Source organism: Hypanus sabinus, chromosome 13 (genome assembly GCF_030144855.1).
Source record: "Hypanus sabinus isolate sHypSab1 chromosome 13, sHypSab1.hap1, whole genome shotgun sequence".
Lineage (NCBI taxonomy): Eukaryota > Metazoa > Chordata > Chondrichthyes > Myliobatiformes > Dasyatidae > Hypanus > Hypanus sabinus.
In genome coordinates, this window is record NC_082718.1 from 11,885,713 (window position 1) to 12,029,891 (window position 144,179).

The 144,179-nt window shown below is 42.6% G+C and overlaps 1 protein-coding gene across 1 annotated transcript; it reads right to left on the reverse strand.

The window, feature by feature from the left end:
* Window positions 1-60,266: 60,266 nt before the first annotated feature.
* LOC132403442 (alpha-N-acetylgalactosamine-specific lectin-like) lies at window positions 60,267-96,375 on the reverse strand. The gene is made up of 6 exons (XM_059986845.1): window positions 96,081-96,375; window positions 79,737-79,807; window positions 76,705-76,874; window positions 74,017-74,157; window positions 67,447-67,561; window positions 60,267-60,398 (listed from the first exon to the last, which is right to left on the reverse strand). Exons 2-6 carry the CDS (start codon window positions 79,789-79,791, stop codon window positions 60,328-60,330), a joined length of 552 nt encoding a protein of 183 aa, XP_059842828.1. The 5' UTR covers window positions 79,792-79,807; window positions 96,081-96,375; the 3' UTR covers window positions 60,267-60,327.
* Window positions 96,376-144,179: the final 47,804 nt, after the last annotated feature.

Below are 144,179 nucleotides of genomic sequence, written 5' to 3' on the forward strand. Positions count from 1 at the left end.
CATCTGTACATTCGTTATATTGCAAAAGGTGTATCAAAACGATAAGACTCTTCAGAAAAAATACACTACCAACTTCCTTTCAAACATTAATTTCAGATGAAATGTCTCGTGTGAGATTCTGTGGCCCTTATTCATTGAACTGCTGAGGGAATGAGAGACATCAGGGAAGCAAAAATTTCTCTCTGTGATGCCTCAGAGGAGTGAGGAATACAGGACGAGGGATATGAGTCCATGATCTCCATCTGAGGTTGTGCAATGTCCCACCGAGAGACCAGTCTGCCTGTGTCAGATGAGAAATGACGCTTTCACCCGGTGCCTCATCTTTAGGGTTATTATCTGCGGCCATGTGACCTTCCTCCTGCTGTGTCTACACTGGATTCTTCCAGGGAACAATTGTGTGAGGAATGAGTGACAGTAAGTTGATAACACGAATGTTCATTTTGTGCTGTGGTCCCTGACTCTGACCAAAACTTTGGTAGTTGTCTATTGACAGTGAGCTACTGTTATATTTGTGTCTGGTGAGTGAGGAAATTCCATGGGGTTTTTGGATCTGCCTCCAGTCACAGTCTTACAGTCTGAATCAATTGAGGTGTTGTGTACTGAACAGCTTAGACTGGATCCTTTTGTCCCTTCAGTACCCACATGAACCTGTCCTGAGTGCACCGTCTGCATCTCTCCACAGCTGCGGAATGTTGATAGATCTTTCAGCACAGAATCTTTCAGCACGAGATTCTACAGAGGCTGAATATACAGATGAACCCACACAAATGCTGGAAGAAATGTTGTTCCACTCTGGAGGACTGATAATGAGATGAGAAAGAATTTATTCAGCCAGAGGGTGTTGAATCTGTGGGATCTGTTCACTCTCTCTCCCTCCCCATTTCCCTCTCCCTTTCTCTCTCTCCTTCTTCTTGATTTCCTTTCCCTCAGGCAACACAGCAGGAGGAAGAGCAAACACAAGGAAATCTGCAGAGGCTGGAAACTTAAACAACATGCACAAAATTCTGGTGGAACGCAGCAGGCCAGGCAGAGCAAATGATGTTCATCTACAGGCAGCCAGGCTCTCCCTGCTGGTTACCTGCTGATGAGGCAGCACCATGGTAACTAACGTCAGAGAACGGTGAACTGCACAACTGAATGTAGTGCTTTCACCTTTCTGTCTTTATCTCTCTCAATCCAAGTTTCTCTCTGGTTCCATTTTATTTTGTCTCTATCTCTCTCACCATCCTTCTGTTGCTGTCTTTCTCTCGCTCTTGATCTCTCTATGCATCTCTCTTTGTCTTGCTCTCTCACACTCTTTTTATCTCTTTTTCTATACCTCTGTTCCTCTTTCTCTCAGTTTTCTCACCCACTCTGTTCTCTTACTTGTCTGTCTCTATTTCTTTCTCTTTCTCTCAGAGATAACCTTCATTAGAAAAAATTCAGAGCCAGGGACAGACACATAGTTTGTTCATGAGTGAAAACTTTTTGTTATTTTTGTCAAATGGATGTTTGCTAAGTGTGAGGCCTTCAAGAGAGAAACTTTGAGAACAGAGAGTTTATATATTCCAGTTGTAATAATGGCGAGTCTAACAGGTTTAGGGAATCTTGGTTGTTGAGGGATACTGAGGCCTTGGATAATAGAAAGAAGGATGTGCATAGCAGATATAGGCAGCAAGGAACAAATGAGGTACTTGAGAGTTTAAGAAAAGCAAGAGAATAGTTAAGAGAGAAATTAGCAGGCTTGAAAAAGGCATGAAGTTGTTTTCGTAGAAATGGTGAAGGAGAATCACAAGGACTTCTGTAGGTATATTAGGAGCAAAAGGATAGCAAGGGACAAAATTAATCCTCTTGAATGGCGGTGTGGTCATATATATGTATGGAGTCAAAAGAGAAGGAGATCTCAAATGAATGTTTTCATATACTGTATACTTACTTTGGAGAGGGATATAGAGTTTATAGAACTGAGGCAAACCATGGACTAGATTGGGATTACAGAAGAGGAGGTGCATGCTGTCTTGAGGAAAATTTGGGTGGATAAATCCTTATGGTCTGGTGAGGTCTTCACATGAAACTTGTGAGAAGTTAGTACTGAAATTGCAGGGTCCTTTGCAAAAATATTTAAAAGGTCTTCAGCCACCAGTGAGGTCCCGGAGGAATGGTGCATAGCCAATGTTGTTCTGTTGTTCAAGAAAGTCTTTGTGGGAGATGCCAGAGAGTGGTAATAGATGGTTACTTTGCTGACTGGATGCCTGCAGCTGGTGGTGTGCCACAGGGATCAGTACTGGGTCAGTTGTTGTTTGTCATCTATAGCAATGATCTGGATGATAATGTGGTAAACTGAATTAGCAAATTTGCAGATAACACCAGGATTGTGGGCTCAGTAGACAGCAAGAAACATTATGAAAGCTTGCAGTGTTATCTGAACAAACTGAAAATATAGCTTGTTCAGATCACATTCAGAGAAGTGTGAGGTGTTGCAAGTTAAGGTTAATGCAAGCAGGCTTTTTCCACTGAGGTTGGGTGAGTCTATAACTAGAGGTTATAAGTTAAGGCTGTAAGGTGAAATATTTAAGGGAAACCTGAGGTGGAGCTGGTGCACTCAGAGGGTGGGACAAGTATGGAACGAGCTGCCTGTAGAATTGGTGGACGGAGATTTGATTGCAACACTTAAGAGACATTTGGAGAACTACATTTCAGGTGTGGGTCAATGGGACTAGGCAGAATAAGGCTTGGGACAGACTAGATAGGCTGAAGGGCCTGTTTCCGATCTGTTATGTTCTATTGCTCTATGGCTCCGATATAGAAATACATTGAATCCTAATGGCTCCCGTTTAGTTGATCTTCTGTCAGCCTGCCTCAGGTAAAAACACAAGAACTTGCATTTATCCAGGACCTTTGCCAACACTGATTCTTCAAAGCATTTCAAGAAAATGTAAAGGTTCTTGAATATGATAACACCCAGACCACTTCTGTTAGTTCTGGTTGAGTGATGGATTCTGCTCAGGAGACGAGGAGAACTGCTCATCCAGTGGTGTTGTGGGGATTTTTGTTAAACTAGATGAGGAATTATGGTTTCTTCAAGGTACATAAAGCAGTGAGTAATCTCAGGGTAATCCTTGCTTTGTTCCTTAACTGGGTTATGATGATTAGTTAATGCACCTCAGAGATAAAGAGATGACTGACAGTTCTACACTCTGTGATGGGTAAAACGACAGGGTGGGCGCTTCCCTCTGTACATTCTGCTGTGATGGTGGAGATCAGAGAGATACTAAAACTGGTGATTAAAAATGTCTTTGTTCATCATGGCAAACAAGCATTCTCCTGGAGATTTTCCTGTTAGCTTCTGGAAACTCAAACTACATCACATACTTGGGTCAGCACAGTAGCGTAGTGATTAGAACAACACTTAACAGTACAGATCGATTCCCGCTGCTTCCTGTAAGGAGTTTCTACGTTCTCCCTGTGACTGTGTGGGTTTCTTCTGGGTGCTCTAATCTCATTATCAAAGTTGCAACCAGAGTTAAATTCACTATGATTCAGGGGTATAGGCTGCACCTTTTGAGTGTATGGACCTTCAGAGTTGTGCATGTAATTAGTGCTATTTGTAAAGGATCTTCCCAAGCGAGCTCAAGGGAATTCCTTTAACAGTAAAATCTCAGTAGTGCACGATCTCCCGGCTGGTAAGTGTGATACTCTGCAGCCATCAAGATCTTCTGGCCTTCAAAAACCTGTTGATGGAAATTTTAAGACTTTACATTGGTGCCATGCAGTACTGCAACATACTGACATTCATAGTATGGGTATCCATCTGTTTAACCAAAAAGGGAGAGGCCACTGGCATATACGGGCAAACACATGGGATGTCCCAATGTAACGTCATGTGGAGTTAGTTGTGTTGCATGGTTCGGAGCTAGTGTGTTATCATGGGAGCCAGTGGAAGTGTCTCTGGCCACCTTAGTAAAGTTTGCTCTCCCTTTTCAGGGCCCCATTCTGTCTTTCAACTGTCCCAATGGACTGTGAGTGGTAAGGTCAGGTATTGTGATGTTCACACTGCAAGGCTTTTGTCAAATCCTGTGTAACTTTAATCACAAATTGAGGACTGTTATCACTTGAAAATTTCTCAGTGACCCTAAACCTAGGAACAAATCCACATAATAAAAAAATAGCAACTTTTCTATGAGTTTAAGCAGTTAGCCATTAAGAAAACAAACAGAATTAAGTACATAATTTATACCCATAAATTTGGGTAGCAACATGAAGTCCATTTGGAGATGCACAAATTACCTCTTGCAGGAGGAGTGCAGCAGTGGCAGATACCAGTGGTGACTTTATCTGGCAAATCATACAGTTGCTATGACTTGTCGAGAATCTCTCATTTTTGATTATCATCTGCTATAGTCTTACACAGAGTGTACTTTTGTCCATAAATTCTGTTCAGCTTCTGATGATCACACTGTGATTGTACGAGTTCATCAAAGGAAAGTATTGGCTGCCTAAATCACACTGGGTACCTCGTAGGTCTGATGTCACTGCCTTGTTTGTTCTCTCTGGTATTTCATCATTCCCATTATTATGAGCAGCACATTGCAGTGGGAAATTAAAAAGCAGATACACTTCCTAGTTAATTCTTTGTGTTTTAGCAGTGTTGCTGAAGTGGTGAGAAATCCATGTAATTCCATAATTATCCGGAGTCATGAGCTGTTCCTGAGACCTAACGAGAGTTAGTGTAAACGTTTACAACAGCACCGGCTGCGAGGATGCAGAGCAGTTCAGGCAAAGGGTTCAGCTGCTTGAGTGGAACAGGAAGACAGTAGCTATACCACCTCACTAATATATCTCCTTGTGTTAGATCAGGAGGGGAAGCCAGATTAAAATGACATACGGTCTTACATCAGATAGCATTTTACAATGGGCAGAATTAAAATTATTCAAATTATTAAGTACAGTTACATTAAAGGATTATTTAAAGTAAACTCTGTACTCTATGATGCTGGAGCAGTAGAGGTGGAAGCTGACAGTTATCAAAGTTGTCTTGGCACTGAGAGTATCTTTGAGCCTAAAGGCCAGACTGTCCACTAGCAAAATCCACCCCTCACGGAAATACCCATCTCTTACCCCTACCGTGACCACCACACCATCCTTATGTTTGTTGATAAAAGTGAGATAATGATACCATTTTAGAATAGCATTATTTAAATACAATATATCTATGCTGTTTGAAACAAAAATAATGCCAGTCACAAGTGAGTCAGAAGACTGAGATGGCTATAAAGCAGGCAATGCAAACACTAAGTTTACAGTGCAATTGTAAGCAGCATTTAATTTCAAAGGTTGAAAACTTTATTTATTATAAGGTATCTGTCCATATTCAACTCTGAAAATTTGGTAATGATTAACCAAAATTTTGTCACTGTGTTGTAGGTAAACACAAAACTATAAGTTAAAAGAACACTGACATTGTATAGGAGAGTTGTCGCAACATTTCTACAACAAAATGAACAGTATAACCAGATGCACATTCAATCGCTTCTCCCACTGCATTCAATACACAACACTTGCCATCATGAGGCGGTAACTGGTGTCCCAATCCCAGTCACTTCCACAAATCTGGAACTCTCTCTGCCGCCTGTAATAGACCTGTCCGTTACATTATCCTCCACTGGAACCATGCTTTCAACTGCTGGTAAATGGGGTGACACTGCACCTGTGAGTCTGTCGGGGTCATATACTGTGTCCAATGCTCACATTGTGGCCTCTTGTACATCGGTGAGACCCGATGTAGATTGGGTGACTGCTACACCGAGCAGCTACACTCTGTCCACCAGAAAAAGCGAGATCTCCCAGTGGCCACTCATTTGAATTCCTCTTCCTGTTCCCATTCCAACGAGTAGTCCACACTCTCATTGGAGGAAGAAGGTACAGACAAGGGAAGCACAGGAGTGCTTTGAGGACTGCTTACAGGGATTCATCTACGAATCTGGATAAACATTGTTAAAACTTGTGTGGATGAGTGTGTGCCTACAAAACTTGCTGTACATTCGCAAACCAAAAGCCGTGGGTGAACCAGGAGATTTGTCAACTGCTGTGGGCTAGATATAAGTCTGGTGACCCAGGCCTGTACAAGATCAAAAGGTATGACTTGCGGAGGGAGAAGCAATTCTGAGCGAGGTTAGAGGTGACTCAGGAGCACGTCAACTCCGGCAGGGTTTGCAGGAAGTTACTTCCTACAAAGTGAAACCCAGTCCCATGAATGACAGTGATGCTTTACTACGAGATGAACTCATTGCTTTCTATGCTTGATTTTGAAGGGTGAATATAACTACAGCTGTGAAGATCCTGCAGCACCCAGTGAGCCTGCTGTCTCTGTCTCAGAGGTCAACGTCAGGCTGTCTTTCAGGAGAGTGAACGAGGTGGCAGGCCCCGATGAGGTACCTGGTAAGGCTCTGAAAACTTGTACCAACCAGGTGGCGTGTATGTTAAAGGAATTCTTAGACTCTCTTTGTAACAATGAGAAGTTCCCATCTGCTTCAAAAGGGTGACAATTACACCAGTGCCCAAGAAGAGGAGCTGCCTTAATGACTATTGTTCAGTCTCACTCACATCTACGATGATGAAATGCTTTGAGAGGTTGGTCATCGCCAGAGTCAACTCCTGCCTCAGCAAGAACCTGGACCCACTTCAATCTGCCTATGGCCACAATAGGTCCACGGCAGATGCAATTTCAATGGCTCCTCACACAGCCTTACATCACCTGGACAATACAACCACCTATGTTAGAATGCTGTTTGTTTAACATATCATTCCTACAGTCCTGATTGATAAGCCTCAAAACCTTGGCCCTTGTACCTCTCTCTGCAATTGGATCAGTGACTTCCTAACTGGAAGATCTTTATCTGGGTGGATTGGTAATAATATGTCCTCATTGCTGTACACTGGCGCACTTCAGGGATGTGTGCTTAGTCCACTGCTTTACGTGCTCTACACCTATGTATGTGCATCTAGGCATAGTTCAAATGCCATCCCTCTATAAATTTGCTGATGATACAACCATTGTTGCTAGAACCTCAGCTGGAGATGAAAATGTGTACCGGATTGAGATATACCAGCTGGTTGAGTGGTGTCACAACAACCTTATACTCAACATCAATAAGAACAAAGAGCTGATTGTGGACTTCTGAAGCAGTAAGGACAAGAGAACGCAAACTAATCCTCGTTGAGGGATCAGAATTGCAGAGAGTGTGTAATTTCAAGTTCTTGGGTGTCAAGATCTCTGAGGACCTAACCTGGTCCCAATATATTGAAGCAGCTATAAAGAAGCCAAGACAGGGGCTATGCTCTATTAAGCATTTGAAGAGATTTGGTTTGTCACCTAAAACACTTGAAAATTTATATGGATGTACAGTGAAGAGCACGTTAACAGAATGAAGGGGGACCTACTGTACAGGATTGAGAAAAGTGACAGAAGGTTGTAAAATAGGTCACCTGCATGTTGCGTACTAACCTGCGTAGTATACAAGACATCCTCAAGGAGCAGTGCTTCAGAAAGGTGGCATCCATTTTTAAGGACCCCCACCACCCAGGATATCCTCTGTTCTAATAGTTCTGTTCTGGCAGATAGTAGGTACCAAAATCTGAAGACACAAACTCAGCGATTCAGGAGCAGTTTCTTCCCCTGGGCAATCATTATTTCTGTTTTTGTGCTGTTGTTAATTTAACTATTTAATATACATATATATACTTACTGTAAACAATTTACTTTTTTTGATATTGTCATGTATTGCATTGTACTGCTGCCCTATGTTAGCAAATTTTATGACATATGCCAGTGCTTAAATGTAAATCTGATTCCAATTCTGATTCTAATACCTCTACTTCCTTTGGAGGGACATTTTTGGCATGTCCCCATCAACCCAGACCAATTTTTACCAAAAGCATTCTATCTGGATAAATAATGGCTTGGTCTGGCAATTTGCTGTGAATGTGTCCGTAAGAAACCATGGAGAGCTGTGTACACAGCTCAGTACATCACAGAAACCAGCCTCCCCTCTGTGGACTCTGTCTACACTACTTGCAGCCTCAGTAAAGAGTGAGCATAATCACAGACCCCACCCATCCCACACATTCTCTCCTCTCTCCTCTCCTAATTGACAGGAGATACAAAAGCCTGAAAGCACATACCAGCAGGGTCAAGGACAGCTTCTATTCCACTGTTATCAGTCTCCTGAATGGACCTCTTGTATTCCTGACCTCACATCTACTTTGTTATGAACTTTCACTTTATTGTTTACTGACACTGCACTTTCTCTGTAGCTTTTACACTTTATTCTGCATTGTTGCTGTTTTACTTCATTCCTCCTCAATGCAGTGTGTAATGATGTGATCGATATGAACAGCAGAACAAGACAAACCTTTCAGTGTATCTTGATAAACCAATTCCAGTTACAGAGAAAGTTCAGTGCTGACAGGCCATAAGGTGCAAGGCTACAATGAGGTAGATTATGCTGTGTCTGTATTTCTAAATAACAGAATGCAGAATAAGGTATAATGGCTGCAGAGAAAGTACAGAGCAAATAAATAATGCAGTACCAGATCATAACAAGGTAGTTTGTCAGCTCCAGATTCAATTATATTGTACTCAGGGAAAAATTTGATCATATTATAAGAGTGGAGTAGAAGCTGTCCATGTTCCTGGTGGGATGTGTTTCAGGCTGGGTCTCTTCTGCTCAATGAAAGAAGGAAGAATCTCCGTCCTTCTGCCCATATCCCTTCACACCTTGACTAATCAAGAATCTATTAACCTGTCTTAAATATGCCTAAAGAACTGGCCTCCACAGCCATCTGTGGCAATGAATTCCACAGATTCAGCACTCTCTGGCTAAAGGAATTCCCCCTGATCATGTGGTTTGCTGACTGACTTTAAAGGTCTGAATATCAGTTCAACAACTAAATAGGAACCGAGGGGTTTGGAGGGGTATATTGTTGAGTTATACTCACTGTTTCTCTCACTTTCATTATCATTTCAGTCAATTCCTCAACTCCCAATGTCCTACCATTCCTCATCAGATTGACTGGAGATTTGGAGAAGACTTGTGTTCTGGTAGATTTTACTGTATCTAGACAAATATCAAAGACCAGGAATAGTTTGCAAAATTGACAAGCAGCTGGTTGAGTTGATTTCTAAACAGACAACAGAGGTTTTCATGCAATTGTGCAAAGGTATTTACGGGGCTATTTCATCTTCCACAGTCTAGTCACAGAGTTGTAAAATCTCATTCCCTGCAACTATTCCAGTAAATCTCCTCTGTGCCCACTCAGAACCTTTATTTCACTTCCATGTGCAGTGATCTGGACCCAACACACCAAGTGCAGACAAAGGGATAGAGTTAATTTTGCAAATTCGGTGCCGGATTCTCCTCAGTTCAGCACTGAGTGTAGAGGCGGGGAGGAAGTAACAGTGAAACAGGAAGGCTGCTGGAAACTGGACTCACACAACAACACACACACAGCTCAGGGTGGAATTCTCTTTATTATTGGCTGAGAGACTAAATGAGTACAGTCTCCACAGACAGTGAGAGCAGCTGCAAAGAAATCATGCACTGAATCCACCGATGGAAATGCTGAGTGGATAGTTCTGAAACATAGAAACACAGAAAATAGGTGCAGGAATAGGCCATTGGGCCCTTCGAGCCTGCACCGCCATTCGGTATGATCATGGCTGATCATCCAAGAGAACCCTGTGCCTGCCTTCTCTCCATACCCCCTGATCCCTTTAGCCACAAGGGCCATATCTAACTCCCTCAATTCATTCCTCCTTCTGGAGTCTTCTAAATTCAGCAAAATTTGTAGGCACAAACAAAACCAAGTTTCAGGGCAAATCATTCCAGTATGGGTTACCTTGAAACAGAGGAAAGGAATCCAACATTGACCTGTTAATCCACAAGCATAATATTGCAGATGCTGAAAATAATCGGTTGACCAGGCAACGAGTATGAAGAGAATAGCAGGAAGGTCATTACCGGAAACATTATCTCTATTTCTTTCTCCACAGATATGGCTCATCTGCTGAGTGATTCTAGCATTTTTCATTTTCTGTTTATTCTAAACGTTTCCTCTTTTAGAATCAGAGTCCATGAGCTATGAATTTTTCCTGACCTTGATCCATTTGTTTGCCTTGTAAGCGAAGGGAGTCACTTCCTGTTGTGGTCCATGTTCAGTCAGACTGTGTGTTGCTGAAATGTGATTTTTGCAATATTAACTGGGGACTTGGACTGTGGCTGAGTTCACCCTGGGCTGGACAACATGCCTGTCACATTAGAGATAAACTGTGTCCTCACTACTTCATGGACCTCCTAATAGGAGCAGAATGTGGAATCTCTGGAATGTAGGTGAACATCATATTTCTCTTTTCAATTTCAATCAGAAAAGTTGTTATTCCTTTATATTATGAGGAGGAAACCGGAGGCCCGTGAACCTGTCCTCATCAGGGGATCAGATGTGGACAAGGTCAGTAACTTTATTTTCCTCGGCATTACTATTTCAAAGGATGAGTGTCGCATCCAGCACTTAAATTTCATTATAAAGAAGGCATGGCAGCCCCTTGACTGTCTTGGAAGTTTATGAACATTCGGCATGTCATTTAAAAATCCGTCAAACTTCTCCCACCAATGCCCTTGAACGAAATACCCAACAAAATGTAATGGAAAAGTGTACAGTCATGCTCTGGGCTGAACCCCTTTGGCAGGACAGTAAATTTGGGCAGGGTTTCAGCCTGGAATGCCGACTGTACTGATGCCTGGCATGCTGATGTCCTCCAGCATTTTGTGTGTGTTGCTCATACTCTCTTCTTGCTGCTGCCATCACGAAGGAGATACAAGAGCCTCAGGACCCACACCATCAGGAACAGTTATTACCCCTCAACCATCATGCTCCAGAACCAGACTAGATAACCTCATTCACCCCAACACTGAACTGATACCAAAAGCCATGGAATCACTTTCAAGGGCACTATAACTCATGTTCCAATATTATTTACTACTTAATGATTACTACATTAGGATTTGCTTCCTTGTCTCTTCTGTAGTTGCACAGTTCATTGTCTCTTGCACATTAGTTCTTTGCCCATCTTTGATGTTAGTTTTTTTATTGATTCTATTGTGTTTATTTGTATTCACTGTAAATGCCCACAAGCAAATGATATTAAATTTACTTTGAACTTTGTACTTTGAGTCCCTTTATCGGCAGTGACACAAACCTGATATTACGTTCCTTGTAAATTACTCCACCTGCAAGGTCACACACAGTTGAACCTGACTAAGGGTTTTCAATGTGAACTATTCTCTCTGTTGCTCTCTCCATAGTTGCTGCCTGACCTGCTGAGTATTAGTGAAAATGCAGGTTTTATCTCAGATGCCCAGCATGGGAATTGTCTTTTTTCATCTTCATACACGGACTGTTCCCCTGATCCTGCATTACATCTCATTTATCCTCCTCTAACTGCTGGGCAATGGGCCCAGTTCTGCTGAGTATGGGGTTGGTTCATTCCACAGGCCTCTTCAATACTGTGTCTGAAATGGACTTCAAAGAAAATAATGTTTCTCTCACTGTTACTCTTACTTGAATGATGAATGTGACCACAGTCTTCGTTACCTTTGTAATCATCAGGCTGACCTCAGGCCATCTTGTATAAGTGTAGGAAGTTCCATCACTCCATGTAAAATTCCCTTCCTGTGGGATATAAATCAGTGATTATTTCTGTGGGAACGCTGAGTAACCTGTCACTTAATGGTACAGGGAGGAGCTGGACCTGAGTCAGAGTGAGACCAGAATATGAGCAGACAGGACAAACAGGGCAGTGGATGAGATTTTAAATGATGGACTGTCAGGGTGGGGGAAATCTCATGGAAGTAACAGAATCCTTGGAACAAAAGAAACCGGATCTGAGAGTAAAAGTCAGGGAGAAGGAGAAATGATAACTCGGACAATGAGTTATTGAGCACAAATACACAAACTGAGGGACAAACTAGAGGGACAAACGACAGACGAACTTAAAAAGACTGCACGTGAATGGACACAGACTACAAAACCAAATGTGAATTGGAGGCAGGAAAATTTGTGACTCACTTAGGTCCTGTATAGAGTTCTGGTCTCCAATGTATGGATTGGGTACGGAGACACCACTGAAGGTGAGAACATATTTACAGGGAAATCACCAGAATACACTCATTTATTCATTCTCTTCCCCCTCTCTCTCACTACCTGCTGTAATTTGAGAGCTACAGCCACAATTAAAACTTGGATGGTAAAGCCAGATGATTGTGTATGGAATGACACAATTCTCCTTCAAACTGTAACGATTCAACAGGGTCAACACAGAAATGTTTCCATTGTGATGCTGGACCATGAATTTAGGAGAGGTACAGATCAATCCAGTAGGCTCCTCAAGAGAAACCCTCTTCTCCAGACTCTTTTGGATGTGTCTCACTTGGGTCAGTGATCAGTGAGAAAAAGATGGAGAAATCGTGAGGGAGAAAGGAAAGTCACACTGATTGTGTCAGATGAAGGAGGGTGAAAGGAGGCTCATGTGGAGATAAACAGCGACATAAACATGTGAGAATTTATTTGTGGTGACACTGGTCAGACCAGCATTTATCGTCCTTCCCTGATCATCCTGTTACCATTCAAGATGGATCTCTGGAGTCACAGTGAGGTCAGACTGGGGAAGGATGGCAGATTCCTCACCCTGAAGAAGAACAGTGAGCCGGAGGAGTTTTTACAACGGTCTGGTGGTTCCATTGTCACCATTTCTGATAGAAATATTTTACTCCAGATTTATTGCATTTTATTTACTTGGATCCAAATTTACTGGCTGCTAGGATGGGATTCAAATGTGTGTCCCTAAATCGTTAGGATACACACAGTAATTTAACCACTGCACTACCACACCACTACCTCTACATGACTTCAGGTGTAGTTCTGTCTGTGAACAATGATATGACTCCAGAGGTCCATCAATATGTTAATGTAATCTACCCTCTGAAATGGTCAGAGGAGGTTGGGGAAGATTATCTTCTGGTCTGGCCAGGGTCATGACATCCCGTAGAGTAACTCATCATTATTAACTTTACCTTGAAAATGTCATTCAGGCCAATCCAAGCCCTTGGCTTTTTTTGGTCCAAGATAGAGACCATGTTAGAAATGAAAGTGTTATGTTCATCTGAGTTCACAGAAGTCAGCTGTCCACAGTATGAGTCTTGAATACAGAAGTCCTTTATATGAAAGAAATAATTTATCTGTCAGTGAGAATCAGTGTCTTTCATCCCGTTATATGCCTCTCAGTAAATTGCCCAAGCTGACAGAACAAACAACAGTAGAACCGAGAAACAGGCTCGCAGATCCACAATGTTGTGATGAGTAATTTAAGCCAATAATGCTGAATTAACATAATCCCTTCTGAATGCACCTGGTCCATATCTCTTCATTCTCTGTATATTCTTCGTAAAATACTCTATTCTATCTACTGCCGCCCCTGCTGCAGAAAGCACGTTCCAAGCACCCACCATCTCTTTGTCAAATCTTGTCCCACACAGCTCCTTTGAACTTACACTCTCTCAACTTAAATACTGTACATGCCCTCTGATTAGACACATCAACTATGGGAACATGATACCAGCTGTCTACTCTGTCTAGGCATCTCATAATTATATAAACTTCCATCAAGACTCTCCTTATCCAACATCACTCCAGAAAAAATAGCCCCAGTTGTTAAACCTCTCCTTAGAGTACATGACCACTACTGTAGGGAGCAGCTTCATAAACCTGTTCTGAATCCTGTCCAAAGCCTTCACATCCTTTCTGTAATGGGCAGACCAGGAATGAATAGAATTAGAACATAGAACAACATAGCACAATACAGGCCCTTTGGCCCACTATGTTGTGCCTACCCTTAAACTCTGTCTTCCATATAACCCCCAACCTTAAATTCCTCCATATATCTGTCTAGTAGTCTCTTAAATTTCACTAGTGTATCTGCCTCCGCCACTGACTCAGGCAGTGCATTCCATGCACCAACCACTCTGAGTAAAAAACCTTCCTCTAATATCCCCCTTGAACTTTTTACCCCTTACCTCAAAGCCATGTCCTCTTGTACTGAGCCGTGGTGCCCTGGGGAAGAGGAGTAATAAGAGAATACGCCAGTGAACTAAATGCACCTTCCGAAGATGAAGATGACAAACTAGAAGGAGGGTAAAGATGGGCAGAAAGAATGTGAATGAGAAAGAGAATGTACGTGAGAAAGAAAATGGAAGGGATTGAAGTAGATCCAGAGAGAGAAAAGGAGAAGTAAGTTGTACAGAGCTCCCAGAACCACTTCCTGCACTCTGAGAATCAACTCAGGAAACCACCATGGAGGAGGCTCTAGAAATTGATATTGTTTTTACAGCCACAAGTCTTACCTGCTGAGAAGAGAGATTTTCCCCCCTTGTTAGGAAAGATATTACCCCACAGTTTCCTCCACAGTTTTTAAATATTTAAGTTGGAATAAGTCTTAAAATTTACTATGCTGTGGATGTGAGTAGATACACGCATCCACAGCATAGGTGTATTATGCAATATACTGTGTGTGTGTGTGTATATATAGAGTAAACTACATTATCTAGTACACTGTGTATAATCATTGAGTTGTATTCTATTGAGTTGGAGTTTATAATTAGAAGGAGGAGTGTGCATTTGATACTTCAATAATGTTTAGTAATCTACATAAATTGGTTGATTAAGCTTTCTTCTTTACTTAAATAATTTAGTATGTTTATGTATATAGAAAAATACATTAATTACATACGTCATCAAACTAGCACTTGATACAGTTGTGCTGAGCTAAAAGAAAACTCAAGCTACCCCTGTATTTTCAGACTCTTGTGAGTAGGTAACAGTTATCTTCATGTTTCACTAGTGGTTATGAATTCTGTCTTCACTTGAGTGAAGCTTAAGCCAAGTTTGAGTTGTGCTGGTTTATCAGCAATTAACCAGCAGGGGGGGCTGGATGAATAACTGAGAACAGTACAGCTGCTCTGCATAATGCCAAATTAAAATAATAGTTTTCACCAGTTCCCTGTTCATTCATTTTCCTCAAATAATTTACTCCAGCTGGTTGACTGTCCGAAATTAGCCCATGTTCTTCTACGTGTGAGTAAATCCTACCCCCAGAATCCTCTCAAGAGCAGTCAATCAGGATCCCACCAAGAGATTCAAAGTTCAATGTAGAAACCGTTATCAGAATATGTCAGAACAGGTCACCACACGTGTTTTTCTGCAGCATGCTCAGCAAGTCTATAGAATAGTAACTGCCAACAGGATCAATGAAAGAGCAAGCACATTGTAGACACCAAACTGCGGAAATGCTAATATAAGTAAATGGCAATAAGTAAACGAGAACAAGAAATACCAAGATAAGGACTCCTTAATCTGAGATCATTGGATGTGGGAACATCTCAATTGATGAGTGTAGTTATCCTCTCTTCCTCAAGAGGCTGATGGTTGGGGGTAGTAACTGTTGTTGAATAAGTCCTGAGGCACTTGTACATTCTACCTGATGGCAGCGGCAAGAAAAGAGTATGACGTGGGTGATGAGGATCTTTGATATTGTGGTGAACTGCATATACCTGTCTGGACACGCCCCCTGCTGAGTGCTCCTGTGGCTCCTCCCACAGACCCCGGTATAAAGGCGATTGAGGTCTGAGCCCAGCCACTTTGTCTCCAGGATGTAGAATGGTGGTCAACCACTGCTTGTTCCTTCTTCCAGTCAATAAAATTGATGCACCATCAATAACTCTGTCTGAGATGTAAAGGCGAGATTTCGGCTTTTATTGACTGGAAGAAGGAACAAGCAGTGGTTGACCACCATACTACATCCTGTAGACAGAGAGTCCGGGCTCAGACCTCAATCGCCTTTATACCGGAGTCTGTGGGAGGAGCCACAGGAGCAGTCAGCAGGGGGCGTGTCCAGACAGGTATTTGTAGTTCACCACAGATATTGGATTCACCTTTGTCTTATCGTAAAATGTCCCAAAATATCAGAACACCCCACATTGATCTCTTTACTCCCTATCCTACTCCTCAGACAAATCAGGTGAAAAGTACTTGTTTAGTACTTTGCCGATATCCCATGATTCCAGATATAAACCCTGCATGGTCCTACTCTTGCTTTCATCATTCCCCTGTTTTTGATCTCAGTAAAACAAGAAGGCTTCACTCACGGGGCTGTCTCTAGTTGCAGACAAGAGTGGTTAACGGAGAGACAGAGGGAAATAACATCTGAGAGACGAGAGTGGGAGAGAACAAGACAGAGAGAGAAAGACAGGGAAATAGGCATAAAGGGATGAAGGGATAGTGAGAAAGAGGACAGAGATTGATACTTGAGGAATTGAGTTGAAAATACACGTGGACTAAGATGATAACTGTCCTGTGCTATCATCAGTGGGATCAACAGTTGATCTGCCACCTGTCTTCAGGACTTTTGGCCCACTTGTGATCAAGACTCCCTCGAGGTGGTGGGCCGGCAGTGGTAAAGCACCACCTCCCACTGATGAGCTTAACAACCTGGCATCTGCCTCTGTCAGAGTTGTTGGTCACTTCCATCCAACAGATAGTCTACTCTTCAGGGGTCTGTGCAGCTTTCAACCAGCTGAGAGGATCTGGAATCACAGCAATTCCTGTAATACAGGATCCCTCTGGCTCGGGACGGAACTGTCACCATTGCTTTTAGTGTTCTGCTTTTTGTCCTTTGACTTGAACACATAACCTCATGACTCAGAGATGAGAATGGAGATCGGCAAAGAAGGTTGTCAGAAATTACAGGAGGATCTTGATCAGCTCAGTAATTGGGACGACCATCATCAAATGGCTTTCAATTCATCTCAGTGCAAAGTGTTGTACCGTGGATTCTGGTTAATTGATTCACATCAGCACCAATAAATTTTGGCTCAATTAAGCAGCTGTTCAATTAAGCAAAGTTTCATGGAAGTCATTAAAGATGTATAAAAAAGATAAAGTACTACTTTACTCAGTAACAACTGACATTGGCAGTGGCAAGAATTGAAAATCAATCTTAGAGCCGCCGTTGTCTACCAACTTCTTGTAACTGAAGCCCCCACTCCAGGCAACATCCTGGTAAATCTTTTATGTACTTGTTCTAGTTTATTAACATCTTTCCTACAACAGGGTTGCCAAAACTGAACATAGTACAGCCTCACCAATCTCTTATACAGTATAACTGCAACATAACTTCCTGACTTCTGTAATCATTGCCCTCACTGATGAAAACCAACATGCCAAATGTCTTCTTTCCTACCCAGTCTTCCTGTGAAGCTTTTTTCAGCAAACCATGCATTTGCATTCCTTGGTGTCCCAATACTGTAACAGTCCAGTGACCTAACATTCACTGTAAAAGTCCTACATTAATTTGATCTCCCAAAATGCGATATCCCACATTTATTTGGACTGAAAGCCATTTGTCAGTTCTCAGCCCACATACCTCACTGATCAAGATCTTCATGTAATTTTCCATAATTTTCTACCACACTACCTACTTTGGAATCATACACAAAGTTCTTAACCATCTTCTTTGTAGCTTCACATTCAAATTGCTTATATAAATTACAAACTATTAGGTCCCAGCACCAACACCCCTGTGACACATCAATAGACAATGACTTCCAGACTATGAAATAAGCCTCAACAATCACTCACTTCCTCCTACATTGAAGCCAATTAGGAATCCAATCTATTATCACCCCAATCCCATGCTAGTTACTTATCCTGATCAGCCTGCCATAAAGGACCATGTCAAAGGCTTTGCAAAAGTCCATATAGATGTCATCGACTGCTTTACCCTCATCAACCCTCTTGTTTATCTTCTCAAAGGACTCCACAGGTTTGTCAAATATGACTTCTCAGGTGTATTTAGTTTGAATGTTGAGATTTTGAGATAGATTGATTGATATACATTCAGTGGCCACTTTATTGGGTACTTATTTAAAGGTCTGCAGAGTGTATGTTTGTGGTCTTCTGCTGCTGTAGCTCATTCACTTCAAGGTTCGATGTGTTGTGCATTCAGAGATACTCTTCTGCACACCACTGTTGTAACACATGGTTATTTGAGTTACTGTCACTTTGCTGTTAGTTTGAACCAGTATGGCCATTCTCCTCTGGCCTTTCTCATGAATAAGACATTATACTCTCAAAACTGTTGCTCACTGGCTGTTTTTCTGTTTGTTTTTTGCACCATTCTCTGTAAACACTAGAGATAGTTGGTTTTGAAAATCCCAGGAGATCAACAATTTCTATCCAAACCATCTCGTCTGGTGCCAACAATCATTCCACAGTCAAAGTCACTTCCTCAGAATTTCAGCACCACCCACCGAACACTCAAGTGTGCAGCAAAGCATCAATAAAGGCACAGTCCTGTGGTACCCCAAAGACTACTAACTCACCTGGTATTTCGACATACCACAGGCTTTCTCTCTGTCTCTCTCTGTGTCTCTGTCTCTCCCCTAATAGGGGAAAATGAGGTGTCCCTTTTTCATAGTGAAGGGGAGACATAACATGTAATATGAATGTAAGAAAGAACAAGCCAATGAGCAAAGAATTAAGTTATACCACAAAGAGAAAATTCATAAGGTGAAGAAAGCAGGACTAAAGGTGCTGTATTTAAATGCACATGACATTATGAATAAGGTGGATGAATTTGTGGCACAATTAGAAATTGGTTGGTATGAAGTTGTGGGCAAACTGAGTTGAGACTGAAAGAAGGTCCTAGTTGGGAGTTTAAATTCAAAGGATATACTGTGTATTGAAAGGACAGGTAAGAAGACATAGGCAGTGATGTGGCTCTGTTGGTAAGAGATGGATTTACATCTTTAGAAAGAGGTGACATTGAGTCTAAGAATATCGAAGCTTTGTGGTTGAATTTAAGAAAATGCTGGGGTAAAAAAACGTTATAGGAATCATATGTAGACCTCCAAATAGGAGCCAAGATGTGGGGTTGAGATTGCAAAGGGAGCTGGAAAGGGCATGAAATGAGGGTAGTGTGCAGTAGTAATGGGGAACATCAATATGCAAAGGGAGTGGGAAAATCAGGTTGGTGTTGAAATGTAAGAGAGGGAATTTGTTGAATGCCTACAAGATGACTTGATAGAGCAGCTTGTGCTTGAGCCTACTCGGAGAAAGGCTATCTTAGATTGGGTGTTGTGTGATAACCCAGATTTTATTCGGGAGCTTAATGTAAAGGAACCCTTAGGAGAGTGTGATCTTAATATGTTTCAATTCATACTTCAATCTGAGAGGGAGAAGCATAATTCACATGTATCAGTATTGCAATAGAATAAAAGGAATTACAGGGGCATGAGAGAGGAGTTTGCCCAGATGGATTGGAGTGGGATACTGGTGGGGATTATAGCAGAGCAGGGGTGGATGAAGTTTCTGGGAATATTTCACAAAGCACAGGATAGATATATCCCACAGAAGAAGTTCTCAAATGGCAGGGCTAGGCAACCATGATTGACAAGGGAAGTTAAGGCATGCATAAAAGCCAAGGAATATAAGGTAGCAAAAAGGTATATAAGGCAGCAAAAGTGAGTGAGAATTTAGATGATTGGGAAGCTTTTAAAATCTAACAAAAAACAATTCAAACAGCTATAAGGGAAGAAATAAGTAACACACAAAGAATGCTGGAGGAACTCTGCAGGCCAGGCAGCATCTACAGAAAAGAGTATTGTTGGTACTCTCAGTATGGCCTCCTGTATATTGGACAGACTCAATATAGATTGAGAAACTGCTTCGCCAAGCACCTGTGCTCCATCCACTGGAAAACACAGTTCTCCCAGTGGCCACCCTTTCCCATTCCCATTCTGATATGTCTATCCATGGCCTCCTCCACTGTTGTGATGAGGCCGCACTTCGGTTGGAGAAACAACAACTTATATTCTGTTTTGGTAGCCTCCAACCTGATGGCATGAACATCGATGTCTGAAACCTCCGGTAATGCCCCACACCCCTGTCCCCCTCCCTCCCTTCACCATTTCCCATCTCCTTTTCCCTCTTTCACCTTATCTCCATTGGGTGTTCCTCCCTCATTTTCTTTTTACCATGGCCTCCTGTCTCTTTCACCTATCAACTTCCAAGCTCTTTATTTCATCCTCCCAACCCCCCACTTTAGCAGTCACCTATCACCTTCTGTTTCTCTCTCTGCTCCCCCCACCTTTTAAATCTACTCTTCGGCTTTTACTCTCCAGTTCTTCTGAAGTGTTTTGGCCCAAAACATCAACAGTGCTGTTTTCCATACACGTTGCTTGGCCTGCTGGTTCCTCCAGCATTTTGTGTGTGTCGCTTGGATTTCCAGCCTCTGCAGATTTTTTCTTGGTTTCTGAAGGGAAAAGATTAAATATGAGGGCAAATGAGCAGATGATATAAAGCAAGATACTGAAGGTATTTTTCAGTTATCTAAAGAATAAATGGAAGGTGGGAGTAGATATTGGACCACTGGAAATGATGTTTGTGAGGTTGTAATGGGGGACAATGAAATGGCAAATGAATTTCAAAAGTACTGTGCTTCTGTATTTATTGCTGTATGCCAGATGTCCGTGAGTGTCAGGGAGCAGGAGTGAGTGCCATTGCTATCACAAACGAAGAAATGCTAGGCAAACTCAAAGAACTTAAGGTGGATAAGTCACCCTGACCGGATGTACTACATCCCAGACTTCTGATAGAGGTTGCTGAAGAGATAATAGATGCATTGGTCATGATCTTTCTGGAATCACTTGAGACTGGCATGGTCCCGGAGGACTAGAAAATTGCAAATGATGCTCCCTTTTTAAAAAGGGAGGAAGAGAAAAGACAGGAAATTACAGGCCATTTAGTCTAACCTCAGTGACTGGGAAAGTGTTGGAGCCCATTATTAAGGACGAGGTTTTGGGGTTCTTGGAGACTAATAACAAAATAAGTCAAAGTCAGCATTGTTTCTAAGAATGGAAATCCTGGCTGACAAATCTGTTAGAATTCTCAGAGGAAGTAACAAACAAGATGGACAAAGGAGACATAGTGGATGTCATTTACCTGTATTTTCAGATGGTTTTTGAGTCTGGTGGTCCTGGTGTAGATTCAACCTGATGGGAATGGGACAAGCAATCCATGAGCAGGGTGTGTGGGATCCTTCACAATATTACTGGCCCTTTTCTGGTCACTTTCTGTAATTATGTCCTTGATGGTGGGTAGGTTGATGGCAATGATGCAATGCCCAGTTTTGACTCTGGTTGTAGAGTCTTCCCATCAGGTGCAGTGCAGTTTCCATACCAAGTCGAGATGCAGCTTGACAGGATACTCTCAAATATTCATCTGTAGAATGGTGTCTGTTGAATGATCAGTCTTTGTCCACTGCATTTGCAGCCTGACATCCATAGATGTCCTTCATAACATGTCCGTATTGATGGACTTTAAGTGTGCAGTGGTGGAGGATTAGACTCCAGAAGTCCTTTGCCCCATGTTTACGTTGCTAGCTTTCAAGCGAGGAGTGAAATCCTAGACTCTGTATGCCTTTCATCATCCGTCCAAGTTGTGGCCTTCAAATGAGGAGTGGAGGCCTAGACTCTGGTCTGAACTCTAATCCTGCACATCGCTGTTCCTAAACTTTAACTTGATCTCTATACCCCTCTCTGAACTAAAAACCATCCCTACAAAATTAACAAACTGCTGATTCTGAGCCAAAATCTCAAAGGAACCACAGCTCAACACCATCTTCACCAGAAGGATCTTCACTCTATACTGCACATGTCTCCAAAGCCTGGCCAAAGGGGCTTGTCCCTTCATAAAGTGCCTCAGAGGTTACCAAAAATAATATTCTGATACTTTAAGGCTTGCATCGACAGCACTTCCCTGCATCAAGGTTTTCTGGAAAATACAGTTTCATCAACAACTCACACCACGTGATTTAAAATAACACAGCTCAGTCTCATTGAGAAGAAACAATTAACTTGTCCTCAAAAGGAATTGAGTTACACAATAAAATGTTCCACAAATCTTCTTCCAGTAACAATGTGAGATCTGCCTCGGGTTTATTAAACTTACTCAGCTAATCTCCAATCAACTCTTTTGACAACTTTCCTTGAACCCTTTCCACATGCTCCTTTTATATTTAAAATGTGTGCCGGATAGTTTTTTGCAGCCATACATGGAGGCACCAACTAGAGAGGGGCAGTGTTGGATCACCTGTTAGGGAATGAGATAGGACAGGTGATGGAGGTATGTGTTGGGGAGAACTTCGGTTCCAGTGATCAGAATGCCATTAGTTTCAATATAATTATGGACAAGGATAAGTCTGGACTCAGGGTTGAGATTTTTGATTGGAGAAAGGCTAACTTTGAGGAGATGTGAAAGGATTTAGAAGGAGTGGATTGGGTCAAATTGTTTTATGGGAAGGATGTAATAGAGAAATGGAGGTCATTTAAAGGTGAAATTTTGAGGGTACAGAATCTTTATGTTCCTGTTAGGTTGAAAGGAAAGGTTAAAAGTTTGAGAGAGCCATGGTTTTCAAGGGATATTGGAGACTTGGTTCTGAAAAAGAGAGAAATCTACAATAAATATAGGCAGCATGGAGTAAATGAGGTGCTCGAGGAATATAAAGAATATAAAAAGAATCTTAAGAAAGAAATTAGAAAAGCTAAAAGAAGATATCAGGCTGCTTTGGCAAGTCAGGTGAAAATAAATCCGAAGGGTTTCCACTGTTATATTAATAGTAAAAGGATAGTGAGGGATAAAATTGGTCCCTTACAGAATCAGAGTGGACAGCTATGTATGGAGCCAAAAGAGATGGGGGAGATTTTGAACAATTTCCTTTCTTCGGTATTCACCAAGGAGAAAGATATTGAATTGTGTAAGGTAAGGGAAAGAAGTAGGGTAGTTATGGAAACTCTGATGATTAAAGAAGAGGAAGTACTGGCACTTTTAAAGAATATATAGGTCTCCAGGTCCTGACAGGATATTCACTAGGACCTTGAGGGAAGTTAGTGTAGAAATAGCAGGGGCTCTGATAGAAATATTTCAAACGTCATTAGAAACGGGGATGGTGCCGGAGGATTGGCGTATTGCTCATGTGGTTCCATTGTTTAAAAAGTGTCCTAAGAGTAAACCTAGCAAATTTCAGCCTGTAAGTTTGACGTCAGTGGTGGGTAAATTAATGGAAAATATTCTTAGAGATTGTATATTTAATTATCTGAATAGACAGGGTCTGATTAGGAACCGTGAACATGGATTTGAGAGTAGACAGTCATGTTTGACAAATTTTATTGAATTTTTTGAAGAGATTACTAGGAAAGTTGATGAGGGTAAAGCAGTGAATGTTCTCTATATGGACTTCAGTAAGGCCTTTGACAAGGTTCCACATGGAAGGTTAGTTAGGAAGGTTCAGTCTTTAGGTATTAATATTGAAGTGGTAAAATGGATTCAACAGTGGCTGGATGGGAGATGCCAGAGAGTAGTGCTGGATAACTGTTTGTCAGGCTGGAGGCCGGTGACTAGTGGTGTGCCTCAGGGATCAGTACTGGGTCCAATGTTGTTTGTCATATACGTTAATGATCTGGATGATGAGGTGGTAAATTGGATTGGTAAGTATGCAGATGATACTAACATAGGAGGCGTTGTGGATAATGAAGTAAGTTTTCATAGCTTGCAGAGACATTGAGGCCAGTTAGAAGAGTGGGCTGAAAGATAGTAGATGGAGTTTACTGCTGATAAGTGTGAGGTGCTACATTTTGGTAGGACTAATCAAAATAATACATGCATGGTACATAGTAGGACATTGAAGAATGCAGTAGAACAGAGTGATCTAGGAATAATGGTCTAGGAATAGTGATCTAGGAATATGATCTAGGCATAGTTCCCTGAAGGTGGAATCTCATGTGGACAGGGTGGTGAAGAAAGCTTTTGGTATGCTGGCCTTTATAAATCAGAGCATTGAGTATAGGAGTTGGGATGTAATGTTAAAATTGTACAAGGCATTGGTAAGGCCGAATCTGGAGTATTGTGTACAGTTCTAGTCTTTATTCTTTGGAGCATAGATGGTTGAGGGTGGACTTGATAGAGGTACTTAAAATTATGATGTGGATAGATAGAGTTGACTTAGATAGGCTTTTTCTATTGACGGTAGGGGAGATTCAAAGAAGAGGACATGAGTTGAGAGATAGGGGGCAAAAGTTTAGATGTAACACGAGGAGGAACTTTCTTACTCAGAGAGTGGTAGCTGTGCGGAATGAGCTTCCAGTAGAAGTGGTACAGGCAGGTTTGGTATTGTCATTTAAAATAAAATTGGGTAGGTATATGGACAGGAAAGGGATGGAGGGTTATGGGCTGAGTGCAAGTCAGTTGGAACCTGTGAGGGTAAGCATTCAGTGCGGATTAGAGGGGCTGAGATGGCCTGTTTCCATGTTGTAATTGTTGTATGGTTATATGGTTTACACCTTATTTCTGATAAAATGTTGGTGATCCAGTTGGACACCCCTTGGTATTGGGAAAAATAAATCTCAGTTCTCCTATTCCCTCCTCCTCTGGAAATATCTCTGGTCATTCATCAACTTTGATTGCCCTATTTCATTCCTCGTCATCATCCTATGATTTACTTGTCTCTCTTGCCCTCTATCCCATTCTCTCTTCAGTGTAAAACACTTTCCATCTTCATCATTTCCCATTCGCAATCTATATTTACCAAATATAAGAACACAAGAAATAGAAGCAGGAGTTGGCTATCTGTCTCGTTGCTCTTCGTTTTGCCTTCCCTAGTGGATAACCTTGCATTTACCAACATTGTACACCATCTGCCAGACGCTTGCCTACTCACTTAACCTATCTATATCTCTCTGCAGAATCTCCATATCGTGTGCACAATTTGCTTTTCTATTCATTTTAGTATCATCAGCAAACCCGGATATCCTACACTTGGCCTCCCCTTCCAGATCATTAATGTACATCGTCAACAGCTATGGGCCCAGCACCAACCCCTGCGGCACACCACTCACTGATTGCCAACCAGTTAACGCTCATGTATCCCAACTCTCTACTTTCTATTAGTTAACTAATCCTCTATCCATGCTAATGCATCACCCCAACCCCATGCATCCTTATCTTATGGATAAGTCTTTTACGTGGCACCTTATCAAACAACTTCTGGAAATCCAAGTAAATCACGTCCTTCTGTTTCCCACTGTGCTCATTATATCCTCAAAGGTCACTTTAATAAAATTATATTATACCCCAACAGTCTGTAGGAATTAGAGGAGAAAATATGTAGAGAAATAACAGATAGCTGTAGAAATAATTGGGTTGTGAGAGTGGGTGACAGGCACGCCTCGGGCCTGAGAGCATATCAAAGAGGCAGGTCCCAGGACCAAGTGTGAGGAAGTACCCACTGTTTGACTGATTTAAGCGCCAGACCGGATTGAAAAGGTCAGGGGGTCAGGGCCAGGCCAATGTTCAGCTCACTGCACCACGAGGTTTACTTATCTCTGCATTGAAATGAAGCCGTGGCTTCCAACTAATTGGCCTGGATCAGCTGTGACTGGCTTCATGGCTGTGGATGCACTTTCATGAACTTCAGTTCTGAAAGTTATTTACTTACTTTTATTGTTTGCGCATTGGATGTTTGACAGTTTTCTTCTTTTTATTAGGTTCTATTGAGTTTCTTTGTTTAGTGGCTGCCTGTAAGGAGATAAATCTCAAGGTTGCATAATGTATACATGATGATGGCATCCGTTAGTCTCACGAGACCATGGATCTGTGCCTGGAAGGTCTTGCTTCCTCTCCTCTCCTTCCTCTCTGTACTGTTGTCCAAGAACAGTAGTCTGACATAAGAAGTAAGCTGTGAGATATGGCAGAAGTCAGAATCAGCAGCCTAGAATGGTGGTGAGGTTTGGAAGGTGAGAGGTAGGGTAACAACAGCCAAGTAAGTGTAATGAAGTTGTACTGGAGGTTGGAGGGGCAAACAGTGCAATTGAACATGGCCCTTTGGTTAGCAACTCCCAGCCAAGGTTCCTGCTCCTGGAATAAGAACATAAGAACAAGAAATAGGAGCAGGAGTAGGCCCTCTGGCCCGTCATGGCCCATCTGACCATTGACTCATTATGGGAAAAATTAAATTTCTGTGTACTTTCTCAAGTTCAGTAACTTTGCTGCAGATTTCCTCTCCGATAGCACAGCATCAGCAAATGCTACATCTTCATTGAGTAAAGAAGGACTGTGGTTCTTTAGGCCAACGAGTTGAACATCTCACTGCAGATGAGATTTTCCTACTGCAATGTGATGATGCCACTTGGGGAGATTTAAAATGGAAACAGGGTGAGCATACAAAGGGAAATGTCATTTGTAGATCTGGAATGGACACTCCCCAAATAGTGATAAAGAGGTCAGGAGACAGCTTTGGCAAGAAGATTAAGGAAATTCCAAAGATCTTCTGTAAATATGTATATTAAGGGAAAAAGTGTAAGGACCAAAGTTAACATCTTTGTACAGAGCTGCACAAGTGGGTAGGTTTCTCGATGAATATTTCGCCTCTGTCTTTACCATGGAGAAAGATATGAAGACTTTGGAACTTGAGATAATTGGTGAGGACATTTTGTGTATAGTTTGCAGGCAGTGCGGGGAGGGTCTGGAGGTTGTAAAATGCAGAACATAGATCATTCTCCAGTGCCTGATCAGACATATCAAACTGAGGGAAGCTAGTGAAGAAATGATGGGAACTGTGGCTGACATGCCCCTTTTGCAATAGGTGATGTTTCAAAAAACAGAGGGTAATGAATGATGCATCTTTATTTAAGAAAGGCTGAAAAGAAAATCCTGGGATGTAAATACCAACAAGTCTACCATCTATGGTAGGTAAGCTGTTAGAGGGGATTCTGAGACATAACATGTGCATGTTTTGGGAAAGACAGGCTTTTATTAAGAATGATCTGCATAATCTTGTTTGTGGGAGATGATATCCCTCAAATTTGAGTTCATTAAACAAATAACCAAGAAGGTTAATGTGGGCAGGGCAAAACATTTAGTCCATGTGGACTTCAGTAAGTCTTTTGATAACACTGTGTATGGAATGTTGTGATGGATAGTTACAATCATAGTATCCATGTTAATTGGATACACAATGGCTTGATTGCAGGAAGGAGAGGGTGAGGGTGAAATGCTGTGTTTTCGACTGGAGACATGTGAACTGTGGTGTTCCCTGGGGGTCTTTGCTTGGCCAATTGGTACAGCGATATTAGGGCAAGACCCTGGGATATCCGAAAGAACAAATATATGGTTCCATGGAAGTGGAGTCACATGCAGACTGTCTAGTGAAGTAGGCTTTTGACACATTGGCATTCAGCAGATAACAAAGTGAGAATGAACTTGAGATGTTATCTTACAGTTGTAGAAACCAGAGGGTATATTTGGAATATTGTGTTCACTTTTAGTCACTCATACAAGAGGAACAGATAGGGTAAATACACATAGTCTTTTGCACCTGTTTAGCGAATCAGGAACTCGAGGATGGTTTAAGGTGATGGGAAAAGGCAGAACAAGAACTTGTTCACTCATATGGAATAAGCTCCCAAAGCAAGTGATTGAGGCAGGTACATTAACAATATTTACAACACTCGGACAAGTTGATAAACAGGAAAGGCTGAGAGGAATATGGACCAAATGTGGGAAAATGGGGTGAGCTTAGATAGGAATCCTGAGAGGAGAGGAGCAGAACATCAAACTGTAAGTTCCTACAAAGGACTGTGAGAATGGCTGAGAGAATCATAGGGGTCTCCCTACCATCTATCGGGGACATTACCAGGAGTGCTGCATAAGCAGGGCCCTTAGAATTAGTAAGGGTCCCACCCATCCATCTAGCATCCTCTTTGACTTTCTAGCATTTGATGTATAAAGACAAGAATGTTTAGGATTGGAAGCAGTTTCTTCTCTCAGGCCATTAGACTTCTGAAATCCCTGCTGCATTGCATTCGAAGTGTCAGCAGACAATTTGTACTGCACCGTACTATATTTAATTTCTGCACTTTAGTCTGTTAACTTATGTGTAATGTGTTGGTAGATTTAATTCATATTTTTCTAAATTATTGTGTGTGATATGTATGCTATATGTACTACTGTGTTTTACACCCTGGTCCAGAGAAATATATTGTTTCATGGTATACATGTGTATAGTAAAATGACAATAAATTAGGCTTGATTAACATTTACTGATCTCTCAACACGTAAGGCATTTCATTTTGCCATTTCTCCTGTCAAAGCACACAATCTCCCACTCCCCCTCAGTATGCTTCAATCTACACAAACTTGTGCTTGAAATAATGGGTGACATTAGTACAATCCATGTCTCTATTTATAAATTAGTAGTAGTCATTATTCTTTCCTCTGCCCCAGTTCCTTCTCTCGGTCTTGGCTAAGAATGACCAGTTGGAATTCAGGATTAGATCCTTTACACTTCCCTTGTTTACCCTACGACATGACCATAAGATCATAGGACAGAGAAGCAGATTTAGGCCATTAAGCCAGTCAAGTCTTCTTTGCCATTTCATCATGGCTGATCCCAAATCCCACTCAACCCCATACACCTGCCTGGTCACCATATCTTTTGATACCCTGATTGATCAGGAAATGATCAGTTTCCACCATAAATATACCCATGAACTTGGCCTCCACTGCAAGCTGTGGCAGCAGATTTCACAGATTTACTACTCTCTGGCTAATAAAATTCCCCCTTACCTCTAAAGGTTGCCCTCAATTTTGAGTCTGTGTTCTCTAGTTCTGGATAACCCCACCATAGGAAATATCCTTTCCTCATCCACCTTATTCAGTCCTTTCAACATCCGGTAGATCTCAATGAAATCCCCACATATTCTTCTAAATTCCAGTGAGTACAGTCCCAAAGCTGACAAAAGCTGCTCATATGTTAACCCTTTTACTCCCAGAATCATCCTCATGAACTTCTTCTGGACTCTCTCCAATGACAACACATCCTTTCTGAGATATAGGGTGATACAAAACTGTTGACAATACTCCAAGTGCGACTTAACTAGTCTCTTACAAATGCTCAGTATTAACTCCTTGCCTTTACATCCTTGAAATAAATGCCAACATTGCATTTGCCTTCTTTACCGCAGACTCAACCTGCAAATTAACCTTCTGGGAGTCTTGCATGAGGACTCCTACATCCCTCTGCATGTCTGATGTTTGAAACTTCTCATTTAGATAATAGTCCGCACTATTGTTCCTTTTAGCAAAATGCATTATCATACATTTCCCAACCCTGTGTTCCTTCAGCCACACTTGTGCCCATTCTTACAACTTGTCTAAGTCCTGCTGTCATCACATTTCTTCTTCAGCATTACCTACTCCTCCACCTATCTTTGTATTATCGGCAAACTGCCACAAAGCCATCAATTAAATTAACTAAATTAGTGAGGTACAACGTGAAAAGCAGTGGTCCAAATACTGACCCCTGAGGAACACCACCAGTCACCAGAAGTCAATCAGAAAAGGTCCCTTTTCATCCGACTCGCTGCTTCCTGTTTGTCAGCCATTTATCTATCCATCCCAGTATCTTTCCTGTAATGCCAGAGGAGCTCATCGTGTTAAGCAGCCTCATGTGTTGCACCTTATCAAATGACTTCTGTAAATTCAAGTATATAACATCAACTGCCTCTCCTTTGTCCACGCTGCTTGTTAATCCCTTGAATTCCTTAATTTCTTTGTCCCCCATTACTACCTCACCAGCATCATTTTCTAATGGTCCAATATCAACTGTCATGTTCCTTATACTTCTTTATAACTTAAGAAACTTCTGTTATCCTGCTTGATATTATTGGCTAGTCTGCCTTCATATTTCATCTTTTTCTTTCTTATAATTTTTAGTTGCCACTTGTTGGATTTTAAAATCTTCCCAATCATCCAACTTCCTACTCATTTTTACTATCTTATATGCCTTTTTCTTGGTTTTTATGCCATCCTTCACTTCCTTTGTCAGCCACAGTTGTCCACCCCTGACATTTGAGAGCCTCTTCCTCTGCCAGACATATCTATTCTGTGACCTGTGAACTATTCCCAGAAACTTCAGCCATCTCTGCTCTGCATTTGTACCCAGTTACTGGCTTGTCCTTCCTTACATTCATGCTACATCCATCATCTACTTCTAAACCCACTGGCTCATCCTCAATTCTATCATATTGATTTCAATCCCCTGTCATATTACTTTAAACCACACCCAACAGCTCTCGTAAATCTGCCCGCAAGAAATTGGTCCACCTTGGATTCAAGTACAACCCGTCCCTTTTGTACAGGTCCCATCTGCCCTGGAAGATGTCACAATTATCCAGAAAACTGAATCCCTGCCCGTTCTGAATACTGTTCCAAAAGCTGGGATTCCCTAGAGCCACATTTGGCACTATTCTCATGATCCTTTACCCTTTTCAGCAGTTGCTCATGACTTCCTGATCCTTCCTGATGCCTTTTTCCCAATCAGCAGTTAAATGTGGAATGGGTGCTAGTTCAGTGTGTGACTGTCATAAACAGTCAGTTGCAGAATCCATCAGTAGCTGGCTGAGGAGACTCCGCCCTGTAATCATTAATTCCGTTCCTACATCACATTATTTCAGTCACTGGTCAGATTGCACTGCAACTGCCTCTAATAATAAACTCTTCCAGATGTTGCATCACAGGAGGTGTTTGCAAGGGATACAAGAGGAACATTTTGTTCTTAACAGGTAATATGAAGAGGAAATAATTATCATATGTAGAAAAACCACATTCAGGCAGGCTTCTTTGTGCAATCTTGTCTGGACAAGCCCAATGATCTCCCTTGGGTAACACTGCATCAGTTCCACTGCTCTCTCTGACCCATAGAACTCGATTGCATTGGCACGTGGATTGCTTAGAGATATACAGGTTTCCTCTGACTACAGACAAAATCCAGGCAGCACTGCATTTTATCATGGCTTTGGGTGTCACTATTCACTCTACCAATAACTTCTTTATTTATATCCTAAAATAGCTGCAAGAATTGGAACTCCTCTTCTGTCCTTTGATTCCCTGTTCTACTAGCTCGTCCCAGGTCATCACCATTTTGTCTTAGGGTGTCTCTCTGGCTCTCACTACATTCCCTCTGCATGACGAATATTAATATGGAATCCCCCTCTCAAGTCCCCCCATTCCCCACAGGATGACCCCCAAGCACGATGCTGCTTTTAGAGTATCACATGCTATCACATTCCCCATGTAAAACCACGTACCACTGGTAACCCCGCAGTTGGTTGCTCCTTATTCCTTTGATTCTGCATTTGCTTGCGACGGAGAGAGAGCTCAAAGGGGTGATGTCATAGTTTCCGTGAGAACGCATTTCTCCAGTCAAGCTTGCCATAAACAGTCCTGTCTATCTGGGTTAAAGTCCTGGTTTTGATGGTAAAACCGTAACTATGACCTTACCTCCTGTTTTTCGCAGATTCTCCTTCACTTGGCCACTCTTGTACTCTCTACACTGACGTCCCATTTTAGATCATGCAGATGAATGGCCAATTCCTGTACAAACTGGGTTAATCTGGTATTTACAAGTTCAGCTCTCTGATCCAGTAATCACTTTCTCCAGTCATTGCATAGCCTGTCCTGTCATTCATTAAAAACAAGTGGATCCTGCCCCATGAATAGGGATTACTTGCAGTTTCATCAGCTCTGCTGGTTAGGCCCTGGACCACCTTTTCCAGTCTCCATTCGGGCCTTCGTTAGGCTCCCTCTTAGGTGTGATTCATTCTCTCAACAATGTCAGATGTCAGAACTATGAGGTTGGTTTGGAATGTGAAGCTTCTAGTTCACCCCTCACAACTTGCAAGCCCTCTTGACCACCTTCCCAGTAAAGTGCTCCAAATCAAGGCTCGATGGTATTCCCCACCGGGTATTACCTTCTCTGCCAACACACGGGTTATTGTCTTAGTTGATCAATCCCACCACTGGAATGCTTCCATTCCCCTGGGGAAGTACTCAGTGATCACTGAACAATACCATTTACCTCCTAGTCCTCAAGTTGTAGCCATTTTAATAGCTTTTGTTGAGTCACACTGAGCACATCTTTATACACTGTTGGCAAAATATATCAATATTTCTCCCCATCCCCAGCCACCACTGACAGTACATCTTCCTGGCTAGGTCCTCATCTTATCCCACCATGCGTGGGCTAAACTGTGGTAAACTATGTCAACCTGTCTCGACACGCCCCTCTGCTGACTGCTCCTGTGGCTCCTCCCATAGACCCCTGTATAAAGGCGATTGGGACACTGCTCCTCCCTCAGTCTTTGACATGTCGTGCTCCCTTTTGCTGTTAATAAAAGCCTATCATTCATTTCCAATCTCCGAGAGTTATTGATGGTGCATCATAAACCATGGCAGGTTTTTTTAACAACGTATGTCTGATCAACTCTGGGGTTACTAATTGTGCACCTTCTTGCCACATCCCATCTCCCTATTGCAAGGATAGTAGCTGTAACCAAATCTGCTTTTCTTCTGAAAATGCACTGTCATCTATTGCCTTTCAGTCTTCCTTCTTTTCCTACCTGACTCTCGTTAACTCTCCTGGGATTGGACCCGAGTCCTTCACATTTGCCCAATCTGCCAGTTAATCATGTATTACTCCGAAAGCTTACCTACTGTCTGTGAAAATGTTCATCTTCTGTCCCTTTTGTAATTTAATAGCTTTTGTTAGTGCTTTTAGTTCAGCCAATTGTGTTGAAGCACGGCCTGGGAGTTTTCCTCCTGCCATCACGTTCCCATCCTTATTCATAGCAATGCATCATGACATACAGCAGCAGTATAAAAACCCTTCCCATCCCAATTATCACAAAAAAGATAGACTGGATTCTTCGCATCTGGCAAGCCGAAACTTGTTTCTGCAGCGAGGTGTTCTTCCGATGCGAAAAGGTCTGATCTACCTCCGGCATTTCACCATCTCAGCACTCTTCTTCCTCCCTTTTACAAGAGTTCGGTGAGCTCCGCGTAATTTTCCACACGATTCTGACTAGGATATCTAATGGATGCCTTCACTGTGTATGAGCGGAGACATTCTAGAATTGCTTTTTAAATTTCCTTTGGGTATTACTTTCTCGCCCTATCTAATCTCGTGTCCAAATAAATTTCTTTAGACTATCCAAACTGTACCTTGAAGGGGTTTACCTTCATCTGTATTTTCAATAACGAACAAATACAGACAATAATCCTCGTGTCCTCAATCTGCCTTGGAACAAGTTCATTTAATCCATCAACCAAGCATCCTCCCCCACCCCCAATGGCCATTGCAGCTGCAATGAGTAAGTCAAGATGTGTTATAATATTACGACCCCAGCGTCTACCAACATAGTGCACTGCCTGTCCTAAACAGTGCATTGACAAACTTCCTGGTGTCTGCACCCTTCCCACCAAGCACCAATACTAGTCATTTTATCATGAATTGCTTTAATTCCTTTGTGGAGCTCTGAAAGACACCGACACCTACACTACCACTCAGAGTAGAGTGCTGATTTTCAGCTTGCCATGTTCCCGATCCTTCTCCCACTTTCCCTCCACCTTTTGATCATAGATTATCCTGGCTGTGCCCCACAATCACTGCACTAAACTCGGCCTTTTCCCCTGTTTTGATAATCCCGAGTTTATGCTCTCTGCTTCCACACCTGAAACATTCCATCTCACCTTTCCTCTCCTGTCTTACACCTGCCACACCAGCTGCACATTCTCCTGTTTTGATTTCCCTTTGTGTTTCTCTCTCATCATCCTTTAAAGGATTTGATGAAGTGTGTGACCAATGGGTATCCCCTGTTTTATTATCCGGGTCAGATGTGGACGCATTCATCTTTCAGAAATTGTAAGAGGATGTCATTATCCGGGTTAGGCCCATTTCAGGAACCATGTTGTTCATTGGCCTGATATTTTTGCTCAGCATGATCCTTAACTTTCTCCTTTTGTTCTTGCTGAATTAAAGTAACATTGGTCTTATGTGCCTGTCCTTTACATATTGACCCCAGTGCCCTTGGATTTTCTGTAAACTCCTTATTACAATGCACTCAGCAAATTCCTTGGTAGTATTTGCTGATTTATTGATTGATTGAGAAAAATTGCAGAATCGGCCCTTTCAGCCCTTCAAACTGCACTGCCCAGCCCATGCCTAATCACGTGACAGTTTACAATGACCAATGAAATTGCTAACCAGTCCACCTTTGAACGAGAGAAAAGCACAGCACCCGGAGGAAACCCACACAGTCACAGAACTCCTTAAAGACAGTGGTAGGAATTATGCTAACTAGTACACTCTCATCCAACTTCCAGCAACACCACTTCCGACTGCACAAATTCCTCCCATAACACTAAATCCAGACCTGCTCAATCCTATGCAGTTTATTACTGACTCCGGATCTCCCTCTGTGTGTTTGCTGCTCTGTGTTACTCTCTGCAGGGTGTTTGTCAATTTCTTGTTCATCAGTTCCTTCTCATGTTGACTACTCCAGCATATCTTCCTTCCTCATGCCTTGCCTGAGCGGCCTTCATGTCAGAAATGAATAAACTCCAACCATGCATGTCCCGTGTAAGAAAACCAAACTGATCACAATGTGTTCATGGAAGGAGGTGAACTACACAGAAACATGTGCATATTGCATGTACTGAAGTATCTCAGCGGACCTGAAAGACTGTGCTGGAGTGGGTTCAATTCACTGGGCCAGACAACACTTTGTTTAAAGTCTCACCACATCCAAATTCCGTTCTGAGCAAGGTCTAAAATGACTGAGTGTTTGGGGACCTGAAATGCAACCTCTCTGGTTGATAGTGATTTCTGGTTCCCCAGGTCTACACATCTGAGGTCACAGACTTGCAGAATGGTTACAGCAGAAATGAGGCCATTCAGTCTATCAATTCTATACAATCTCTATGTAAGAATGATCCAGCTACTTCCACTCCCCAGTCCACCCCCACAGTCCTGCATGGACCTTACTCCCTCTTGACTCCCACAAACTAGTTAGCACGATGCAATTACAGCTCGCAGCACTCTGGAATTCAGAGTTCATTTCCAGCACTTTCCCTGAAGAGTTTGTACATTCTCCCCATGAACCACATGAGTTTCTTCTGGGTGTTCCAGTTTCCTCCCACAGTGCAAAGACGTACAGGTTAGTGGATTAATTGGTCATTGCAAATTGACCTGTGTTTAAAGAGGTGGGTTGCTGGGCAGTGTGGCTCATTGGGTTGGAAGGGCTTTCCCCACACTGTATCTCCAAATAAAGAAAGAAATAAAATAACAAAGTAGTCCCATCTCTTTCCAGTACTAATGGCTCCAGGCCAGTCTTTCAGTCTCACCCGACCAGCATATTTCCTTTGCAGGGAAATGGGAAGTTGGTTGTTTGATGGGAGAAATAGCAAATCAGAAGATTTTACATAGTGAGGAACCAGTAAATGATGGTGTGTGAATCGGTCCTGGCATTCTGGTTCAAATGATGCAGAAATTTAGTCCACTGGTAAAGTGAAAAAATGTGGAGTCAAGCCCTTAACCCAGTTGGTCGGTTACAGCTGGTCTTTGGAGAATGAAAATAAGGAAGTCTCACTGATATTCTACCGTGTTACACTGAGACCTCATCTGCACTCAGATGTTACCAGTCGTAATACAATGATTTCTTAAAAATTTGAATCAACAGCACTTTGCAGCAACAAGGTTGTACAGGAAATTCTAGTTTTATCAATAATATGTTATATAACACATCTCAGTTGTGACTAAAAAAACAAAACAATGGACCTTTTCAGTGAAGAACGTGAGTTGCACAATAACAAGCTCTGTAAATCTCCTTTTCTCACAATCTGACATCTGTCTCAGTTTTATTGAACTTGTTCAATGACTCTGCAATCAACAAGGCACCAACTTTCCTTTAACCCTTTCCAGACGTTTCTACTCTGAACCATTCACTTTTTAGTTCTGATGAACTACTGGTAACTTCAGTAGAACACCCCTTGATGATGGGAAAAATATATTTCTGTATTAGTGTTTTCTCCTCCCCTATATGTACGTTTGATAATTCACCAACACTGTTCACCATCTTTCAGCCTTCCCCATTTCCCCCATGCCTCACTCACTTTCTCTGCCCTTTACCCCACTTTCTCTCCAGCGTGAAACATGTTCTCATGTCTCCCTCTGCAAATGCTGTGTAACTTGCAATATTTTCTGCACTTTAATTTCTGATTTATGACATCTGTGCAGTTGTCCTTCTAAATAAGGATTAACATTGTGTTCTTTTGAGCAAAATCTCCAGGATATTGCTAATATCTTCTTGTTCCCACGATGAATGCATCAGTCTATATTGCTGATAAAACACTGGTGATGCTCACATGACAAATGCAGAATAGGTACCCTCCTCCTTCAAAATCTACATCAAAGATCAAAGCAACATTTATTTTCAGTGTACATACATGTCACCACATGCAACCCTGAGATACTTTCTCTGTGGGCATACTCAGCAAATTTATAGAACAGCAATTCGAGACTAAACATCGGGAACTGTAAACTGTAAACAATTAAGGAAATGCAGGTATAAATAAATAGCAATAAATCATGAGCATGAAATAACAATATAAAAGAGTCTTTAATTGAGTGTAGCTATCATGTTCTGTTCCAGAGCCCGATGGCTGAGGAGTAGTAACAGTTGTTGAACCTGGTGGTGCGAGTCCTGAGGCCCCTGTACCTTCTACTTGTTGGTAGCAGCAAGAAAAGAGCAAGGCCTGTCTGGGAGGATCATTGATATTGGATGCTGCTTTTCTATGGCAACTTTTCATGTAGATATGCTGAATGGTTTGGAGAGTTTTACCCATGATGTACTGCCCCGAATCCACTACCTTTTAGAACATAGAACATAGAATAGTACAGCACATTACAGGACCTTCGGCCCACAATGTTGTGCTGACCCTCAAACCCTGCCTCCCATATAACCCCACCAACTGAAATTCCTCCATATATCTGTCTAGTAGTCTCTTAAACTTCATTAGTGTATCTGCCTCCACCACAGACCCAGACAGTGCATTCCACGCACCAACCACTCTCTGAGTGAAAAACCTTCCTCTAATATCCCCCTTGAACTTCTCTCCCCTTACCTTCAAGCCATGTCCTCTTGTACTGAGCAATGGTGCCCTGGGGAAGAGGCGCTGGCTGTCCACTCTGTGTATTCCTCTTAATATCTTGTACATCTCTATCATATCTCCTCTCATTTTCCTTCTCTCCAAAGAGTAGAGCCCTAGCTCCCTTAATCTCTGATCATAATCCATACTCTCTAAACCAGGCAGCATCCTGGTAAATCTCCTCTGTACCCTTTCCAATGCTTCCACATCCTTCCTATACTGAGGTGACTAGAACTGGACACAGTACTCCAAGTGTAGCCTAACTAGAGTTTTATACAGCTGCATCATTACATCGCGTCTCTTAAACTCTATCATTCGACTATGAAAGCTAACAACCCATAAGCTTTCTTAACTACCCTATCTACCTGTGAGGCAACTTTCAGGGATCTGTGGACATGTACCCCCAGATCCCTGTGCTTCTCCACACTACCAAGTATCCTGCCATTTACTTTGTACTCTGCCTTTGAGTTTGTCCTTCCAAAGTGTACCACCTCACACTTCTCCGGGTTGAACTCCATTTGCCACTACTCAGCCCACTTCTGCATCCTATCAATGTTTCTCTGCAATCTTCAACAATCCTCTACACTATCTACAACACCACCAAACTTTGTGTTGTCTGCAAACTTGCCAACCCACCCTTCTACCCCCACATCCAGGTCGTTAATAAAAATCACAAAAAGTAGATGTCCCAGACAGATCCTTGTGGGACACCACTAGTCACAACCCTCCAATCTGAATGTACTCCCTCCGCCATGACCCTCTGCCTTCTGCAGGCAAGCCAGTTCTGAATCCACCTGGCCAAACTTCCCTGGATCCCATGCCTTCTGACTTTCTGAATAAGCCTACCATGTGGAACCTTGTCAAATGCCTTATTAAAATCCATGTAGTTCACATCCACTGCACTAACATCATCTATATGCCTGGTAACCTCCTCAAAGAACTCTATCAGGCCTGTTAGGCATGATCTACCCTTCACAAAGCCATGCTGACTGTCCCTGATCAGACCACGATTCTCTAAATGCCCACAGATCCTATCTCTAAGAATCTTTTCCAACAGCTTTCCCACCACAGACGTAAGGCTCACTGGTCTATAATTACCTGGACTATCTTTTGTAGGATTTTCTGCTCAAAGAGATTGATGTACCCACACCAGGCTGGAATGCAGCCAGTCAGCACACTTTACACCACACATCTACAGAAGTTTGCTAAGGTTTTTAATGATACGCTGAACCTCGGCAGACTCCTGAGGATGTCAAGGCCTTGTCGTACTTCCTTCGCAATTATATTTATGTGAAGAATCCAGGACAGGTCCTCTGAGATAGTGACACCCAGGAACTTAAAGTTCCTGATCTTCTCCACTTATGATCCTCCAACAGTTACTAGCTCATGGACCTCTAGTTTCGCTCTCCTGAAGTTTTTGGTCTTATTGAGTGAGAGGTTGTTATTATTATACTACTCAGCCTAACTTACAATCCCCCTCCTGTATACTGATTCATGACCGCTTTTGATACAGCCCACAACAGTGATGTTGTCAGCAAACTTGTATATGGTGTTGGGGCTGCATTTAGCCACACAGTCATAGATGTAAAGCAAGTAGACCAGAGGGCTAAGTACATGGCTCTGCAGTGCTCCTCCATTGATGGAGATTGTGGAGGTTGTTTGATGGAGATTGTTTTTGGGAACCCAAACTGACCATGGTCTACAAATGCAGAATTCCAGGGTCCATTTGCACAAGGATCCATGCCTCCAATTCAGAATATATTCTTGACCCTTCCTATAAATGAACCCATTTCAAACTTTCCCTTCCTCTTCAATGTCTGCAACATGGATTGGCCCAAAATTCAGATTCCCTCTGAAGCAGGACCTAGCTAAATACCAATAATCCCTCTCATTCACCAGCGAATTGATAGAAGCAGTTGTCCACAGAGCTGTCCAGTATCACTGCCTTTGCTATAATGTACACACTCACACTCAGTGTCAGTTTCATGAAGATCACTCAGTTCAACCATATCACATCTTGGTCCAAACGAAGATCAAACAGCTGGACTGCAGAGGTGAGCTCGCAGTGACACTCCTTCAAAACAAGGCCGCATTTGACAGAGTGCAGCATTGAGGAGACCTTGTGATCCTGAGACAAGGGTCGTCAAGGAGTTTCAATGGATGGACTAATTTTTCACTCAAAGTCAGATGGCTGTGGTAGAGGGTCCAATCCCAGGACATCTCTACATGAGTTGCTTAGTTCAGTGTCCCAGACACAAATATCATCAGCTAGTTTATCAACAGCTTCCAACAGCTCTCAGCCAGGCAAGAGAAGCAGTAATTAGAGGTTAGAGAGCATAGATGATTGGCAAGTGGATCAGAGGTGAGAGGAGGAATGAGTTTTGATCAAGAATTTCTTGTGATCTGGAATCCACTGGTAGAAAGTGATTGTGGAAGAAGAGGAAATCCAGGGAAAGAACAATCCATTTGTTCCATCAGTTCCTCTCCACTAGAGATCCATGGATTCCTTTTCCCATCATGTTAGTTCTCGGATCTCCATGAGCTGTCGCAGGAGAAGTGTCAAATATCAAGCATTGCACTATCTCCACATCCTTCCCTGCTCCTTCTGAGCAGACTTCATTCCAGCTTCTTATTGGATGGAGACCATGATTCTAAATTGAACCTGATCCTTACAAATGGATTACAAGCTTTCCATAGTCAGTGACAGAGGGAGATTTTCCCACAATGGGAAATGGAGGGGAAACTGAAGAGATCAAGCATATGAATGAGTGAGGTGGTCTGTGTACATAATCTGTGGATTTTGAAGTTTCACCTGAAAATTACATCCTAATTGATCTCAATAATAATAATCATTGAATTCTGATATCATGACAAACATTATGGAATCATAAATGCTTTCTGCAGCCTCCATTTCTCAATGTTCAGTTACCAAACAACACACCAATACCAAACATACAGTCACACTTGGAAATCACAAGACATTCCTTTAGCTTCCATTCATCTTGTTCAACTCTATCAATCAATGATTGGTTGGCAGATTTTTTTATGCGGGTGAGTCCAATCAGTTATGTTTGATTTCAATGATGATTGAAGTTTCCCAGACCTTGGAACTACAAGGTCTATGTAACAAGAACTATGTATCAGGTGTGGGTCAATGGGACTAGGCAGAATAAGGCTTGGGAGAGACTAGATAGGCTGACGGGCATGTTTCTGTGCTGTAATGCTCTATTGTTCTATGGCTCAGATATAGAAATACATTGAATCCTAATGGCTCCCGTTAGTTGATCTTCTGTCAGCCTGCCTCAAGCAAACATAAGAACCTGCATTTATCCAGGACCCTTGCCAACACTGATTCTTCAAAGCAGTTGGAGAAAATGTAAAGGTTCTTGAATATGATAACACCCAGACCACTTCTGTTAGTTCTGGTTGAGTGACGGATTCTGCTCAGGAGACGAGGAGAACTGCTCATCCAGTGGTGTTGTGGGGATTTTCGTTAAACCAGATGAGGAATCAAGGTTTCTTCAAGGTACACAAAGCAGTGAGTAATCTCAAGCTAATCCCTGCTTTGTTCTTTAACTGGGTTATGATTATTAGTTAATGCACCACAGAGATAAAGAGATGACTGACAGTTCTACACTGTGTGAGAGGTATAATGACAGGGTGGGCGCTTCCCTCTGTACATTCTCTTTGATGGTGGACATCAGAGAGATACTAAAACTGGTGATTAAAAATGTCTTCATTCATTTTGACAAATGAGCATTTTCCTGGAGATGTTCTTGGTAGCTTCCAAAACTCAAAGTACATCACACACTTGGGTCAGCACAGTAGTGAAGTAGCTAGCACAACACTTCACAGAACAGGCAACATAGGTTGAATTCCCACTGCTGCCTGTAAGGAGCTTGTACATTCTCCCTGTGACCACAGGGGTTTCCATTGGGTGCTCCATTCCTCCATACCCCCCACAAAGTCCAAAGACAGAATGGTTAGTAGGTTAATTGGTCATTGTAAATTATCCCATGATTAAGCTCGGATTTAATTGGGGAATTGCTGGGCAGAGTAGCTCAAAGGGCCAGAAGGATCTGTTCCACATGGTTTGTGAATGAATAAATAAGTATTTATTTGCTTAAGATCAAATGGAACAGCATCAAGGGGTAGTCCTGGCAGTCAGTAATTGGACATGTGGCCACACACCTGTCATTACCATTACCAGGATACAGAGGGTCATTGGTGGTATAAACATTACACCTACAGTTACCCAGGTCCAGCTCCATCCTGTCGTGGTGCAATAATATACTTCACCTTGATCCTTAGCTCCAGGTCTGTGGATTATGCAGTCTGTGAAAGGAAGGTTGATGCCAGCATTTCAAACAGTGCCATTTGCAAGGATAATGGGTAATACAGTCCCTTGCTCCCTTCACAATTCTGCTCTCATGACCAAATTCGAGAACAGTCAAACTCACTATGAATTAGGGGTACAGGCTGCACCTTTCAAATGGTTGGACCCTCTAGAACGGGGGTCGGCAACCCGCGGCTCCAGAGCCACATGTGGCCCTTTCACGTCTGTGCTGCGGCTCCCTGTTGCTTTGGGAAATAATTGGTCAGTATTTAATTAAAATGTATTTTATGTTAGTTTGTTAGTTTTTGAAATGTAATTCTAAATTTGAAGATTATGGTGATCTTGTACAATCTAAATAAGACGTTGTGGCGACCCATTTCCTGACACATCCGAACCGGCTCACAATTAGCCAGCGTTCAGGCTAAGGGAGATAGCCTACGGGGTTTGTGAGTACGTGTCTTTTGCAGCATCCGCGCCCATGGGGGGCGGGTTGAGGGAGGCTTAAAAGCAAGGCTGTTTAGTTCGAATAAAGCTATCTTTGAATGCAGTTTACTGACTGCGTGTAGCACACCGCTACAACGTGTTTTTATTGCTGGCTGTCCAGAGGGGAGGTGCTGAAACGCTTTGTCGCGTGTCTGGAAGAAGTGAAAACTTTCCTGGGCAGCAAAGGGCTCACCTTTCCTGAGCTGGAACAGCCAGAGTGGCTGGAAAAGCTACACTTTATTGTAGACATGACAGCGCACCTGAACACACTGAACACAGCTCTTCAGGGGTAAGGACGTACAGCCCTGCACATGTTGGAGGAAGTTTTGGCATTCGAGCGCAAGTTGACAGTGCTTGCCAGAGATTTACAGAAAGGCACATTGTCTCACTTCCCCAATTTGAGAGAGTTCAAACAAGGTCACGACATGATAAATTCGGAGTATTTACATTTTGCAATCATCGCAATGCAAACATCGTTTGAGAAACGCTTCTGTGAGTTCAGAGAGGAAAAAAACACATTATCCTTCCCGGTCACTCCCCTAAGCATTGATCCATCCCTACTGAATACGACTGCATTGTCAGGTGTGAGTCAACCTGACCAAGTATGATAAATATTTTAATTGCCTATTATTTTATGTATATTCATATGTTTTCATTGTTCAGTGAAATAGTCCTTTTATTTTTCAGGTTGACAGCAGGCTGACATTATTTTTGGTTTGCTGCTGGCGGCAAATTTAAGTTTGGCGTTTTTCATAAATACAAGAAGGACTCAAATAGACATTGAGTATTTTACTTAAAAGTAACCTTCAACCCAACGTCTTTTTTTCGGAGTTCAAAATGTTTTTGTTGCATGCAGAAATGTAATTTCGTTTTCTCTGCAGGAGTTCATCAATTTCATAAATGCAACACCTTATAGTTTGTTTATACATAGCATAAAGGCAAAACAAAACGTTGTATGCAGTGTTATTTCATTTTAAATGTCAAACGGGTTTTGCAGCTCCCAGTGTTTTCTTTTCTGTGGGAAACGGGTCCAAGTGGCTCTTTCAGTGGTAAAGGTTGCTGACCCCTGCTCTAGAACATCCCCCAAAACTCCACCAGTTAGTACATAATGCACATTCGTAACTTAGATGAAGGGAATATTAGTATCCAGAGAAAGTTCAGTACTTAGGCAGAAAACATTTGCACAAATTACCCAAAACTTAACATGCAGAGAAATCCCTAAGGCCACAGGTAACATTGATCAAAAATCAATTTATTCATCCTTATCAAGATTCTGCTGGCTTCCTGTTCAGTTTAGTGGCACCGCTGGCTTAACATGCACTGCATGGATCTATGCCAGCTTCCTTTGGACCTTCAGAGATGTATATGTAATATTGAAAAGGATCTTCCCACCCAGGCTCAAGGGATTTTCTTCACCAGTACAATCTCAGTAGTACACAATCTCCTGGCTGCTAAGTGTGATACTCTGCAGCCATCATGATCTTCTGGGCTTCAAAAACATGTTGATGGAACTGCTAAGACTTTACATTGGTGCCATGCAGTACTGCAACATACTGACATTCAGAGTATGAATATCCAACTGTTTAACCAAAACGGGAGAGACGGCTGGCATATACGGGCAAACAAATGGGATGTTCCAATGTAACGAACAAACAAACAAAATAACAGCTACATCATCATAACCCATACATTTGGGTAACAGCGTGAAGTCCATCTGGAGATGCATAAATGTACTTCTGGTGTCATGGTGCACTCACAGAGGACTGGACCCAGATGTGGAAGGATAGCACAATCCCAAGGAAGAGACTAAAGCAAGAGGCTAAACATCAGACCCAGAGCCTCAGAGGGACAACCGACTGATGCCACAAGGTAATCCATCATCTCCAACACAACAACCCCACTGAGGCACTGCCTGAGAGTCCTCTTTAAATCATCATAGAATGTGGGATACACATGCCAGCCACAATTAGCTTAACAAGATTAAACTGAAAGCACAAATGCTGAACAACTCTAGTTAAGATATTTATTAGTAAATACAGGTGATCAAGAACCTCAGAGGCTCAACGCTCTATTGTACGGTTTCTCATCTGAGGATCCACAGAACCCTAGGCTTCTGCAAGACATAGTGATTAAAAAAAATGTGTGCTAGCACTCACCATAGTGGACAGTGACTGAGCAGCCCTGTTAGCATTTTCGTTAGAAGTCTGTCAGCACAGTATGGCAGTACGCAGCAGGACCATGTTTATTTGCTTGAGTCCATTCTCAGTTTTTGACATGAAATAGGGGAGGCCATTGATAATTGGTGAGCTCTGTATTGTATGGAGAGGAAGATAATAGGCTGATGAGGAGCGTGAAGTGCTTTTTCCAAGCATTGAAGGGACTCGCCCAACTTGGGCTGTGATATCAGCCTCACCCTCCTTGATTACCTCACCCAACTTCTCTTTACACACCACCGACTGATTGGTGGAAGCGAACAAACTCTACTGGTGTAGTAGAAAATTAGAGTGAAATTTTAATTTCAATGTGGTGATTTTTGAAGAGGAGGTGTGAGATGGAAGAGGAGGATTCTAGGCCTAGGCCTACTGACAATTCTGACAAGATTATTGATAAAGAATTACAATCTTCTCAGTTATTTCACTGCACTAGTGCAACAACGGACACAAAAGAGTCAGTCTTTGCAATGAAGCTACTTATCCATGGGTTTTACATGGACTGGTGATCCAAGTTGTCCTATTCCATTGTGCCTGGTCTGTGGCAAACAACAAGCACAGTTTACACATGCTAGGCCTATATTTGATCCTGATCATGTCACTCAGGAAAAAAATGTTTTCAAACTCTTGTAAAAAGCTGTGTCTTAGGCTATTTATTTATTAATATTATTTTGGCATATGTTTTTTTAGAAACTTTGTGATTCAACATTGTCAATCAATTTTCATGACATAAATAACACTAATTAAAATTAATTTACAACCTTTATTTAAATTAAATCTACTGAGCCTACCTTTAGAAAAATTAAATCCCATTTAGGCTTAAACCAATTATTTAGCAGAAAGTTTTTATTCGGTGTTATTTGCGAAGGCATAAAGAGTGATGTATCTGAGATTGCTAGCAGGTTGGAACTTAAAGGTATTTTGAAGGCTACAACAAGGCCTGTAATTCAGAGAAAAATCTCGTTACATTATGTAGAGTCGGGTGGTTTTGAAGAAGTGGTTTTAGATATGTTTCCAATAAGTAATCTAGAGATGCAGTTACAAATCAAACAAATGAAGTTAGAACAATGTAAAGTGGACTTGGAACGAAGTAGGTTAGAAGCTGAAAAATAAAAGGAGGGAATTTGAACTTGCGATGGCGGAATTAAGGTCCGAGAATCAGTCCTCTGGTTCTTGGAAACAATTTGTTGCTAGTCAAAAAGTTATATTAGCTCCTCCATTTAATAAAACAGAAGTGGATACATATTTCTAACATTTTGAAACTGTTGCTCAGATTTCAGAGTGGCCAAAAGAGAATTGGCTAGTAATGTTACAGAGTGTAATTAAAGGCAAGGCACAACAAGTTTATACAGCTTCAACTGTGGAGCAAGCACTTGATTATGATACTGTGAAGCAGCATATATTGAAAGTGTATGAACTGGTTCCAGAAGCTTACAGAGAAAGATTCAGAAATTTGAAGAAATCCATGGAAAAAACTGATGTGGAATTTGCCTACGATAAAGCTGTATGTTTTGAGAGATTGGTTTCCTCTAAAAATGTGATTGGGGAGTATAATAAATTAAAAGAGTTAATTTTAATGGAGGAATTTAAAAGGAGCATCCCTGTTGAAGTAGGAACATACTTAAATGAGAGGGACACCGCTACATTGCAAGAGTCTGCTAACTTAGCTGATGAGTATGCTTTAATCCTTAAGAGTAAATTTCCTCAAGGTAGAACTTCTAAAAGGAAGAATAGCACAGAGTTAAGGTAAACTAGAAATTAAATCAGAAGTTAGTGAGAAAAGTAAGGAGGAAGGAAAACATGTGAAGGAAAGACAGTTTCGTCCCATTTGTAATTATTGTAAGAAACTTGGTCACGTAATAGCTGACTGTTTCCGATTGAAGAAGAAGGAGAATGAGGCAGTCCTAGATGCTTGAGGGCAACATATTAAAACACCTGTAAATCCACAGGGTTCAATCGATATAAATGAAGCTTTGTCTGAGTCTGACCAAGTTAAGAGGGGATATGATAATTTAAAAAAAGTTGGATTTGTATCCTTGAAAGAGGAATCCACTCTGGTGCCAATGAAAATCCTCAGGGATTCTGGAGCTTCTCAATCATTAATGTTAGACAGTGTGTTAAAGTTTAGTAATGAGTCTGACACCGGTGAGGTAAACTATCTATGAGATGTTGAGAGTGCCCTTATGCCTATATATTTGCATAGACTAAATTTAAGGTCAGGGTTAGTTACAGGATCTGCTAAGATCGGACTGCAACCCAGCTTACCTGTGAATGATGTTTCTCTATTGTTGGGGAATGACTTAGCATATGGACATGTCTTTCCTGAAGTGCATTTGGAAATAAAGTCAGAGGAACGACGGATGGATTCTAACACAGATTCTTCCTGTGTTGTAACTCGAGCTATGTCCAAAAAGCTTGATAAGCAGGATTACCCAGGACTGTTCAACTCGGGATTCGAATTTTGATGATGCTTCAGAAACTTTCTTACCTTCATTGTTTGATCAAGATTCTTGGAGTAATTCTGACCATGAAGATTTGTCTCTGTATCAGAAGGAGATGATAGCAGAGTAGAATAGAGACCCTGAGATTATCAAAGTAAAGGAACAAGCTCTCCCGGATAATAAATTTAATAAGTTGCCCATACGATATTATTCTGAGAAAGGAGTATTAATGAGGAAATGGAGATCACATTCAATTCCTGCAAGTGATGAATGGAAGATTGTTCACCAGTTAGCAGTTACTAAACTTTATCAGAATGAGATTTTAACTTTAGCCCATAGTGTGTCCTTGGCTGGACATCAAGGGGTAAAGAAAACTGTGAACAAGGTTTTTAAACATTTTTACTGGCCTGGTTTGAGAAAAGATGTGGCGACATTTTATAGAGCATGTCGTTCTTGCCAAATTGTGGGTAAACGTAATCATGTTACTCCAGTGGCCCCACTGCAATCTATTCCCGCATTTGGTGAACTGTCTTTTTGGTGAACAGATGGTGTAGGCCCATTGCCAAAAGCTAAAACTGGGTATCTATATTTGCTGACCATTACATGCACAGTGTCTAGGTTTTCAGAGGCAATGCCACTCAGGAATATAATGACTAAAATGTAATAAAGGCTCTTATAAAATTCTTTACTTATTTTGTGTTGTCTAAGGAAATACAATCTGACCAATGTAGTTTATAGACTAGGAGCTAAGCAGAATACCTCGTCTGCATACCATCCAGAATCACAAGAAGCCTTGGAGAGGTTTCATTCTACCCTCAAGACTATGATTAGGATGTATTGTGTAGAAAATGAAAATGATTGGGATGAGGGCATATACTTGCTTTTATTTACAGTACGGAAGTCAGTACAGGGTTCATTATGTTTTAGCCCACTTGAACTTGTATTTGGGCACAGAGTTAGAGGACCTTTGGCTTTATTAAAAGAACAATGGATTAATCAAGAGATACATACTAATCTGCTGGATTATGTTTCAAAATTTAAGGATAGATTACATAAAGATTGTAGCTTAGCCAGGGAAAATTTTAAATCGGTTCAGGAGAAAATGAAAACCTCGTATGATAAAGAAGCTAGAATGAGGACATTTAAGCCTGTAGATAAGGTGCTGGTTCTTTTCCTAGTGCAAATGAATCCTTTACAAGTTAGATTTCATGGTCCTTATGAAATTATGCCTAAAGTTAATGATGTGGATTATGTGATAAAAAAGCCAGGTGAAAGAAGACCAACCTAGCTTTGTCATATATACATATATGATAAAACTATATTATGATGGATATAACCAGTAGTGTCAATAACTCTGTTCCTCTATCTAAATATTTAAGGGTAATAAAAAGGTTTGGGAAATGTAGGTTTATCTCATATGAAAGTGTTGAATAAATGGTCTCCAGTTTTCTTCAAATTTAACCGAATGGTCAAAAATAACACTTCTGATTTTTTCTAAATTTAAACAAAATATAGTTTGGGAAAACCATTGGAATGCAGTTGGAGAATTAATTTCTTTCCAATTTAATAGAAAGAATCGTCTAGCCATTAATGTAACAAATGCAATCGTCTGACGAGCTGAAGGGGATATATAACTGTTTTCCACCATTGGTAAGCCAAAAATTGCAGTAATAGGGTGAGGATGTAAATTAATACTCAAAACTGTTGAAATAGTACCAATATTTCTCCAAAAAAGGGCAAGACCAGAACATGTGTGTCAAAGAGGCTACTTTGAAATAGCATCTATCACAGATAGGATTAAATGTGGGAATAAAAATGAACAAGTTTGTCCTTAGACATTTGGGCCCTATGCACCACCTTAAATTATATCAACGCGTGTTTAGCACATGTAGAGAAGAAGTTAACTAAATGTAAAATTTTCTCCCATTTCTCTGTAGGTAAGTAAAGTTGAAGTTCATTTTCTTATTCATTCTTAATTTTATCTGATTTACCTGCTATATTTTCATGATCATATCATAAATAGTTGCTACTAAACCCTTCTGATAAGGGTTTAAACCTAAAAAAAAATTCTGTGATATCGGCTGGGAATTTGGAAAAGTCTGTAACATATTATTCAAAAAAATTCTCATTTGTGAGTATCTAAAAATGAGATCTGGGTAAATTATATTTATTAGACAACTGTTCGAAAGACATGAAACAGTTATCCAAGAATAAGTTGCGAAAATATGTTATACCCTTCGTTTTCCATATCAAAAAATCTTGATCCATAACAGAGGGTGGAAAAAGAAGTTAGATATAATAGAGCTCTTACTATCTTTCCTTTTGGTTAGTCCTGATGAAGGGTCTCGGCCCGAAACGTCGACAGCGCTTCTCCCTATAGATGCTGCCTGGCCTGCTGTGTTCCACCAGCAGTTTGTGTGTGTTGTTGTTTGAATTTCCAGCATCTGCAGATTTCCTCATGTTTGCTCTTTAGATATAATAGGGCTTGATAAAATAAACTTATTCAAATAAAAACTTTAGGAAATTGAAACCATATTCGTAATGTATATTTAATTATTGGATTAACCATTTGTTTATTTAATTTAGAAAGAACAAAGGGAAGTGAAGTCCCTATAATAGAAACCAATGAGAAGCCTTTTACAGATTTACATTCAAGGTTTATCCATTGTGGCCTTCGTATTGCCACCTAGTCCTGTGTCCAAAATATTAAATACCGAACATTAATTGCCCTATAGTAAAATCTTTAATTTGGCAATGCCAAACCACCTTCCTTTTCAGACTTCTGTAAATATTTTTTTTACTTAATCTAGGATTTTTATTCTGCCATATATGTGAAGAAATTTTAGAGTCAACAATGTCAAAAAAGGATTTAGAAATAAAAATAAATAGAACATCCAGATGGTCTCTTGTAAACTGGGGATGTGCAGCAATGAATTTTTTGGACAACAGTTGTTTCCTCTGTTGTGTCCTTCCATGAAAACCATTCATGTTCAGTTTTTTTTATATAGAGGACAGATGAACAGAGAACTTAGCAAGTTCCAGAGAATTCTGCAGGCCTTTTGTTATTACCCTTGGGTTCTTTTTCACCTGCTTCAGCACTGCATGTTTTACTTTTGGTGTAATCTTTGTAGGATGCCTACTCCTATGGAGAGTAGCAACAGTATTGAGTTTCCTCCATTTGTAGACAATTTCTCTTACTGTGGACTGATGAACACGCAGGTCTTTCGAAATGCTTTTGTAGCCTTTTCCAGCTTCTTTCATTTCTACAGTTCTTCTTCTAAAGTCCTCTGAAAGCTGTTTTGATTGAGGCATGACGCGCATAAACAGATCTTTCTTGAGAAGAGCAGGCTCCATCAGCAACCTGACTTAGTGTGTGTCTATTTTTTTTATAGGGCAGAGCACCTCTTCAACCTACACCTCCAATCTCATCTCATTGATTTCAGCACCTGACCTCAAATAGCTTTTATAGAAGGCATTACCCAGAGGATCACATACTTTTTACAATAATACATGTGATTTTGGAACATTTTTCTTAATAAATAAATGAACAAGAACAATGTTTTTGCTGCTATTTATTTAATTGTGTTCTCTTTATCTAGTTTTAGGATTTACTTGAAGATCTGATCACATTTTAGATTATATTTATGCAGTAATAGTAAAAATTCTCCAAGATTCACAAACTTTCTAGCATCACTGTATTGAGTATTTATATAATTGTAAACTACATTTCGAGATACAGGACATTAAGAGGCCCTACTGGCCCAATGAGCATCTGCTGCCCAAATGAACAATTAATTTACTAACCCTTATGTCTTTGGAATGAAAGTTGAAACCTGGGGCATCTGGAGGAAACCCATGTGGTCATGGGCCTGGGAAACATACAAATTATTTACATATAGCAACAGAATTGAACCCTGGCCACTGGTACTGTAATACTTTACACTATTGCTACTCAGTAGAAAAGCAGTAGCTTTTTCTTTGGGATGAAATGTCTTATAGCACAGGATAAACATTTAAGGTGAGAGGGGATATGTTTTAAGGGGATGTGCAGGGTAATTTTTGTTATGTAGTGAATAGTGGATGCTTTGAATGCGGTGCCAAGGTTGGTAACGGAGACAAATACAATGGAAGTGTTCAGGCTCTTAGATAGAGATTAAATGTGCAGAGAACAAAGGGATACGTACAATGTGGAGGCTGATGGGACTCATGTAGTGGGGTTGTAATAACTAACATTGTGGGCTGAAGGGCCTGTTCCTGACCTGTACTGTTTCATGAGGGTCTCCCAGCTCTCCGAGATGATGAGATAGTAAATGCTACTGCACATCGATCCGTATTTTCCAGTAACTGGGACTCTCGGCCAGGCAGCTGGATTACTAACCCGATGGGGAGATCTTAGAGAATTGGCAGGTGGATGAGAGGTGAGAGGAGCAATCAATGCTGCTCAGGAAGTTGCCATGATCTGAAATCCACTGATTGAAAGGCTGGAGGAAGCAGAGACAATAATAAATATCAAAGGATATGGCTAAATGTGTGAAGGAACAGTTCCTTCAGGAATTCACTTTCCTTGTTTTACTCCCCAGGCTGCAGAGGAAGCCAGTTTTGTTTGAGTGTTATTTTCTCTCTCTTCCTGTGAAGACAGTGCAGCAGTTTTCCAACCCTCGTCTGTTTCCACTCTCCTCTCAGTGGGTCCCACCTGCTGCTCAATCACACTTTTTACACATTTACCTTGAATTCAATGGTGGAGCTGAAGCATTTACTATTGTCTGTGTTTATCCTTTTTTCCATTGCATGAATCTCTACCATACCACCTCTTTAATTTTCCTTTCTTCACCTCAGTAATTATTCCTTTAATAAAACCAAGCATGAAGAGGGACAAAATGCTGTTCTCCTTCAGGCAGCCAGGCTCCCCTGCTGGCAAGACAGCAACATGACATCAAATGGCAGAATAACACAGTGAAGTACAGGTCTCAATATACTGCACTCTTCTTCTTTTTCATTCTCTCCATATATCTCTCTCTTTCTCACTAACCCTTCATCCCTTTATGCCTATTTCCCTGTCTGTCTCTTTCTGTCTTGCTCTCTCCCCCTCTCTCTCTCTCATTGTCCCTCAGGCCATATTTCTTTCTATCTCTCTTTCAGTTAACTTTCCCAGTCATGTCCTCACTTGTCTCCATATCTCTAACTTGTTCTCTTTCTCTCAATAATAATCTCTATTGGAGCAATACAAAACTGGAGACAGCCCTGTGAGCGAAGCCTTCTTGTTTTACTGAGATCAAAAACAAGGGAATGATGAGGATGAGAGTAGGACCATACAAGAAATTTATGTTTGGAGTCATGAGATATTAGAAAAGTACTAAATGAATAATTTTCATCTGTTTTCTTCAAGGAGTAAGACACGAAGTTTGGAGAGATCTGTGTGGGGTGTTCTGATATTGTAGGATGTTTTGAGATCAAGCCAAAGATGGATCTTCTGGAAATCATTAAAGTGCATGAATCACTAGGGTCTGAAAGGATCTATGGTGGGACTCTAATGGGAACTTTCTTTTCGAGTAGTGTTGGAGAGAATTCTTGGGGATAAGATTAACTCACATGAGGAAGAATGTGGGTTGATGTAGGACAGTCAACAAGTTTGAGTAAATTATTTGAGGAAAATGACTAAACAGGGAATGGAGGGATATGAATTGGTGGTAACAATTATTTTAATTTGGCATTATGCTGAGCAGCTGTGCTGTTCTCAGTTATTTTCCTCCTCCAGACACCCCCTGCTCAACCAGCACAACTCAATAAACTGCACATCTCCCCTTTGGCTTAAACTTCACTTAACTAAAGTAAAGAGTTCATAACCATTCATCAAACGAACAGAACAATTACTAAATCCTGTGCTGAAATAGTTGTTTCAACCATGTCAGGGAATTATTCAGAGTGTTTCAATGAAGGGTCTTTGATCTGAAATGTAGACTCTGAATCTTCTTTCCACATTCACTGCCTGACCTGCTGAGAGTTTCTACCATGTTGTGCTTTTATTTCAGGAAATTGTTCTGTCTAGTACTGAGCTTGTTGGCAAAAGGAGAAGCAGAGTCAGCTTTGTCTGATACAAAGATCAAGATCCTCGGGGGGGCTTCCATTGCCATACACAGTGTGGTGAAGAATATTGGTGAAGGGTACACGGTGCAGTGTGCTGTACAAGGATGGTGAGGAATGAACAGAAGAGTTCCTTTCTCTCTGAGTGTTACAGAACATCGGGGAAAAGTCACATTAGTAATGTTTGGGGAAGAGAAAGACTCTCTATTCTATAGAGAAACACCTGGGAATTTTTTTAGCCTTTGGGTATCTTTTGTTCAAGGATCTTCATGAATTAATTTCTTAAAAAGTAGTTTCTCAGTTGCAGAAATGTTTTGTGGAAAGAATATAGAGGAGTCTTAATTGATCCTGTTTAGTTCCCTGTCATGCCTGCTGCAGGTAAGCACAAAAACTTGGTGCCTTTCACAGTGTCCAAGCAGTTTATGAAAATGTCAGATTTCTTGACCATGTTAACACCCAGACCATTTGTTCTATCAATGCTGGTGGAGTGATGGATTCTGTCCAGGACATGAGGAGAACTCTTCAGCCAGTGGATTTGTGGACATTCTTTCACAAGTGTACAGGGAATTAAGATTTCTTCAGAGCAGGTAAAATTGTGAGTAATCTCAGAATAATGGTTGATATTTATTCATTATCTGTACTGCTAATCTGCCTGAGTAATGTCTGACCCTTCATTGATTTGTGGTGGGTAAAATAACAGGGCGGCACTTCTCTCAGTACACTCTAACTGAAGCCAAACCTGCTCTCACATCGCTAGGAGTCCAAGAAACTCTTGAGGTCTTCTTGCTTTCCAACCAAACGCATTTTGCAGACACTGAGGGGGGAAGAGGTTCCTGAGATTGCAACTGGAGTCAAAACCCTAGAGCCCTGGATGGCAGAACTATACAGGGAGTAGAGAGGTCAAGGGAGCAGCAGTACTGGGAATTTACCAGCTGTGGACAGACATGTGAGTGTGTTTGGGTGCATTGTGGTTCAAGGTGGTTCACTGTCTCCTGGTGTCAGGGCTAGGACATCACAGTGACCGCAGATAGTTCTGGATGTTCAAAAAGTGAACAGTTAGAGGTTGTGGTCCATATTGGTACCAATCACATTGATGGAAGAAGGAATATATAGAACACTGCAGCTCATAACAGATCATTCAGTCAACAATTTTTGCACCAATCGATGCCAATTTTTACTAATCCTCTCCTACAGTGTATCATCCATCATCCATCTTCCTCTATTCACTCCATATTCAGGAGGCCAGCTAAAAGCCTCTTAAACTCCACCAAACTGCCTGGATCTGTTAATACTCTGGTATTCCATTCCAGACACCTAACAGTAATTATATGAACAACTTGCCCTACATGTCATCTTTAAACATCTTAATGCATGTCTTCTGACTCATTATGCATTTTCTGTGGCTTTTGAATCTCTGCAATTTCTCTGCAAAATTTGCTCTTTATCATCCTTCCCTCTGGTCAATGATCTTTTGTCTGAATCATACGACCCCAGCTTTTATTTTATTTATAATTATTTTTCTTGATCATCTCCAGTGCAGGAATATTGCTGTCAGAACTGCTGCTGCCCACTGCCATCTGTTCAGAATATTTGGGACCTTTCCTTTATTTGGATGTAGCCCTGCCACAAAAACCGCATCTCTGTCTGCCCACCTTGCTTCATATGTTCTTGTGTTTAGGTCTCAGCACTGCCAAATATTTTTTTTACCTTCTTGTATTTGTCATCTAGTCTTATCTAATAATAAGTAATTTTTGCTGTGGAGCTTTTATTTCTCCTGGTAATTTTGCCCCTTTCACCAAGTCAGTGCCACTGGAGTGGTCAAGAAGACCAGAGAACAGCCAACGTTGTTCCTTTGTTTTACACCATAAGACCATAAGATAATGGAGCCATTAGGCCATTAGGCCCAGCAAGTCTGCTCAGCCATTTCGTCATAGCTGATCCATTTTTCCTCTCAGCTCCAATCTCTTATCTTCCCCTGTATCCCTTCATGCCAAGATCAGTCAAGAATATGTCAAACCTTGTCTTCTAATCCTCTTGAAATGAATGCTAACATTGCATTTACCTTCCTTGCCACAGACACAACCTGCAAGTTAACCTTTGAGAATCCTGCACAAGGACTCCCATATTGCTTTGTGCCTCAGATTTTTGTACTTTCTCTCCATTTAGAAAATAGTCAACCCGTTCATATCTTTTACCAAGGTGCATGACCATATATATCCCAACACTGCATTCTATCTGGAACTTCTTTGCCTATTCTCCTAATCAACTTCAGTCCATCTGTAGCCTCTCTATTTCTTCAACACAACCTGCCCCTCCACCTATTTTCATAATATCTGCAGACTTTGCAACAAAGCTATTATTTCCATCATCTAAATCATTGACACATAGCTTTAACACAGGCCCCAGTGGAACATCACTAGTCACTGGTAGCAACCCAGAAAAGGCTCCCTTTATTCCCACTCTTTGCCTCCTGCCAAACAGTCACTGCTTTATACCTGCTAGAATCTTTCCTGTAATACCATGGGCTTGTAGCTTGTTAAGCAGCCTCATATGTGGCAGTTTGTCAAAGATCTTCTGAAAATCCAAATGCACGACATCAACCAATTCTGCTTTGTCTATCCTGCTTGCTATTTCTTCAAAGAATTCCATCAGAATTTCCTTTGAGGAAACCATGCTGACTATGGCCTCCAAGTACCCTGAAACCACAATTGACTCTATCATCTTCCCAACCGCTGAGGTCAGAATAACTGTCCTATAATTTCCCTTCTTCTGCCTCTCTCCCTATCGAGTGACATTTACAATCTTCAGTCTTTTGAAACCATTCCAGCATCTAGCGATTTTAGAATGATCATTACTTATGCCTCCAAAATCCCTTTAGTCACTCTTTCTGAATCCTTGGGTGTACAGCATTAGCTCCAGGTAGCATATTTACCTTCAGACCTTTCAGTTTCCAAGAACCTTCTCTCTAGTAATGGTAACTTCACACAATTCATGCCCCCTGACATGGGGAATCCCACAGTGAAGACTGATGCAAAATACTTCTCATGTTCATCTGCCATTTTGTTGCCCCCCTCCCCTTTACTACCTCTTCAGCATCGCTTTCCAATGGTCTGACATCTACTCGTGCCTCCTTTTTACACTTCATGTGTCTGAAGGAACTTTTGGTATCATCTTTAATCTTATTGGAAAGCTTACTTTCGTATTCCATCTTTATCTTTTAATTATTTTTTAGTTGCCTTCTGTTTGGAGAGGTCTCACCTCCCATTTTATGGTATACTCTGAAGGCTGTCTTAAGAGGGAAAATTATAGCGATATCTCATTTAAGACAAAAATAAGGAATAAAACATTAGAGGAATTACAAAATAGGCTGAAGGAACTAGAGAAAAACACAAATTGAATTTGGCACAGGATACATGGCACAGGGGAAATTTAAAAAATTAGGAATGAATTAATATTTTGGCTACACAAGAAATCAGGAAAAATTTAATGTTTCTGAAACAGAGACATTATGAAAGTGGATCAAAGTCTATGAAAATATTGGCATGGAAACTGATTAAAAAAAAGATAGCAGAAAATAGAATTCATAGAATTAGGGACCCAAGAACGAAAATGATAAAAAATAAGGTAAGTGAAATTCAAGAAGCTTTTGAAGTGTTGTACGAAACTCTATATTCCAAAGCTCCAGGGAGAAGCATAACCCAAATTGACACTTTCTTGAATTCTCTAGAGTGACCCTCTTTAAGTGAAGAACAAAAGATGACTGCTGACATAACTGAAGTTGAATTAAAAGCTGCAATTAGTAGGCTTAAATTAAGAAAGTCACCAGGATCAGATGTGTATACAGCAGAGTGGTACCAAGAATATAATCTAGAGGGAGAGATTGCAATTCTTAAATGGTGTGCATATGACTTAGATTTTACTCCAAATAAATTGGATGCTAGATTTAAGGACTGGACAGCTAAAGGAATAAAAGTTCTTTGCAACATAATGAAAGAAGGAACACTATTCAGTATTGAAATGCTTAAAGAGAAACACTTATTAGAAAAACAAGATTTTTATCGGCATTTACAGATGCAGCAATACGTTAACAAGATGCTTAAAAATGTAACCAAGGCAAGCACATGCTTGATAGAGCTACTTAGAAAAGCCTATAATTCAAATAACGGTAGTAGAATCATTTCAAGCATGTACAAAGGGTTGTCAGATCTTAAAACACATTCAACTTCATACATTAAAACAAAATGGGAGAAGGAAAGAGGGATAATTACATTTGAGGAAGAAAGGACAATAATATGGAGGTATCAATGGAAGTGTACCAGTTCACAGAAATGGAAGGAATTGGGATGGAAAAACCTGATAAGATATTTTATTACAGCCTCTCAGAAATTCCTTTATAATAGTAACGTTCCTGTTTGCTGGAGAAAATGTAGAAATCAAAATGCAAATCATTATCATATTTTTTGGGACTGCCCTGTTATCAAAGACTATTGGAGGGGGATACACAATGCCCTACCAGGCATCTTTAAATGTGAAATACCCTTAGTGAGTAAGACCATATATTTTGGATATATACCTCAAGAATGGTTGAAAAGAGATAAATATTTAATGAATGTACTGTTGGTGGCTGGTAAAAAGACTCTTCCTAGGAAATGGTTATCACAGGAGAGCCCAACTTTAATGCATGAATGGAAATTACAATGGACATTTACAAAATGGAGAAGAAAACAGCATCTGTTAATCATAAGCTGGAACAATTTGATTCATACTGGGAAAAATGGTTTCACTGCATAATGCCTCATAGGGCTGATTTTATTCTCACAAATCAATGAATATGTTGTAAAAAAATCACTCCCTACTTGTACATAGTAATCAGTTCTGGCCAATTCCTTTCTCAGTCCTCTATAATTCTTTTTACTCCACTGTAATACTGATATATCTGACTTTAGTTTCTCCTTCTCAAATTTCCGGGTGAATCTAATTATATTGTAATCAGTACCCCATGAGGGTTGTTTTACCTTAAGCTGTCTAATCAATTCCGCTTCATTGCGCAACACCCAATTCAGAATAGCTGATCTCCTAGTGTACTCAACCACGAGCTGCTCTAAAGGAACATCTTATAGGCATTTGAGAAATTCTCCCTCTTGGAATCCCCACCAACCTACCTGCATATTGAAATCCCCCATGACTATCATAACATTGTCCTTTTGGCATGCATTTTCTGTCTCCCATTGTAATTTGTAGGCCACATCCTTATTACTGTTTCAGGGTTTGTATTCAACTCACATCAGGAAGTTTTTAACCTTGCAGTTCTTTAGCTTTATCCACAATTATTCAACTCCATTTGATCCTATGTCCCCCCTGACTAATGATTTGATCTCATTTTTTATCAACAGAGACCCTCTGCCTTCCTGCTCGTCCTTTCAATACAATGTGTATCATTGGACATTAAGCTCCCAGCTATCTTCTTTCAGCCATAATTCAGTGATGCCTGCATCATACCCGCCAACCTGTAACTGTGCTATAGTTCATCAGACTTATTCTTATACTGCACACATTAAAATATAACACCTTTAGTCCTGTATTCGCCCTTTTCAATTTTGTCCGCCTTTTACGTTGCAACTCATCCTGTCAACTGCAATTTTGCCCTGTCATCAGCTTCTCCTTGCTAGGAGTCTCACTGCACATTGCCTCCATTTGTAATCCAACTATTCATCTTCCGTACTATCACTCCACTTCCCATCCCCCTGCCAAATTAGTTTCAACCCACCTAAACAACTCAAGCAAACCATTCCACAAGGGTATTGGACCTCCTCGGGTTGAGGTGTAACTGGTCCCTTTCGTACTCATCATACCTTCCTCAGACGAGATCCCAATGATCCACAAATCTGAACCCCTGCCCCCGATCTCAGTCCACAGTCACACATTCACCTGACTAATCACCCGCTTCTTACCCTCACTGGTTCATGATATGGGCAGCAATCCAGAGATGACTACCCTGGAGGTTCTGCTTCTGAGCTTTCTACCTAGATCCTTAAAATCTCTCTTCAGGACCTTGTCCACCTATATCATTGGTGCCAATGTGTACCAAGACATCTGGCTGCTCACCATCCCCCCTGAGAATGCCATGGACACGATCCCAGACTTCCCACAAAACCACATATCGTACAAAATATTGCCCCTGGAGCTATTCTCACTATACTATGCTCTAATAGATGAGGAATGAACAAAGATAACTTACAAGACAATTTACCTCACCCACCGCCTACTCTCACCTAAACCTGACGAGCCAAAGCCACTCTAGTGACTGGCACACTCCCAAAGAATGGCCACTCTGCTTGCACATGAATTATTCTTCTTGGCCCTTTCTAATGAATCCCTCTTGCTGATTGGTCTCTCCTGAACTCAGACATACTGCTGTGACACTCTGCCTTTAAAGTCTCAATCACCACTCCAACTTAAAATTAGCTCTTTTTACTCACAAACAAAAAAATCTGCAGATGCTGAAAATCCAAGCAGCACACACAAGATGCTGGAGGAACTCAACAGGCCAGGCAGCATCTATGGAAAAGAGAATAGATGCTGTTTCAGGCTGAGACCCTTCATGAGGACCCCTGTCAAGGTTGATCCAGGTAGTGGGAGGTGGTATGCAGATAGAACATGGGAGGGTGTGAATGTTGATGGGAGGAGATTGGAGAAAGTGATAAAGGGATGACAGGGCTGTAATCCAATAGGTGATGTATGCAGAACAGGGAATGAAGTGAGGAGCTGGAGAGAGCAAATGGGAACAGAGGGAGAAGGGATCCAGTTGGAAGAAATTGAGGGTGATGGGCAGATGGAGAAGGTTAAGGAGGGGAATGGGACATGGTGATGGGACTCAGGTAGATCTGGAGGGGAGAACTAATGGACAGAGGGAGAGGATTTGCCAGAAGGTAGAAAATTCAATGTTCATAGTACCGGGTTTCAGCATGTGATGCCCAGGCAGAATATGAGCTGTCATTTTTCATGCAAACTTGAGTACATGCTGTTTATTCTGTGAGTAAAGAATGACTGTTGTCCTTCAACATCTCTTGGCAGATGAGGTTTCCCTCCTGCAATGTGGTCACGTCGCTTGGGGAAGTTTTAATCTGGAAACAGGGTGATCGGAAACAGGAAAATCTCGTTGGAAGGTCAGGAGTAGAATCCTCTGAGGAGTGTCACAGTTCCTAGAATTCTATGGGAAATCATCTCTTTCCCATTTCTGTCAATTATCTATTGAACAGAGATCCTTTATTTCACTCTCATGTGCTATTGCCATAACCCAGCACACCAATTGTGGCCAAAATGAATGGGTTAATTTTGCAAAGTCTGTGTTGAATTCCCCTCATTTCAGCACTGAGTGTCGAGGTGGGGAGGAAGCAACAGTGGGACAGGAAGGTTGCTGGAAACTGGACTCAAACAACAACACACACACAGCTCAGGATGCAATTCTCTTTATTATTGGCTGAGAAACTAAGCGAGTACAGACACCACAGACAGTGAGAGCAGCTACAAAGAAATCAGGGCACTGAATCCACTGTTTGAAATCATGAGAGGATGGTTCTGGAGTCTTCCAATTTCAGTGCAGTTTGTACGAACAAACAAAACCAAGTTTCCAGTCACATTTAGAATCATTCCACTTTTCAGAACCTTGAAACAGGAAAAAGGAATCCAGATTAACCTGTTAGTCCACAAGCATAACATTGCACTGGCTGAAAATCTGAAAATAGTACTTGAAATACTCAGTAGGTCAGGCAGCATGCATAGTGAGAGAAACAGGAAAGTCATTGATGAAGATTTAAACTCTGTTCTCTCTCTGTAGATGCTGCCTCACCAGCTCAGTGTTGCAATCACAAGGTCACAGAACAATACATCATGGATAGAAGTGTTTCAGACCAGTAAGTCCACATTAACCATGATTTCCAACCATTTGGTCTCAATTTCCTGCATTTGGCCTGTACCATTCTAAGCCCCATCCCTCTCTGTACTGATCCAAGTCCTTTTAATATGAGAATACTGACCCAGCCTCAATCACTGATGCTGGTAGCTCATTCTATATCCCCACCTCTGTCTGATTGAAGAAGTTGTCCTCTGTTCTCTTTAAAATCATTCCCCTCAAACCTAATTCTATGCCTCCTAATTTTCTCCTCCCCTAAACTGGGGAATAGACTTACCATCCATCTTTTCTATGCCTCTCATACTTTTAAACATTTTGTTCAGGTCACCTTAGAATGTCAGACTGGACTACTCAAATATTCCGAGGAATAGAGGTCCAGTCTGGCAAATCGCTCCCTTCAAACCCGTCCCTCTACTCCTGGCAACATCCTTCTAAATACTTTCTCTGTCCTTTCCGATGAAGACTAGTGTGCTGAGAGCCTTTTTCAACACTCTTTCTACCTGTGAAGCTGCTGTCAATGAACCATGCACATGTGCTCCTCTGTTCCTCTGTCCCACTGTAATCCAGAATGCCTGACCATACATAGACCAGATTGAATTTCCAAAATGAATCAGTTCTCCCTCCCTGGCCCAATTTCTGAACTGAAGTAGATCCCCCTGTAATCTATAATAACCTCTTTCACTATGATCAACACCTCCCTAATCTTGTGACTTCTGAAAACCTATTGAATTGAATTGAGGTGATTTTATTACTTACATCCGTCATATACATGAAGAGTAAAAATCTTTACATTACATCCATATCTAAATGTGCAATGTGCAACTTATAGTAATCTATAATAAATATTACGTCCAACAGGATAGTCAGTATAACATAGAAATACAGTTGCATCAGCATGAATTAATCAGTCTGATGGCCTGGTGGAAGAAACTGTCCGGAGCCTGTTGGTCCTGGCTTTTATCCCACGGTTTTGTTTCCTGGATGGAAGCAGCTGGAACAGTTTGTGGTTGGGATGATGGGTCCCCAATGATCCTTCGGGCCCTTTTAATACACCTGTCTTTGTAAATGTCCTGAATAGTGGGAAATTCCCATCTACAGATGCACTGGGTTGTCTGCACCACTCTCTGCAGAATCCTGTGATTGAGGGAAGTACAGTTCCCATACCAGACAGTGATGCAGCCAATCAGGATGCTCTCAATTGTGCCCCTATAGAAAGTTCTTAGTATTTGGGGGCCCATACCAAACTTCTTCAACCATTTCAGGTGAAAGAGGAGCTGTTGAACATTTTCACCACACAGCCGGTATGTACAGGCCATGTGAGATCTTCGGTGAAGTTTATGCTGAGGAACTTAAAGCTGTTAAGCTTCTTAACCCCGGATCCATTGGTGTCAATAGGGGCAAAACTGTCTTCATTCCTTGTGCATTTGCATCCAGATCATTTAGATAACTAATGAATAACAAAGGTTCCGATATTGATAGTATAATGGCAAAATCAATCTCCAAAACAAGAAACAGACTTCAACCACCAGCCTCTACCTTCCACTACAAAGCCATTTGAATCTATCTTTCCAGCTCAGACCGGATTCAATGCGACTTAATGTTATAGAGCAGCCTACAACGTGGAAAGTTATCAAAGGCCTGGTTAAGCTACCCAGCATTTTCAATTTTCAGATTTGTTTAAGTGTTTATTGTCTGTGAGCCATGAAGTTTCCCTGACCATGTTCCATGACATTGCCTTGTGAATAAAGGGAATCACTTCCTGTGGACCATGTGCAGTCAGAGTGTGTGTTGCTCAAATCGGACATCATGCAATATTCACCGGGGATTGAACTGTTCCAAACTGAGTGCTCGGTTCACCCTGGGTTGGAACTCCATGTGTGAGCTGGAAAATATGACTGTCCCATCAGAGATAATCTGAGCCCTCCCCATTCCATTGACCTCACATAATGGGGACAGAGTTTGTAATCCATTGAATAGTTTAATATACCATATGGAGTGATGCAGAAGTTGAACATTATATTTCAGGTTTCAATTTCACACTGATAACTTTACGCTTCTTCATGTTTTTGACTTTCTTTATCTGCAGTGGCACATTGTTGATCTTGCAAACCGGGTATTACATCCCTTATACATCGCTCCACATACAAGTTAATACTGAGTTGAACCTGACCAAGTTCTCAATATGAAATATTAACTCTGTTGTTCTCTCCGTAGTTGCTGCCTGACCTGCTGAGTGTTTGTGAAAATGCAGGTTTCATCTCAGATTCCCAGCATGGGAAGTGTCTTTGCTTTTCTTCATACACGGACTGTTCCCCTGTCCTTGCAATACATCCCATTTTACTCTCTTTTGGAAGAGGACAGCGAGGCTTGAGAGGAAGTGTGGCGGTGGCCATTTTCAAATTGTACAATTGTTTCTCAGATCGGAGTTCTGAGAGGCGGGACTGCGCAGGCGCGTGAAGGAGGCACGGGAAGGAGGGAAGATATATAAAGAACGCCGCCTTAAGAAGCAGGCAGCTTCGTTTGCGGGCAGCGGAGTGAGCCGGGCGCAGAGTGTAGGGCCTGGGCTCAGAGGGCTTAGGCGGAAGAGGGCACAGTAGGCTTATCTTTTAGTTCTTGTATTTTCAGTTATTTGGGAGGTATGAGTGTGAGGGCAGCTTGTTGTTCTCGGTGTCGGATGTGGGAGATCCTGGAGTCTCCGAGCCTCCCGGACGTCCACATCTGCGCCAGGTGCGCCGAACTGCAGCTCCTGAGGGACCGAGTTAGGGAACTGAAGCTGCAGCTCGATGACCTTCGCCTGGTCAGGGAGAGTGAGGAGGTGATAGAGAGGAGTTACAGGCAGGTGGTCACTCCGGGACCACGGGAGGCAGATAGGTGGGTTACAGTCAGGAAGGGGAAGAGTCAGGTACTAGAGAGTACCCCAGTGGCTGTACCCCTTGACAATAAGTACTCATGTTTGAGTACTGTTGGGGGGGGACAGCCTACCTGGTGGAAGTGACAGTGGCCGAGCCTCCAGCACAGAGGATGGCCCTGCAGCTCAGAAGGGTAGGATTAGAAGAAAGAGGTCCATAGTAATAGGGGACTCAATAGTCAGGGGCTCAGAAAGGCGTTTCTGTGGAGGTGACCGGGAGTCCCGGATGGTAATTTGCCTCCCTGGTGCCAGGGTTCAGGACGTTTCTGATCGCGTCCAAGATATCCTGAAGTGGGAGTGTGAAGAGCCAGAGGTCGTGGTACATGTAGGTACCAATGACATAGAAAGGAAAGGGGAAGAGGTCCTGAAATGAGAGTATAGGGAGTTAGGAAGGCAGTTAAGAAGAAGGACCTCTAAGGTAGTAATCTCGGGATTACTGCCTGTTGCACGCGACAGTGAGAGAAGGAATAGAATTAGGAGGAAGATGAATGCGTGGCTGTGGGATTGGAGCAGGGGGCAGGGATTCGAGTTTCTGGATCATTGGGACCTCTTCTGGGGCAGGAGTGACCTGTTCAAGAAGGACGGGTTACACTTGAATCGTGAGGGGACCAATATCCTAGCGGGGAGGTTTGCTAGGGCTACAGGGCGGACTTTAAACTAGTAAGATGGGGGGGTGGGAGACTATTTGAGGAGACTATGGGAGAGGAGGTTAGTTCACCAGTGGAGCAAGTAAATAGACAGTGTGTGAGGGAGGAAAGGCAGGTGATGGAGAAGGGATGCGCTCAGCCGGAAGATGTAGGGGAGAAGAAAGAAAAGGATAATAAATTTGAATGCATTGTTAGGGGTGGAAAGAGAGGAGGAGATGGAGAGTATCTTAAATGTATCTATTTTAATGCTAGGAGCATTGTAAGAAAGGTGGATGAGCTTAAAGCGTGGATTGATACCTGGAATTATGATGTTGTAGCTATTAGTGAAACATGGTTGCAGGAAGGGTGTGATTGGCAACTAAATATTCCTGGATTTAGTTGCTTCAGGTGTGATAGAGTAGGAGGGGCCAGAGGAGGAGGTGTTGCATTGCTTGTCCGAGAAAATCTTATGGCGGTGCTTTGGAAGGATAGATTAGAGAGCTCCTCTAGGGAGGCCATTTGGGTGGAATTGAAGAATGGGAAAGGTGCAGTAACACTGATAGGAGTGTACTATAGGCCACCTAATGGGGTGCGTGAGTTGGAAGAGCAAATGTGTAAGGAGATAGCAGATATTTGTAGGAAACACAAGGTGGTGATTGTGGGAGATTTTAATTATCCACACGTGGACTGGGAAGCTCATTCTGTAAAAAGGCTGGATGGTTTAGAGTTTGTGAAATGTGTGCAGGATAGTTTTTTGCAACAATACATAGAAGTACCGACTAGAGATGGGGCAGTGTTGGATCTCCTGTTAGGGAATGCGATAGGTCAGCTGACAGATGTATGTGTTGGGGAGCACTTCGGGTCCAGTGATCACAATAGCATTAGCTTCAATATAATTATGGAGAAGGACAGGACTGGACCTAGAGTTGAGATTTTTGATTGGAGAAAGGCTAACTTTGAGGGGATGCGAAGGGATTTAGAAAGAGTGGATTGGGTCAAGTTGTTTTATGGGAAGGATGTAATAGAGAAATGGAGGTCATTTAAGGGTGAAATTATGAGGGAACAGAATCTTTATGTTCCTGTTAGGGTGAAAGGAAAGGTTAAAGGTTTGAGAGCACCATGGTTTTCAAGGGATATTAGAAATTTGGTTCGGAAAAGGAGGGATGTCTACAATAGATATAGGCAGCATGGAGTAAAGGAATTGCTTGAGGAATATAAAGAATGTAAAAGGAATCTTAAGAAAGAGATTAGAAAAGCTAAAAGAAGATATGAGGTTGGTTTGGCAAATAAGGTGAAAGTAAATCCGAAAGGTTTCTACAGTTATATTAAAAGCAAGAGGATAGTGAGGGATAAAATTGGCCCCTTAGAGAATCAGAGTGGTCAGCTATGTGTGGAACCGAAGGAGATGGGAGAGATTTTGAATGATTTCTTCTCTTCGGTATTCACTAAGGAGAAGGATATTGAATTGTCTAAGGTGTGGGAAACAAATAAGGAAGTTATGGAACCTATGACAATTAAAGAGGTGGAGGTACTGGCGCTTTTAAGAAATTTAAAAGTGGATAAATCTCCAGATCCTGACAGGATATTCCCCAGGACCTTGAGGGAAGTTTGTGTAGAAATAGCAGGAGCTCTGACGGAGATCTTTAATATGTCATTAGAAACGGGGATGGTGCCGGAGGATTGGCGTATTGCTCATGTGGTTCCATTGTTTAAAAAGGGTTCTAGAAGGAAGCCTAGCAATTATAGACCTGTCAGTTTGACATCAGTGGTGGGTAAATTAATGGAAAGTATTCTTAGAGATAGTATTTATAGTTATCTGGATAGACGGGATCTGATTAGAAGTAGCCAGCATGGATTTGTGCGTGGAAGGTCATGTTTGACAAACCTTATTGAATTTTTTGAAGAAGTTACGAGGAATGTTGACGAGGGTAAGGCAGTGGATGTAGTCTATATGGACTTCAGCAAAGCCTTTGACAAAGTTCCACATGGAAGGTTAGTTAAGAAGGTTCAGTCGTTAGGTATTAATGCTGGAGTAATAAAATGAATTCAACAGTGGCTAGATGGGAGATGCCAGAGAGTAGTGGTGGATAATTGTTTATCGGGATGGAGGCCGGTGACTAGCGGGGTGCCTCAGGGATCTGTTTTGGGCCCAATGTTGTTGGTAATATACATAAATGATCTGGATGATGGGGTGGTAAATTGGATTAGTAAGTATGCCGATGATACTAAGGTAGGAGGTGTTGTGGATAATGAGGTGGATTTTCAAAGCTTGCAGGGAGATTTATGCCGGTTAGAAGAATGGGCTGAACGTTGGCAGATGGAGTTTAATGTTGAGAAGTGTGAGGTTCTACATTTTGGCAGGAATAATCCAAATAGAACATACAGAGTAAATGGTAGGGCATTGAGGAATGCAGAGGAACAGAGAGATCTAGGAATAACTGTGCATAGTTCCCTGAAAGTGGAGTCTCAAGTAGATAGGGTGGTGAAGAGGGCTTTTGGAACGCTGGCCTTTATAAATCAAAGCATTGAGTACAGAAGTTGGGATGTAATGCTAAAGTTGTACAAGGCATTGGTAAGGCCAAATTTGGAATATTGTGTGCAGTTCTGGTCACCGAATTATAGGAAAGATATCAATAAATTAGAGAGAGTGCAGAGACGATTTACTAGGATGTTACCTGGGTTTCAGCAATTAAGTTACAGAGAAAGGTTGAACAAGTTAGGTCTCTATTCATTGGAGCGTAGAAGGTTGAGGGGGGATTTGATCGAGGTATTTAAAATTTTGAGAGTGATAGATAGAGTTGACGTGAACAGGCTGTTTCCATTGAGAGTAGGGGAGATTCAAACTAGAGGACATGATTTGGGATTTAGGGGGCAGAAGTTTAAGGGAAACATGAGGGGGTATTTCTTTACTCAAAGAGTGATAGTTGTGTGGAATGAGCTTCCTGTAGAAGTAGTAGAGGCCAGTTCAGTTGTGTCATTTAAGGTAAAATTGGATAGGTATATGGACAGGAAAAGAGTGGAGGGTTATGGGCTGAGTGCGGGTAGGTGGGACTAGGTGAGATTAAGGGTTCGGCACGGACTAGGAGGGCCAAGATGGCCTGTTTCTGTGCTGTGATTGTTATATGGTTATATATGGTTATATGGTTATCGTCCTCTAACTGGGCAATGAGTCCAGTTCTGCTGAGCATGGGGTTGGTTCATTCCTTCTGCAATACTGTGTCTGAAATGGACTTGAAAAAATAACATTTCTCTCACTGCTGCACTTACCTGAAAAAAAATGAATCTGCACACAGTTTTCACTGGACTGTCGATCACTGGGTTCAGATTTAGCCCAATTTCTATAGGTGTAGCTTGTTCCATCACTCCATGTGAAATTCCCTTCCTGTGGGACATAAATCAGTGATTTTTCCTGTGGGATCGTTCAGAAACCTGTCACTTAATGGTACAAGGAGGAGCTGTACCCGAGTCAGAGTGAGACCAGAATATGAGCAAACAGGGCAGTGAATGAGATTTTAAATGACGGACTGTCAGGGTGGGGGAAACCTCATGGAAGTAACAGAATCCTGGGAACAAAAGAAACCGGACCTGAGAGTAAAAGTCAGGGAAAATGAATAATGAAAACTCGGACAATGAGTCATTGAGCACAAATACACAGTCTGATCTCATGAACACTAGAGGGAGAAAGGACAGAAGAACTTCACATGAATGAACACAAACTACAAAACCAAATGAGATTTGGAGACATGAAAATTTGTGATACACTTAGATCCTGTGTACAGTTCTTGTCTCCAACGTATAGATAGGGTACGGAGACACCACTGAAGGTGAGAAAATATTTGCAGGGAAAGGACCAAAAATGAGAATTCATACTTATCAATAAAGTTTGAGCAAACTTGAACATTGTCATCCCTCAATGACTGAGTTTGATATCTCTCTCTGTCTCTCTATTTCCCTCTGTCTCTGTCTGTCTGTCTGTCTGTCTGTCTGTCTCTCTCTCTCTCTCTCTCTCTCACTCTCTTTCTGAATAGCTACCTGCTCTAGCTGTAGAGCCAGAGCTAAAATTAAAACTTGGATGTTAAAGCCAGATGATTGTGTGTGGAATGGCCAAGCAGCTCACTGGGATTCTCCCTCAAATGTGAAGATTCAACAAGTTCAGCATGGAGAAAAGTTTCTACTTGAGGTGCAGAACAATAAATAAAGGAGAGTCATTAATCAATCCATATAAACATAAAAAACCTACAGCACAATACAGGTCCTTCGGCCCACAAAGCTGTGCCGAAGATGTCCCTACCTTAGCACTACCTAAGCTTTACCCATAGCCCTCTATTTTTCTAAGCTCAATGTAGCCATGGAGGAGAATCTTAAACAACCCTATCATTTCCGCCTCCACCACTGCCGCTGGCAGCCCATTCTATGCACTCACCACTCTCTGTGTAAAACACTTACCCCTTACATTTCTCCTGTACCTTAAAACTATGCCCTTTCGTGCTAACTATTTCAGCCCTGGGGTAAAGTCTCGGACTATCCACATGATCAATGCCTCTCATCATCTTGTACGCCTGAATCAGGCCTCCTTTCATCCTCTGTCACTCTAAGGATGGTCCTCTGTCACTCATTGGTCCCTTAGAGAATCAGAGTGGACAGCTATGTGTGGAGCCAAAAGAGATGGGGGAGATTTTGAACAATTTCTTTTCTTTGGTATTCACTAAGGAGAAGGATATTGAATTGTATAAGGTAAAGGAAACAAGTAGGGAAGTTATGGAAACTATGGCAATTAAAGAAGAGAAAATACTGGCACTTTTAAGGAATATAAATGTGGATAAATCTCCGAATCCTGACAGGATATTCCCTGGGACCTTGAGGGAAGTTAGTGTAGAAATAGCAGGGACTCTGACAGAAATATTTCAAATGTCATTAGAAACGGGGATGGTGCCAGAGGGTTGGCATATTGCTCATGTTGTTCCATTGTTTAAAAAGGTTTCTAAAAATAAACCTAGCAATTATAGGCCTGTAAGTTTGACGTCAGTGGTGGGTAAATTAATGGAAAGTATTTTTAGAGATGGTATATATAATTATCTGGATAAACAGGGTCTGATTAGGAACAGTCAGCATGGATTTGTGCATGGAAGGTCATGTTTGAGAAATTTAATAGAATTTTTTGAAGAGGTTATGAGGAAAGTTGACGAGGGTAAAGCAGTGGATGTTGTCTATGTAAGCTCCAGTAAGGCCTTTGACAAGGTTCTGCACGGAAGATTAGTTACGAAGGTTGAATCGTTAGGTATTAATATTGAAGTAGTAAAATGGATTCAACAGTGGCTGGATGGGAGATGCCAGTGAGTAGTGCTGATTAACTGTTTGTCAGGTTGGAGGCCGGTGACTAGTGGTGTGCCTCAGGGATCTGTACTGGGTTCAATGCTGTTTGTCATATGATTTGCATGATGGGGTGGTAAATTGGATTAGTAAGTATGCAAATAGGTGTTGTTGTGGATAATGAAGTAAGTTTTCAAAGCTTGCAGAGAGATATAGGCCAGTTAGAAGAATGGGCTGAAAGATGGCAGATGGAGTTTATTGCTGATAAGTGTGAGGTGCTACATTTTGGTAGGACTAATCAAAATAGGACATACATGGTAACTGGTAGAACATTGAGGAATGCAGTGGAACAGAGTGATTTAAAATAATGGTGCTTATTTCCTTGATGGTGGAATCTCATGTGGACAGGTTGGTGAAGAAAGCTTTTGGTATGCTGGCCTTTATAAATCAGAGCATTGAGTATAGGAGTTGGGATGTAATGTTAAAATTGCACAAGGCATTGGTAAGGCTGAATTTGGAGTATTGTGTACAGTCCTGATCACCGAATTATAGGAAAGATGTCAACAAAATAGAGCGAGTACAGAGGAGATTTTCTATAATGTTACCTGGGTTTCAGCATCTAAGTTACAGAGAAAGGTTGAACAAATTAGGTCTCTATTCTTTAGAGCGTAGAAGGCTGAGGGGGGGACTTGACAGAGGTATATAAAATTATGAGGGGGATAGATAGAGTTGACGTGGATAGGCTTTTTAAATTGAGAGTAGGGCGGATTCAAACAAGAGGACATGAGTTGAAAGTTAGGGGGCAAAACTTTAGGGGTAACACGAGGGGGATTTTCTTTACTTAGAGAGGGTAGCTGTGTGGAATGAGCTTCCAGTAGAAGTGGTAGAGGCAGGTTCAATATTGTCATTTAAAGTAAAATTGGACAGGTATATGGACAGGAAAGGAATGGAGGGTTATGTGCTGAGTGCAGGTCGGTGGGACTAGGTGAGAGTAAGCGTTTGGCACGGACTAGAAGGGCCGAGTTGGCCTGTTTCCGTGCTGTAATTGTTATATGGTTATAAGGAGAAAAGGCTGAGTTCAACCCATTCTCATAAGGCATGCTCCCCAATCCAGGCAACATCCTTGTAAATCTCCCCTTTTCCCCCATTTTTATGGTTTCCACGTTCTTCCTGTAGTGAGGTGACCAGAATTGAGCACAGTTCTCCAAATGGTGTCTGACTAGAGTCCCCTGCAGCTGCAACATTACCTCTCAGCTCTTAAACTCAATTCCATGATTGATGAAGGCCAATGTATTGTATGCCTTCTTAACCACAGAGTCAACTGCATAACAGCTTTAAAAGTTCTGTGGACTCGGACCTCAAGATCCCTCTAATCCTCCACATTGCAAAGAGTCTTACCATAAATATCATATTCTGCCATCATATTTGACCTACCAAAATGAACCACCTCACACTTAACTGAGTTGAACACCATATGCCACTTCGCAACCCAGTTTTACATCCTATCAATGTCCAACTGTAACATCTGACAGCCCTTCACACTGTCCACAACACCCCCAACCTTTGTGTCATCAGCAAATTTACAAACCCAACCCTCCACTTCCTCATCCAGGTCATTTATAAAAATCACAAAGAGTATGGGTCCCAGAGCAGATTCCTGAGGCACGCCACTGGTCAACCTTCCTCCATGCAGAGTATGACTGGTCTACAACCACACTTTCCCTTCTGTGGGCAAGCGAGTTTTGGATCCACAAAGCAATGTCCTCATGGATCCCATGCCCCCTTACTTTCTTAATAAGCCTTGCATGGGGTACCTTATCAAATGCCTTGCTAAAATCCATATACACTACATCTATGGTTCTACCTTCATCAATGTGATAAATCACATCCTCAAAAAATTCAATCAGGCTCATATGGCATCACCTGCCTTTGACAAAACCATGCTGACTATTCCTAATCATGTTATGTCTCTCCAAATGTTCATAAATCCTGCCTCTCAGGATCATTTCCATCAACTTACCAACCACTGAAGTAAGACTTACTGGTCTATAATTTCCTGGGCTATCCCTACTCCCTTTCTTGAATAAGGGAACAACATCCACAACCCTCCAATCTACTGGAACCTCTCCCATCCTCATTGATGATGCAAAGATCATTGCCAGAGGCTCAGCAATCTCCTCCCTCACTTCCCACAGTAGGCTGGGGTACATCCTGTCCGGCCCTGGTGACATCCATCTTGATGCTTTCCATAAGCTCCAGCACATCTTCTTCCTTAATATCTACATGCTTAAGCTTTGCAGTCTATTGCAAGCCATCCTACAATCACTAGAATCCTTTTCCGCAGTGAATACTGAAGCACAGTATTCATTCAGTACCTCCGCTATTTCCTCTGGTTACATACACACTTTTCCACTATCACACTTGAATGGTCCTATTCTCTCACATCTTATCCTCTTGCTCTTCACATACTCGTAGAATGTCTCGGGGTATTTCTTAATCTTTTCCGCCAAGGCCTTTCCATGGCCCCTTCTGGCTCTCCTAATTTCATTCTTAAGCTTCTTCCTGCGAGCCTTATATTCTTATAGTTTCCTATAATTACCTATTTTCTTGAACCTTTTGTAAGCTCTTCATTTTTTTCTTGATTAGATTTACAACAGCCTTTATACACCACGGATCTTGCACCCTACTCTCCTTTCCAGGTCTCACTGGAAAGTACCTACTCAGAACCCCACACAAATATCCCCTGAACAGTTGCCATATTTCTTCCATACATTTCCCTGAGAACATCTGTTTCCAGTTTATGCTTCTAGATTCCTGCCTGATAGCCTTATATTTCCCCTTACTCCAATTAAACTTTTCCCTAACTTACCTGTTCCTATCCCTCTCCAATGTTATGGAAAAGGAGATAGAATTGCGATCATTATCTCCAAAACCCTCTCCCAGTGAGAGACCTGACACCTGACCAGGTTCATTTCCCAATACCAGATCAAGTGCAGCCTTTCCTCTTGTAGGCTTATCTACATAATGTGTCAAAAAACTTTCCTGAACACACCTAACAAACTCTATCCCATCTAAGCCCCCCACTCTAGGGAGATGCAATCAATATTTGGGTAATTAAAAATCTCCCACCACAACAACCCTGTTATTATTACTCCTTTTCAGAATCTGTCTCTTTATCTGCTCCTCAATGTCCCTGTTACTATTGGGTGGTATATAAAAAACACCCAGTAGAGTTATTGACCCCTTCTTGCTCTTAATTTTCACCTACAGATACTCTGTAAACAATCCCTCCATGACTTCCTCCTTTACTGCAGCCGTGACACTCTCTCTCATCAACAGTGCCACGCCCCACCTCTTTTACCCCCCCTCCCTATCGTGTCTGAAATACCTAAAGCCTGACCCCTGCCCCTGCACCATCCAAGACTCTGTAATGGCCACAATATCATAGCTCTAAGTGGTGATCCATACTCTAAGCTCAAAAGCTTTATTCATAATACTCCTCGCATTAAAATAGACACATCTCAAACTATCGGTCTGAGCAGGTCCCTTCTTTATCATCTGCCTATCCTCCCTTTCACACTATGTCCAAGCTTCCTCTATTTGAGAGCCAACCTCTCTTTCCTCCGTCAATTCAGTTCAGTTCCCACGAACAGGCTCCTCGAGAGAAACACTTTCTCCAGACTGTTAGGATGTGACTTATTGGGGTCAACGTTCGGTGACAAAAAGATGGAGAAAGGAAAATCACACAGATCGTGTCAGATGAAGAAGGGAGAGAGAAGGCTCATGTGGAGATAAACAGGGTCAATAGACAATAGACAATAGACAATAGGTGCAGAAGTAGACCATTCGGCCCCTCGAGTCTGCACCGCCATTCTGAGATCATGGCTGATCATTCACTATCAATACCCAGTCCCTGCCTTGTCCCCATATCCCTTGATTCCCCTATCCATCAGATATCTATCTAGCTCCTTCTTGAAAGCATCCAGAGAATTGGCCTCCACCCTCTTCCGAGGCAGTGCATTCCACACCTCCACAACTCTCTGGGAGAAGAAGCTCTTCCTCAACTCTGTTTTAAATAACTGACCTCTTATTCTCAATCCTTGCCCTCTGGTACTGGACTCTCCCAACATCTTGAACATATTTCCTGCCTCAATCCTATCAAATCCTTTAATTATCTTAAACGTCATAAAAGTGTGGGATTTATTTGTTCACTGGACACAGTGACGCTGTGAACAACCAGCATTTATTGTTCTTCCCTGATCATCGTCTGACTATTTCATACGGCAGCTAAGATTCTACACACTGGAGTCACAGTGAGGCCAGACAGGGGAATTATTGGATTTACTGCATTTTATTTACTTGGATCCAAGTTCCTGGATGCTGGAATGGGATTCAAACTCATGTCCCTGGATCATTCGGATACACCCAGTGACTTCACGCTCACACTGCCATATCCGAGTTACTCAGCAGGTTGTCCAGTGTAATTCTATCTGTGGTAACAGTGTAACACGTCATCATGAACTTTACCTCCCATATGTCATTCAGGCCAATCCACGTCGTTGGGTTCTTTTTATCCACATAAGTGATCACTTTTGAAATGAATTTGTTGTGTCTGTCTGAGGTCACAGTTGCCAGATTTCCATAATGTGTGTATCGATTGCAGAAATCCTATAAATAAAAGAGTATCATTATCTTTAATCCTCACACTGGGTCCTCAGTAAATCATCTGACCTGTTGTTAGGAATTTCCTTAAACAGACTTGTTTTTCTTCAAAGTGTTTGCTGTCAAAAGAAACACTGTGTTAACTCCACTGGTTGTGGAGTTTCTCCTAAATTATCCTGTGTCTGATCCCCTATAATAAGTAGATTGATTTGTTTACTCTCGGGGCTGGGGCGTGGGGTAGGATAAACTATCAAGTGGAAGCTGCAGCAACCAGGTCTCTGGCACTGAGTCTGTCTCTGTGGTTCAGAAGGGATGGGGGTCAAGAGGAGTGCAGTAGTGATAAAAGACAATAGACAATAGGTGCAGAAGTAGACCATTCGGCCCCTCGAGTCTGCACCGCCATTCTGAGATCATGGCTGATCATTCACTATCAATACCCAGTCCCTGCCTTGTCTCCATATTCCTTGATTCCCCTATCCATCAGATATCTATCTAGCTCCTTCTTGAAAGCATCCAGAGAATTGGTCTCCACCGTCTTCCGAGGCAGTGCATTCCAGACCTCCACAACTCTCTGGGAGAAGAAGCTCTTCCTCAACTCTGTTTTAAATAACTGACCTCTTATTCTCAATCCATGCTAGGGGATAGGGGATTCCATTTTAGAAGAGCTGAAAGCAGATTCTGTGGACCTGAAAAAAACACCCAGACTGTACGTTGCCTCCCAGTTGCCAGGGTTAGAGGTGTCTCAGACTGGGTCACAACATTCTAAAGGGGGAGGGTGAACAATCAAAAGTTGGGCAACATATTGGTACCAAAGACAGAGATAAGAAAAATGAGGAGTTCCTGAAAAGAGAATATAGGGGGTTAGGCAGAAACCTAAAAAGCAGAACCTCCAGGGTAGTGATCTCTGGATTGCTGCCAGTGCCACATGACGGTGGGGGTGGGGGGGGGGGGTAAGAATAGGATGAATTGGGAGATGAATGTGTGGCTTGAGAATTGGTACAGCTGATATTATCCTGAACAGTGGTTGGAAAGATATTGGAGTCTGTCATTAAAAACAAGCTTTTGGGGTACTTAAAAGCAAATGATAATATAGGCCAAAGTCAGTCTGGTTTTCTAAAGGGGAAGTATTGTCTGACAAATCTGTTGGAATTCTTTTAGAAAATAACAGGCTGGATACTCAAAGGAAACTCAGTGCATGTTGTTTCTTTGGATTTTCAGAAGGACATTTCTGCACATGAGGCTGCCTAACATGATAAGAGTCTGTGGTAATACAGGAAATGTTCTAGCATGGATAGAAGATTGACTGACAGGAGGCATAACAGGGGCCTTTTCTGGTTGGCTGCTGGTGACTAGTGGTGTGCACAGGGGTCGTGTTGGGACTGCTTCTTTTCTCATTATATGTCAATGATTTGCTTGAAGGAATTCATGGATTTGTTGCCAAGTTTATGGATGATATGAAAATAGGTGGAGGGGCAGATAGTGCTCAGGAAGCAGGGTGTGTACAGAAGGACTTAGACAGTTTGGGAAAAGGGCATAGAAGTGGCAGATAGAATACAGAGAAGGACAGGCATGATCATGCACTTTGGCAGAAGGAATAAAGATGTGGACTATATTCTAACTGAGGAGAACATTCAAACATCAGAGCTGCAAGGGAGGAGGGAGTAGTCATGCAGGATTCCCTAAAGGTTAACTCGCAGATTGAGTCAGTGGTAAGCAAGGCAAATGCAATGATAACATTCATTTAAAGAGGACTGGAATACAAAAGCAAGGACGAAATTCTGAGGATTTATAAGCCACTGGTCAGACTGAACTTTGAGTATTGTGAACAGCTTAGGATCTCCTTTCTTAGAAAAGATGCACTGTGATTTGAGAGCATCCAAAGGAGGTTCATGAGAATGATGCCAGAAATGAAGGAGTAACATTTGATGTTTTGGGCCTTAATTCACTGGAGTTTCGAAGAAAGAAAGGAGGTCTCATTGAATCCTATCAAGTCTTGAAATGCCAAGATGCAGTTGATGTAGAGAGGATGTATCCAGTAGTGAAGGAGTTGAGGACTAGAGGGCACAGCTTCACGATTGTGGGACAGGGATTTGGAACAGGGATGAGGACAAATTTCTTTAGCCAGAGGGTGGTGAATCTGGAATTCAGACAGTTTTCCAGATAAAGTAACTGGGTATATTTAAGGTGAAGTTTGATAGTATTGATTAGTCAGGGTTTTGAGGGTTGCAGGAGAAGGCAGGAGAATGGGATTGAGAGGGATAACAAATCAGCCAATGATGGAATGGTGGAGCAGATTTGATGGGCTGAATGGCCTGACTCTGATCCTGTGACTTTGGATCTTATTGTTTTATATTCTTTATTTCCCAGTTTTCTAGACATTGATTTGACTGATAGGAAGCGGAGCCCATAACCACAGTGAAGCACACCCTGTAACACAAGAACCCATCATTGACAATTCAACTGGAGTCTGTGCTGTGAGTTAATGGGAATAAACCAGCAGAGCCCAACATTCTCCAGGCCTTGATGTACTATTGCTGGGTTTCAGGGACTTACCTCAGCTTCATTCCATGTCATTGGGTTACTGTAGTACCGGAAACAGGATTTTAGATCAACAAAATAAAACCAATTTTCATCACAACGTCCTTGGGTTAGACTGTAATACGGGGACCATCGCTGCTTCATGTCCACGGGATCATTCCCATTTTGTTGGATAGGAATTGCGACTTAAAACAGATAGAATAATGAAACAATTTCCATTAGTCACAACACCAGACACACTGTGGATTTGCAGAAGATGGCCAGTGCTCATTACCCACATCATGGCGCCAGGGGACTGAGGGCTTTCTGGACGGACACCATTCTTTGTAACAGGGACACTGGTTAAACCTGACAACAACAAATGACTGTCTGACACTGGTGGTGGGAAATGATTACAAACAGTTCTGATGGATGGAACAAATTCATATTTAGTGTTTCGCAGGTTAATCTAGGATAAAACATTTTGTAAAGAGATGGTTTTATCTGACGAGAAATTGAATTTTTGGAGGCTATAGTTAAGTATCAGTAAGGATAGAACGTTTCATGTGGTAAACATGGATTTTAACAAAATGTTTGAGAAAGTCTCATTCAGTTGATTCAAGTAGATCTAAGAGAAACAAATTTATGAAACATTTTGTTCAGTTCACACCTGGAGTTTATTATTGCACAGCAGAGAGTGCAGAGGAGAGTCACTGAGATGTTGCCCAAGGTGGAGTGTTTCAGATTCGAGAAGGGACTGGATGGAATTGGTTTGTTTCCCTGGAGTAGAGGAGGCTGAATGAAGACCTGATAGAGATACACAATATAATGAGAGGCATCAATTGGGTGGTGGTGAGAAAATATTCATCAGTACAGAGACTTCTGAAATGAGTGGAAATTGTTTAAGGTGAGGGATAAGAAATTCAAAGGGGATCTAAGGATTTTTTCACTAAAAGTGTGAATGCCATTTAGGATTCACTTTCTGAGATGGTGGGAGAGGTGGGTACACTCACAGCACTTGGAAACATTGGAGAAATACTTGAATCAAAATGGCACGATGGATGGCGACAAGCCGTGTGTGGTGAAGGGGGAGAGGAGAATTGTACTTGATGGTTGACATGGATATGGTGGCCAATAGCTTTCTTGTTGTATAATCTGTAAAATTATAGATTAGCTGAGGGTTAGTATTGGAAGGATGCGCATGCGCTGGCCATTCATGTAGCCTGTTACTGCCGCTCTGACTAGTTTTCTTACTTTTCTACTTGGCATGATTAACTTATTATTATTTAATTATTTATGGTTTTACATTGGTATATTTCTACACTATTCTTGATTGGTACGGCTGTAACGAAACCCATCTTCCCTCAGGATAAATAAAATATGTCTGTCTGTCTGTCTCATGTGTGATACACGACAGGACCTCTACTTTCTTAGTATTTTGCATAGATTTGGCCTGTCAGCTAGACTTTGACAAACTGTTATAGATGCATACAGGAGAGGATCCTGACTGGTTTTCTAAAAAACTACAGAAAGTTGTGGATACAGCTCAGTTCATCACAGGAAAAGCCCACCTGAAAATTTAACACATTAACCAGATTGCTGCCATAAGGAACCTGCATCCATTTTCAAGACCCCACCACCCACTATCCAGGTCATGCTCTGTTCTTGCTTCAACTTTTGCGCAAACAGCATAGGAACCTTCAGCACCACACCACCAGGTTTATGAACAGTTATTACCCTGTAACCCACAGGCTCCTGAACTAGCATGGATAATGTAAAACAGCTCAACTCTGAACTCATTCCACAACCTACCGACCTCGAAAGGGTGTCTGCACAAGTGTGACTCTACAATTCATGTTCTCAGTATTCTACACAGTTTCTCTTCTTTTGCAACTTTGTTGTTCATCTGACTTAAAATACATCAAATTTGTAATAATTCAGTTGTGTTTTTATTGACTGAAAGAAAATGATAATCAGGGTAGCAATGGCTGACCTATACATAATTTGAGAATAAAGTTTCTTTGACTTTGACAATGAAGATGTTTGCTGATGATTCTAAAGCTGACATTCTTGTAGACAGTATAGAATAATGATTAGGTTACAGGAAGACATTTGTCGACTGGTCAGGTAGGAACAAAAGTGGAAGTGGAAATCAATCCTCAGAGAATGTGGCCATGCATTTGTTGGGATCTAACAATACAAGGGTACTTATGGGGAATAGTGGGATAGTAAGCAGTCGGAGCACAAACTTTCAAGACAAGCTCTGCAGAGGGTCAAAAGCCAAAGGGATGGATACAAGTCATTGCTCACAGGATTCATGTGTGAGGGAGAGAAATATTTTCAGCACATAGGCTCTGTATCTTTCTGATTCTCTGCCTTGTCCTACTTACTGGCATCTAAACTACAGCCCTCCATATCAATCTTATCCATATACCAATCCAAACTTCTCTAAAATGTTGCAATTGAATCCATTTTTGCCACTGCTGGCAGCTCAGTCCACACGTGTACCCCCTCAGAAATAGTTAACCTTCAGATTTGCCATAAATATTTCAACTTTCACCCTAAACTTCTGACCTCTGCTACTACTCTCACCCACCCCCAGGGTAAAAAGCCTGCATGCACTCACCCCATCTATGGTCGTTATCGTTTGCTATTCTTCTCTGACATTTCCCCTCACTCTCCTGTGCTCCAGGGCCTGATGTCCTAGCCAATTGAACCTATTCCTGTAACTCAGGTACTCCCAAAGTACAACACCTCACACTTGTCTGCCGTAAATCTACCTGCTATTTTTCAGTCTAGTTTCCCAGCTGGTTCAGATCATGCTGCAAGATTTGATAACATTCCTCACTGTCTGCTATGCATCAGTCTTGATATAATCTGATGTCTTTGTCTCCTGATCTCTAGGAGAGTCTCTGACTCATCTTCCATCTCAATAGCCCAAAGTTGAATGTCCCAAACAAGACATTTCCTACTATATCCCAACCGGACCCAATGCCCACAAATTCCCATGTCCCACAGTCCCAACACAGATATATATCTGTAAAGTTCCTTGAATCAATGGGCCTTACCTGCCACATCACTGACAAGCAGTGTGGTCACCACCAAAATCCACATCAGCATCATGTTTCTTCCCTCAGACCTGAAACACAAGAAAATAATTCAACATTAGTGTCAGGTTTCTCAGTGAAGGTAGGGATATCCTGCTGCCACTCCCACCTCTCTCTCTCCCAGCTCTCTGTGTCGAATAGATTTTCAATCCTGAGGCAGTCCTACTTATGTGCAGGTCTTAGATATTGGAGGTTTCACGAACCATTGAAATCAAACCCAATTGGCTGGACCCACCTGCATAAAAAATTTTGCAAACCAATCACTGAAAGATCTGAACATGAAGATTGGGAAACCACAGGAATGTCTTGTGAGCTTCAAGTGTGACTGTGGAATGTTCCTCTGTAACTGAACACTGAGAAACAGAGGCTGCCTAAAACATTTATGTTCCCATGATGTTTTTCATGAAATCAGATCTCAATAAATATTATAAATAACAACAATTACAATGTAATTTTCAGGTGAATACTTCATCAGCTACAGCTTATGATGAACGCACTCATACATACAATTGTCCTGGTCTTTTTCTCATCCATTTCCCATCGTGGGGGATGATCTTTCTCTGTCACTGACTCTGGAAAGTTTGCAATCCATTTGTAAGGATTGGGTTCAATTTAGAATCATGGTCACTGTCCAAAAAAAGGTTGCAGTGAACTCTACTCAGACGGAGCATGGAAGGATGTGGAGATAATAGATTGCTTGATACTTGATGTTTCTCCAAGGACAGTTCTGGAAGGTGTATGGACTAACCTAATGTAGGAATGAATCTATTGATCTTCAGTGGAGTGAGACTGATGGGCCAAACAGATCTTCCTTTCCCTGGATCTTCTCTTGTTCCCCAATCATGTTCTATCAGTAGATTTCCGATCCTGACAACTCCCCGATCAAAAGTGATTCCTCCTGTCACCTTTGATCACCACTTACCAATTATCTAAGATCTCTACCCTCTAGTTAATGTCCCCACTGCCAAGCAGTAGGCTATAGGAAGTTATTGATAAATCAGCTGATGATGGTTGTGTCTGAGACACTGACCTAAGCAATTCATGCAGTGAGTTCTTGGCTGGAGTACTCTACCAGCCAACTTACATTGAGTGAGTAATAAATCCAACCATTGAAATATTTTCTCCATGATACCCCCTGTTGTAGAATGACCAGGTCTCCTCAATGCTGCATTCAGTGAAATGCTGCCATATTTTAAATGAGTGACGCTGTGATTTCAGCACTTCACCAGTGGAATCTGGCTGTTTGTTCTGCATTTGGACCATGGCTGTGAAAGGCTTCATCTTCATGAAACTGACAAGAAGAAGGCATTAACAATTTCCTGAGATTTTGTTCAAAAGAACACAAAGCTAATCCTTATTTGGAAGAAAAAATGTATAGATGTTGTAAGTCTGATATAAAAAGTCTGCAAATATTGCTCATTATAGAGCATTTGCACAGGAAGACATGGGAAAGTAAAGATAAATATGCACTGTAACTGTAGAACAAGGGTTAAAGGAAAGTTTGTGGATTGTTGATTGGAGAGTAACTGAACAAGTTTAACAAAACTGAAGTGGATGTCAGATTGTGAGAGAAGATTTGCAGAGCATGTTATTTTTTAACTCATATTCTTCTTTGTTCTACACAGGTCTCTTGTTTTTTCTCTCTCTGTGATAGTTGAGATGTATTGATAAGATCTTGTTGATAAACTAATCAAAGATCTAAACTAAGCGGATCAAAGTTACAGGGAAATAGTCACCCCGAAGTTGCAGGAGGCAAGCAGCTGGCTGACTGTCAGGAGAAATGAAAATAGGCAGTGAGAGCAGAGCACCCCTCTGGCCATTCCCCTGAAAAACAAGTATACCAATTTGGATACTTGTGTGAGGGATGACCTCCCGGGAGAATCCCATGCCAACCGTGTTACAGGCACTGAGCATGGGACCATGGTGCACAAGGGAAAGAGGGAGAAGAGCAGAGTGGTAGTGATCAGGGACTCAATAGTGAGGGGAACAGACAGGAGATTCTGTGGATGTGAAGGGGACAACCAGATGGTGTGTTGACCAAAATGTTGATTGCTCATTTCAACGGATGCTGTCCGACCTCTGAGTTCATCCAACTTGTTTGTACGGATGGTGTGTTGCCTCTCAGGTGCCAGGGTCAGGGATGTCTCAGAACGCATCCACAACATTTTGGAGAGGGAGGGTCAGCAGCCAGATGTTTTGGTACATATTGGTACCAATGGCATAGGAAGGAAAAGCAATTAGGTCCTGAAAAGAGAATTTAGTGAGTTGGGTAGAAAGCTGAGAAGCAAGCCCTCCTGGATAATAATTTCTGGATTGCTGCCTGTGCCATGCCCCAGTGAGAGCAGAAAGAGGATGATTGGGCAGATAAATGCATGGCTGAGAAGCTGGTGCAGGGGGCAGGGTTTCAGGTTCTTGAATCACTGGCATCTCTTTTGGGGGAGCGAAGACCTGTTCCAAAGTGATGGGTTGCGCCTGAACCCGAGGGAGACCAATATTCTTGCAGGCACGTTTGATGGGGCTGTTGGTGGGGGGTTTAAAGTAATTTGGCAGAGGGATGGGAACTGGAGTGAAGGGACTCAGGATAGTCCAGATGGTAAAAAAGTAAAGCTAGCATGCAGTCAGACTGTCAGGGAGGACGGGCAGGTGATGGGACTTAGTTGCAGCCACCAGGCTGAGTATCAAATCATTAGTGATACAGAATCAGAAAGGACAGCAAATACAGTACTCAAGGTGCTGTATCTAAGTGTATGGAGTATAAGAAATAAGGTGAATGATCTTGTTGCACTATTACAGATTGGCAGACATGATGCTGTGGCCGTCATGGGAGATTTTAACATGCATGTTAAATGTGAAAATCAGGTTGGTCATAGATCTCAAGAGAGTGAGTTTGTTGAATGCCTAAGTGATAGCTATTTAGAGTAGTTTGTCATTGAGCCTACTAGGGGACCAGCTGTACTGGAATGGGTGTGATGTAATAAACTGGAGGCGATTAGGGAGATTGAGGTAAAAGAACCTTTAGGAACCAGAGATCACAATATGATTATATTCAACTTGAAATATGATAAGGAGAAAGTAATGCCTGATGTAGCAGTATTTCAGTGGAGTAAGGGAAATTACAGCAGTATGAGAGAGGAGTTGGCCAAAGTAAATTGGAAGGAACTGCTGGCAGGGATGTCAGTAGAGCAGCAATGGCATGCACTTCTGGGAAAAGTGAGGAAGGTGCTGGACATGTATATTCTAAAAATAAAGAAATACTCGAATGGTAAAATAGTACAACTGTGGCTGACAAGTGAAGTCAAAGCTATTGTAAAAGCAAAAGAAAAGGCATACAACAAAGCAAAAATTAGATTGGGAAATTTTTAAAAACCTACAGAGAGCAACTAAAATATCATCAGAAGAGTAAGCATAAAATGTGAAAGCAAGGAAGCAAGTAATATCATAGTGGATAGTAAAAGTACTTTTCAAGTATGTTAAGAATAAAAGAGTGGATATAGGACTGCTAGAAAATGAGGCAGGAGAAATAATAATGGGGAGAAGGAGATGGCTGATGAACTTATTGAGTACTTTGCATCAGTCTTCACCGTGGAAGACACGAGCAGCATGCCTGATGTTGTAGTGTTTGAAGGAAGAGAAGTGGGTGCCGTTTCTTTTACAAGAGAGAAGGTACTCAAAAAGCTGTAAGACCTAAAGGTACATAAGTCACGCGGACCAAATGAATTACATCCGAGGGTTCTGAAAGAGGTTGTGTTGGAGGTTGTGGTGGCATTAGAAATAATCTTTCAAAAATTTTTGGACTCTGGTGTGGTGCCAGAGGACAGGAAAACTGCAAATATCACTCCACTCTTTAAGAAAGGAGGAAGGCAGCAGAAACTAAACTGTAGAATAGTTAGCCTGACCTTAGTAGTTGGGAAGATGTTTGAGTCAATTGTTAAGAATCAGGTGATAGAGTACTTGGTTACACAGGACAAGATAGTACAAAGTCAGTATGGTTTCCTTCAGGGAAAATCCTGCCTGACGAACCTGTTGGAAATCTGTAAGGAGATTACAAGTAGGATAGATAAAGGGGATGCAGTGGATGTTGTATATTTGGACTTTCAGAAGGTCTTTGACAAGGTGCCACACATGAGGCTGCTTACCAAGTTAAGAGCCCATGTTCTTATAGGAAAGTTACTAAAATGGTTAGAGCAAACACAAGGAAATCTGCACAAGGAGGGTTGAAGATGGGAGAAGGGGTCATCGGTGGTGGTAGGAGAGCCCTTGTCAAAGAAGTAAGCTCGGAGACGGAGCTGGCGGAAGAACCCGCGTTGATGGTGCTGGAGTCTGGGTTTTGAATATGCCCTGGGTTGCTGGGGCAGCCAAGATCGATGGCCGGGGTCGGGGCCATGATACGAGGTCCATGCTCTGGGGTCTGCAGATGGAAGATCTTGTGATCCTTGCAGGACGTGATAAAGTCAAAGAAACGGCGATTGCAAGCATGGATCCGACAGAGGATGAAGTAACATTGCAAACGGAGAAAAAGGTGTCCCGGAGGCGTGGAAGGGATTGTGATAGGGATGCCAGGTATCTTCTCATGGCAGAAAGTGTCACCCTCAGAGCTCGATGGGAGAAACAATGGGAGGCAGAGACAATTAAATGTGAGTACCTGGGATCCTCAGAAGGTCCAAATTGAGAAGCTCGAAAACAGATCCTGAAGCCAACTGGAGTCAGTTGGCAGTGCAGACACGTTCCAAGGAAGGATATATGGCTGTAATAGTGGGTCTGGGTCAAAATATGATTGAAAAGTTGAAGGGCTGAAGGAATTATAGATGGGGAGCAGTGAGAGAGGGTTTCACTGAACTCCCGTCAAAGAGAAGATTTAAACTTCTTCAGTGTAGGCATCACTGGCAGAGGCTTCGCAGTAGAATTTAAAGAGCAAACACGAGGAAATCTGCAGATGCTGGAAATTCAAACAACAATACACACAAAATGCTGGTGGAGCACAGCAGGCCAGGCCGCATCTATAAGGAGAAGCGCTGTTGATGTTTCAGGCCAAGACCCTTCGTCAGGACTAACCGAAAGGAAAGGTAGTAAGAGATTTGAAAGTAGTGGGGGGAGGAGGAAATGCAAAATGATAGGAGAAGACTGGAGGGGGTGGGATGAAGCTAAGAGCTGGAAAGCTGATTGGTGAAAGTGATACAGAGCTGGAGAAGGGAAAGGATCATGGGACGGGAGGCCTCGGGAGAAAGAAAGGAGGGGGGGGACACCAGAGGGAGATGGAGAACAGGCAAACAACTAAATATGTCAGGGATGGGGACTGTTCATGGACAACCTGCTCTGGCTTGCTCTGGATCTCTTTGTTACTAATTGCCAATGGGACATCAACGGTCTCGACTTCACCACACCCTGTTCCAATTACAATCTCACTCCTTCCCACCCTGTCTCTTGCAAAAATGCTATCCCCTTCTCACAATTCCTCCGTCTCTGCCGCATCAGCTCTCAGGATGAGGCTTTTCATTCCAGGATGAAGGAGATGTCTTCCTTTTTTAAACAAAGGGGCTTCCCTTCGTCCACCATCAACTCTGCTCTCAAACGCATCTCTCCCATTTCCCGCACATCTGCCCTCACCCCATCCATCTGCCACCCCTGCTTTGTGTGGTAACGAAGCTGTATGTGTCCATAATAATATATATTGTGCAGAAACATGAGAACAACCAACCATTCACACTTAAATGTGGCAATGAATCTTGTATGGCAAAGCAATCAGGCTGCTCCAGTCAGGATTGATCATTGTAGGACCCCAGCTACCACAAGAGCACCACAGTGCAGTGAGGGCCAGAGGGACATGTGTGGGAGAAAGGAAGGGCAGATAGAGTGATTATTAGAAGATTCTGGCAAAAAGGTTACTCTAGTACCAGGTTACAGACACATGGAGGTAGTTTTTAATTTGACTTGTTTTGTGACCTCCCAGTTTTGTGGGGATTTTACTAATCATCTTTTACTGGTTAAACAAGTTACTCATGGTGAGTTCAGAACGAAAAGGCAGGGAAGTAAAATGAGCTTGATAGAGTTGTTAGGAGTAGGTATGACCACAGTCAATACTTTAGGTATAACAGATACACAAATCAGTTCCCTTTGGCAGAAATTGAAGAGGGCCACAAGACAAAATGATGATGATCTGGGACAAGCTAGTAGAATAGGGAAACAAGGGGTAGAAGTGGAATTGGGAACTTTCCAGTTCTTGCAGACATTTAAGGACATAATTGAAGAAGTTATTGTTAGAGGGAACAAAGGCACACAAAGGCATGATAAAATGCAGTGCTGCCTGGAATTTGTCTGTAGTTGGAGGGAGCGTGTCTATCTCTAAGCAATACACATGCCTTTGTAATGGAGTTATACAAGTCTGATGATCTTTTGATCATCAGGAAGAATAACGAAATTATTAGCAACTGTTGAAAAGGGTAAAGGGTCATGAGAATAGCACCAAAAGTGGCGCTATTGGTGGGCTGGTTTAAAGTGAACTACATAAATACACTTGGAGTTACCCCTCTTAATTATGATAACATTCTTTTCTCTCCATTCCAAAACACAGAACTAGGCTATCGTAAGGGGGCATAAGGGGATATTGGTTTGCATCATGGCAGACAAAGCAAAGGAGATGGAACGTAGGTCAACAGGAACCCAAGACTGCTGTATGCCATGATGGGAGGTAGGAATAGATGCAAAGGACTCAAATTTACTGAGGAGGGAGGAATGCTGTTGAGAGGCCAACCAGGTCGTTGTGCCATCCAGAATAACATCACCTGGCACTCGTAATGGTTGTCCCTATAATAACTCAGCCGTCAATGACCACTTTTGGAGCAGTTATGAGCTTCAGTGGGTGAAAATTACGCCAACACCCATCCACTGGGGAATTCCTCAAAGCAGCCTTTGAGGAGCAGTGAAACTGCCCACACAGACCATTGGACTAGGGATGATATACTGTAATGTGATTTAGCCTAAAACCAAGGTTTGGAGACATCATAGCCCAGAGGTCTGAGATGAGTTGGGTACTGTGGTCAGAGGAAATATCAGATGGGGTGACGAAGTGACCAACCCAGGTGCTGATAAAAGCCTGAGTCACTTCTGCAGCCTTCCTCGATGCCAGTGGGACTGCCCCGGTTACTTGGTTTTCCAGTCCACCAAGGTAAGAATGTGCATGAAACTGTGGAAAGTGGAAATAGGACCAACAAGGTCTACATTGACATGGTCAAACTGTCGCTCAGGGAGCTTAAAAGGTGTCAGTGGTGCCTGAAGTTAACGGTTATTTTTTGCGCTCTGATACTCCACACAGGCTGCAGTCTGATTGTGAATGTACTCTCTAAGGCCATGCCACACAGACAGTAGAGCAACCAGTTTCTGAGAGGCCTTCTGGCCCTGATGCTAGAGGCCAATTTGGAGTCAAAAACAGTCCGTCTCCAGTTTGTGGACAATATGGGGCAGGGTCAACCAGTTGAGACATTGCACAGGAGAGAAACGCAGCTTTCTTGAACTTAGTATCAGGCCCATGATGCTGATCAGTATGCCTGGACCTCTGGGTTAGTAGCTCGTTCAGCTGCCATGCCAGCATAGTCAACCCCCATGTGTATGGCCTCAATGGCTTGCCCTGAGAGGCAATCAGCCACAGCATTGTCTTTCCCTTCATATAAGGCGGCACGGCATGGCAGCAGCGGCCTTTCAGACCTGGTATTACATTAATTTAATTTTCTATTTTAAGTTTGATACTCAATTTTTGATTAGGGCACATGGATAACAGAGTGGGTATCTACCATCTCCAGATACTACTACAATACAGAGATCATCCAAAAACAAACCTCCACAAAGATCTGCTGGCTGAATTACACGACGTCGGCTTGCTGAGGGAAACGGGCCTACAATCCTTGGACTTACCTGATGCTGGGAGCCGGAGATGGAGATGTCAAAAGCGATGTGCGAGGAAGCAGAAGTGAGGCAAATGGGCAGGGGTCCGTGCCAGGCTAAAAGCAAACCCTAGCCGGCCGGCTGTCCCATCCATTCTGCTCTCCAATGTCCACTCCCTGGACAATAAAATGGACTACATCCGATTCCAACGTAATACTCGGTGGGAGTACAGAGTTTCCTACGCGTATGTCTTCACGGAGACATGGCTCACTGATGGGATTTCGGACGCTGCCATCTAACTAGACGGGCTAGCTTTGTTTCGTTCAGACGAGATGCAGCTGTCTCCAGTAAGGCTCGCGGTGGCGGTGTGTGTGTTTACATCAACACAGAATGGTCTAAGAACTCTGCTGGTTTCCAGACACTGCTCATCGTTAGTGGAGTTTGTGACAGTTCGATGCAGACCATTTTATTTGCCACGGGAATCCGCCTCTGTCCTTATATTAGGTGTCTATATTCCCCCCAGTGTTAATGCTAAGGAGGCGTTCTGTGAACTGTACGGGGCTATTAGCAAACTGCAGAACGCACACCCTGATGGTCTGTTTATTGTCGCCGGTGATTTGAACCATGCGAACCTTAAGTCAGTGCTCCCCAAATTCCATCAGTATGTGGACTTTGCAACGAGGGGGGAGAACGCATTGGACCTGGTTTACACAAACATTCCTGGCGCGTACTGGGCAGAGCCTCGCCCCCACCTCGGATACTCAGACCACATCTCTGTTATGCTAATTCCAGCAGACAGACCGCTTGTTAGGTGCTCCAGACCAGTTCAGAAGCAGGTGAAAACCTGGCCAGCAGGAGCCATCTCTGCTCTTCAAGACTGCTTTGAGCACACTGACTGGTACATGTTCAGGGAGGCTGCAACCGATGGCGACTCTACCAACTTAGAGGAGTACACAGCATCATTGACCAGCTACATCAGCAAGTGCACTGATGATGTTACTCTGTCCAAGACCATCACTATACGTGCCAACCAGAAGACATGGATGACCGCAGAGGTGCGTGCGCTGCTGAGGTCCTGTGACTCTGCCTTCAGAGCAGGTGACAAGGCAGCTCTGACAACAGCAGGGGCCAAACTGTCCTGAGCCATCAGAGGGGCAAAGCGTGTACATGCCCAGCTAATCCACAGCCACTTCCAGGACAGCGGCGACACACGGCACATGTGGAAGGTGTTACGGATTCAGCAACAATAAATATATGAGTGATGCAGGGTTTTGATAATAAACAAAAACATTTATTAAAAACTGAAAAACAAATCCCCCAAAAGTAAACAAATTACTAATGTAACCGGGAATCAGCTGCTGTGCGGCAGCTTAAACAGTTCTTAAAGCAATGTTGCAAAAGTTCAAAATGCTTACAGTCCATTTAAGGGAGAGACATTTTAAGACGATTTAAATTCTCTTTCACGTTGTCTTGCTGTGATTCCCAGTTGAACTACTTTTCCTACAAAGAATTTGCGAAGATGAAAATGAAACGGCTTAAAGGCACTGACCTTTCCTTTACAAAACTGTTCCCAATCCTTTCTGTTATCCACAGGGATTAACACGGGGACAATCAACGAATTCCTTCCAAATGAGGATCAAACAAGGTCGAACCTGTTTCACCGTCGAAATCAACTTTCCTCGATCTTTTAACTCCCGAACTCCGATCTTCGCTCTCCACTGATTCTCAACTAGCAGTCTTATAAAGAAACTGCTGGCAATGACTTTTCAAACTTTAGGCATCAAATAAAACTCCATCTTTCAACCACACTGTGTCATGATATTAAATCACGCAGTGGCATGAAGTCAACATGGCAAATCCAGTTACGAACTGCCCCTCGTCACAGGGAGGGGTCCTCCTTTCATACCCTGTAAAAAAAACCTGTCACATGACCTCTACTGGCGGGAAAATGATGTCACTCCACCATCACAAGACCATTACCTCAAGTCCAGTATAGCTTCAACACCTGTCACGTGACAAGTACACCACTGTCACGTGTCACAGGTACGTAACAAAGGGCATCCAGGACATCACCAATTACAGGACAACATCACCTGACTGTGCGGGTGATGCCTCCCTCCCAAATGCACTGAATAACTTCTACGCCCGGTTTGAGGTGGAAAATGATGTGGCGGCAAGGAAGTCCACCCCTCCTGCGAATGACCAGGTGCTGTGTCTCACCGTGGCCGACGTGAGAAGATCCCAGTGCAGGATCAACCCACGGAGGGTTGCTGGACTAGACAACATTCCTGGTAGAGTGCTCAGAGGATGTGCAGACCAGCTAGCAGATGTTCTCACTGACATCTTCAACATCTCCCTGAGCAGCGCCACCATTCCAACGTGCTTCAAGGCCGCCACCATCGTCCCTGTACCGAAGAAGTCTTCAGTGTCCTGCCTAAATGACTACTGTCCCGTTGCACTGACATCCATCATCATGAAGTGTTTTGAGAGGCTCGTCATGAGGCATATCAAGACCCTGCTGCCCACCCCACTGGACCCCCTGCAGTTTGCGTAGCATCCCAACCACTCAACAGATGACGCCATTGCCATCACCCTCCACCTGGCCCTAAACCACCTGGACAAAAAAGACACATACGTTCAAATGCTGTTCATAGACTTCAGTTCAGCATTCAACACAATCATCCCTCAGAAACTGATTGGAAAGCTGAGCCTACTAGGCCTGAACACCTTCCTCCGCAACTGGATCCTAGACTTCCTGACTGGGAGACCTCAGTCAGTCCGGATCAGGAGCAGCATCTCCAAAACCATCACACTGAGCATAGGGGCTCCCCAGGGCTGCGTGCTCAGTCCACTGCTGTTCACTCTGCTGACCCACGACTGTGCTGCAACACACAGCTGGAACCATATTATCAAGTTCGCCGATGACACGACCGTGGTGGGTCTCATCAGCAAGAACAACGAGTCAGCTTACAGAGAGGAGGTGCAGTGGCTAACGGACTGGTGCAGAGCCAACAAACTGTCTCTTAATGTGAACAAAACAAAAGAGATGGTTGTTGACTTCAGGAGGGCACGGAGCAACCACTCCCTGTTGAACATAGACTGCTTCTCGGTAGAGATCGTAAAGAGCACCAAATTTCTTGGTGTTCACCTGACAGAGAATCTCACCTGGTCCCTCAACACCAGCTCCATAGCAGAGAAAGCCCAGCAGCGTCTCTACTTTTTGCAAAGGCTGAGGAAAATACATCTCTCACCCCCCATCCTCATCACATTCTACAGGGGTTGTATTGAGAGCATCCTGCTCAACTGCATCACTGCCTGGTTCAGAAATTGCACCATCTCGGATCGCAAGACCCTGCAGTGGATAGTGAGGTCAGCTGAGAAGATCATCAAGGTCTCTCTTCCTGCCATCACGGACATTTACACTACACACTGCATCCGCAAAGGAAACAGCATTATGAAGGACCCCATGCACCCCTCATACAATCCCTTCTCCATCCTGCCATCTGGGAAAAGGCTCTGAAACATTCGGTCTCTTACAACCAGACTATGTAACAGTTTCTTCCCCCAGGCTATTATACTCCTCAATACCCGAAGCCTGGACTGCCTCCTTGCCCTTCTGTCCTGTTTATTATTTATTGTAATGCCTGCACTGTTTTTGTGCACTTTATGCAGTCCATTGTAGGTCTGTAGTCTAGTATAGCTTTCTCTTTATTTTATTATGTAGTTCAGCCTATTTTGGGGGCCTTGCAGACGGGCTTATTGAGGTATCTAAATGAAGAATGATGCACCACTGCCTGGCTGACTGTGGACTGTCAGCCATTGTAGCAAGCTCCCTGTCGTCCTTCACGGGTGAATTAGTGAGGGCTACGCCAATTTGATCAGACATTTGCTAGATGGATTTCTTTAAGAAGAAAACAAGGATAGTGATTCCCCAAGTGAGACAGCATGTGGTATATTAGATCCAACAGCTTAGCATTGCTGAGGCCAAGCAAGCAGAGCAGCTGTTTCGTGAGCTCAGAATCCAGTTGTCCAAAATTCTGTGAAAGGTGAGTTTTCAGTGATCAGTATTTATTGTGTTCAGGGAGATAGTCAAGTAGACTCACCATCTCTCAGTCACAGAGATGCTGAGTGATGCTACCACATAGAAATAATTGGTGTTGTCAGCATCGATTACTGGCAAGGTGAATTGGGTCTCAGCTTGTACAATCCAAGTAATGGCATATTGCTCCCAGAACACCAACAGTTTCAAAGCAACTGCAGTGACCAATATATTCAAGAGCTCTGCAATTGTCCAAGAGCATTGGGGTCACAAATGCAGGTTTTCACAAATAAAAAGAGTGGAGATGTTTTATGTTCAAGAAAAAAACAGAACAATTCATTTATTGGACTGTACTCCAAACACTGAACACAAATCACGGTAAAACTTCTTTATATAATTACACCATCATGTCAGACCAGCCTCTTAAAGTGAACCCCAACTTAATGTTGGTGGCTGTGAATTAAGTACGTTTCCACCAATTACATTACCATACATTTCCACTTCCTCTCTGTACTGCAACTTGAAGTTGTTGGTAAGGCCAACCACTGTGGTGCCATTATCATTTTTATTATATTCTGTCTTCAAATTTGATCTGCCAAAATAATCCACTTCACACTTATCTTCTCAGCCCAGTTCTACATCCTATCAATGTTCTGCTGTAATCTCTGACAACCCTCCAGTCTATCCACAGCACCTCCAACCATTGTGTCATCAGCAGACTTACTTACTCACCCTTCTACTTCTTCATCCAGGTCATTTATAAAAATCACAAAGAGGAGAAGTCCCAGAACAGATCCCTGTGGAACACATTTGGTCACTGATCTCCATGCAGAATATCTACAAGCACCCTTTCGCTTCTGTGGGCAAGCCAATTCTGGATCCACAAAGCAAGGTCTAATTGGATCCCATGCCTAATTACTTTCTGAAGGAGGCTTGCATGGGGAACCTTATCAAATACCTTACTGAAATCCACATACACTACATCCACTGCTCTACCTTCATCAATGCTTTTGTTACATTCTGAAAGAATTCAATCTGGCATGTAAGGCATGACCTGCCCTTGACAAAGCCATGCTGACTATCCCTAATCAGATTATGTCTCTCCAAATGCTCATAAGTCCTGCCTGTCATGATCTTCTTCTCCAAAAACTTAACCACCACTGAAGTCAGACTCTCTTGTCTATAATTTCCTGGGTTATCTCGACTCCCTTTCTTGAACAAAGGAACAACGTTTGCAACGCTCCAATCCTCTGGTACTTCTCATGTTCCTATTTGAGAAGCAATGATCATTGCAACAGTCTCAGCAATCTCCTTCGTCGCTTCCCACAGTAGCCTGGGGTATATCTCATCCGGTCCCGGTGACCCATCTAACTTAATGCTTTTCAAAAGTTCATTGCGCATCCTTTTTCTTAGTGTCTTTATGCTCAAGTTTTTCAGTCCACTGTAAGTCATCCCCACAATTGCCAAGGTCTTTTTCCCTGGTGAATACTGAAGGAAAGTATTCATTAAGTTCTTCCACTACATCCTCTGGCTCCATGCACATGTTTCCACTATTAGACCTGAGTTTTCCTATTCTCACTCGGCTCATTCTCTTGCTCTACGCATACTTGTAGAAGGGGTTTTCCTTAATCCTGCTCAACGAGGCACTTCTCATGGCTGCTTCTGGCTCTCCTAATTCCGTTCTTAAGCTCCTTCTCAGCAAACTTGTAATTTTCTAGAGCTCTGACAGTGCCTAGTTTCTTGAAACTTTCGTAAGCTTTTCTTTTCTTCTTAAGATTTTCTACATAACTTGTACACCATGATTCTTTAACTCTACCATCCTTTCCCTGCCTCAATGGAACATGCCTATGCAGAACTCCATGCAAATGTTCCCTGAACATTTGCCACATTCCAGCTGTGCATTTCCCTGAGAACATCTGCTCCCAATTTATGCTGCCCAATAGCATCATATTTCCCCCTAATTCCTAATTCCTATTTCCTAATTAAATATTTTCCTAGATTGCTCCTAACCCTCTCCAGCGCTCTGGTGAAGAAGATAGAGTTGTGGTAATTACCTCCAAAATGCTCTCCTACTGAGAAGTCTGACACTTGACGAGGTTTGTTTCCCAATACTTGATCAAGTACAGCCTCTCCTCTTGTAGGCTTATCTACATATTGCCTCAGGAAACCTTCCTGAACAGAGCTAACAAACTTCACCTCATCTAAACCACTTGCGCTAAGGAGATGCTAATCAATAAAAGGAAAATTAAATTCTCCCATCAGAACAATCCTATTATTATTGCATCATTCCGGAATCTGCCTCCCTATCTGCTCCTTAACATCGCTGTTATTGGGGGGGGGGGGGGGAGGTCTATAAAAAAGCACCCAGTTATTGTCCCTTTGGAGTTCATACGTTGCTTTGGTCTGTGCACCTAAGACAGGAAATATTTGCTTGGAATATTGAATAGCAGATGGATTTTTGGAGAGAAGGCAAGGTCCACTGAAGACAGATGAATCTGAATTGGTTGAAATGCACTTGAAAAAATATGCCAGTGATCATATTGAGAGTTCCAGGATTCTGAAAGGAACTGTGGGGGCATAATGAGAGTCTTTTTCCTCATTCTAGCACAAGGGTGATGTCAACAATTTTGGAAGACAAGTTCCTTTGGAGAGAATTGGGATTTATATGAATGTTTTTCATGAGAGGGCTGTGATCCCACAGAATGTACAGAATGTCAATATTACTCTACAAAGGCATTTCAGTAAATGGTGCAGCCGGTTGGTAGAAAAAACCTAAACCTAAACCACCCCCTTAGGGTGGGGACTTGCTGGTTATCACCACCCTGCTCTCTGTGTGACACCTGTCCATCATCAAACTGCCTCTCCTTCATTAACTGCCCCAAAAGGTTTTCCAAAAGCCCCACAGGTAGATTAAACTCTGCACCAAAGGCATCTCGAAGCAGACAAGCTTTGCCAGAGAATTCCACTATTATCTAGAATCTCACTTCACAAAATCCAGGTAAAACATGTCAGGTATTATAGAGAAAGACAACAGGTACACCTTTCATTGAATATGAGTTGTACACAAACATATTTGTTGTGACATTTGGATGCTGTATCTGGGAGATATCAAAGGTCTTTATTCTCCCTCCTTCGCATCCACCCACACACCCACTCACATACACAGACAGTCCGGTTCATCTACATCACTGCTGAATGCTTATCTTTCAGTTTGTTCTCTCCAGCTCTCAATCAGTCCGTTGACCCAAATTTATTTGTTTTTCATTTGCCTTAGTTCATTAGTATATTCCTTATTCAATTAATGTAGTTGTTCTGATCCAATCCTGGAGCCAACAACACTGATTTCTCTATTATCTGAACATATCTAAACCCTCTTCCTTCTCTTGGTTTCCATTTCCCATTCTGGCACTCTTTTAAACCTTCTCTTCTCAGCACTTGCCCATTACTTCCACTCAGTGCCACTCTCCCTTCCCTTTCTCTCATTGTCCTTTACTATTTCCATCAGATTAAATCTACTTTTGCCCTTTACCTCTTCCATCTCTCACCTCCTAACTTCGAAACTCATACCTCTCCCTCTCTGTTTTCATGTTCCAATGGTGTCAGATCTTCAAGTATTTTCTAGACTGTGAATTTTCACTTCAGTGATCTAAAGACTAACCCAATGAAACAGTGTGTGACAAAGTTAACTGTATGATCAGCCATTGATAACCATTCACAAATCTAAACTCACAGTACACTGCAGATGCTGTGGTCAAATCAACACATACAAAACAAGCTGGATGAACTCAGCAGGTCGGGCAGCATTTGTTGAAAGTAGCAGTCAACGTTTCGGGCCGAGACCCTTCGTCAGGACTGAAGAAGGAGGGGGCAGGGGCCCTATAAAGAAGGTGGGGGGAGGGGGAAGGTGCAGGTGGAAAACCAATCAGAGGAAAGTTCAAGGGGTGAGGGAAGGGAATGTAAGGGTATACTATGGGTTGTAGAAGGAGGCGGAATCATGAGAGAAGTGATAGGTAGCTAGAAGAGGAGGCAGAGTGAAAGTGTGATAGGGGAAGGAGACCGAGGGAATTACCAGAAGCTGGAGAATTCAATGTTCATGCCAAGGAGCTGGAGACTACCCAGATGATATATGAGGTGTTGCTCCTCTAACCTGAGCTTGGCCTCATCATGGCAGTAGAGGAGGCCATGTACGGACTTATCCGAATAGGAATATGAAGCAGAGTTGAAGTAGGTGGCAACCGGGAGATCCTGTCTGTTGTGGCGACGGAGCATAGGTGCTCAACGAAGCGATCCCCCAATATGTGTCGGATCTCACCGATGTAGAGGAGGCCACAACGGGAGCACCGGATGCAATAGATGACCCCAACAGACTCACAAGTGAAGTGTTGACTCACCTGTAAAGGGATATCCATGTCTGATCATCCAGTCAATTACATCACCTGCTGTCTTCAACTTGTCAGTATTTAGATCACTGAAGAGAAAGTTCACAGTGCAGAAAATATGAGAAGGTCAGAGATCATCAGGATCAAAAGTACAGAAAGGGAGAGGGGATGAAGTTAGGAGCTGGGAGATGATAGTTGGAAGAGGTATAGGGCTGAATAAGAAGGAATCTGATAGGAGAGGATAATGGACCATGGGAGAAAAGGCACTGAAGGGAAGTAATGGGCAGGTGCAGAGAGGACAAGGGTTGAAAACTCTGTGTCAGAATGGGAAATGGAAAAAGAGAGATGGGAGTTGGTTAAAAATGACCAGAAAGGAGAGAAATTAATGATTATGCCATCAAATTATTGGCTCCCAGTCTCTGAGGTGTTGTTGTTCATACCTGAGAGTGGCGTCATCATCGCAGTAGAGCAGGATGTGAACCAACATGTTGGAATGCGAATGGAAGACCTTTCTGTACCAGGCAATTTCTGCAGCCCCAAACTGCATGCATGGTTGGTGTGTTGCCTCCCAGACACAAGAGTCAGCGATGACTCAAAGTGGCAACAGGCATTCTGGAAAACAATGGAATGTGACAAAATGATATTGATGATAAAGTATTTGCAAAACACTGAAGTTTGATTCAAATTCACCAGGTGTGAAAACTAGACAACTGACTTAGTAATTTTCTGTTGGAACTTGGGTCAGAACAGCTACATTAATTTGATAAGGGATATACTAATGTAGTCAGGCAAATGGAAAGAAGTTAATTCAGGTCAACAGGTCAACCAGTTGAGAGATGGAGAGAACAAACTGGAAAGATGAAACATTCAGGAGTGATGCGGATGATCCAGACTGTCTGTGTTCTTGTACAGATTTGACAGACTGAACATCTCCTTAGCTCAGCAACCATTCTGTAAGTTTAAGATCCCAAAACCGTGGAACCAAAAACGAATATCTGATTGTAGGGAATCTGAACTTTATGCTCTTGATTCCTCAGTGATTTTAGACCTTGCTCAGAAATGAATTTGTATGTGGTGAGACACACAGCAAAGTGGTGCTAATCCCAATGTACCAACCGTATTTAAATACAGTCTTTCAGATTCATTGAGATATCTCATCTTTCACAAAATTGCAGAGCATTTGTCTGTGCAATTCACCTCCCTCTGTGAACGCAGAGTGATAAGGTTTGTTTATTTTTTCACAGCAAGTTCCATGTTGGCTTTATTGAATGTTTCATCTTCTTCATCAGCATGATTCCATGCAGAAAAGAGAGAGGAAAATCAGGAACAGTATATACCAGTTGGGCTAACAGGAGCTGTACAATAAATGTTCAAATCTACCAGTGAGGAAATGGGTGCCAGCAGGATGAAAAATCTGGGCATGATGAAGGAGAACGAATAAAGATTTGTGAATGATTATCCATGGCTGATCATACAGTTAAGGATGTCACACACTGTTTCCCTGGGTTAGTATTTAGATCACTGAAGTGAAGATTCACAGTACAGAAAAACTTGAAGATCAGACACCATCAGAATATGAAAACACAGAGAGGGAGAGGTATGAAGTTAGAAGCTAGGAGGTGAGAGGTGGAAGAGGTAAAGGGCTAAAGTAGATTTAATCTGATAGGAGAGGATAGTGCACCATGAGAAAGAGGGAAGGAAGTGTGGCACTGAAGTGAACTAGTGAGCAAGTGCAGAGAAGAGAAGGGTTTAAAAGTGTGCTAGAGTGGGAAATGGAAAACTAGAGAAGGAAGAGGGGTTAGTAATAATCAGATATTAGAGATATCAAAGTTGTTGGCTCCAGGACTTAATAGGATGCGTTGCTCCTCCAACCTGAGAGTTGCCTCATCATTGCAGTAGAGGAGGTCATGGACTAAGATGCTGGAATGGGAGTGGGAGATTCTGTATATAAAGACGTTCCAGTAGCCACAAGCCGGTCTCCCAGTTGGTATGTCACCTCCCAGGTGCAAGGATATGGGATATCTTTCAGCAGCATCAAGGCATGCTGGTAAGCAACACACGATCACAAAACAAAGCTGATAATAAAATATTTGCTGAAACTGAATTTGTATCACACTGACAAGGTGTAACCACTAGAGCAGTGATATAGTCAGTAGTTCTCTGATGGAACTTGAGCTGCCTGGATCCGAACAACGACATTAATTCAACTAGGAATATACTGATGAAGTGGACAAATGGAAAGAAGTAAATTCTGGTGAACAGACCGATTGAGAGATGGAGGGAAGAAACTGAAAGACTAAGCATGCAGGACTAATGTGTATGGACCAGACTGTCTGGGTGTGTGAGTGGGTGAAAAGGGGTTTATTTTGCTGTTGCTGTCTTGTTGCTTGTTGTCTTCTGTTGTTGTTGCTTGTGTGGTACTGCTGAGCATTGTGGGCACACTTTGTTGGTGTGATGATTATACAGTTAATACAGCATCTTTTTTTTAACACTATTTCAGTGCATGCTTAGAACTACATGGGAAAGATAAATGAATCTGAATCTGAACATTTGTCCTCAGATTCTGGACAATGAATGCGAAGGACCTGTTTAAGCAATTGCTCTGTCTGTGGTGCAGTGAGAATGATAGGGCAAGCACTTACACTGAACCCATGTTCCCATGGTCTACAATCATCTGAGTGGAAATACTCTCAACATGTACTTTTTTGAGAACTCTCAAGATCCAGTCATTTGATTGTAAGGTTCCCGCTGTCGACATTGTTTATCTTGATATTTAACCCACAACACTGGTCAAGAATGCCCTTGTGGGAGAATACCATGAGGACATTGCTCGCACTACTGTAGTGATGAATATTCTAATGTAGATCATTCATGTGAAAGATCTTTTAACAGAAATGACAAACTATCTTTCTGTGCCAGGGAAGGTGTGTGAGGGGCATGTGGAGCAATGGAAGTATGTCTGGTGTTGCAAGAACTAATCAATGCAGTGGAGACGTTTGCCATGGAAAGAGATGTCATTGCTTTGCAGAGTGACGAGGGAGAAAGGGATGTGCAGGGCTGTGGGCAGCGCATGGTGGAGTTGAAGTACCTGGATCAGGTCAAACATCTCCTAAGCTGCTGCAACTGTTCTGTAAGTTTGAGATCCCAAAATCATGGAACCAAAAACTAATATCTGATTGTAGAGAAACTGAACTTCAGGCTCTTGATTCCTCAATGATTTTAGACCTTGCTCAGAAATGAATTTGTATGTGGTGAGACACACATCAAAGTGGTGCCATTCCCAATGTATCAACCGTATTCGAAAATAGTTTTTCAGATCCATTGAGATATCTGAATATGCACAAAATAGCAAAAGATTCTTCTGTGTAATTTACCCCTTCTGTCAACACAGAGTGATAAGGTTTGTTTATTTTTTACAGCAAGTTCCATGTTGGCTTTATTAAATATTTCATCTTCTCTGTCAGCATGATTCCATGCAAAAAAAGAGAGAGGAAAATCAGCAACTATATATCATTTGGGTTAACAGGAGCTGTACAATAAATGTTAAAATCTACCAATGAGGAAATGGGGGCCAGGTGAAAGGAAAATCTAGGCATGATGAGGGGGAACCAACATATACCCCATATACCATCTGGGTAGTCTCCAGCCCCTTGGTATGAACATCGAATTGTCTAACTTCCGGTAATTCCCTCCTCTCCCTTCCCCTATCACACTTACATATTGAAAGTATTAAGTGCATATCGAGAGTATTTGCTTTCAGACATATGTAGATGAAGGACAGAAACAGGATGATTTGACTGAGAAACTGATGCAGTGGTAAGGGCTTCAGGTTCTTGAATAATTGGGATCTCTTCTGGGGAAGTATGACCTGTTCAAAAGTGATGGATTTCACCTGAACCTGAACGGGACCAATATTCTCCCAGGTAGGTTTGTTAGAGTTGTTGGGGAGGGTTTGAACGAACTTGGCAGGGGGGGCATTGTTCTGGTAGTCATGGGAGATTTTGACATGCAGGATGGTAGTGGATCTCAAGAGAGAGTGTTTGTTGAATGCCTGAGAGATAGTTTTTCAGAGCAGTTTGTCATTGAGCCTAATAGGGGATCAGCTATACTGGATTGGGTGTTGTGTCATTAACAAGAGGCGATTAGGGAGCTGAAGGTAAAAGAACTCTTAGGAACCAGCAATCACAATATCATTGTATTCAACCTGAAATTTGATAAGGAGAAAGTACAGTCTGATGTAGCAGTGTTTTAGTGGAGTAAAGGAAATTACAGTGGTATGAGAGAGGAGATGGTCAAAGTAAGTTGTAAATTGGCAGGGATGTCAGCAGAACAGCAATGGTATGTGCTTCTGGGAAGAATGAGGGAGTGCAGGACATGTGTATTCCAAAAATGAAGAAATACTCAAATAGTAAAATATTACCACCATGAATGACAAGGGAAGTCAAAACTATTTTAAAAGCGAATGAAAGGGCATACAACAAAGCAAAAAATTAAAGAGAAGATAGAGGATTGGGAAGCTTTTAAAAACTTAAAGAGAGCAGCTAAAAAATAATTAGAAGGGAAAAGATGAAATACGAAAGCAAGCTAGCAACTTATATCAAAGTGCATAGTAAAAGTTTTTTCATGTACATTAAAAATAAAGAGAAATGATGGAGGATATGGGACTGCTAGAGAATGAGGCAGGAGAAATAATAACAGGAGACAAGGAGATGGCTGATGAACTAAGTGAACAAATGAGTATTTTACATCAGGCTTCTCTGTAGAAGACACTAGCAGTATGCATGTTGTTGTAGTGCTTGAAGGGAGAGAAGTGTTACTGTTACCAGAGGGAAGATGTTCAAAAAGCTGAAAGACCTAAAGGTATGTAAGTCACCCAGATCAGAGGAACTGCCCTCTAGGGTGCTGAAAGAGGTAATGTGAGATTGTGGTGGCATTAGATATAATCTTTCAAATATGACTGGATTCAGGCATTGTGCCAGAGGTCAGGAAAACTAAAAATGTTACTCCACTCTTTAAGAAAGGAGTAAGGCAGCAGAAAGGAAATTATAGACCAGTTTGCCTGACGTCAGTGGTTGGGAAGATGTTAGAGTCAATTGTTAAGGATGAGGTGATGGAGTACTTGGTGACAAGGGACAAGATCGTACAAAGTCAGCATGGTTTCCTTCAGGGAAAATATTGCCTGACAAACCCGTTGGAAGTCTTTGAGGAGATTACAAGTAAGATAGATAAAGGCAATGTTGTGGATTTTGTATATTTGGACTTTCAATAGGCCTTTGACAAGGTGTCACGCATGAGGTTGCTTACCAAGTTAAGAGCTCATGGTATCATAGGAACATTACTAACATGGTTAGAGCATTAGCTGAATGGTAGGAGGCAGTGATTGGGAATAAAAGGACTCTTTTCTGGTTGGCTGCCAGTGACTAATTGTGTTCTGCAGGGGTTGGTGTTGGGACCACTTGCTTTTGTGCTGTATATAAATGATTTAGATGATGGACTAGATAGCTTTGTTACCAAGTTTGCAGATGACACAAAGATTGGTGGAGGTCCAGGTAATGTTGAGGAAACAGGTAGGATGCAGAAGGACTTAGACAGATTAGGAGAATGGGCAAGAAAATGGCAAATGAGATACAATGTTAGAAAATGCACGGTCATGCACTTTGATAGTAGAAATAAATGTGCGGACTATTTTCTAAATGGAGAGAAAATCCAAAAATCCGAGATGTAAAGTGACTTGGGAGACTTTGTGCAGAACACCCTAAAGGTTAACTTGCAGGTAGAATCAGTGGTGAAGAAGGCAAATGCCATGTTAGCATTCATTTCAGGTGGTTTTGGATACAAAAGCAAGGATGTGATGCTGAGGCTGTATATGGCACAGTAGAGATCTCACCTTGAATATTCTGAACAGCTTTTGGCCAGTCATCTTCGAAAAGATGTGCTTGTATTGGAGAGGGTCCAGAGGAGGTTCACAAGGATGATTCCAGGAATGAAAACATTATCATACGAAGGACGTTTGAAGGCTCTGGGTCTGTACTCACTGGAATTCAAAAGGATGATCTCATTGAAACCTTTTAAATGCTGAAAGGCCAAGACAGATTAGATGTGAAAAGGACAAGATTTATTAAGTTAATTGCATCTAGAACAGGAAAACAGTATGTGGAAAAGTTGGTAGCTGTAACCTTTTCCAAGACTTGTTGATTCTTTTTTCTCCCACCACATATGTTGAATATAATTTCTCTACGTTTCTCTTTCTGTCTCTCTCCCTTTCCATGTTTTGTTCACCTTCCCAGTTTATTCTTAACTTCTGCCTACTAGGTCCTAGAGCTACCTTACCCTGCTACTGTCAAAGATGAATGTTAATGTTTGATTTATGTCCTGCCCTGCCTCCTCCCCTGCACAATGTTCCTTATCATCCTGACTTACTGCACCACAGGCTGAGCAATTTCTCTCAATCAGTCTGTTGACCCTAATTTACTTAGTTCCATTTGCCTTAGTTCATTAATACACTCAAGGTCAAATTAATGTAGTTGTTCTGATCAAGGTGGTTGAAGGTCCAACCGAAAATCACTGACTAAATCAGTGTTCCGGTTTTCGCATCTGGTCGGTGTGAAACAAAATGCTGTTTTAGTAAATATTTTATCATCAGTGTTATTCGGTGACTTTGCTTTGCTTTCTCGAATGCCCTACTACCACTGTGAGACATCCCTAACTCTTTCATCCAGGAGGTGACACACCAACTCGTTTTGGCCATAGAAGCTCCTGTTTACACAATCTGCCATTCCCTTTCCATCTTGTTGTTCCTTTGCCTCCTCTGCTGTGATGATGAGGCCACTCTCAAGTAGGAGTAGCAGCACCTCCGATTCCATCTGATGGCCTTGAACCTGATAGCTTGAACATTGATTTCTGTAACTTCTGGTAATTTCACTCCCTTGCTCCTTCTCCCATTTCCTTTCCCCATTCAGTTTCCCCTCTTACCCCTTCTCTTCTCCTCACCTGCTCATCAGCTCCCGCTGGTGCTGTTCCTCCCTCACTTTCCCCCACAGTCCACTCTCCTCTCCTGTCAGATTCCTTCTTCTTCAGCCTTTCATCTCTTCTACTTGTCACCTCCCAGATTCTCTATTCATTCCCTTTCACCCTCATTTAATTTCACTTATCACTTGCCAGTTTGCACTTTGTCACCCAAAATTCTTATCCTGGCTTCTCCTGCCTCCCTTTCTGGTTCTCATGGAGGGTCTCGGTCCAGCTGTGAATTGTTTCTTCTCCTCCATAGATGCTGCCTGACATTTTGAGCTTCTCTACTTCTTTTATGTGAACCTCCCAATCAATCTCTCTCTCTCCATCTCCATCTCTATGTCTACCTCTCCATCTATCTCTACTTCTACTCTGTCTCTGCATCTCCATCGTTGCCTTTGCTTCTATCACCATCTCTAGCTCCTCCTCTATTGCCATCACCTTCTCTATACCTATCTCTGCATTTCTATCTCTATCCTCTTGTGTTTCACTTGTGACTTGCCTTGTCTGATTATGGATGCTTGAATGTTTCATCCTTTAGTTTGTTCTCTTTATCTCATTGCCGTGTTGCCTTAATTTCTTTGTACACTTTCTCTCGAGAGGATCTGCCATAATGAAGCATCACCATGTTCTCTCCCATCAACAGCAGCATCATCTGTGCCATCCAGACTGACCTGCTCATCTCTGTCCCACTGACATTCTCTTTGTTCCCCCACCCTGCTCCCTCCCTGCACCTTTGATACATTTGTTTTCCAAATGCTGATGAAAGGCGTTGATCTGTTGCCTGAACTTTCTTGTCCAAATCCTAATGCCATCTGATATGTTGAGTGTTTTGTGTAGTTATGAATTTTCAGTTTAGTGATCTAAGTGCGGACACACTGAAAGCAACATTTCCATTGTGCTTCATTGCTGGTGGCATCCTCAAAAACATGACTGATGCTCAGACGTCGATTTCTCTTCACCAATCCAAGTTGTTCATGGTCCGCTCCTTCACAGTAAAGCCCTCCCCACCTTTGACCACATCTACATAGATCGCTGTCGCAAGAAAACACCATTCATTGCAACACACCCCCACCATTCAGGCCATGCTGCCATCAGGAAGAAGAAGCAAGAGCCTCGGGATCTAAACCATCAGATTCAGGAAAAGCTCTCAACCATCAGGATGTTGAATCAGAGGGGATAACTTCACTCATCACCATTCACCCCATCAGTGCAATGGTCCCATAACATATGGACACATTAAGGACTCTTCATCTCACGTTTTTGATATTTATTGCTTACTTATTATTATATATCTTTATATAACCATATAACCATATGACAATCACAGCACGGAAACAGGCCATCTTGGCCCTCCTAGTCCGTGCCGAACCCTTAATCTCACCTAGTCCCACCTACCCGCACTCAGCCCATAACCCTCCATTCCTTTCCTGCACATATATCTATCCAATTTTACCTTAAATGACACAACTGAACTGTCCTCTACTACTTCTACAGGAAGCTCATTCCACACAGCTATCAGCCTCTGAGTAAAGAAATATCCACTCGTGTTTCCCTTAAACTTCTGCTCCCTAACTCTCAAATCATGTCCTCTCGTTTGACTCTCCACTACTGTCAATGGAAACAGCCTATTCATGCCAACTCTATCTATCCCTCTCAAAATTTTAAATACCTCGATTAAATCCCCCCTCAACCTTCTACGCTCCAATGAATAGAGACCTACCTTGTTCAGCCTTTCTCTGTAACTTAAGTGCTGAAACCCAGATAACATCCTAGTAAATCGTCTCTGCACTCTCTCTAATTTATTGATATCTTTCCTATAATTTGGTGACCAGAACTGCACACAATATTCCAAATTTGGTCTTACCAATGTCTTGTACAATTTTAACATTACATCCCAACTTCTGAACTCAATGCTTTGATTTATAAAGGCCAGCATTCCAAAAGCCTTCTTCACCACCCTATCTACATGAGACTCCACCTTCAGGGAACTATGCACTGTTATTCCTAGATCTCTCTGTTCCTCTGCATTCCTCAATGCCCTACCATTTACCCTGTATGTTCTATTTGGATTATTCCTGCCAAAATGTAGAACCTCACACTTCTCAGCATTAAACTCCATCTGCCAACGTTCAGCCCATTCTACTAACTGGCATAAATCTCCCTGCAAGCTTTGAAAACCCACCTCATTATCCACAACACCTCCTACCTTATTATCATCAGCATACTTACTAATCCAATTTACCACCCCATCATCCAGATCATTTATGTATATTACAAACAACATTGGGCCCAAAACAGATCCCTGAGGCACCCCGCTAGTCACCGGCCTCCATCCCGATAAACAATTATCCACCACTACTCTCTGGCATCTCCCATCTAGCCACTGTTGAATCCATTTTATTACTCCAGCATTAATACCTAACGACTGAACCTTCTTAACTAACCTTCCATGTGGAACTTTGTCAAAGGCTTTGCTGAAGTCCATATAGACTACATCCACTGCCTTACCCTCGTCAACATTCCCCATAACTTCTTCAAAAAATTCAATAAGGTTTGTCAAACATGACCTTCCACGCACAAATCCATGCTGGCTACTCCTAATCAGATCCTGTCTATCCAGATAATTATTAACACTATCTCTAAGAATACTTTCCATTAATTTACCCACCACTGATGTCAAACTGGCTGGTCTATAATTGCTAGGCTGCCTTCTAGAACCCTTTTTAAACAATGGAACCACATGAGCAATACGCCAATCCTCCGGCACAATCCCCGTTTCTAATGACATCTTAAAGATCTCCGTCAGAGCTCCTGCTATTTCTACACAAACTTCCCTCAAGGTCCTGGGGAATATCCTGTCAGGACCCGGAGATTTATCCACTTTTAAATTTCTTAAAAGCGCCAGTACCTCCACCTTTTTAATTGTCATAGGTTCCATAACTTCCTTACTTGTTTCCCACACTTTACACAATTCAATATCCTTCTCCTGAGTGAATACCGAAGAGAAGAAATCATTCAAAATCTCTCCCATCTCCTTCGGCTCCACACTTAGCTGACCACTCTGATTCTCTAAGGGGCCAATTTTATCCCTCACTATCCTCTTGCTTTTAATATAACTGTAGAAACCTTTCGGATTTACTTTCACCTTATTTGCCAAACCAACCTCATATCTTCTTTTAGCTTTTCTAATCTCTTTCTTAAGATTCCTTTTACATTCTTTATATTCCTCGAGCAATTCCTTTACACCATGCTGCCTATATCTATTGTAGACATCCCTCCTTTTCCGAACCAAATTTCTAATATCCCTTGAAAACCATGGTGCTTTCAAACCTTTAACCTTTCCTTTCAACCTAACAGGAACATAAAGGTTCTGTACCCTCATAATTTCACCCTTAAATGACCTCCATTTCTCTATTCCATCCTTCCCATAAAACAACTTGACCTAATCCACTCTCTCTAAAATCCTTCGCATCTCCTCAAAGTTAGCCTTTCTCCAATCAAAAATCTCAACTCTAGGTCCTGTCCTGTCCTTCTCCATAATTATATTGAAGCTAATGCTATTGTGATCACTGGACCCGAAGTGCTCCCCAACACGTACATCTGTCAGCTGACCTATCGCATTCCCTAACAGGACTCTTACCTTATGATATCTTATGATATTTTAATTTTTTTCTCAGCTCAATGTAGAAGATCTGAGGGATGTTATGGGCTCACTCATTTGTGAAGTGCCAGAAACTTTCGAATGAGTCTAGTGGTGTTTAGTATTGTTGCTTTTAAATATTGCAAAGTTACATTTACTGTCAGAGAAATGCATGCAATATACATCCTAAAATTCTTTTTCTTCACAAACATCCACATAATCGAGGAGTGCCACAAAGAATGAGTGACAGTTAAATGTTAGAACCCCAAAGTCACCCCCAGCTCCCCACCCACACAAAGAACCAATTCTCCCTCCACTACCAGCAAAAGAAATATTGGTGCCCCCCGATCGGGCACTCCAGTGTGCAGCAAAGCCTCAATAAAATCACAGCCTGACAGTACATCAAAGACTTTTCAATCACCCGGTGATTCGACATAACATGGGCTCTCTCTCTCTCCTGATAATTTTTTCACCTGAAGGTATAGCAGGAAAATGGGAAGTTGTGCTTTTTGAAGGAAGAATTAGCAAGCAAAACATTTTACAGGGTGAGACTCATTGATGTGGGGATGTGTCCTGGTATGCTAGTTCACATGATGCAGAAACTTAATCTACAGGTGTATTGCACAATTATAAAGTCAATTAACACACTGAGTGTTAGTGTAAAGAGCTTGGAGAACAAAAACAAGAATGTCTCGTTGAATTGTTTTTGATCTCTATAAAAAAAGACAGGAAATACTTGCCTTGGAGTCAGTGCAGAATTGATTCACTACATAGATTTTTGGAATGACAAAAGTGTTTATCAAAAAGCGGTTGAGAAAAATTACACTAACCTTACTGCAATTTAGAAAGAATAAACTGCAAGTGATCTCTCTGTGTGTTCCAGGATTCAGAGAGGGAGCAAGGAAGGACAATAGGACCCTATTTTCTCAGTCTGAAGAGTCCAGAACTAGCATGGTGTTTACATTTTGGGATTTAGAAAAGGGGACTTGTTGGGAATCTTTGCAATGTTCTGTCTCAGAGGGTCCTGGATAGTCAAAATGTATGGACTTGGATTATTACCTGATGGGGTAACCTCAATCAATGATACTGTCAATCTGCAGTGAGGACTGAACATCTTAGTTAACCGTCTGGTTACCCCCACATCAAACCTTGACCAAGGATCTTCTCCCTTTACTGAGTGCTCTCAGAAAGTACCTATAAAGATACAGTGACATCTCAAAACTTTGCAACAACACCAACTTTCAAGAATAGTTTTTGTGGTAAATTTCTGCTGTATCAAAAATCTCATGTCACAATATCAATATTATCACATCAGAAATTCAAAAGGGAAAAACACAGTGAACATGCCTTCAGAATGAAATGAGTTATACTTTTTAAAAGTTGTTGTAGTTGTTTCTATTTTAGATTGTAGAAATGGTTTGGGGGCAGAGGGGGGAGTTAGGGATCACCATAGCATTTAGGGACAAGGATGAAGGGAAATTCGAGGTCAGACTGGAATCTACGCTCTGTTCTACGATCAAAGGCCAGCAACGTTGATGAAGAACACCCATAGTCAGATGTTGGATGTTGGTCTGGCAGACCAGTGTGAACGAGGACTGGTGGTCACTTCTCACCCACCCAGAATCTGCAAGTTGTCGGCAGGTTGCCGAGTCTGGGGTTCCATGCAGGGAGGAACAATGAGGTTGATGAGCACCCCCACCCCTCCGGGTAAACAAATCGATGAAAAAAGTGTTTGAGTCCTTGTGTCCTGGGTCCCATCATTGGGGTATTCAGAGTTCAAGACCCTATGTTTGGTGATCAGCAGTTCCTGGGGTTGATGCAGCAGATCAAGGGCCAAAGGTCAATTGGAGGTCTGAAAATCAAAGCCCAACGGCTGGAGCTCTATGTCTGTGAATCTCTGTGAGTGCACTGGGGAAGTGGATGGCCCAACGTTTGTGAATCTGAGTCTGCTAGAGGCTGGAGACTGGAGACAGCCTGTCCTAGTGTTGGAGGATAGTGTATGTGCGTGGGAGGGTGGATGGCCAGCAGGGAGAAATGAGATTTCTTCTGTTGTTGTGTTATATTGTGTTGTTTCACTGATCATTGTGCACATGATATGTTGGCACCAGAATGTGTGATGACACTTGGTGGGTTGCATGAAGCATGTCCTCGGGTGTGTTGCTTATTATGATAAATGAAAGATTTCATTGTATGTTTTGATATACGTGTGATGAGTAATGAATCTTGAAAATGTTCTGCAAGTCTCCTTCCCTCAACAATTTGATATATGCTGCAGTTGAATTAAACCTTTTCAACCAACCATTCACTTTCCTTTAAGCCTTTCCACATGCTCCTATTGAGCCATTCAAATCGTATTTCGAATGAAACTTTTGGGGATTCAGTGGGGCACCCCTTCAAAAGGGGTATACTGATTTTCTGTTTTTGAAGAAGTGGTGAAGTTTGCTGAGTTTAGAGCTTTGTATGTTATAGGTAAAGAGCGTCTGCTATTAGGAGAGGCTGGACACAATAGTCTTGTTTTCTCTGGAGCAGCAGAGGCAACGAGGAGGAGGGGGTGCTAGTAAGATTATAAATGGTAGAAACAGAGTATGTATATATATCTTTTATTTTACTTAGAGATACAGCATGATAACAGGCCCTTCTGGTCATACAGCAGCAGAGTTGAACCTGGCCACGGTTACTGTAATATGTCACACTAACAGCTACGTTGCTGTGCTGTACAGTAGTCACCCAGTAGCTTTTTCCCAGGGACAAAATGCCTAACACCATAGGGTAAATAAACATTCGAGGTGAGAGGGGTTAAGTTCCAAGGCGATGTGCAGGGTAATTTTTGTTATGTAGTGAATACTGGATGCCCAGAATTCACTGCCAGGGTGGGCATTGGAACCAAATACAATGGAAGTGTTGAGGCTGTTAAATGGAGACTGAATGTGCAGAGAATGAAGGGATATGGACAACATGGAGGCAGATGGGAGTCGAACATTGTTCCTGAGATGTACTGCTCCATGAGGGTCTCCCAGCTCTCCGGTATAATGAGGTAACAAACGCTACTGCACATCGATCCATATTTTCTAGTTTCTGGGGCTCTTGGCCAGGCAGCTGGACCACTAACACAATGGGACAGATCTTAGAGAATTGGCAGGTGGATGAGAGGTGAGAGGAGGAATCAATGGTGCTCAGGAAGTTGTCATGATCTGAAATCCACTGATTGAAAGGCTGGTGGAGCTGAGGCAATAACAACAATCAAAGGATTTGGTAAAATGAGGGAAAAAATAATTCCCAGTGGTACAGGGGAAGAGCAGGAGAACTGAACTAAATGGATTTGGCAAAAGAAAGGGTAGTTACAGATATCATGAGGCAAATGGCTTCCATCTGTGCAGTATCACTACATCATTCTATGATTCTACCAGGCATTCTGAATATAGCTGAAAATACAATGGGTTCAAGAGACCACTTGTCCTACTTGTAAGAAAGTAGTGACAGAAGAAGACCCAGAGAGAGAAAGGGCCATTTGGCCCATCAGTTCAACTTCACTGGAGACTGACAGTCTTGTTCCCACATCAGGTTAGTGCAGGAATCTCCCTGAGAAGTCCCTGGAAAAGCAAACAGCATCAAACAGTTAATTAGCTCCGCCTACCTCTGTGTTCCTTCTGAGCAGAAATTCCCTCCAGACACCATGATCCAAAAATGAACGATATTTACAAATGGATTACAAACTTTCCAGAGTCAGAGACCAGGCTTCCCTCCAAAATGGGAAATGGAGGGAAACAGACCAGAGCAAGTATATGAATGAGTGAGATGATCTGTGTAAATACTCTGCAATTTTTGAAGTATTCAATTGAATATTACATCTTAACTGTTCATGTTCCTAATTGTTCATGAGGCCAAGTCATTGGGTATGCTTAAGGCAGAGGTTGATAGATTCTTGATTAGTCGGGGTATAGAGTGATACAGGAAGAAGACAGGAGATTGGGGCTGAGAAGGAAAATGGATCAACCATGATGAAATAAAGCACACTTGATGGGGCAAATGACCTAATTCAAAGGTTCAAAAGTTCAAAGGTCGAATTTACTGTCAGAGAAATGTATGCAATATACATTCTGAAGTGCTTTTTCTTCACCACATCCATGATAACAGAGAAGTGTTCCAAAGAATGAACGACAGTTGAACATGAGAACCTCAAAGTCCTCCCCCAGCTCCCCCCCGCGCGTAAGTGGCAGCGAGCAATGATCCCCACTCCCCTCACCAGCAAAACAAAATGTACATCGGTTTCATCACTGAGAAGCGTGTGCTAAGCAAAGACAGAGACCAAAGTCACCCAAAAGGCTTTGCATTTCATCCAACATTCAACAAACCACAGGTTCTCTCTCTCCTTGGCAAGGGAGAGGGATGTGTCCCCTGTTTTCACAGTGAGAGGGAGATATAACAACAACCCACTGGTTTACAATGTTAAAAGTCTTTCTCATCGTTTTTTGTCAGCTCTGTGTCCGAAGATCGCAAAGACCTTGGGTCTTCGGGTCCACAGTGACATATTTTCCGGCCTCCCTGCTGACCCTTGGTCCGCCCTTCCCAATGATCCTCGACCTGCTGTGACACAGCCCCTCGATCCACATGCCTCCAGAGGCCTCTGAACATGATTGAGCCTCTCAAGCCAAACCCTTGGCGTGTCAAATAACGGTCTGCCGTGGAACCCTGAGAACGGGACCCATTCCTGCAAAGAATCAAAGCCTGCGTGTAACTCTAGGTCAGGGTCTTCAAAAGAACCCTGAAATGGATTAATAAAGTTAGAAATAGAGCTGTTTCTGAAGATGAAAGCAAAGGAGTCAGCGTTAGGCACCATTATCCTTTCTAAGCAAATATATATCTCATGTTGTTAAAATTCATTGAGTTCTAATATCAGAAACACACCACAGGATTATAAATCCTTACTGCAGCCTCCATTTTTCAGTGCAAACATGAAAAAATCTGCAGCTGCTGGAAATTCAAACAACACACACAAAATGCTGGTGGAACACAGCAGGCCAGGCAGCATCTATAGGAAGAAGCACTGTCGACGTTTCAGGCCAAGACCCTTCCTTTTAAACTTGGAGATGGAGCCGGCAGAAAAAGAGTTTAGTGTCATGGCGTATGCGGAACTCGCTGAGGTGTGGGTGAAAGGGGACAAAGCTGAGGCCCTTACTGAGGACAGAGCGCTCTGCTTCAGAGAGTTGAAGGTCGGAGGGAATGGTAAAGACCTGGCACGGATGAGAGATGGCATCAGAGGGGGGAGGGAGGCTGGTAGTGTCAGTGGAGAGGGAAGGGTTGGGCTGAGAGGAAGATAGAGCCTCTTAGGGCCCAGGAGTTGATGATGGGATCTGAGGGAGAGGGGACTGCAGAGTGGTGGTGGGGGAAGGGGAGACGGGAGTCACAATCGCAGCATGTGAAGACCCGGCCTGGATTTCAAGGCTGGAGTCGCAGTTGGTGGTTGCGTAATCACTTTGAATCTGTCCATGGTCGTTGGAACCCGCGTTGATGGTGCTGGAGTCTGGATTTTCAAAAACTCCTGTGTCGCTGGGGCAGCCGAGATCGACAGCTGGGGCGAATCCATGGCCATTGGAACATGCAGTGATGGTGCTGGAGTCCGGTGTTTGAATATGCCCTGGGTTGCTGGGGCAGCCGATGGCTGGGCCCGGGGCCATGATACGAAGTCCATGCTCTGGGGTCTGCAGATGGAAGATCTTGCGATCCTTGCAGGAAGTGATAAAGTCAAAGAAACGGCGATTGCATGCATGGATCCGACGGAGGATGAAATAACGGACAGGTCCATTGCAAACGGAGAAAAGGAAGGGTCTTGGCCCGAAATGTTAATAGTGCTTCTTTCTATAGATGCAGCCTGGCCTGCTGTGTTCCACCAGCATTTTGAGTGTGTTGTCTCCATTTTTCAGTGTTCATTTACAGAGCAACATTCTACAGTCAAACTTGCAGTTCACAAGTTGTTTCTGTGGTTTCCTGGTCACCTTGTTCAAATCAAATCTAATAATCTTGTCTTCGTCTTCTGTCAGTCAATGATTTGTTGGCAAGAAACTTCTACAATGATTGAGCAATTCATTTGGGTTATAATTCAATGGTTTCTGAAGCCTCCACGATTTAAGATCTATACATATATAGGGATGCAAGGCACTAGAAACCTCATTGACACAGACAGCTGGGAGGGAGAGAGAGAAGGGTGGGAGTTGCAGCAGAATAGCCCGACCTTCATGGCAAATCTTGACATTAAAGATCAACACACACGCTAAATGCTGGTTGAACACAGCAGGCCAGGCAGCATCTATAAAGAGAAGCACTGTCAACGTTTCGGGCTGACGCCCTTTGTCAGTTAATGACGTTAATGATGCTTAGCTTTCTTCTATTCAGGTCTGAGGAAAGAATCGACTTGCTGCTGTGGGTTCTGGTGGTGACTGCACTGTTTGAAAGTGATGTGGCTATTGATTCCAGGAACTTTAGAAACATATTGCTGTGATAATGATTGTACAGGCCTTGTGTTTGGACTAAGAGAGATGAGAATTTTTGAGCATTGGGTATGGTCAGAGTGTGGTAGGAAATCTTTTCTGTTTGGAATATTCATCTTTGAGCTATTGTGATATAAGATGAGCCAGAGACTCTCCTACAGATCAGGCGACAGAGATTTCTCCAAAGTGATCCTTATAGGAAAACAAAGCTGCAGGAAGAGTCAGATGCGATATTCTGTCAGGAACCCAGGGGATACAGAGAAGAGGATTTTACAGGCACTGGTCCAATGCACTGGGTGCAGTGTGCTTGTACCCGTGACAGTCAGGATGAAGGCATGAGGGAAGATATCCACAATGCTGGCAATGGCACAGTGGAATGTGAGGCAGTCCTGGAAAGGGGGGAGAAATAGAAAAGTTGTTGTTGTGCCTCCTGAATTGTTAATTTAAATGACACACAACATTTCTTCAAAAATGAAAATGCTGCAGATGCTAGCATTTAATCATTATGTAGATGCCCCAAGTAGATAGAGTGAGATACTGGATCTCCTCTTCGGGAAAGAGTCAGTAGAGTTGACAGAAGTGAGTGTAGGGAAGCACTTTGGATTGAGTGATCATGATTTCATTAGTGTCAAGATATTATGCAGAAGAATAGGACTGGTCCTCGGATGATTTTCTAAACTGAAGGAAGGCCAATTTTGATGGATCTGGCAGGTCTAGATTGGGATTGATTGTTTTCCAGCAAAGCGATACTTGCCAAGTGAGGTCCTTGAAAAGTGAAATATTGAGTGCACTTAAACTGTATGTTCCTTTGAAAAGGAAAGGCAAGGCATACAGTTTTAAGAAACATTCGTTATTGAGGATCAAAGATCAAGGAACAACTTTATATTCCATTTGCATTGTCATTTGATTTTCAGTGCTCCTTTGGATCTTGAAAGATATCATAAAAACTTACTTTATCTTCTCCACTATTATCAGATGTTGGACCATAATTATTGAAACTACCATTATTGAAGTGCTCATATGTTGCCCTCGGGCTTTCACCAGAAGTAGTCTGTCCCATAATGCCCAGTATCCCATCAGGATTTTGCTTCTTTTAGCATTTGGTGTTATTCCACACCTCATTCCTGTTTATCATCACCTGAATAGATCATTTTGTATTCATCAGAATCCAAACAACCACTCCCTTTCTAGTTTGTCTCACACATTCCCATGACAAGCACTTAAATCCCAGAATCATTTTTGTGAACCTTCTTTGAACCCTCTCCAAATCAGCACATCTTTTCTACATAATGGGCCCAAAACTTTGATTGGGGTGGTACGTGTGTGAAATGAGCTGTCAGCTGAAGAGGCAGATGTGGATTATATTGCAACATTTCAGAGATGTTTAGATTAGTATGTAGATGAGATTGACATGGAAGTCTGTGGTTTAGGTGCAGGTAGATGGGACCAGGCAGAGAACCAGAAAGATACAGAGCAGGTGGGCTGAAGTTATTTCTCCATATCACCCATGAATCCTGTGAACAACTACTTGTGTCCATCCCCTTGGTTTTCGACCCTCTGCAGAGCCTGGTCTCCAGATGTCTTGGACATCCGTGTTCCCTCTGCCTACTATCCTGCCATTCTCCATGTTTACCCTTGTCTTGTTTTCTCCCTGTAAATGCATTACCACACTTTCTCAGGACTGAATTCCACTTCCACTGTTCTGTCTACCTGACCAATCCACAGATAACATCCTGTAACCTAATCGTTGTTCTATACTGGCTATAAGACTGTCACCTTTAGAATCAACAGCAAACATATTCATTGTCAGCATTAAAGAAAATTTATTCTCAAAATATACCACCCTGAGATTCATTTTCTTGTAGGCATTTACAGTAAATAAAAACACAATAGAATTTAGGACAAATTCTACATAAATAAAGGCTGACGAACAAAACCGTTGCAAAAGAAGAGAAATTGTTCAAAAATTCTGAGGACATGAATTGTAGAGTCACATTTGTACACACACACTTTTAAGGTCTGTAGGCTGTGGAATGAGTTCCCAATTGAGTTGAGTTACATTATCAATGCTAGTTCAGGAGCTTGAGGGTTGCAGGGTAATAACTGTCTGGAATGTGCCGGTGTGGTGCCTAAGGCTCCTGTATCTCTTGTCCAATAGTAGAAGCAAGAAGAGAGCATGACCTGGCTAGTCGGGTGGTGGTGGGGTGTGGTGGTGTCCTTGATTACAGATGCAGATTTCTGTGGCAGCATTTCTTGTATATGTGCTCAATTCTCACAAAAGCTTTGCCTGTGAAGGACTGGGGTGAATCAACCACTTTCTGCAGACTTTTCATTCCTGGGATTGTTGTTTACATACCAAACCATGATGAGGCATTCAGAATACTCTCCTCTATACGTCTATAAATGTTTGTCAAAGTCTTAAATGACATACCAAATCTACACTAAGTTCTAAGGTTGAGCTGCTGTCACGTATCACAGATTCTTCCAATACCAACAAATGTTGTTGATCTTTCCCACATTTTTCCCCTCCATGAACTAACCTTCAAGTTCACTTTAAAGTCAACAGACTGTACAAGACAAAAAACATTAGCCACCATATCCGTGCCAACTGTCAAGTACAATTGATCTTATTCCCTTCACCTACACTTGGCCTGTAGCCATCCATCATGCCATTGTGATTCAAGTGCTTCTCCAATGTTTCCAAGTGCTGTGAGAGAGTAGCTGCCACACTCACCATCGCAGAAAGTGCATGCCAGATTGCAAACTCAACTTGGATGAAAAATATCCTCAGATCTCCTCTGAATTATTTGCTTTCACACTATTTTAAATTTACCTATTTAATATACATTAACTTACTATAATAATTTACTGATATATTTATTCATTTCTATTTGTTTTATTCTATACATTATCATGTATTGAAAAAATGGAAGGTTAGCTAGGAAGTTTCAATTGTTAGGTATTAATATTGAAGTAGTAAAATGGATTCAACTGTGGCTGGATGGGAAATGCCAGAGAGTAGTGGTGGATAACTGTTTGTCAGGTTGGAGGCCGGTGACTAGTGGTGTGCCTCAGGGATCTGTACTGGGTCCAATGTTGTTTGTCATATACATTAATGATCTGGATGATGGGGTGGTAAATTGGATTAGTAAGTATGCAGATGATACTAAGGTAGGTAGCGTTGTAGATAATGAAGTGGGTTTTCAAAGCTTGCAGATAGATTTATGCCAGATAGAAGAGTGGGCTGAAAGATGGCAGATGGAGTTTAATGCTGATAAGTGTGAGGTGCTACATTTTGGTAGGAATAATCCAAATAGGACATACATGGTAAATGGTAGGGCATTGAAGAATGCAGTAGAACAGAGTGATCTAGGAATAATAGTGCATAGTTCCCTAAAGGTGGAATCTCATGTGGATGGGGTGGTGAAGAAAGTTTTTGATATGCTGGCCTTTATAAATCAGAGCATTGAGTATAGGAGTTGGGATGTAATGTTAAAATTGTACAAGGCATTGGTAAGGCTGAATTTGGAGTATTGTGTACAGTTCTGGTTACCGAATTATAGGAACGCTGTCTACAAAATAGAGTACAGAGAAGATTTACTGGAATGTTACCTGGGTTTCAGCAACTAACTTACAGAGAAAGATTGAACAAGTTAGCTCTTTATTCTTTGGAGTGTAGAAGGTTGAGGGGGGACTTGATAGAGGTATTTAAAATTATGAGGGGTATAGATAGAGTTGACGTGAATAGAATTTTTCCATTGAGAGTAGGGGAGATTCAAACAAGAGGACATGGTTTGAGAGTTAGGGGGAAAAATTTTAAGGGTAACACGAGGGGAAATTTCTTTATTCAGAGAGTGGTAGCTGTGTGGAACGAGCTTCCAGTAGAAGTGGTAGAGGCAGGTTTGGTATTATCATTTAAAGTAAAATTGGATAGATATATAGACAGGAAAGGAATGGAATGTTATGGGCTGAGTGTGCACCAGTCGGACTAAGTGAGAGTAAGCATTTAGCAGGGACTAGAAGGGCCGAGATGGCCTGTTTCCGTGCTGTAGTTGTTATATGGTTATATGTATTGCATTGTACTGCTGCCGCTGTGTTAACAAATTTCATGTCATACGCTGGAGATACTGCACCTGATTCTGATTCTGAAATCTCTTCCAGCTCACTTTAAACCATGTCCTCTGGCTCTAGAAGTCTCTGTACTGGGGCATAGTTTCTCACAACATGGATTTACTTGGTAACCCGCTGCGGTTTGCCAACCTGACCCTGACTGTAAACCTGTGGCGACATCATGCTTGACGAATCTGTTGGAGTTTTTTGAGGGTGTAACAAGGATGTTAGACGAGGGTAAGCCAGTGGATGTTGTGTACCTAGATTTTCAGAAGGCATTCGATAAAGTGCCACATAGGAGATTGGTGTGTAAAGTCAGAGCTCATGGCATTGGGGGCAGGGTTTCAACATGGATAGAAAACTGGTTGGCAGATAGAAAGCAAAGGGTAGCAGTGAATGGGTGTTTCTCGGACTGGTTGGAGGTGACTAGTGAGGTACCACAGGGCTCTGTATTGGGACCACAGCTCTTTACGATTTATGTCAACGATTTAGATGAGGGCATTGAAAACTATATCAGCAAGTTTGCTGACGATACTAAACTGGTGGCAGTGTGACATGCGAAGAGGACGTTAGGAGAATACAGGGAGACTTGGATAGACTGGGTGAGTGGGCAGATACTTGGCAGATGTCATTCAATGTGAATAAATGTGAAGTTACCCACTTTGGAAGCAGGAACAAGAGGGCAGAGTATTGTCTGAATGGTGTAGAGTTAGGTAAGGGAGAAATGCAAAGAGACCTAGGAGTCCTAGTTCATCAGTCAATGAAGGTGAATGAGCAAGTGCAACAGGCAGTGAAGAGGGCAAATGGAATGTTGGCCTTTATTACAAGGGGAATTGAGTACAAGAGCAAGGATGTCCTTTTGCATTTGTACAGGGCCCTGGTGAGACCACACCTGGAATATTGTGTACAGTTTTGGTCTCCAGGTTTAAGGAAGGACATTCTGGCAATTGAGGAAGTGCAGCGTAGATTCACTAGGTTGATTCCTGGGATGGCAGGGCTGTCTTACGCAGAGAGATTGGAGAGATTGGGCTTGTACACGCTGCAATTGAGGAGATTGAGAGGGCATCTGATTGAAACGTTTAAGATAATTAAAGGATTTGATAGGATTGAGGCGGGAAATATGTTCCAGATGTTGGGAGAGTCCAGTACCAGAGGGCATGGATTGAGAATAAGAGGTCAGTTATTTAAAACAGAGTTGAGGAAGAGCTTCTTCTCCCAGAGAGTTGTGGAGGTGTGGAATGCACTGCCTCGGAAGACGGTGGAGGCCAATTCTCTGGATGCTTTCAAGAAGGAGCTAGATAGATATCTGATGGATAGGGGAATCAAGGGATATGGGGACAAGGCAGGGACTGGGTATTGATAGTGAATGATCAGCCATGATCTCAGAATGGCGGTGCAGACTCGAGGGGCCGAATGGTCTACTTCTGCACCTGTTGTCTATTATCTATTATCTATTAACAACCTAAGAGTGCTATATGAGGTAATTCTTACCCTCGGCCACTAGGCTCTATAATAAGCTAACCTATATCCGGGGGAAGTGATGATCCCCCTCTTGTTAGATTGTTTGTGATAACATTTTTTTATTCTTACTGCTCTTCCGATATTTGTATTTCTGTGCACTTGTAATGCTCCTGTGACACTGTAGTTTCTTAGAGATCAATAATGTATCTATGTAGTTATCTAATTAAAAATTCCCCTATCACAATCGCATTCCTCTTCTTCCTCTTTCCATTCTGAGTCACTTACCTGCAGATATCCAATTAAGATCCTATATTGGAGAAAAGATAACTCCTGTGGGAATGACACTCATAACAGTGAAATACAACCAACAAACCACACTGGGCTTGTACAGAACGTGGTAAAAACAGGAGGGCCAACATTGTGGGCCCATGAGTGGCTGAGACAATTACAATTTGTTGGAAATCCATCCACCTTTTGCAAGCCACATCCTCTGGAACAAATCAACTGAAAGCATGTTAAAGAAGGTACTAGATGATGCCACAGCAGTGATCACAGATGGCATTGGAAAACACAAATATATTAAGGGTAAAATAGTGCTAAATGAAAAAGCCACACCTAAATTTATGAAGCACTTCTGGTTCCTTATCCCATTTGTGATAAAGTAGCCAGTGAACTGGATCGCATGGAAGATAAAGTAATTCTTTCCAAGGTTGAGTGGAGCCCGTCGGCAATGCTAATGGTCCGAGTAGCAAGAAGAATGGCTCTGTCAGAATCTGTGGTGATCTTAAGATCACCATCAGCCCAGCACCAATAACTCCTGCCCAGCTGTATGTTCTGTCAGGAACATAGTCTTCTCTCAAACTTTTACTGTTGAAGAATGAACACTTACCACACAACCTTTGCCAGAAAACAACCTGTCCTAATCAACTCTTACCAGATCCTTTATGATATCATCTCCAATTTAGAATCTGAACTCGAGGACCAGCCCTAACCTACTCATAATCATCTTGAAACTAATGCAATTTAATTAGAGATTGGGATCCAGTGTCATTTAGCTAACTGGATATTAATTTGTCTTGATGCATGGAGCTAGAGGGTTACTAGTAGTGGTGTTTTTCAGGAATCAGCTCAGGTCCCTGTTGTTTGTTAATGTTTTGGATAACAATGCAAGTGCCATGATTAGTACGTTTGCAGATGACACCTATACAGTAACAGCAGTGTCGTGGACAGTGAAGAAGATTGTCCAAGTTCACAACAGGATTCAGAACTGAGAAAACTGGCTCAAGGAATGGCAGAGGGAATTTAACCAGGCACGTGTTGGTACCAGCAGCCTGGATTGGTCCTGAGGTAGGAAACCGCAATGGAGAGTAAGAAGATCCAAGGAAGAGATGTGAAGTAATGTGGGACATTGGTCTAAGATTTCAATGAGGACAAAGAGTGCAATTGATTGTAGATCATTTAAATTACAACCATTAGTCTTGTGGGTGAAGAAATTGCCAAGATTTCTGCTCCTGAAATTACTGGGGAAAAGTTGGCAAGTTGATTAACTTTGTCTGAGAGGCAATCAAAGTTCAGATACCCTGTTGAATAGCACGACCTCAACAAATGATGCATCTTCAGTGAGTAAACACGAACTGCTGTCCTTCAGGCCAATGAGACGAGCACCTCACTGCAGATGAAGGTTTCCTGCTGCAATGTGATGATGTCACTTGCAGAAATTTTAAACTGGATATGCAATGATTGCACAAAGAGAGATCCCACTGAAAGCTCAGGAGTGGACTCTCCCTGAGTGGTGTCAAGTCTTCCAGAACTCTGTGGTGAATAACTCTATGAACCAAATGTTGGAATAAGGGATATTGTGACTCTGCTCAGGAAAACAAGGACATGTGTTCGATATAAATAGCTGGGATCAAGTGAATCCCTTAAGGAGTATATGGGATAGAGGAGAACATAAAGAAGGTAAAGAGGAAGGCAATAAGGGAGAATAAGGTAGCTTTGGCAGAAGATTAAGGGAAATTGAAAGATACTTTAATAAGTATATTAGGGGAAGAAGTGCAACAACCAAAATGGACAGCTTTGGCAGAGATGCAGAAATGGTTTAGTTCCTCAATGAATATTTCTACTCTGTCTTTACCATAGAGAAATACATGAAGACTTTGGAACTTGAGACAGTTAATGAGGATGTCTTGGGGATCGTTGCTGAGTGCAGTAGAGGAGGGGCTGGATGTTTTAAAATGTGTGAAGGTAGATAAATCTCCTGAGCCTGACCAGACATATTGAACAATGCTTTGGGAGGTTACCGATGAAACTGAGGAACTCTGGTTGAGACACCCCAAGTTCACAATGGGTGATGCATCGTAAGACCAGAGGGAGCAAATCTTGTTCCATTATTTAAAAAGGGTGCCAAGGCAACATCTTGTTGCACGGTTCCAAGGGGGATTTTTCCCGGAGTCTTGGTCTTGGCAGATAATTCTGGAACAAGGCTAGACTTAGAACTGATAGTTCTAAACACCATGGAGTGAGGTTACTCATACACGAGTTGACCAATGAACTGGCACCTTCTAGTAGTGGTCACAGGGCTCATACTACTGTTTGATGGAATGCACGTGTTCCTAATTATTGGAACCTGGGAATGGATTGGGAACTAACGAGGTATTAAAGGCCCAATTCCTGAGTAAGCCAGCCAGGTGCCAGAAGGGATCATGACAGTATTCCCGCCGCCCCCCCCCCCCCCTTCAATGGGAGCCTCCCAGTGATCCTCCAGGCCTGTCTGGATGGTCCTGATGGAAGTCCTGGATGAGGGAAGGGTCCAGGATAAAGGAGCGGTGGACCCAGGAACACTCTTCAGGACCGTACCCTTCCCAGTCCACCAGGTATTGGAGGCCCCTGCCCCGATGGCGCACATCTAGTAGTCGTCGGACGGTGTATACCGGATGGTTGTCGATGAGCCGGGCGGGGAAGTCTCAGCTGGGGGACACAAAGGGCTGAGGGAGACTGGTTTTAACCGAGAAACATGAAAGGTTGGGTGAATACAGATGGACTGTGGCAGCGTGAGGCGGACCACTGTGGGATTGATAATCCTTTTGACTTTGTATGGTCCCAGTTAGCGGGGGCGAGTTTCCTGTGTTCGCATTTGAGCGGGATGGCCCTGGAGAAAAGCCACACCATCTGCCCCGGTTAGTACTCTGGCACTGGAGTCCAGTGCTGATCGACTGTTTTCTTATTCCTATCTGTTGATTTGAGTAGGGCCGTGCGAGTCTCCTCCCAAATCTTCCGACACCGATCAACATGGTCCTGAACATATGGTACCGCGATCACTCCTTCCTGTGCGGGGAACAGCGGGGGTTGGTACCCAAGGGAGCACTCGAATGGGGACCTCCCAATGAGAGAGCTCACTAGAGAGTTGGTGACATACTCAACTCACGGGAGATGGTCGCTCCAGGTTGACGGGTGGTTTGCTGTTACAAAACGTAATGCCGCCTCCAGGTCTTGGATGACACGTTCCGTTTGTCCATTTGTCTGGGGGTGGAAGCTGGATGATAGGCTGACCGTTGCACCTAAGGCTTGACAGAAGGCCTTCCATACCTGCGAGATGAACTGGGGACTTCAATCGGAGTTGATGTCCGCGGGGATTCCGTGGAGGCGGAAGACGTGGCGGACGAGAGGTCAGTAGTTCCTTGAGAGGATGGGAGTTTAGGGAGGGCCAGAAAGTGCACCACCTTGGAGAATCGGTCTGGCACGGTGAGGACAGTGGTGTTTCCGCAGGAAGGGGTAGACTGGTGATGAAGTCTAGGGCGATGTGTGACCAGGGACGACCAGGGACAGGTAGAGGATGAAGTAGACCCGCCGGTGGTCGATGAGAGGTTGGGACACAGATGGGGTGAGCCGAGACACAAGAGCGGGTGTCCTCCTCCATGGACGGCCACCAAAAGTACCTCCTCAGGAGAGCCAGGGTCCGATCACTCTCAGGGTGGCAGGCAAACTGGGATGTGTGTCCCCATTGGAGGGGCTGGGGCCTGACTGAGGTGGGTATGTACAGGTGATCGCTGGGTCCGCTTCCAGGATCGGGGTCTTCCTGCTGGGCTTTTCTTTCTTTCGCCTCAATCTCCCAAGAGAGGGCTGCCACCACACAGGTTGAAGGGAGGATCGTCTCGGAGCTGGAGATATCCCCCTCGGAATCATGCTGACGGTACAGCGCATCTGGCTTCCCGTTCTTGGATACTAGACGGTACGGGAGGGTGAACTGGAATCGTCCAACAAACGATGCCCAAAGGGCCTGACGGGGGTTCACTCACTTGGTGGTCTTAATATATTCCAGGTTCTTATGATCCGTCCATACCACAAGTGGGTGTTCTGCCCCCTCCAAACAATGCCTCCATTCTTCCAGTGCTAATTTGACTGCCAGGAGTTCCCAATTCCCCACGTCGTAATTCTGCTCGGCGGGGGTCAGTCGGCGAGAGTAGAACGCGCAGGGGTGAAATTTTTCATCAGAACTTGCCCGTTGGGATAGGACCGCTCCTACCCCAGTGTCGGAGGCATCCACCTCCATGATGAATTGCCGGGATGGGTCCGGATTGACCAGGATGGGAGCGGTGGTGAAAAGCCTCTTCAGGTTGGTGAATGCTGAGTCAGCTTCGGAGTCCCAGCAAAACGGTGCAGTAGGCGAGGTAAGCCGGGTAAGGGGGGGTGCCACCTGACTGTAGTTCCTGATGAACCGGCGATAGAAGTTCGCAAACACCAGGAACCGCTGGAGTTGCTCGCGGTCTGTTGGTTTGGGCCGGATCTTCTCAGGATCAGCTCTCACCTGTCCCCTCTCGATGATATAACCTAGGAAGCTGACTGAGGGAACGTGGAATTCACATTTCTCTGCCTTTACCAATAATTTATTCTCCCTCAGCCTCTGCAGGACTTGACGGACATGGTGCACGTGTTGCTGGAGACTGCTGGAAAAGATCAGGATATCATCCAGGTAGACAAACACGAAGCAGTTAATGAAGTCTCTTAGGACGTCGTTGATCAAGGCTTGAAAGTCGACAGGGGCATTGGTGAGGCCGAAAGGCATGACTAAGTACTCGAAGTGGCCTAAAGGGGTATTGAAAGCCGTCTTCCACTTGTCCCCCTCCCTTATCCAGACTAAGTTGTAGGCGTTTCGGAGGTCCAACTTCGAGAAGATGGTGGCTTCATGAAGTGGCTCGAACGCAGAACTCATAAGAGGCAGTGGGTACTTGTTCTTAGTGGTTATATGACTTAGGCCTCAGTAGTCGATGCAGAGATGGAGAGAACCATCCTTCTTCCCCACAAAGAAGAACCCTGTGCCCACTGGGGAGGATGAGGATCGAATAATGCCCACCGCGAGAGATTCACTGATGTAACCTTCCATTGCTTCCTTCTCTGGCTGGGACAAGTTAAATAGATGATGGGTGGGTAGCGGGGCACCAGGGAGAAGGTTGATTGCACAATCGTATGTGTGGTGCAGGGGCAGGGAAAGGGCCCACTGTTTGCTGAACACCTGTCCTAATTCATGGTTCTCCTTGGGGACGCGGGACAAGTCAAGGGGTTCCAAAACAGGTGGGGTCACGGTAGATTCTCTGGGAGACAGGGCCGACTGCAGGCAGTTGGTATGGCATGACGGGCTCCATTCAGCTATCCTCCCAGTAGACCAGTCAATCCGGGGATTGTGTTGGGTCAGCCATGTGTACCCTAAGACTACGGGGGCTTGAGGTGAATGAATGAGGCTGAATCATACTTCCTCCCGATGGTTGCCGGATAGAATCAAGGTCAGGGCAGTGTACAGTGGGTCACCCGAGCCAGCTGTTTTCCGTCCAGGGCCCGGGCCTCCAGAGGGGTGGTTAACGGTTCAGGAGGTATTCTGGCCTGGGTGGCTACCTCCTCATCCAGCAGGTTGCCCTCAGCACCGAAAACCACCAAAGCAGATAGGGATAGGGACCGTTGTTGGTAACTCACGGTTGCCAGGATCTGCATCCGACTCTGGGAGGCTGAGGGGAGTGTCGTCGGACCCACCAGAACAGTAGGAGCAGAAGCTCTGCAAGGACCGTCAGGGGAGAGAGCTTAGGGCTGGTTGGAGAAGGTAAGGTGGACTGTGGGGTGCCCGAGGAACGGGGTAACCGGTCTTCTCTCTCAGACGTTCTCGAAGTCGATAGTCTAATCAGATGGCTAGTGAGATCAGAGAGTCCAGACAGTCCGTGTTGTCCCTCGCGGCCAACTCATCCTTTATCTGATCCGAGAGGCCCTGTCTAAACACCTCTTGTAGGGCCAATGTCCGGAACTCAATTCCACACTTCGCGAAGCCTGATGAAGAGTAAGCAGCCGTTTTGCGGCGTCCTTGCCGCGAATGGATTGATCGAAAACCTTCCTCATTTCTGCGATAAAGGAGGGGTAAGAGGAAGAAACTTCCAGCCGGTTATCCCACACCGGGTTGCCCAAGCCAAGGTATCCCCTCGTAGCAGCCCCATGATGTACGCAATCTTCGATTTGTCGGAAGCATAGGTACGTGGCTGCAGCTCGAAAACCAGGGAGCATTGTAGCAGGAAAGCCTGGCACCTGCATAAGGTCCCCGGCGCATGTCACAGACGGTTCTCGAGGGGATGGGATTGCGGACTCCGAGGGTGCAGCCATTCCAAGCAGTGGGGTTTGGGTAGCTGGGGATCTTGGAGGGAGTGGGGAGGCAAAAGCAGAGACCTGGTCCATTCGTTCACTGACCTTTGGCACATTCATAGTTAGCGTCCGAAGGTTGTCTGTGATCTCCCGAAGCAGTTGGTCATGGGTGCCCAACAGGTAGCCCTGGCTGGTCAGGGCCTCTTGTACGGGATCCGTGTCTGCTGGGTTCATCATGGCTAGTTCGTTCTGTTGCAAGGACGTGGTGGTGGAATGAACCCAAGTGCTGAACATGGGCACAGAGGCCAAGGAGGGAGATGCTGCTGTTGTAGCGAGCATGGGAAGGGTTCCAAGGAGAGTTTTACCCAGAGTCTTGGTCTTGGTAGATAATTCCGGAACAAGGCTAGACTTAAAACTGATAGTCCTAAACACCATGGAGTGAGGTTACTCGTACACGAGTCGACCAATGAATTGGCACCTTCTAGGAGTGGTCACAGGACTCTCATACAACTCTGGTTGATGGAATGCAGGTGTAGGAATTATTGGAACCTGGGAATAGATTGGGAACTAAACGAGGTGTTAAAGGCCCAATTCCTAACTAAGACAGCCAGGTGCCAGAAGGGACCATGACACATGTGGAGAACAAATGCCAACAAGCTTAACATGCGAAGTAGGTGGGTTACCAGAGCAGATTCTGGGGATAAAGTACACATGATTCAGAAAAGACTGGGTTGATTAGGGATGGTCAGAATGGCTTTTTTTCCAGGAGATTATGTCGCACAAATTTGTTCTGACCCAGGCTGTCTGTAAGATTCCAACACACCACTATTATCTAATTCATTCATCTCCTGTTTACACATCCTGCGGGGTGGAAACACAATTCTGTTTCAATACATTCTTCAGCACCAGCATGTTTGTGTATCACTCATATTGTTCTGAAGATGCATCTGTTGTCTTCCACTATCATACCTCACATTTTTAAACTTCATCTTTTGTTGTGATATTGTTGTTGAAACTGGAATTGTCCTGAAACACATATTTGCTTGAAGGTGGTGTTGGTGGAGACCTTGATGCATCATTGTCTCTTTTGGAAACCTGAGGGAATTTAATTAAGGGGAAACACTTTGAAGATGCACTGGGGTCACATAGAGATCAGAATTGTGACGTCCAGCTGTTCCCATCCAGAGAGTCTTCACTGAGGAATTGAGTTTACTGCAGACTGGCAGCTGTATTTATTGAGATCCCCCCACATTGTAATAAAGATAGTCTGTACATTCTGATCACCCACAATCCTATGATGTGTAATATTCAGGATGTTCCCCACTTTGTGCACAATGAAGGTTCGCTTTTAAATCCTGAAATTTTGAAACCATCGTGAGAATGAGACTGGAGAAATAGGTTCTCATTATTCAACCCTCTCAGAACCCTGGATCTTGCCAAAGGCATCACCTGCAGATGTTTATGTCTGTGTACCAGTGAGTTTATTTTCCTCAATATCTCCAATGGACAATTCCCTCACTCCACAAATGCATCAGGTAAATCGATGCCAAACAGACTCCAAGGCAAGCATTTCCTGTCTCAGATAAAGAGACCAAAACCACATTCTGATCTCCAAATGAGGTCTTACTGTAACACTGTACAGTATCAGTGTTTTCTTTTGCTTTTGTTCTCCAAAGCCCTTACAATAATGGATAATGTACTGCTTGACTTCACAGTTGCTGGTTCATCTGCAGATTTACTTTCTCTATCAAGTGAACCATCGTACCAGGACCCTTCCAGTAACTAATGTTTATTGGTATCTCAAAATCTGAAATGACCTGTTTTGCTATTTCTCCCATCAAGCTGCACAACCTCTTATTTCACTACCGCACACTCCAAGTGTAGCATTTACGAGTCCATATTCAATGTAAACTAATTCAGGGAACTTTTCTGTGACTGTAACAATACTGATGGGTACAGGTGTATTGGGTTATGACATCAAAGGATTTGTTAAGTTAGCTGCATCCAGTATGGAGAAGCAATATTTGCTAAAGTCTGTTCCTTGAGAGTCTGTGGTCCAACACTCTTCATTCCTGCCATGTCGGTAGAATGCAGTTTCACGTTCTTTTCATTTCTAACGCTTTCTCTTTCCTTCCTCTCCATGCATCGGACTCTTCCCCTGTTTAATTTTACCCATTGCCTGCCAGTTTCTAGAGTTACTGTTCCCTATTTCTCTCCAACATGGATTCTGCATTTGATATGTGACTTGCACACCTCAATGATGTGTGCTCAGCCAATGATTGTGTGGTTAGGCACAACTCCAGCACCATCTATATGACATAAATACTGCTGGCAGAATTTCAGATGATGATGAGAAGGCGTACAGGTTCAAGATCAAGCAGCTGCTTCAGTGGCTTCACAGTAACAGCCACACACTCATTGTTAGTATTGAATGAATTTAGTATCCAAAGAATTGATTGTGAAAGGGTGAGAAGAGGGAACACACAGCAGTCCTCATCAGAAGTGGGATCAGAAGTGTGAGCAATTTCAAGTTCCTGGGTGTCAAAATCTCAAAATCTCTGAGAATATATCCTGGGCTCAGCAGATTCATACAGATACAAAGAAGACGCTATATTTCATTAGGAGTTTGAGAAGATTTGGTATGTCAGCAAAGACACTTACAAATTTCTGCTGATGTACTATTCTAACTGGCTGCAATATTGATTGGTATGGGGGCAGGGCAGGGCAGAGCACAGGATTAAACTGAGATGTAGAAAGCTATTCTCTCAGTCAGCTCCATGATCTCCCTGCATCCAGGAGCGGTACCTCAAAAAAGTTTCACCCACCATTATCTATTAATAGCTCTCAATGGCATGTACCTCAAATAGCCTCTGACAACTAAGTCCAGCTCCTGGCATTCACACTTGTTTTAGCTAATAAGTTTGCCAGAACCATTTCTACTGACAAGAGAAGGGACAAAGATAGGTTACTGGTGCCTTAAAACCAGTCACTTAGAGCTGAAGGGGCTCGACAGCTGTGGTTGGCAGCTCATCTCGGAGATGGAAAGCTCTGATTTCAAACTTCCACAGCCTTCTAGCAACACCCACTCATAGGGAAGGCTTTGGGAGTAACCCCCGGGGGAAAATTTCAGCATGGGAGTCCCCAAGGCAGTTCTACATTGAGTCAATGCTGACTGGTAACTCCTGCGACGTTGCCGGTATCAAACTGTATCGATCTCTGCAGTTCCTTTGGGTTCATCAGATGTGTGGAGAGGGGGAGCTTGCTACATGGGCAACAGCTTGCTCTTCATATTGTACCGCCCAGGCTTGCATATCCAGACAGCTAGGATGCAATATCCATGGTCAACTCTGACCCACGGCAGCCTCAGCAGCTGTATATGGACGTATATCTTATTGTAATTTACAAGTTTTTATTATGTACTGCTGCTATCACAGTAATGTTAAACCTGATTCTGATTCTGCCTTGCTTCCCTCTCTACAGATTAGCCCCTTCCTTATTATCCTTACTTCCTGCACCAAAGGCTGACTTATTCCATGAATGGGACTGCAGTCATTGACCACAATTCAATGACAAATGCCACCTGGTTCATTCACATTGATTTCTGGATGTTTTATCCTCTCCAACTCTCATTCAGTGTCTTGTCCTTATTTTCAACTGTCAAATACATTACCTCATAATCGCAAAAAGGAGACATCCATCATTAAGGACCTTCACCCTCCATTCCATGCCTTCTTTATCACTACCATCAATTTACATCAATCTTTCTTCAACAGACACTTCTCTCATTCCAAAATCCCATCCATGAAATGGATACCATACGAATTGTCCAGAACGCAACCTCCTATTTCCCTTCAGTATGCTGAAATTTGAATTAAATGCAACTTAAATCAAGAATAGCGTTACAACCAGTGCAAAGAAGCAACATGTGTTGTAAGAATGGCAGTGACAGTCACACATCGAAACTTCAGAAACTGACTCCCTTATGGTATAGTTCTTCATTCTCTCTTCCCACCATGTCTTGTAGATTGCATCTTCTACTCCTTTACCTCATTTTCTCACTCTCTCACAACCCCCGAATTCGCTCTGACTCTCCCTTTCTCCTTTTTCTCCATACTTTGCAAACATTGTCTCTTCAATGTTACCCTTTCCCCATCCCTATCATATTCTCTCTCTCTCTCTCTCTCTCTCTCTCCCCCCCCCCCCCCATTTTGTTTTATGGCGGTTGGCACCCAGCTTAATGGTGCATTACTGCCACCTTCTGCTCCAGAGTGTGCAATAGACTCACATTCGAAATCCCTTCACCCAATCGCACACACACACATACCCTAAGCTACACTTTATCCTCCCATCTTTGGCCATCTTGGTACCCTATTCCTGTTTATCCATCATAACTTATAAAAAACCCTGTACCCCTTAAGAAAGCTAAAAATGCGCTCTCTTACTCATGCCCAGCAACCTTTTTAATGTGAATTCCTGCACCCCCAATTCCCTTAGATTGATTCTCATCACCTCTCTCTGTATCCCATACTTCCTGCAACTCAGAACTACATGTTCTACTGACTCCTCTTCCTGACATTCCTCACACAGTCCTGTCTGGTGTTTCCCTATCAATTTCAATGTTTGGTTTAGTTCACAGTGTCCCAGCCTTAACCTGGTCCACACAGTTTCCTCTCTTCTGTATCTACTACCTACCCTAGTACCTGCAACACTTTTTTGTATTTGATATAAATGCCTCCCTTTCCCCTCTCTGTCCCATCTTTTTTGCCACATTTGGTTGATTTCTTCCCAGACTACACACTTAACCTCTGCTTTACTGATGCTAATGTGCATTTCTATATTTTCTTTCTTTAACGCCCTCTTTGCCACCTCATCTCTCATTCCCCTTCACCCCGACATGTGCTATCATATCCTGATATTGTATTTGTAAAATAGACACATATTGATTGTAACTTTCATCTGTACATTTGTTATATTGCAAAAGGTGTATCAAAACGATAAGACTTCAGAAAAAATACACTACCAACTTCCTTTCAAACATTAATTTCAGATGAAATGTCTCGTGTGAGATTCTGTGGCCCTTATTCATTGAACTGCTGAGGGAATGAGAGACATCAGGGAAGCAAAAATTTCTCTCTGTGATGCCTCAGAGGAGTGAGGAATACAGGACGAGGGATATGAGTCCATGATCTCCATCTGAGGTTGTGCAATGTCCCACCGAGAGACCAGTCTGCCTGTGTCAGATGAGAAATGATGCTCTCCCCTGGTGCCTCATCTTTAGGGTTATTATCTGCGGCCATGTGTCCTTCCTCCTGCTGTGTCTACACTGGATTCTTTCAGGGAACAATTGTGTGAGGAATGAGTGACGGTAAGTTGATAACACGAATGTTCATTTTGTGCTGTGGTCCCTGACTCTGACCAAAACTTTGGTAGTTGTCTATTGACTGTGAGCTACTGTTATATTTGTGTCTGGTGAGTGAGGAAATTCCATGGGGTTTTTGGATCTGCCTCCATGGAAGTCACAGTCTTACAGTCTGAATCAATTGAGGTGTTGTGTGCTGAAAAGCTTAGACTGGATCCTTTTGTCCCTTCAGTACCCACATGAACCTGTCCTGAGTGCACCGTCTGCATCTCTCCACAGCTGCGGAATGTTGATAGATCTTTCAGCACAGAATCTTTCAGCACGAGATTCTACGGATGCTGGATTTACAGATGAACCCACACAAATGCTGGAAGAAATGTTGTTCCACTCTGGAGAACTGATACTGAGATGAGAAAGAATTTATTCAGCCAGAGGTTGTTGAATCTGTGGGATCTGTTCACTCTCTCTCCCTCCCCATTTCCCTCTCCCTTTCTCTCTCTCCTTCTTCTTGATTTCCTTTCCCTCAGGCAACACAGCAGGAGGAAGAACAAACATGAGGAAATCTGCAGAGGCTGGAAATTTAAACAACACACACAAAATGCTGGTGGAACGCAGCAGGCCAGGCAGAGCAAATGATGTTCATCTACAGGCAGCCAGGCTCTCCCTGCTGGTTACCTGCTGATGAGGCAGCACCATGGTAACTAACGTCAGAGAACGGTAAACTGCACAACTGAATGTAGTGCTTTCACCTTTCTGTCTTTATCTCTCTCAATCCAAGTTTCTCTCTGGTTCCATTTTATTTTGTCTCTATCTCTCTCACCATCCTTCTGTTGCTGTCTTTCTCTCGCTCTTGATCTCTCTATGCATCTCTCTCTTTGTCTTGCTCTCTCACACTCTTTTATCTCTTTTTCTATACCTCTGTTCCTCTTTCTCTCAGTTTTCTCACCCACTCTGTTCTCTTACTTGTCTGTCTCTATTTCATTCTCTTTCTCTCAGAGATAACCTTCATTAGAAAAAATTCAGAGCCAGGGACAGACCCATAGTTTGTTCATGAGTGAAAACTTTTTGTTATTTTTGTCAAATGGATGTTTGCTAAGTGTGAGGCCTTCAAGAGAGAAACTTTGAGAACAGAGAGTTTATATATTCCAGTTGTAATAATGGCGAGTCTAACAGGTTTAGGGAATCTTGGTTGTTGAGGGATACTGAGGCCTTGGATAATAGAAAGAAGGATGTGCATAGCAGATATAGGCAGCAAGAACAAATGAGGTACTTGAGAGTTTAAGAAAAGCAAGAGAATAGTTAAGAGAGAAATTAGCAGGCTTGAAAAAGGCATGAAGTTGTTTTCGTAGAAATGGTGAAGGAGAATCACAAGGACTTCTGTAGGTATATTAGGAGCAAAAGGATAGCAAGGGACAAAATTAATCCTCTTGAATGGCAGTGTGGTCATATATATGTATGGAGTCAAAAGAGAAGGAGATCTCAAATGAATGTTTTCATATACTGTATACTTACTTTGGAGAGGGATATAGAGTTTATAGAACTGAGGCAAACCATGGACTAGATTGGGATTACAGAAGAGGAGGTGCATGCTGTCTTGAGGAAAATTTGGGTGGATAAATCCTTATGGTCTGGTGAGGTCTTCACATGAAACTTGTGAGAAGTTAGTACTGAAATTGCAGGGTCCTTTGCAAAAATATTTAAAAGGTCTTCAGCCACCAGTGAGGTCCCGGAGGAATGGTGCATAGCCAATGTTGTTCTGTTGTTCAAGAAAGTCTTTGCAGGAGATGCCAGAGAGTGGTAATAGATGGTTACTTTGCTGACTGGATGCCTGCCGCTGGTGGTGTGCCACAGGGATCAGTACTGGGTCAGTTGTTGTTTGTCATCTATAGCAATGATCTGGATGATAATGTGGTAAACTGAATTAGCAAATTTGCAGATAACACCAGGATTGTGGGCTCAGTAGACAGCAAGAAACATTATGAAAGTGTTATCTGAACAAACTGAAAATATAGCTTGTTCAGATCACATTCAGAGAAGTGTGAGGTGTTGCAAGTTATGGTTAATGCAAGCAGGCTTTTTCCACTGAGGTTGGGTGAGTCTATAACTAGAGGTTATAGGTTAAGGCTGTAAGGTGAAATATTTAAGGGAAACCTGAGGTGGAGCTGGTGCACACAGAGGGTGGGACAAGTATGGAACGAGCTGCCTGCAGAATTGGTGGACGGAGATTTGATTGCAACACTTAAGAGACATTTGGAGAACTACATTTCAGGTGTGGGTCAATGGGATTAGGCAGAATAAGGCTTGGGACAGACTAGATAGGCTGAAGGGCCTGTTTCCGATCTGTAATGTTCTATTGCTCTATGGCTCCGATAGAGAAATACATTGAATCCTAATGGCTCCCGTTTAGTTGATCTTCTGTCAGCCTGCCTCAGGTAAAAACACAAGAACTTGCATTTATCCAGGACCTTTGCCAACACTGATTCTTCAAAGCATTTCAAGAAAATGTAAAGGTTCTTGAATATGATAACACCCAGACCACTTCTGTTAGTTCTGGTTGAGTGATGGATTCTGCTCAGGAGACGAGGAGAACTGCTCATCCAGTGGTGTTGTGGGGATTTTTGTTAAACTAGATGAGGAATTAAGGTTTCTTCAAGGTACATAAAGCAGTGAGTAATCTCAGGGTAATCCTTGCTTTGTTCCTTAACTGGGTTATGATGATTAGTTAATGCACCTCAGAGATAAAGAGATGACTGACAGTTCTACACTCTGTGATGGGTAAAACGACAGGGTGGGCGCTTCCCTCTGTACATTCTGCTGTGATGGTGGAGATCAGAGAGATACTAAAACTGGTGATTAAAAATGTCTTTGTTCATCATGGCAAACAAGCATTCTCCTGGAGATTTTCCTGTTAGCTTCTGGAAACTCAAACTACATCACATACTTGGGTCAGCACAGTAGCGTAGTGATTAGAACAACACTTAACAGTACAGATCGATTCCCTCTGTTTCCTGTAAGGAGTTTCTACGTTCTCCCTGTGACCATGTGGGTTTCTTCTGGGTGCTCTAATCTCATTATCAAAGTTGCAACCAGAGTTAAATTCACTATGATTCAGGGGTATAGGCTGCACCTTTTGAGTGTATGGACCTTCAGAGTTGTGCATGTAATTAGTGCTATTTGTAAAGGATCTTCCCAACCGGGCTCAAGGGAATTCCTTAAACAGTAAAATCTCAGTAGAGCACGATCTCCCGGCTGGTAAGTGTGATAATCTGCAGCCATCAAGATCTTCTGGCCTTCAAAGACCTGTTGATGGAAATTTTAAGACTTTACATTGGTGCCATGCAGTACTGCAACATACTGACATTCATAGTATGGGTATCCATCTGTTTAACCAAAAAGGGAGAGGCCACTGGCATATACGGGCAAACACATGGGATGTCCCAATGTAACGTCATGTGGAGTTAGTTGTGTTGCATGGTTCGGAGCTAGTGTGTTATCATGGGAGCCAGTGGAAGTGTCTCTGGCCACCTTAGTAAAGTTTGCTCTCCCTTTTCAGGGCCCCATTCTGTCTTTCAACTGTCCCAATGGACTGTGAGTGGTAAGGTCAGGTATTGTGATGTTCACACTGCAAGGCTTTTGTCAAATCCTGTGTAACTTTAATCACAAATTGAGGACCGTTATCACTTGAAAATTTCTCAGTGACCCTAAACCTAGGAACAAATTCACATAATAAAAAAATAGCAACTTTTCTATGAGTTTAAGCAGTTAGCCATTAAGAAAACAAACTGAATTAAGTACATAATTTATACCCATAAATTTGGGTAGCAACATGAAGTCCATTTGGAGATGCACAAATTACCTCTTGCAGGAGGAGTGCAGCAGTGGCAGATACCAGTGGTGACTTTATCTGGCAAATCATACAGTTGCTATGACTTGTCGAGAATCTCTCATTTTTGATTATCATCTGCTATAGTCTTACACAGAGTGTACCTTTGTCCATAAATTCTGTTCAGCTTCTGATGATCACACTGTGATTGTACGAGTTCATCAAAGGAAAGTATTGGCTGCCTAAATCACACTGGGTACCTCGTAGGTCTGATGTCACTGCCTTGTTTGTTCTCTCTGGTATTTCATCATTCCCATTATTATGAGCAGCACATTGCAGTGGGAAATTGAAAAGCAGAAACACTTCCTAGTTAATTCTTTGTGTTTTAGCAGAGTTGCTGAAGTGGTGAGAAATCCATGTAATTCCATAATTATCCGGAGTCATGAGCTGTTCCTGAGACCTAACGAGAGTTAGTGTAAACGTTTACAACAGCACCGGCTGTGAGGATGCAGAGCAGTTCAGGCAAAAGTTTCAGCTGCTTGAGTGGAACAGGAAGACGATAGCTGTACCACCTCACTAATATATCTCCTTGTGTTAGATCAGGAGGGGAAGCCAGATTAAAATGACATACGGTCTTACATCAGATAGCATTTTACAACGGGCAGAATTAAAATTATTCATATTATTAAGTACAGTTACATTAAAGGATTATTTAAAGTAAACTCTGTACTCTATGATGCTGGAGCAGTAGAGGTGGAAGCTGACAGTTATCGAGGTTGTCTTGGCACTGAGAGTATCTTTGAGCCTAAAGGCCAGACTGTCCACTAGCAAAATCCACCCCTCACGGAAATACCCATCACTTACCCCTACCGTGTCCGCCACACCATCCTTACGTTTGTTGATAAAAGTGAGAAAACGATACCATTTTAGAATAGCATTATTTAAATACAATATATCTATGCTGTTTGAAACAAAAATAATGCCAGTCTCAAGTGAGTCAGAAGACTGAGATGGCTATAAAGCAGGCAATGCAAACACTGTTTACAGTGCAATTGTAAGCAGCATTTAATTTCAAAGGTTGAAAGCTCTATTTATTATAAGGTATCTGTCCATATTCAACTCTGAAAATTTGGTAATGATTAACCAAAATTTTGTCACTGTGTTGTAGGTAAACACAAAACTATAAGTTAAAAGAACACTGACATTGTATAGGAGAGTTGTCGCAACATTTCTACAACAAAATGAACAGTATAACCAGATGCACATTCAATCACTTCTCCCACTGCATTCAATACACAACACTTGCCATCATGAGGCGGTAACTGGTGTCCCAATCCCAGTCACTTCCACAAATCTGGAACTCTCTCTGCCGCCTGTAATAGACCTGTCCGTTACATTATCCTCCACCGGAACCATGCTTTCAACTGCTGGTAAATGGGGTGACACTGCACCTGTGAGTCTGTCGGGGTCATATACTGTGTCCAATGCTCACATTGTGGCCTCTTGTATATCGGTGAGACCCGATGTAGATTGGGTGACTGCTACACCGAGCAGCTACACTCTGTCCACCAGAAAAAGCGAGATCTCCCAGTGGCCACTCATTTGAATTCCTCTTCCTGTTCCCATTCCAACGAGTAGTCCACACTCTCATTGGAGGAAGAAGGTACAGACAAGGGAAGCACAGGAGTGCTTTGAGGACTGCTTTCAGGGATTCATCTTCGAATCTGGATGAACATTGTTAAAACTTGTGTGGATAAGTGTGTGGCTACAAAACTTGCTGTACATTCGCAAACCAGAAGCCGTGGGTGAACCAGGAGATTTGTCAACTGCTGAGGGCTAGATATAAATCTAGTGACCCAGGCCTGTACAAGATCAAAAGGTATGACTTGTGGAGGGAGAAGCAATTCTGAGCGAGGTTAGAGGTGACTCAGGAGCACGTCAACTCCGGCAGGGTTTGCAGGAAGTTACTTCCTACAAAGTGAAACCCAGTCGCATGAATGACAGTGATGCTTCACTACCAGATGAACTCATTGCTTTCTATGCTTGATTTTGAAGGGTGAATATAACTACAGCTGTGAAGATCCTGCTGCACCCAGTGAGCCTGCTGTCTCTGTCTCAGAGGTCAATGTCAGGCTGTCTTTCAGGAGAGTGAACGAGGTGGCAGGCCCCGATGAGGTACCTGGTAAGGCTCTGAAAACTTGTACCAACCAGGTGGCGTGTATGTTAAAGGAATTCTTAGACTCTCTTTGTAACAATGAGAAGTTCCCATCTGCTTCAAAAGGGTGACAATTACACCAGTGCCCAAGAAGAGGAGCTGCCTTAATGACTATTGTTCAGTCTCACTCACATCTACGATGATGAAATGCTTTGAGAGGTTGGTCATCGCCAGAGTCAACTCCTGCCTCAGCAAGAACCTGGACCCACTTCAATCTGCCTATGGCCACAATAGGTCCGCGGCAGATGCAATTTCAATGGCTCCTCACACAGCCTTACATCACCTGGACAATACAACCACCTATGTTAGAATGCTGTTTGTTTAACATATCATTCCTACAGTCCTGATTGATAAGCCTCAAAACCTTGGCCCTTGTACCTCTCTCTGCAATTGGATCAGTGACTTCCTAACTGGAAGATCTTTATCTGGGTGGATTGGTAATAATATGTCCTCATTGCTGTACACTGGCGCACTTCAGGGATGTGTGCTTAGTCCACTGCTTTACGTGCTCTACACCTATGTATGTGCATCTAGGCATAGTTCAAATGCCATCCCTCTATAAATTTGCTGATGATACAACCATTGTTGCTAGAACCTCAGCTGGAGATGAAAATGTGTACCGGATTGAGATATACCAGCTGGTTGAGTGGTGTCACAACAACCTTATACTCAACATCAGTAAGAACAAAGAGCTGATTGTGGACTTCTGAAGCAGTAAGGACAAGAGAACGCAAACTAATCCTCGTTGAGGGATCAGAATTGCAGAGAGTGTGTAATTTCAAGTTCTTGGGTGTCAAGATCTCTGAGGACCTAACCTGGTCCCAATATAATGAAGCAGCTATAAAGAAGCCAAGTTAGGGGCTATGCTCTATTAAGCATTTGAAGAGATTTGGTTTGTCACCTAAAACACTTGAAAATTTATATGGATGTACAGTGAAGAGCACGTTAACAGAATGAAGGGGGACCTACTGTACAGGATTGAGAAAAGTGACAGAAGGTTGTAAAATAGGTCACCTGCATGTTGCGTACTAACCTGCGTAGTATACAAGACATCCTCAAGGAGCAGTGCTTCAGAAAGGTGGCATCCATTTTTAAGGACCCCCACCACCCAGGATATCCTCTGTTCTAATAGTTACTGGCAGATAGTAGGTACCAAAATCTGAAGACACAAACTCAGCGATTCAGGAGCAGTTTCTTCCCCTGGGCAATCATTATTTCTGTTTTTGTGCTGTTGTTAATTTAACTATTTAATATACATATATATACTTACTGTAAACAATTTACTTTTTTTGATATTGTCATGTATTGCATTGTACTGCTGCCCTATGTTAGCAAATTTTATGACATATGCCAGTGCTTAAATGTAAATCTGATTCCAATTCTGATTCTAATACCTCTACTTCCTTTGGAGGGACATTTTTGGCATGTCCCCATCAACCCAGACCAATTTTTACCAAAAGCATTCTATCTGGATAAATAATGGCTTGGTCTGGCAATTTGCTGTGAATGTGTCCATAAGAAACCATGGAGAGCTGTGTACACAGCTCAGTACATCACAGAAACCAGCCTCCCCTCTGTGGACTCTGTCTACACTACTTGCAGCCTCAGTAAGAAGTGAGCATAATCACAGACCCCACCCGTCCCACACATTCTCTCTTCTCTCCTCTCCTAATTGACAGGAGATACAAAAGCCTGAAAGCACATACCAGCAGGGTCAAGGACAGCTTCTATTCCGCTGTTATCAGTCTCCTGAATGGACCTCTTGTATTCCTGACCTCACATCTACTTTGTTATCAACTTTCACTTTATTGTTTACTGACACTGCACTTTCTCTGTAGCTTTTACACTTTATTCTGCATTGTTACTGTTTTACTTCATTCCTCCTCAATGCAGTGTGTAATGATGTGATCGATATGAACAGCAGAACAAGACAAACCTTTCAGTGTATCTTGATAAACCAATTCCAGTTACAGAGAAAGTTCAGTGCTGACAGGCCATAAGGTGCAAGGCTACAATGAGGTAGATTATGCTGTGTCTGTATTTCTTAATAACAGAATGCAGAATAAGGTATAATGGCTGCAGAGAAAGTACAGAGCAAATAAATAATGCAGTACCAGATCATAACAAGGTAGATTGTCAGCTCCAGATTCAATTATATTGTACTCAGGGAAAAATTTGATCATATTATAAGAGTGGAGTAGAAGCTGTCCATGTTCCTGGTGGGATGTGTTTCAGGCTGGGTCTCTTCTGCTCAATGAAAGAAGGAAGAATCTCCGTCCTTCTGCCCATATCCCTTCACACCTTGACTAATCAAGAATCTATTAACCTGTCTTAAATATGCCTAAAGAACTGGCCTCCACAACCATCTGTGGCAATGAATTCCACAGATTCAGCACTCTCTGGCTAAAGGAATTCCCCCTGATCATGTGGTTTGCTGACTGACTTTAAAGGTCTGAATATCAGTTCAACAACTAAATAGGAACCGAGGGGTTTGGAGGGGTATATTGTTGAGTTATACTCACTGTTTCTCTCACTTTCATTATCATTTCAGTCAATTCCTCAACTCCCAATGTCCTACCATTCCTCATCAGATTGACTGGAGATTTGGAGAAGACTTGTGTTCTGGTAGATTTTACTGTATCTAGACAAATATCAAAGACCAGGAATAGTTTGCAAAATTGACAAGCAGCTGGTTGAGTTGATTTCTAAACAGACAACAGAGGTTTTCATGCAATTGTGCAAAGGTATTTACGGGGCTATTTCATCTTCCACAGTCTAGTCACAGAGTTGTAAAATCTCATTCCCTGCAACTATTCCAGTAAATCTCCTCTGTGCCCACTCAGAACCTTTATTTCACTTCCATGTGCAGTGATCTGGACCCAACACACCAAGTGCAGACAAAGGGATAGAGTTAATTTTGCAAATTCGGTGCTGGATTCTCCTCAGTTCAGCACTGAGTGTAGAGGCGGGGAGGAAGTAACAGTGAAACAGGAAGGCTGCTGGAAACTGGACTCACACAACAACACACACACAGCTCAGGGTGGAATTCTCTTTATTATTGGCTGAGAGACTAAATGAGTACAGTATCCACAGACAGTGAGAGCAGCTGCAAAGAAATCATGCACTGAATCCACCGATGGAAATGCTGAGTGGGTAGTTCTGAAACATAGAAACACAGAAAATAGGTGCAGGAATAGGCCATTGGGCCCTTCGAGCCTGCACCGCCATTCGGTATGATCATGGCTGATCATCCAAGAGAACCCTGTGCCTGCCTTCTCTCCATACCCCCTGATCCCTTTAGCCACAAGGGCCATATCTAACTCCCTCAATTCATTCCTCCTTCTGGAGTCTTCTAAATTCAGCAAAATTTGTAGGCACAAACAAAACCAAGTTTCAGGGCAAATCATTCCAGTATGGGTTACCTTGAAACAGAGGAAAGGAATCCAACATTGACCTGTTAATCCACAAGCATAATATTGCAGATGCTGAAAATAATCGGTTGACCAGGCAACGAGTATGAAGAGAGAAGCAGGAAGGTCATTACCGGAAACATTATCTCTATTTCTTTCTCCACAGATATGGCTCATTTGCTGAGTGATTCTAGCATTTTTCATTTTCTGTTTATTCTAAACGTTTCCTCTTTTAGAATCAGAGTCCATGAGCTATGAGTTTTTCCTGACCTTGATCCATTTGTTTGCCTTGTAAGTGAAGGGAGTCACTTCCTGTTGTGGTCCATGTTCAGTCAGACTGTGTGTTGCTGAAATGTGATTTTTGCAATATTAACTGGGAACTTGGACTGTGGCTGAGTTCACCCTGGGCTGGACAACATGCCTGTCACATTAGAGATAAACTGTGTCCTCACTACTTCATGGACCTCCTAATAGGAGCAGAATGTGGAATCTCTGGAATGTAGGTGAACATCATATTTCTCTTTTCAATTTCAATCAGAAAAGTTGTTATTCCTTTATATTATGAGGAGGAAACCGGAGGCCCGTGAACCTGTCCTCATCAGGGGATCAGATGTGGACAAGGTCAGTAACTTTATTTTCCTCGGCATTACTATTTCAAAGGATGAGTGTCGCATCCAGCACTTAAATTTCATTATAAAGAAGGCATGGCAGCCCCTTGACTGTCTTGGAAGTTTATGAACATTCGGCATGTCATTTAAAAATCCGTCAAACTTCTCCCACCAATGCCCTTGAACGAAATACCCAACAAAATGTAATGGAAAAGTGTACAGTCATGCTCGGGGCTGAACCCCTTTGGCAGGACAGTAAATTTGGGCAGGGTTTCAGCCTGGAATGTCGACTGTACTGCTGCCTGGCATGCTGATTTCCTCCAGCATTTTGTGTGTGTTGCTCATACTCTCTTCTTGCTGCTGCCATCACGAAGGAGATACAAGAGCCTCAGGACCCACACCATCAGGAACAGTTATTACCCCTCAACCATCATGCTCCAGAACCAGACTAGATAACCTCATTCACCCCAACACTGAACTGATACCAAAAGCCATGGAATCACTTTCAAGGGCACTATAACTCATGTTCCAATATTATTTACTACTTAATGATTACTACATTATGATTTGCTTCCTTGTCTCTTCTGTAGTTGCACAGTTCATTGTCTCTTGCACATTAGTTCTTTGCCCATCTTTGATGATAGTTTTTTTATTGATTCTATTGTGTTTATTTGTATTCACTGTAAATGCCCACAAGCAAATGATATTAAATTTACTTTGAACTTTGTACTTTGAGTCCCTTTATCGGCAGTGACACAAACCTGATATTACGTTCCTTGTAAATTACTCCACCTGCAAGGTCACACACAGTTGAACCTGACTAAGGGTTTTCAATGTGAACTATTCTCTCTGTTGCTCTCTCCATAGTTGCTGCCTGACCTGCTGAGTATTAGTGAAAATGCAGGTTTTATCTCAGATGCCCAGCATGGGAATTGTCTTTTTTCATCTTCATACACGGACTGTTCCCCTGATCCTGCATTACATCTCATTTATCCTCCTCTAACTGCTGGGCAATGGGCCCAGTTCTGCTGAGTATGGGGTTGGTTCATTCCACAGGCCTCTTCAATACTGTGTCTGAAATGGACTTCAAAGAAAATAATGTTTCTCTCACTGTTACTCTTACTTGAATGATGAATGTGACCACAGTCTTCGTTACCTTTGTAATCATCAGGCTGACCTCAGGCCATCTTGTATAAGTGTAGGAAGTTCCATCACTCCATGTAAAATTCCCTTCCTGTGGGATATAAATCAGTGATTATTTCTGTGGGAACGCTGAGTAACCTGTCACTTAATGGTACAGGGAGGAGCTGGACCTGAGTCAGAGTGAGACCAGAATATGAGCAGACAGGACAAACGGGGCAGTGGATGAGATTTTAAATGATGGACTGTCAGGGTGGGGGAAATCTCATGGAAGTAACAGAATCCTTGGAACAAAAGAAACCGGATCTGAGAGTAAAAGTCAGGGAGAAGGAGAAATGATAACTCGGACAATGAGTTATTGAGCACAAAAACACAAACTGATCTCATAAACACTAGAGGGACAAACAACAGACGAACTTAAAAAGACTGCACGTGAATGGACACAGACTACAAAACCAAATGTGAATTGGAGGCAGGAAAATTTGTGACTCACTTAGATCCTGTATAGAGTTCTGGTCTCCAATGTATGGATTGGGTACGGAGACACCACTGAAGGTGAGAACATATTTACAGGGAAATCACCAGAATACATTCATTTATTCATTCTCTTCCCCCTCTCTCTCACTACCTGCTGTAATTTGAGAGCTACAGCCACAATTAACACTTGGATGGTAAAGCCAGATGATTGTGTATGGAATGACACAATTCTCCTTCAAACTGTAATGATTCAACAGGGTCAACACAGAAATGTTTCCATTGTGATGCTGGACCATGAATTTAGGAGAGGTACAGATCAATCCAGTAGGCTCCTCAAGAGAAACCCTCTTCTCCAGACTCTTTTGGATGTGTCTCACTTGGGTCAGTGATCAGTGAGAAAAAGACGGAGAAATCGTGAGGGAGAAAGGAAAGTCACACTGATTGTGTCAGATGAAGGAGGGTGAAAGGAGGCTCATATGGAGATAAACAACGACAGAAACATGCGTGAATTTATTTGTGGTGACTCTGGTCAGACCAGCATTTATCGTCCTTCCCTGATCATCCTGTTACCATTCAAGATGGATCTCTGGAGTCACAGTGAGGTCAGACTGGGGAAGGATGGCAGATTCCTCACCCTGAAGAAGAACAGTGAGCCGGAGGAGTTTTTACAACGGTCTGGTGGTTCCATTGTCACCATTTCTGATAGAAATATTTTACTCCAGATTTATTGCATTTTATTTACTTGGATCCAAATTTACTGGCTGCTAGGATGGGATTCAAATGTGTGTCCCTAAATCGTTAGGATACACACAGTAATTTAACCACTGCACTACCACACCACTAACTCTGCATGACTTCAGGTATAATTCTGTCTGTGAACAGTGATATGACTCCAGAGGTCCATCAATATGTTAATGTAATCTACCCTCTGAAATGGTCAGAGGAGGTTGGGGAAGATTATCTTCTGGTCTGGCCAGGGTCATGACATCCTGTAGAGTAACTCATCATTATTAACTTTACCTTGAAAATGTCATTCAGGCCAATCCAAGCCCTTGGCTTTTTTTGGTCCAAGATAGAGACCATATTAGAAATGAAAGTGTTATGTTCATCTGAGTTCACAGATGTCGGCTGTCCACAGTATGAGTCTTGAATACAGAAGTCCTTTATATGAAAGGAATAATTTATCTGTCAGTGAGAATCAGTGTATTTCATCCCGTTATATGCCTCTCAGTAAATTGCCCAAGCTGACAGAACAAACAACAGTAGAACCGAGAAACAGGCTCTCAGATCCACAATGTTGTGATGAGTAATTTAAGCCAATAATGCTGAATTAACATAATCCCTTCTGAATGCACCTGGTCCATATCTCTTCATTCTCTGTATATTCTTCGTAAAATACTCTATTCTATCTACTGCCGCCCCTGCTGCAGAAAGCACGTTCCAAGCACCCACCATCTCTTTGTCAAAACTTGTCCCACACAGCTCCTTTGAACTTACACTCTCTCAACTTAAATACTGTTCATGCCCTCTGATTAGACACATCAACTATGGGAACATGATACCAGCTGTCTACTCTGTCTAGGCATCTCATAATTATATAAACTTCCATCAAGACTCTCCTTATCCAACATCACTCCAGAAAAAATAGCCCCAGTTGTTAAACCTCTCCTTAGAGTACATGACCACTACTGTAGGGAGCAGCTTCGTAAACCTGTTCTGAATCCTGTCCAAAGCCTTCACATCCTTTCTGTAATGGG

Excerpts from the sequence above, each read along its gene's own strand:
- LOC132403442 (XM_059986845.1), bottom strand. The coding sequence starts at position 79,791 with ATGATGCTGATGTGGATTTTGGTGGTGACCACACTGCTTGTCAGTGAT. Across the intron at positions 76,875-79,736 it reads GCTTGTCAGTGATGTGGCAG|TCGCAATTCCTATCCAACAA; the intron begins GTAAGGCCCATT and ends ATCTGTTTTAAG. Across the intron at positions 67,562-74,016 it reads GCCTGAATGACATATGGGAG|GAAGGGAATTTCACATGGAG; the intron begins GTAAAGTTCATG and ends TATGTCCCACAG.